Here is a 144179-nt window from a genome sequence, read left to right on the forward strand (position 1 = left end):
TGATAAAAAAATTGTTTTAAAATTGAGTCCAGGCATTGGAATTACAGATAATAATCTAGTTGTCATCATCATAATAACTATTCTTTTGCATAGCACAGGTTCAGACAGCAGGTAATAACGAAATAACGAATGCAACATAAAGTAGAGTTTCTGTTTGGTTTGTTAAAATGCATAAAATAGGCAAATCAGACTCAAAAATCTGAAAACAACTCTGCATTGATTTGATGAACAAAATTCACTACATATTTTTTTCTCCCCATAACGAAACACAAGTTTGTTTAATGCATCAAATGATGGAATTCAAAGTAAACAAAAGGTGCTGAAACACACTGATGAAAAATAGTTTTTGAAATAGACTAATCACAACCTGCATTTCATTTATAAACAAGGAGTTGTCTGCAATTTGCATATTTAAATTTCAAAAATGGACGTCTTGTGAATCTGTAAGATCTCCGAATGTAAGCTGATGCATGAAAATGTGACTGACAGCAATTTGTTGAGGGTTTATTCAGTAAGATTTACACACGTAAATCTGATCGGTTAGCATATCGCTTCAGCAATCATTTAGACTCAGAGAAAGTGGTGTCATAAGTTTAGTATAAGTTTTTTTTTTTTTTTTTTAATTTAATACAGTTGACTGGATCTGGGTCTTGAAGCATCTGCGGCAGTTATTCCAAGCTAATGACTGCAGAAGAAATGAGCTTATTACTTGCAGCGCCTGCCTCTGGGTACCTTGTTTGACGGCTGCTTCTCGAAGGCATGAAGGAGACCGGGGATGAATTGCATGTATGATACAGGAGGGAGATTGTTAAGACCTCCCTCGTAAATCTTCTCAATTGAACACAGAATTGGGCCATGGTGGAAGGAATTTACCTGTCAGGAGGAAAGGGTTAGTACCATTTCAAGCAGTGATGATAATCCATGCACACCTGTCACCAATCCGGAGACAGGAATCTGTAATGACAGGCCCCAATCAACTTGAACCTTGGTAGCTGGGGGGTAATAGCATTTCATGTCCAATTAGGTTAGTTGATGCTGGTGCTTCTCCGTGACACAGACTCTCGTCTGTGATAGGCAGACTCTGGCGGAGATTGAGGGGGTTACCTTTGACTGGGTTGACAGACTAGGTCAAATCAGCTCTCTGGTGGGTTAAGTAGTTCTGACATTGTCTGCCGTCCTGTGTAACTGAGCCGGACCATAATATACACACCATACAAAATCATAGAAAACTTGCTATTGATAGGTCTGGGCCATTCCCTTTTTCACCATTTTTTTTTCACCATCAGAGTCTTCTACGGAAATACTGATATTCATTTCATCCCAGGCTAAAAAAAGGGAAATTCTTTGATAAAATGGGAGAGTCGACTGGTGAGGCATGCGATGCAAATTAAGTTCCTCAAACTGAGAATCTGATTGGAGTCAGAGAGGTAATGACCGAGCTGAACACAGACCATGTGAGCGCAACATCCCAGCCTGCAGCTTCCTGGCTTGAAGCAAAATTCATCCCTGGTATTTGAGTAAACATTGATGTGTCAGCTTCATCTGAATACCTCTCTAAGTGGATGCAATTGTGCCCATGTTTCCCCAGCTGACAACCTGAAACCTCGTGTGTGTGAAAAAAAAAAAAAAAAAAAGCATTTGAAGAAGTACACAGTTGCCAGTGTGTGTGTGTTTGTTTAATGTACAAACATTTGCTTGAACAACAACAAAGATAGCTTTTCATTGCCTTTAGAGGACATAATGCTGTAGCAGTTCAAAGTAAAATACCAGTAAACTTTAACCTACATTGCAAAAGTATGTGTGTGTGTGTTGCCTGGCCTCCATAAAATAAACGAATAAATAAAAACGTAATTGATACATAAAAAATAAATAACCGAACACTGTAGAGAATAAGAATTAAAAAAAAAAAAAAAAAAAAAAAAAAAAAGAAACTCTGCCAGATGGAGCAGTATGTGGTAGATAATACACACTGCGAGGACCCTGGGGTACATTAGCAATGCTTATTTCAACTGCTATGCTAATTATCGGCCTTTAAAATGGAATAAAATAGCTCCATTAGCGGACCATGCACTCCGCTCCTTCCACTTCTTGTTTTAGTGTTTTTAAAACTCCCTCAACATCGCAGGGAAGTTTATTAATATGATGTGAAGCTGACTGGGTGGAATTTGAGCAAAACAATGTTAAAGTAAAAACAGCCTAGTGATGTGAGCAGTCTCTTAATGTTTTGTGGCTTTTTTTGTGAAAAAAAAAAAAAAGCCTTATAATTCATACCTGTTATACAATGCATTATATGTGCTAAACGGTTACTATTTAGCCTGAAGAGAGACAAGACTGTTTGATTTACATACAATGGGTGCATGTCTTTGGTGAAATATTACATTCTGACTCTGGTGAGGTAAAGTAAAGCTGTAGACTGATCCAAGGTGTTTGATTATCAAAAAAACTTGAATGTGAACTTAAAGTATGAATTGCACAAAGTTACAATCAGTAATATTGCTGGAATGAATCTTTGTCCCATTGACCAATGAGGGAATGGGAACTCAAATTGAGTTGGTAGGAGCGTGCATTTATTTACAATAACCTTCATAAAAAAAAGGGCCAGTTGCTATGGCGGCCTCACTCTCTAAGAACCATAAATCATAAAATAAATTTAATAAATAAGTACATAAATTTATGTATTTATTTATTTAAGTAAAAACACTACAGTGCTTCTAAGAGTTTAAACAGACAATGTTGCAAAACCTAATGCTTCCAAGTAAACACTGTTGCACAAACAAGCAGCATTGCTATTCTCTGACAGCTTAAGTTCACATACCCTGTGCTGCACATTGCTATGTTGGCACTGTAGCCATTTGACAAGAAAGGGAACAGATTGCACACCAAGGTTGCCCAGATGCCACATTGAAGCGTGATGGCGACCTTAACCAAATGCCAGATTTGGGAAAACAATAGTTTTCAATTACAAAAAGTAGACCTGTCAAATATATATATCAAGCTTTACACGCACTTGTCTATGCTGCCAAACTTGAGGCTAAAACAATGTTAATGAAACTACTTGTTTGGTCTGTCCAGTGAATCCAGCTTTTCCTCATCTCATACGTTATTTTTGTTGATGCTTCATTTAATACGACTGCTGGAAGAGATCTCCTGTTAACAGCTTTGCACCTCTGAATGAATGCAGGAAGGTTTATAGATTAAAAATAGAGCCAATGACCAAAATTCTGTATTTGCAATAATGGAGAAAATAAAATAAAAAGACCACCTGAAATTAAAAAAAAAAAAGAACATTTTATGGTATTATTTTCAGATATACAATGCTGTGTAAAATAAATTTGTGTTTCTGACAGTGGGATCTTGACAGTGACTGCCAGTCTTGTCAGATGAACATTGGTTTTTACAGTTCTGATGAGGCTAACAGATCCGTAGTAATTTCCTGGAACGGGTGGCAGTATAGGTTCCAAAAGCGCATCCTTTTATACCCTTCCCTTCCTGTGTGTACTTTAAAATGAATAAAACCAGTTTTAATCAGTGGGGGCAATATATATATGCAGCTCTTTCTTTGATGTAGTGATGTTTTTTGAATGAGTTGTATAGGTAAAAGACGATTATTTCCCCTTTTTAAATTATGTGTAACTTGCCCTCCAGCATATTATTTTAACATGTGGTTGTAAGATTAATGTATATATAAAAAAAAAAAGGAGACTTCAGTTTGGAGAAAGCAAGATGGGTAAAAAGTATAAGCTTGCAGGGAAAGTTTGTACTTCTTTGTTTCCCACAAGAACAAACTATTCCAACCCTCAGTGAGTATTTTGCCTCTACTCTCATCTCTCAAGGCTGCACGAGAAGGACAAAAGGTCAGCTGTCTGTTTCTCAATTTCCTTTTCACTTGTCTTTTGAGATAGGCAGTACATTAAACAGACATGAGATAAACAAAGACACAGAGTTAGTTAATCCATTGGACAGATTGCTAACTACCAGCAAGAGCTTTCTGGAAAGATGAATGGCCGCATAGAAATTGATGACATGTTCACAGTTCCTTCTATTTGAGGACATCCATGTCTTCAAGTGACAGTCAAAGAGGATGTGCCGGTGAAAAATGAGCTCATCCCGCTAAAATATAAAACTTCACTATTACCTCAATAGCGATCTACTTGATTGTACACATTTGTCATTTCCTCTGACAGAGCTTAAATAACAAGCGCTTTTCCGACACATTTTACTCCGAACCAAAAACGCTGCTGCTTTTGCGGAGATATTTTATACATATCGTTATGTGAACTGATTGATTGAAGCAATAAACAACCCCCTCCTCAGAGGTCGGCCGCTCTAAGAGGATGCAAAGTTTTTCAAACTTAACCGCTCTCAGTTTAATTTTAGTAGCATCCCTCAGAGCTCTGTCAGTTTGTGTCTGGAGGTTTGACTGAGAAAAATCAGCCTCCACATGGACAGGGATGATATATTCAGTTCTCCTAGGCCCCCAGTACTCTAATCGGCTTTAAGAATAGAGATGGATAGGGGACATCATTGTCTGTTGCTGAGTTTCAGCCCTTGAGGTCCCGAGTCCTGTACCAAGGCCAAGCATCTCTGGCCCCACGCAATCCAGCTTATGTTAGCTACGATGTGTTATGCACCCGGGGGAATGAGGCACTGCCGGAGCTCACTGAAGTTTATGAAGTAATCCCAGACTTGCTACTTTTATGTCTAGATGCATCAGTGTCTCTACGATATCCCAATATAGCCTGCGATGAAGAAGAATTTCTGTCTTCTATTTCAAGGCTGATTTCTTTTGTTGACATCTTCCAACACTCACTTCACAAATCTTTCAGAGCCTGACCTCTTGTACGTAGCATGCCGCGCCCTCCATAGGCCGGTTTTAGCACATCGATCGAATTTTTTTTTTTTTTTTTGTGGGTGTGCTGCTACTTTTGCATGGTGACTCAAAATGTCACTCCTTGACATCCCAGATTAGAAATATGTAATATATACATGTTCATTCATTATCTGTACTGCTTACCCTGCACTCAGCCCTGCACTGTCCCAGCTTTCATTGGGCAAGAGGCCGGTTACACCCGGGATTGGTTGCCAGTCACTCACAATGCCACATGTAGGGTCATACAACAGTTATCGTATGGGTAATTTACAGTCCTCAGTGAAGCTCCTACATGTTTTTAGATTAACACCTATGCAGACACTGGAAGAACATTGAAACTCCACACAGAGAGGTCCCCATGTCAGTCTCCCTTTTCCAAAGGTATATATCAGATATGTAGGTACACTAGCACTCTAATATATTCTTAGTCTGTTAGAACCATTTTAATTTATTATTTTTCTGCTTTATTTGATGTTAGCTATTGCAGCAAAACTCTACCTTGCCAATGGAGTGGTATAACCCTGACAAAATCATATTTCCTAAAGAGGAAATGTCTTGTTAGGCTTCAGATTTTTTGTTCATGAGAGGAAAAAAAAAAAAATGAAACTGAAGTTATATTGGCTAATCCTGTTATGGAAGTTGGATAAGGGGAAAAAAAAAATAAAAATGAAAAAGGTTGCAGTACCTGTGAGGGGATAGAATACTTTTCTTGCATTAAGGTACATGCATATGGTCAAGCAACCACTTATGAACTAAGGTTTAGGTGAAACATCACAATTTTATCATTGGTTGGCTGCTATTGAAAAGCCCCATTATTTTTAGTTCTGCTTTTTATGTAAAAATCCCAAATGGGAATGTCTCAGACCAGTCGTCTGTTTGTCCATTCTAACTGGATGCCTCTACATGGTGGATTAAAAGCATTTCCTATTTTAATTTTATTAAACCACACTTATGAATATTATATTACATTTTTCCTTTAAAAAGTCTTGAATTCATACACATTGCTCCTGTAATATAAAATCTTCTTACTATGCCTTTTTCTTTTTAAATCAAATCTTCCTCTTGCCCTCCAAACCATTTGCAAATGCATTGCAGATTCTTGCATTAAAGTCTGTAGAAATACAATTATGTCTCCAACATGAGCTCCTCTCACCATAGACTATTAATGCAAGATTGAACGCAACACAAATTACTTTCATTTACCAGGTCTTGAAATTACAAAGACATAAAACACAAAGCATAATTAAATATTTGTTCATCCACATTATATCACCCAGTGCTTGTCTGCTTGAACAAATAAAAATGGCAAATACTGTCATCCGCATATCTGAATCTCTGGAGAATATCTAGTTGATAAAAACAGTTAGAAAAGCTATCCCGGGTAGATGCCGTGGTTTAATGTCCGGTAAACTGCTGTTTTTAAATGCACAGCATAATTTGATAACATGGATCTGCAGTGTCAGTTACCCCAGATTGCACGATGGCCATAAGCCATCAATTCTTTTCCTGGAGGAAAATTCCAACCATGCCATTCACACCTCCACTCTCGAACGGCAGGGGGTTCTCAGACCCTCAATGAAATGGGCTTTACTGACCTTGGAAAATGGAGAGATTTAATGTTGCACTGGGGAAAGAGAGGAAAAAAAAAAAAAAAAAAAAAACTCCTGTGTCAATAGAGATACTGAGAAAGTTTTAACATTGCTGGAAACTTCTTGCCATTTTTTCCTTTTTGGCTATAGTTACCAATGACTTTTATTTACACAATAGTTTGTTGGAAAGCATGTTTGTGTGTGTACATATTCAATGGAACTACCTCCATCTGTCATCTAAGGTGTTTGTTGTTGGGTGCATCATGCAAAACAAGGTCTCTTAAGGCCATCGAATGCAGATATTTAGGGGGGGGTTGTGGTCTCCGCGGACACGCTAATAGTACAAGCTGGCAAAAACAGCTTTAGGACACTAGCTGGGTTTTGGTAAGAGTCAATGTGTATACTTAATAAGTATGCAATGCCAACCCCCAGGTGAGGAAAGATAGAAGCAGAGCCAATTTATCCACATCAAAAGATATTCTCTCTTAGCTTCTTTGCTGATGAATATGTGAAGTGTCTTGCTAAGGTATTAAATAATGAAAATTTTACAATTCATTGATAACAGCCCTCAAATCACATGACCAACACTCCACAAAATGAACAATAACAAGTTCCTTGTGAGACACACACACCCACACGTGTACACAGTGTATTCTATGATATGAAGCAGACCACTGAACTTTGCAGAATAATTGTGCGCAGACATATAGAACCATATGTTTGCATGCGTGTCTGACAATTATTGCTAGCTGCCTCCATATATGTGCATGTGCGGCGTGTGTTTGTGGGTGTGCTGCTACTTTGCATGGTGACTCAATTCCAAGGCTGTAGCTCAGCACATGGCTGTCCTTGGCTGTCACGTCTCATCATTTGCCAGTCGGTGAGACAGCTGAGCAGAGGGCAGCGTTTGAGCAGTGTGATGGAGGCACTCCTACAGCGGGGTAACAGACAATGGCATTGACTGCACCCCGTCAGCACCCCCGTGGTCTTCATTGGGAATTTGGATCTCTGGAAGTAAGGGATGAAGACAAACGCTGTGTACTTGCGTTTTTATAGACCGGGAGATTGAGCAATATTAACGAAAAAATAAAAAAAACCCACACACGCGACTTGGTTAGCATATATTCAGAGTCACGTGTGTCGGAAAAGATAGCAATGGATTTATTCACCATACAGCCACCCACATGAAAACATGCACACATACACCGTCAAACAATCAGACTGTTGTCTCCCTGCTATTGATATTCTTCACAGCTGTGGCCTTCGTGCACTTCCAAGTCATCATCGGCTGCCTGCAGCAACCATGCATAATGGAACTCTGTTTCTTCATTCCTCACTCCCCTCTTTCCTCTCAGAAAGAAATGTGAATGTAGGTAAGTATCTCTGAATGTGCATGGGGAGATAGGACAACACAGAAGTACACACACACACACACACACTCACACATTTGTTCCTGTGCAACATAATAAAACACCTCTAAACCCTCCACACAGGGAAGACCTTCAGCCAGAGTGGTCTGTGATTAATGCAAACCATATATAAAATTCACAGGTTGCTATAATAAAGAGTCTTCCCCTGGGATTATTAGGAAGGTTAAAAAAAAAAAAAAAAAAAAAAAAAAAAATCTTGTTTGTCAGCAGAGTTTTCCTAAACCTTGATTAGTCTACAGCGTGCGTGTGGTGGTTGTGGTGAGGGAGTCATCAATCACAATTCATACAGTGCAATTAAACAAAAGTTAAAATATAGAAAACACAAATGAAAGCAATGTGAAAGAAGAGTAACAAAAATATCACTATGAAAAGGCATGCGCATATATACACATATATACACACACATATACGGGGGCTGGCACAGTGGTAAGCGCTTTGGCCCTGGTTTGATTCTAATATATTTTGATGATACATATTCTGGGATATTTTTGTGTGGAGTTTGCATGTTCTCCCGAATGTCCTCATGGGTTCCCACAGTCCCACAGTCAAAAAACATGCAGGTTAATTGGAAAAAAATTTGGGAAAATTGCCCCCGAATGAGTGAGTGAATGATTGTTCGTCTATATATGTGGCCCTGCGATTGACTGGCAACCAGTCCAGGATGTACCCCGCCTCTCGAGCAATGACAGCTGGGAAAGACTCCGGCATCCCCCGCGACCCAGACAGCAGGATAAGTGGCAGAAGATGGATGGACGGATTTATATGGGTTTTTTTTTGGACTCACCACTTTTGCCTTGCAAATTTCATTTCTCCTGCCTTGTAGCTTCTAATGGTTCTGCTGTATTTTCACAATAGTCCTTCATGACTTCCTGGGCGACGATTATGTTCCCATTTACGTCTTATGAGTTCCCTTTCTGTTCCTCGTGCATTTTTAACTTTCCCCCGGTCAGGAAATTCCTCACTTGTGCCTTGTCATCAATCAGTCTAACCCTGCCTCTCCACCAATCAGCTTCTGTCCTGCCCTCACATTCACCTGTATGTTGTTGAGTAATTAACTGGGTCTTTGTCTCTGTGTCCTCCAGAACGCATTAGTTTACTGAAGTGCACTTTCTTTCCCCAGTTCTGGTCTTTTAGTTGTTTAGTTTGTATTATTTGCATGTTGGATTCTGGTCTAGCTGTCTGTTTACTCTGCTTTTGAATCAAGTATCCACGGGGAAGTCAAAACATATCAGTAAGTACCAATAAATATTCATTTTGAAAAAGACCAAGTGGCAAGACCATGGCTGAATTTTAAGTCTGAAGAGCAACATGTTATTTCCGGATTCGTGGAATGATTAGATTTCCTGAGAAGCAAGTTTGAGACTAAGTGAGGAGCATAGCCATGCCTGTAGCCATCATGAGTTTAAAAGGGATATGAAATCTCACAAGAAGTCGGAATAATGTGTAAATTCTTAATTCTTCTCAGACAAATTGTTCATTCTCACAACCTTGAAAAGATTGTATAACGAGACAACGAGTTATAACCATGAATGTTTGAAAGAACTGTACAACTGGATATCGTCTGCAAAAAAAGGGCTGTTTTTCAAAGCAACAGTCCGTCTGAAACAGCGACACGTACGTCTACTGGATGGAACTGAAGTATCAGTTGTCTCTTGAAGTCTAATTTGCAATCTAAGGCCATTGATGGTACCCAAAGTAGAGATAAGATGGTGTGTGGAGAGGAAATAATACTTTCCATAGTCCGCAATGAAGAAAACATTATGTACCTTCATATAAAGATTTATAAAAATGTTGTTCTTGGGGAAAAAAAAAAAAAAAAATGAACATGCTATGTGTTTTGAAAGCATATAAATGATGTCTATTTGCGTTTTCCCCCGAGAAATTTGAGGCAGCTGCGGTAAAGGCTTGAAATTGTAGGGTGTAAATGTTTTGCTTTTCTTTTGGAAAATATAGTTTGGCTGCATCAGGTTTTGCATAGCAGTTACGAGGGAAAGATAAATGTGTATTTAATCAAAAGCATTTCAAAACAATGATGGATCGTGAGAAGGTAATGGCTTTGAGCAACACTTGAAAAATTGTATGGGTGAGGAATTTCAGATTTCTCAAATACTTTTACCCTTATCCACAATATATTTAATCAAGTTGTTTTGTCCATTGAAGACAGGCGTTCACAGAGCAGGAGACAGAATGGAATTTGTTATTTCAAGGAACGCCTTCAAATTTCTTTTTGGTACAGCCTTGCAGAACAAAAAAAGTCCTGGCATTTGTTGTTCAAACAGATAGAATGCATTTTAGATGCAGCTGATGAACCACTAATTATACTCGCTGTCCATGAACCCTCTGTTCCTTCATGTTCACCTGATACTGCAGATGGACTCTTCTATCCAACGAGGCAACTTGGCAGTTGGTTCGGCTTTAAAGGGTGACAAAAAATGCTCCTTAGAAAAAAAATGAAAATACATGAAAAATTAAGAACCGGGTTCCCAACATCACAGTTTGAAATTGTATGAGGATCAACTCATGTTCATTAGTGTTAAAGTTGGCATAGAATTATAATGGGCATCACCAAAGTGGTGATATTCAATGTCCTTTATCTGAAGAACTGTATGGAAAAAAAATCAAATTGTCTTGGGTGAGCTTCCCAGTAGCACTGCTCTCTGGCCTGTCACACTTTTTGTTGGAGAGTGAGGTCTGGGATTAGGGTCAAGCCTGGACCTGGACTTGAGTTAATGTGGACTTTCTTTCAACACCAGTACCATATTCATGCCCCAGTCACTTGAATTGACACTAGTTTAGATTTAAAAAAAAAAAAAAAAAGGTTAATAGGGTTAAGGTTAGGGAAGGGGGTTACAATGCCTATCACCACAAAAAAACATTTTCTGAAGTATATGGTGGACCAATGGAAACTGGACCTTCCCCTACATTTTCTTGGATGGGCTTTCCAACGGCACCACCACAAGGTTGTTCAACCTTTGGTTGCTATCTTTAACGTTAGGGTTTGGCCTGGAGCTATGGCCAGGGTTGGGATTAGGTTTAGGGCTCTGCTAAATGTGAGTTTTCCATTGGTTCCCATACCTGGTTTGAGCTACATTAGCTGGATAGTTGACAATGGTTCCAAAGGATTTAACAAAAAAGAAAAATCTGTCATTAGGACTGAGTTATGTAAGGGGGTTGCAACCACCATCACCAAAGTGGTGATGCTCAAAATCTAAAAAAAAACTGTAGACCAATGAGAATTGGACTTTGTCTTGGGTGGCCTTTCTATCAGTATCACTTCCAAGCTTGTTCAGCCTTTGGTTGATGATAGCTATATTTAGGGTTTTGATTATGGTTTGGTTTCCAGATAATTCAGTTTACCAGTGCAACATTTGTGCTCCGTTCACTTGCTGAATGACACCATTTTCAGGATTTTGAAAAATAAATCCTGCTCATGAGTGTTAAGGTTAGGGTAGTAATTTCCCTTTTCTCTCACTAGTTTAAGCGGATCGAGGAACGCTTGTGTTTCTGTTTGCGAAGAAAAATAGAAAATTTCAGGTAATTTAAAGCATCTTACAATTTTTTTTTTCAGTGATTAGTTATGACACGTTGTTGTTGCAATATTTATCTTTTCATAAAATTGTCAAGTAGAATTGTAATTTTCTAATGAGGGAGGCAGTGCATGCTAAAATGTTTTAACCTTTTAAATGTGTAAATGTGCTCGTATTTTATAATCTCCCCCTTTCATTCCCTCTAATGTTGCCTCTACTATTTTCAAGGAAGACCGTTTTAAAATTAGCATTACATTTTTAATCCTTTATTTTCAAGGCAAAGTGCTGATAGGGATTTTGTGGAGCATTTTGTAACATTGCTATTGTGCAAGAGGCATGTGTCTTTTTGTTTTTGTTTTTTTTTTGTTTTGTTTTTTTGGCTTGAACATTTCTCCAGAAGCTATCCCCATATCTTTCTATCTCCACAAGAGCCAGAGATTAATCAAATTGTGACCCTCGCCACACACGAGCCAGGCTTTCTCAAATAATCATCTGAGCTAAGGTCACAAAAGAGAATACAGGCCGTGGAAATTACTTGAGTGTTTATGGAGGAACTTCTTTCACCTCGACATCAGCCAAAACTTACTTTTTGTCAAATTGTTATGAATTCAGAGTGGCCAAAACAGTTTTTTTTTTTTTTGCAATAGCTGCTAACAGCACTCACACACAGTTTTGGATCCATTTTAATGACTACTAAGAATGCTATTTTGTTAACATTGAGAAGCCTATTATCAAATTAAAGAATGGTTATATTATTTGTCTATATTATTTGTGTAAAATGTGGAAAGAAAAAAATACTGTGGACAAACCACTTCGTCCTTCTATGAATAGTTGTCTCTCTAAACACATCATCCTTTTGGTGTGATTTGTGCCATTCAGCAGGATTTTGCTCCAAGGTCTGCATAATTGTAGCTCCCACTGCTCTTTAAGTTAAGACCCGCCCTGTGTGCTACACAAGCACTATGATTATTATGACAGTTCTGCTGCAACAGAACCCCCTGAAGTGCTGTGCAGGTCTGCATAGTGAAGTAATTCCTTTCTTTATCAAAACCATTCTTTGCAGCTGAGCTTGTATAAAATGTACCGCATCTTTTAAAGATAAGTGTCACCCGTTTGTTGCCCAACATCAGGAAGACAGGCAAACGTTGCATTGATAGTTGCTGAAATTAATGACCGAAAAACTGACATTCATTTGATGACAAACTTACAACTAAACAACAACAGAAGCTTTCAATGGGAACAACCGCATTTGACTCAGAATAAAATCCAGCTGTTACCTCAAAGTCGAAAAAATCCATCAGTCATTTTCCCTTTTTCCGGCCATGGATTGTCTTTTACTCCCAAGAAGTAAAGCAAAATGGCACCAGAATCCTGCCCGAGGCCCAGCAAATTGTTGCAGCAGGCAACACCCTGGACAGTCATAGCACTTCGATAGCCTACAGCTAAAGAGCAGTGGGATCAGTGACAAGGCCGCTGGTCCTAAGCACTTCATCGATGGATTGGACGGAGGCGTTCAAGTATTCTCCTTGTATTTAAATGTTTTGTATGTCAAATCCAAGAGACACCTTTTAAGTTGGTTCTAATGCTTAAATATTTATTGCGGGCATCTATGAATTCATATTGAAAAGCGATATGCTATGTGTCACTGCATGTTTAGTGCACGGTGTCATACCTGACTTTCCAAACAGTTCAACAATGGTTTTATTCTTCATAATTAATATTTAAGGGAAACTTTGCAGATCTCAACCAGCTTTGAAATTATGCATGCTTATTACCACCACAAAGGTCCCTTTTCACCCTTCTTTGTCTTTTATCCTGCCAAAAGAAAAATGGTAAAATAATAACCTTAATATAAGCATCATAAAGACAGCAATAATGAAATAGCTTTTTGAAGTTTACCTTATAAAATGTTTGATTCCCCCCCACTGTACAAACAGCATTTGAGAAATGGCCCTGAAACATTGCGCTGGTATTTCACATGAAGTCCAGTGGGCAGTGGACTGAAATGTAGAAATAACAGCAGAAGTCAGAAAGATGTGAATTTCTGCTGAAAAACAAAAAAATGTCAAATTCCAAACACAAAGCAGGCCTTTTACGACATTGTGTATCCCAATGAAATTTTCCAAGAAACCTCAGCTGTTAACGATAAACGTTATATCTATAACGTTTGTATACATCTGCAATGCCAATCACCTTCTGCAGCAGCTTTCAATCAACTTCATCTCACCATCGGCATCTCCATGATGTTGGTGAGCGACTACAGCACTGACAATTAATACTCTGCTGTTATTGATTTACATTCAAACCAAAGGGTGGGATATTGGTCGAATAGCTGAAAAATAATCGATATGAGGCCCGCCCTTTAATTTGTTATATTAATGAATTACCCAGCTGAGTATTGCATTTGTTCTTTTTGTAGTTACAGATGCCAGCATGCTCATGACAGGAATTTTATACAGCCAAATGTGTTTTTTCTAAAAGACGTCTCCAAGCAGAAGAGTAGCTGCTGCAGTTAAGGGGTGACAAATGTTGACGGAACGTGCTAAACTTTTCCATGTGAAATAGATTTTGTAGTTTGGTAACAGTGGTATTGATGCATTAAGAATCTCATACCCTGAGCAGGAAAGCTAGTCTTAAAGAAATCAAAGAACCGCTTTTTTTTTTTTTTTTAAATACACATACATAGGTCTCTTATTTACATATCTGTAATAATTTCAAGATATTTTCATGTCATGATGGAAAAAGGGGTACGAGGGTGAGAATATCCCATGTACAATTGCACTTGATATTCTCATTCATTTCAGGTAGCCTTCCAACTCAATACAGCGCTGATGGCTTCTGTTTCACCGCAATCAATTATTCCGAAACTTTGATAGTGGAAATTACTGTCCATGCACGGTTTAGAAATGTTCCCTTCCACCAAAGAATTTAAAAGAATAGTTTTGATATTAATGTAGCAAGATCCAATGTGCTCTCGCAATCAAATGTTTGCATTTAATTTGAATGTCATCCAGCTATTTCATTATGTTTATCACCATTGGGGGTTTTCCTGTGGTTTTATTTCCTAAATGCAAGAAATTTTAGTCTCAGGTAGAGATCTCTGCTCAAATGCATTTCATATTGCTCTGCTGTCTTGTGCCAGTAGTCAGGTTGTTTCCAAACAGCAAATTGTGCTTCTGTGTCGATGTGTTTTCTCCTTTTTTTTTTTTTTTTTAAATGCCTACTGTAATGGCATGTCTGATCAAGCTCTTCACTGCTCCAAAATCAAAACAAGCTGTCTACCTCGTTCACCGCCAAAGCAAGAGGGGGGACAAAACAGATGTCTGAGCATATGTGCAATAGCAACATTGTTTTGTTACTGACATAGCAATACTTCAGCGGTCTGGTGGTGGCCATTCTTTTCACAATGCAGTCTGAAGTTGTTCTGCCTTTTGGGCCAAAGGCAATACAACTGCCAATTTTCTCTGGTCATGTACCACAAAACAATTTGTGTCTCTATGCCATTCAGACGGCCATTTTTATCCAAAGACTATCTTAGCTGAGGTAAAATACTCTGTTACCACTTTTCAATTTTGTGCATTCCTGCGTCAATATACAAAGCGGTCATCTTAATGAGCAGCTTACAATGACAAATCGTCAACCACTGCTTTCACCCGTGCAGCTCTCCATTGATTACTGAAGCTAGTTCTTACTGAATTTCCAGCAGCAGACCACCCGGCTAAAGTACACACACACACACACACAGTGCACCACAAATTAAGTTCTCATTTTCAAGGGGAAAGGCTGCACACACTTTGTCTTGGGAATTACATTTTCTCTTCCCGTGTGGCTCTCTGGGATCAGCATGGCTGACTGGTTCTAGGGGCAGACAGATGGAGACTGCTGGTGAGTGTGACACATGTTCAGGGGGTGTGATGACTAAGTATGGCTTCTTGTATGTCTTTATGTTCCTGCCAACAATAGCTAGCCTTAAAGTCCCATCGGGATAGAGGGAGGTAACGTCCACTCGGTAATTCATTGAAATAGAGGAAACGCAAAATCAAGCAACAAAATAATGGATGTGATTATCTGTAATGTCAGTAGGGAGGGTGTGTGGATGCATTAATGAGACACTTTAATTTGCTGCAACTTGTTGGGTGCTGCGGTGGGTTGGGGGTTATAAAGATTCGTGGTGTTCTTTGCCACAGTTTTTCACTCTGTCAGAAACGGATCCATCCAAAAGAAACCCAGACACAAGAAAAATAACCTGGTGTGTTCAGTTCAATGCAGTGAGGGATGTGTAGACTTGGGCCTGTCAATAAAACTAAACAAACATTAAACAAAAGTATGCCCCGACACAGATCCAACTCAGGACTGAACTGTTATTTATCTAAGCCTGAAGGACAAGAGACATGTCATTGAGAACCACTGTGTGCAATGATTGAGGCGATCTATTTCAAAGTGGAGAAACCAGCCTTGCACAGACAGTTCAAGGCACCACCATTCTATAGCAACCACCACCAAACCTATTGGTAGAAATTACTTTCACAAATACCAGCTGGCTAGATATACCTACGCTGTCCCTCCTTCCTGTCATGAGAAACTAAAAGCATCCCTTGAATTCCATATGAAACATTTTGAAAATGGTTAAAGAAGAGTTCAGTGGTCTATGTTACCTTTACAGCAGATATCTGCTGGCAGTCGTATTTTTATATATATTAAAAAAAAAAAAAAAAAAAAGGCAGTTTGCTTGTCTGCTTCAGGTTCATGCATATGTAGACGAGGGAACATTTCAGTGTCCCTCTCGTGTATTTTAAGTTGACCATGCTGGCAGTTATTTTAATTATTACTGCCACTGTCCAAAGTTGTCTCATATGTCATTGTCTGGTGCATTATTTAACTCTGGTAATTCAAGCTAAGAGTGTTTTGGTCTCGACCTGTTTTTTTTTTTTTTTTTTTTTTTTTTTTTTAGTGGAAGTCTCCTAAAAGTCCGAGTAGGGTTTCTTTCGGTGGCCTATGCTTGCTAGAAATCTGACCAACATGTCCTCTCCTTCGTGCTAGACAGCACCGACAGCCGTCCGTCTCAAAGACACTGTATGGTTTTAATGGGCAATGTCTGAAATGTAATATTTGCAACAAAAAGCAACCTAGTGGAGTTTCTTAGAATTATTGCAATACTCTTGCTAATACGTTGCTGACTTGGAAAATAAAATGAACAAAGAATTCGGAAGTGTGAACACATTTTACTAAATATTCTACCATATGGCTGTAAATTAATGATCGCACCTCTCTGCTTGATTCAATGGAAGTTGCATACAATGGGGCAGCGGGATTTGTTTAATGTGCGTTACAGGGCAGTTTGCAGTTATAGAGGAGCAAGACCATTTGCATACAGTAAATATCTTATTTAGGACGCCACCACTGTAACAGCCAGTGTAACTTTGTCTGACACTATAATCAAACGTATTTTCTGTTGCCTCAATCACTATACCAGACCTTCTTGAACAAATGCTAACGAGAGGATTGCAGTCTTCCTCTGGTGTTTCCGTCTCGGATTCCAGCTCGTGGTATTGTGAGAGGAACTTAAGCTGCCTAAAGCAATGAAACAAGAGTGGCAGTAGGCATTGGGGTTGAGCTGAATAATTCAGCCCCTTGATCACAACCCATTTTCATATTCATTTTTACTGGCACATTTATCTTAGCAATCCATCCCTCCTCTGCGTGAATGCGTCTTCCTCGTCAGACCCCATAAATATGTGAATCAACTAATGACTTCTCTTGAGGAATCAAAAAAAGTCATCATTAACCAGCACCTGCAGGTCGGGACTGATGTACTATGAAGAAATTATCAAAGATGGGGGAGGTCTCTTTGTTTTCATTACAAGTACATGTGAGAGTCAGGCATACATTTAAGATATCGCCTTTTGTTCTCATGAATTCTGCAAAGGCAACAGTTAAAGTGTGACATTTCTTCTGTCGGTGACAAAGATTGCACATGAGTAAAACTCAATCAAAACAATAATTGTATCTATATCATCTGCCAAATTCTTTGATAAAACAGTCGATGAAATCTATTTTTCGCTGTTATTGTTTTGTTCTGTAATGTCGAAGTTTGTTTCAATTCTCAAAGACCTTTCCAGAGTGCGTCCTCTTTAGTCAAGCAGCAGCCTGTATAAGCGACATTAATTCATTAGCAATGAATTAACACTGCCGTTTCATGGCGCAGACTCGCACACTTGTGTGTGTAAGATGTTTTCAAAATCTCCTCGGTGAAGTATCTATGTGCTACTGGCGTTAACTTGCTCTCGTACAATTATGTAGTCGAAATTACGATGCTGGGTTTTGAGTCAATGGTGTTCTCAAATGCATGGTGTTACCAAACTACTCGGCTGTTCCATCAGTTGTTTTTAGCTCTTGACACACAGCCCTTCAAATATACTTTTGTCTGTATTTTGACAACTTAGAATTCCACATAAAGACCGAGGGCATTCAGAGCAAAGTGAAGAGCCCGGGTAAGTGAAGAGAGATTGAAAAATACAGATAAAACCAGGATGACTGTCAAAGCACTGGTGCATGGTAATAGGATCAAAAGGCGCAAAAACACTATGGGATTAAACATTATTACAGATTATAAGTATATATTTTTTTTTTTTTTTCTAATCTTCCAGTGAATTTGAACCTTTGTGGCCTATCCTTCGCACAATTTGAGTGGATTTATGAAAAAATTCCCCTGGTCTTCATGAATAGGAGAATCATTTTGAGTGACATCTCCTCATCATCCAATTTCAATAGCTGTGGCAGTTGAACAGAAGCAAGCTGCCCCGCTTATGTAAATGCATAGTTCCTCGCTTCATCCTGTATTTTTTATTTTTTTACTTTTTGTATCTTTTTTTTTTTTTACAACTGCCTCCATTGACTTCCTTACAATACAGATATCAACTCGTTTTTTTTTTTTTTTTTTATATATGCGAGTACATTGTTTTGAATTCTTCTGAGGTGGTTGTATGTATAGGGCTTAGTACATAAGTCTTCAGTTGTCACACAGATTCATACCTAAAATTAACAATAACTCTTGAATAATTTGAAAAAAAGATGAATTGAATAACATGCACTGCATAAACTTGCAGTGAACTTTGTATGACCCACACCACTGATTTTCTCTGCTCACCCACCACTCCTTTGCTTCCATATCAAAGGCTGCACTTTTGCTTACACATAATGTAGAACCGGTGATTCAAAATTTGCAACACCTTCTATTATAAAATCATCCAAAAACATAATGCCGTGTTTTGATTTGCACATAGCAGGTCACACAAATCAATGATTTGATTGATTAATTTGATAACACGTATATATCTATATCAAATTGCAACTGAAGATTAAAAAGAAGGCAGATGACATGCGCATCCCCTAAAATTTTAGTTTGTTTTAAAAAAGCTGCTTGCTCTCGAATGCTTATTTCATCTATTCAGACTATTCATGAATGTACAATGGAATTAGGTTGCTGTCTAAATTATTCTTTTTGCTTGATTAAAAAGAACCAAGGCAGAAATGAATGCGATGTTTTCCATGAGGGCTATATAGACTGAAACCAAACTGGTGTGTGTGAAAGGCTGATAAAAGAGAACAATGACATGGATTCCCAGGCCGGCAAAAGTATATTAACGAGTGATGCATCGACCGGTGGCAGTTATTGGTGGCAAAATGTTGATGCATTCAGACTTCATGCCCATAGGGCAATGGGAGTGTATATGAAGGAAGCCATAGCATGTCTTGGTAGAATGGGCTTATTTCTATTTCCCCTGCATCCTCACAGCAGGTGATAACCATGCTGACCCACAATAAGCCAGGCCCCACTGTGGCAGCCTCAATCTTCAATCGTGCTCTGTTGACAAGCTGGAAAAATGCTACCAGATTCTTATGGTAATCTACCATTCTTCTTTGTGTGTGGGTGTGTGTGAGAGAGATGTGTACCCACACACGGTTTTGATTTGGTCTAATGAAATAAGAAAAAAAAAAAAGTATGAAAAAAAAAATGTGTATATATATATATATGAACCCCCCCCCCTTTTTTTTTTTTTTAATATAGTAAAATACATTGGATTCCAAGAGAGGAGACTTGAAGCATTGCCCTGATAATTTCACCAAGCCTATTTGGTCCAGTGTTTAACACACCGATCCCTTTCAATTGTCTGTTTTTGGTCTTGATTTTACTTCTTGTCTGAATTAATTTCACACGAGTTTCTCTACTTGTTATGCGAAAATGCTGTTCCCTTTTTTCCATTGAATAACTTGCAGCTATTTCAAAACGATGATCAAATGTGAGTCGCTGTAATTTCAAATTTTCAACATTAACACTCCATTATGGCAGGGATTTGGATTTATTCACATTTCCTCTGAAGTGCAGGGACTGAATCACTGCAAACTGTGACTCTAGTCATATGAGTCAGTTGGATTCATGAAATCACGTGACGCTCCATCTGGCCGGGCTTTCTGGTTTTGCACCTGCAAATCAGCTCAGTCACTCTTAGCTGTAGCAAAACAAGAAGCATCTGCGGGAGCAACACAAACAATTGGGGCACCGCCTAAAGATGTTAGTCTAGATACTGTCATTGCACTAATTGAAGAGGTAATGGTTAGTATTTTGTCGACTGCAATGATGGGATAGTCCCTTCACTCCCCATATCTTCACATTCTAAACTGTTCTTATTGGGTCCTTCCCAGATGGTTCGTATAATATATATATAGTCTGGAATATCAGGGTATTGTATGACTTTTTTTTTTTTGCAACTATTTTAGTTCTTGTCAAATGTTTTTGGATTAAAGCAAGAACCCTACATGATTTGGGAGGGAAACTGTCAACAGTTTAAGTCAGTTTGAGATTTATTATGACTATGAAATTCAAATTTTCAAATGGGTGGGTGGGGGGGTTGGCTCAGTTGGTAGAGCGGGCGTCTCTTCAGTTGGAAAAGTTAGCGGCTTGATTCCTCACCCCATCTATCCGCATGCAGTGGTGTCCTCGGGCAAGACGGCGAACTCCAAGTTGTTCCTGGTGTTTTGGTTATTGCTTTGCACGGCAGCTCTGCGGCAATCGGCATGTGTGAGTAAAAGAATGAGCTTGAGCAAGAGTTACCTTGGCAGATTATGTGGAATTCTGCTGGAGAACCATAGATCACAAATTGCAAGCCATCTGGCTGGATAACAAAGTTTTTGGCCAGATCAATCTTACCCAATAATCAACACTCTAACAAGAGGCAGCCTTTCCTGTCCCAAGGACATTCTGTGTGTTGTTCCACACCCTTACTCTTTTGACTAATCGCAAATGCCTTGAGGACTCCATGATGATCCTCCTAACTTGCTTTTCTACGCAGATGATTCAGTTCTACTTGTTTAACATAACACGTCGCTGAGCACTCGCTCAAAAGACCGCTTAAAAATGCTCGAACAAGACTGAGGTCATATTATTCATAGCGACGCAAACAAATCAAGCCTCAGTGTGGTTGAAAACATTCAGATTGAATTAAATTAGACTCATTTGGCAGGGAAGACCTCTATCAATTATTTATGAATGTACTGAAGAACCACTTATTTGGAGGGGAAACCGCACTCAAAGTTTTTTGGCAAAGTTTCTCTTTGACTTCAATTGTTGGCTGTGCGGTAAAAAATTTTTGGTACAGAAGGAAAAAATGTTGACTTGATGCTTTGCTCGGGAAATGAATACACTTCAGGGGATCCCATACAGGTGCGGCTCAGGCTTAGCGGTTGAGTGGACTGGCCTTCATTCAAAAGGTTAAATCCCAGACTCCTCCTTCCTTCATGTCATTGGGCCAGACCGTGATCCCCAAGTTGCCTCCGATGGTCTGGCTAGCGCCTTGCTTGGCATCCCCGCTCCCATCGACGTGTGGATGGTTGAATACCATCTAGCACAAAGCACTTTGTAAGAGCAAGGTGTGAAAGTGCCGTTAATGTTGGAGATTGGCAATGCTGCCCCTGGTGACGTGATTCCCACGATGTAAGCTTCAACAGATTTAAAACCCCAGTGCAAAGTGCATGCCGGAAAATCGTAATGCCTGGCAACGCAGAGGACCAGCTAGGCCAATTAAAATCGGCTCGCTATAATTTAAACAGAAGATGAATTGAACTGATGTTGTGCAGCATCAATGGGGAACTCATTTTAGAACCACTTTTTCAGTTTGCAATTTCATACTGATGTGATTTGGGTTTCGTTTTACATTTAACCTTTTCTTTAATTAATCTAAAGATACATTTTACTGCAGTCATCTCTGGTGAGGAACACTGCCTTTTTTAAATTAAAAGCAAAGTTGAAAGATGTTTTTGAAACTTTATCTTAGGGAATTGTACTGTCTGTGGATGAATTGAGTGTTTGTGGAACAAGGTATTTTTTTGACCTACTCAACATGATGAACCTTTAATGAGCTACTGGGACCTAAATGCAACACGTCACAGGGGAAATGCAAAATGTTGGTTCGCCAGTTGAGTGCCAAGCCAGAATTGAATACTTAAATTGTGCACTTACCACTAAATGTACCCCTCTGTCCAGCGGGAATGAACAAGTTGCTATGTGATTCTGTAAATCAGGTCTGAATGATTGAGGTCCCTGCACCGCTATTTCCACCATATTCAAATAAACATTGACAATAAGAAGAATGGTTTATCCTTTACGACATCAAGAAATGAAATACGTTCCAGAACTCTAGCGTGTGCATTTGTATTCACACCGAGAAGAGGGATCTTGCTTTATTCGTTTATATTCTTAGTACAAAAACGCTGTCAGATGTAAGTCAATCGCAATCACCTACGGCGAGGGGAAGCATGGGATGCAACAGTGCCGCACTTGTAAAACAATGTCTTTTGAAATAGTATCTCTCTGTATTAGCAAATGTTCTTTAAACAAAAAAAGTAACCAAGCAAGTTTTAGCCAAATATCTGAGATGGGTTTCCTTATTGCAAAGTTCTCGTCAAAATTGATTTAAAGAGTGAACATTACTGGTTGGTTACTGTTCACTTTCTAGCTGAAATGTCTTCATGCAAAAAGCGCATCCGTTACCCAGTTGGAAAGGAGCAGTCGTGTTGTTGCAGGATAAAACAATGCAGGTTGGAGAGCTGGCGAGTTCATATGACCCTTAGACATACTGAGAGGTCTTAAATCAACATCTCCACAGGAAAAAATCGAAAATATCCAAAGATATTTTTTTGGAAGCATTAGCATTCATGTGTCACAATATTTAGGTCCGTCTCGATTTTTTTTTTTTTTTCTGGGCATTTTTTTTAATGAATATCTGAAAATACGCTCAAGAGGTTCAAATATTTAACTTATCTTTTTTTTTTTTTGAATAGTTAAAAAAAAAATCTGACTCTTTCCTAATGCAACATTTACATGAACTTTTACTAAAGGTGTCATGTTTGTAAAGAATATCAACATTAGTAATGCAAGTGTGAGAGCAAACTTGGTTTTGTGTCAAAAATAATCAGAATCTGTGAGATTTAAAGTGTAACATGAAAAATGACTCTTATCAGAGTTTGAAGTCTCCCATCAAAGAAATTGATACATTTGCTCTCTAACTTGTGACATCTTTTTCTGGATTTTTTTTTGTTTTTTGTTTTTTTTTTGAATCTAGTATTGGATCAAAATTATTACAAAAAGAAAAACAAAAGAACAATCACCTACCATAAGCTATGGCTGCATTCATGTGATTGATGAGGTGCTTCCTCCGTCATTTAATACTTTCTAAATCCACAGGTCTTCATTGATCCACGATAAGCACGCTGATGCTGACAGAAGACCGCTGAGTAATTTCAGCTCAAAAAACTATGACTCAAGTCACGATGAGAGCGGGGCTCGCTCGGTCCAGGCCCTGCTGCAATGGCCATAATTCCACCAGTGGTGGGAAAGTAAATGAGAAATCAATCAAACACTTAAGCCTCATTTCATTGTTTAAGAGCACTGATCCATCACCGGGTGTTATGGTCTGAGACAGCCTCTGCTCCTCCACATTCTGCATGACTGCTACAGGGTGGGGTGGGGTGGGGGGGGACAAACAAACAAAAAAAAAAAGAAAAAAAATGGATAGAAATTGAAATATTAAAAGATCTGTAGACAGGCAAGATGAAGGTAACAACGAACCCTTCGTCCTTTAGTTTGCCGGCGTGCAATCAACAACAGAATGGTGCTTAGAGCGCAGCCTATATTCAAGTTTATACTGCTAATGCCGTATTAAATTCCCACCCTGGATTAGGAAAAAAAAAAAGAAATCTCAATCAATCTAATCACACAAAACACTGTCACAAAACATGGGGAAACAGCGCTTATTACGGACATCATTTTGTAACGGTCATGATTGTTTGGGAAGACAGACATCCACAAACCTCTTCAATGTATTGTAAAATAATTATCCGCACAAAAAAGCACAAACGGGAAACTTTACGCCTGTTCACAAATTTTTGGCACACTCATGTGGGAAAACAAACAGGAGACAGTTGCTCCGCAGTGCCACACCATGGCCAGGAGAAGAAAAGCATAAATTATATAAAAGGGATCTCTTGTCCTTTCTGAATAAAAAAGAAATATATAAATAAATAAAAAAATAGATAATATTGTCCGTCATTGTCAAATGAACATTATGGGATAAATCTACTTTTTGGGGGCCAATTTAACCACTTTAACGCACGATGGCAGGTAATTACAATAATCCTTCAATTTCATTTTGACAATTGGTATTTGACCAAACTATACCGTCAGTCACGTGTTCAGGGGGATACTAACTCTTTCTCTATACAATGTTAGTCTCTTAAAGCACACGGGAAAGAACATGTCAATCTGACTTTACATCCAACCTTTTTTCTTGTCCAAGAACTCAAGGACGGTTTTTCATTTTGGTTGTAGTTTTACTTTTGTATTTATGCGTCAATTTTCTCGTCTCAAGTCCATGTATTAATTACAAAGTCCTACATGCAGGGATCCTTTATTTTTCCCTGAATCAATCTATAAATAGGTGAATAGAGAAGTAGATACATAGATCAAAAAACAAAATAAATAATAAGATAATACTAATAATGATAATCAAACTTTCCTCTATCTGTAAAGGATATCCCTGTCGCTGGAAAGGTGTTGAAAGTTTTGAGGGAGAATAATAAAAATGATTTTGCAAAGTCATTTATTTTCATTACTAAAATAGTTGATAGAGTGATGCTGAGATGGTTTGACATTAGCTGGTCCAAGGGGAGGGATGGACATTTTGAATTGTTAATGGGATAAATAACATGTGAGTGAAAGGAAGTTTGGATATTTTCTGTGTTGACCAATGAAGGAAATCAAGGGAATTGGGCACCGAATCAGAGCTCATTAGCAAAGAGGAAGGGTTGGTGAACTGCTGGCGGAGGCTTAATGTGTACTCTATAAATGGCTAAAAACAAACAAAGAAAAAGCGATCTGCCCACAGCAAAACTTGCCAACAGTCCTGTTTATCTTGGATCTTTTTTTATTTGTGCCAAGAAACTCCCAATTCTTTGGCTGGCCTTCAAAGTTTATTAAAATCATACACTCATCCAAAATATCCATAATTCAGCTGGCGTTATATCGTCCAACTGCCTGTGAAACACAATTTAATAACAATAAACACACTATTTGGATAGCTCTGTCACTACGACCTGGCAAAGCAATCTGATTAAAGAGGCATATGAACAGCCATTCACAGGCCATGTAAATGCTGAACGGTAGCGCTTTAAAATAAACATTCATCCTTGCAGTGTTAATATATCTGTTAACACCTCACACTATAGGACATTAGTTTAGGTCGGTAGCCTTTTGGGACAACCATCACAGGGAACACCCCTGTGGTCATGGTGCAGCGAGCCTCTATTTATTGAAGGGCGGGCCTCAGCAAGCCAATGTGGCGGCAGTCAAAATGTCAAGGCAGGGTAGAATTCCATTTACAAAACCTGTAAACACCTGCAGATTTGAGAGGGCTTGAAGACCGAGACAGGAGCGCATGAATAGTCAGCCGTGCAAATGCACTTACAAGCAAGCAATAAACTCAAACGCACCTAATATTTTCTTCTAAACTGGATAAAAGAAGTGTACGAAGCACAACGCAGCAAAATGTTATCTATGAAGCTTTTGATTTGCTGCAATAAAAACAAATATGCCTATTTAGAGATTCTTCACCTTTTTTTCAAATGTGTTTACACTTTGATCGTGAGAGCTGAGGGTATCTAATAACTCTTTCAGACACATATGTGCCTGTTTGGGAGACCTGTGGCCAGCTAGATGCGGAAAAAATAAACAAACAAACAAAAAAAAAAAAAAACTACAAAACATCTCCATAAACAGCTCAGCACAATAAATCCAAGCCAGAAATATTAAGTGCAACCACTATTTTGTGCTGGACCCACTCCAGATTCACAGTAAAATTCACAAGTCAGGATGACCTGCATATATATATGTGTGTGTGTGTGTGTGTGTGTGTATATACATATAAATATATGTATGTGTATATGTATATATAAATACGTATATATGTTTGTACGTATATATATGTGTGTGTGTGTGTACATAGATACACACACATATATATATACACATATATCACGGTCATTCATCGTTGTTCCCATCTCATAGACACATATATACAAATATATATATATACGCGTGTATATATATATATATATGGTATATCAGCGAGGGAAATAATCTTATCCCAAACCGACTACTGACATGAAGCTGTGCTGGGGCCCTGCACCTTTTCACTAGGTCATTTAATAGTATGCACTCCCTCTTTTGAGGACAACTCTATTAAACACACCAAAAATATCCAAGCAAAGTATTTCTCAATGTCAAGTGAAAAAAGATGCCTCGTAGCATGTGCCGCAAACTGTTGCTGTGTTCCTAGAAGGAAACCTCCCATATGTGCTGCGAAGCCATGCTCAAGGACACCTGATTCTTGCAGCAGCAGTTTGTGTGCAGTAGCTTGCCTGTGCAGTGTCATGTGTATTTTGAGTCAAGAAATGAATGTATTGAAAAAAATAAATTTCAAAAAAAAAAAAATATATATATATATATATGAATACACTTTTTAAAAAGGTTTAATTTAATGCTGCCTTGAGAAGAAGTTTGTCGTTTCTTTATACACAAAAACGTAAATGCATTAATTGTGTCAATATACTGTACAGTTACTTGCACAAAATCCTAGAATGGCATGTATACTTAAATTCACAATATTACCAAGATGAAATCACATTTAAAAAAACTCATGCCATGTATGGGCATTTGTTTCTGACATTGGAATTCAGGTCAGTTTAAATAAAGAGGAATATATATTTATTGAGGAAAAAAAAAAAAAAAAAACTTTAAGATGAGGCACAGGAAAACTCATACATTAGTCATATTTTTTTTTTTTTCTGTCTGGCAGTCAGATGAGGTCATCAAACACCAACCTGCTTCATATATTAATGTTGCAGGGGGTCAATGCTTTCCGGCGCCCCTTTCTCGACCGAAAGCATAGGAAGGCCTCACGCCGATTTAAGAGATCAACAACACCCCGTGCAGAACTTTGACAAAGGAGACACAGGAACCGGCGAGGGAGTATAGATGCCAGCAGCAAAGGACCAAAGATGGGAGAAAGAAGAGGAGGGGGCCGTAAAGCATGCTATGCCTTTAACGCACTAAGCTCCTCCTCCACAGTGGAGTGGAACAGAACAGCGGAGTGGCGCTGGCAGGAGCCTGAGCCACATGATAAACTCTGGCATCAGCTTCCCTTCATCCGGCAGTCAGGGAGGACACAGCGAGGGTGCAGCGGGAGTGAGACAGGGACAGAGACCGAGCAAGAGTGACGGAGAGAGAGAGGGGGGGCGGGGGGGGGGGAGGAGGAAGGAATGAAAGCGGGCAGATAGACTGTCGTCACTCCGCTCCGCATCTGGCTACAAGCTGCCACGTTCTGTCTTCTATCTCCGGATGCAGGCGGGGATGATGGGTTATTTGAATGATGGTTGGAGCCACAGGATCTGAAGCGGGAGCTTTCCTCGCAGATCTGACATCTTCAGACTCCCCCCTGTCCATGATCAGACCGCTATCACGGCCGTTCATCGTTCCCATCTCACACCCCCTGCCTCCACTTCCTCCGCCGCTCCAGCCTACTCTTCGATTGCTCGTCTGCTGAGCCACAGCCTCAGAGTGAAATAACCCTGCTGATAGAAGCATCTCATTCTGTCAAGACAGTAAGTAGGGGAGGGAGGGAAAAGAAAAACTGTGTGCGTGTTTATGAGAGGGAGAGAGAGAGAGAGAGAGAGAGAGAGTGTGTGTGTGTGTGTGTGTGTGTGTGTGTGTGACTGTATGAGATGGAGAGAGAGAGAAACAGAGAAGAGGAGAAAACAGAAAGGCAGCAAGAAGATGTTAGTGTGTTTGCGACGCTGAGACTGTGACTACTAAAGAACTGGCAGATTGTGTGTGTGTGTGTGTGTGTGTGTGTGTGTGTGTGTGTGTGTGGCCCGAATGATCACGGTGTGTGTTGACAGTGAGGGAGCTCTGGGCATAGCAACAGCAAAGTGATGCACAAAAAAAGGTGAGCAGGTATTTGTTTTTGCATATATCTCTTTGTAGCGGGGGAATCCAGGGGTATTTATACATCATTTTATTCAATGTTGGCTACACCGTCAGCGCAGTTTCAATCCCTTTCTGCATCCGTCTCTTTCACTCTATTGCTGTGCCATCCGACGCTGTTATGAGAGACAGACATTGAAAAGAGATAAAAAGAAAGGGATGAGGTATTAGAGAATAAGTTATTGCTTTCCTTCCCATCTGTCCAGGTGCCATGTGTGACCGGCCGGCACGCTCCACGGCCGTGGCATTGCCTTGGATTTGGTGAAAAGCTTCTTCCCTCCTCTTGTTCTCAGGGGCTCCTCTGGGAATCTTTCATGGGATTTATTTCGTCCTGCTGGATGGCACTGAGCTCGCTACCTTTTTTTTCTTTTTTTTTTTCTGAAAAGAGTCACCAGAGAAAACACAGACACGGATAAGAAGTAAAATAATTATCCAATCACGGCACAAGAAGGCAGAGCAGGTTCCCTTAGCAACAACTGAGAGAGAGAAGAGAATCCTTTTCTCTTTCTGCTCCCTTGGTTTTTGGGCACACCCCTGTGGACTGCTTTGGGTCAGTGTGTGTGAGGACTTGGAAAGCACCGTTTCGTAAGCCGGGCTGCCCCCCGAATTGCGGGGGAACGTACTCTTTTTTTTTTTACTCCTCGCCCATAGTAACTGTGTCGTATGACAGCATGATTTTTGTTATCCCTGGACAAATGATCATCACGAGTGACGTCTTCACCGGCTTAGATTTCAATTCCGTCTGATCCGATACCACCTGGAATAAGCTCCGCTTCAGGGGGGAGATTGGCCCGGTCTGGGAGAAGACTCACAGCCATCCTCCTTACCTTCATCTTTTTATTTTCCACTTGCAAGAAATTTTTGGTGCGAGTCTCTGCTTAAAAAAAGCCCTTCTTATTTTTCTGACCGTCCTGGGGGAATCAATACACTGCGCAGAGGAATAGCCCCCTTCCAAAGCAGGGATTGCTCCGACCCTGTTAAGACACTAATTGTTTTCTGAGTAACCACATCCATGAACACCTTGTCCCTGCAGAGGAAAAAAGAAATGAATGCCGACGACAACGATTTTTGAATTTGGCCACCGCTGGGAGATGAATTTTTATCTATGCCGATACTTTATTCTATAGATAGGTTAGTACGAACACATTTCTTCTTTCACTTTTCTATGTTATTCTGACACTATGGTACTGTGTTTCACAAGTAAAACAGTTGTGCAGCACAAGTAGAAGAGAGAAAAGTCAAGTATAGAAGGGTGTTTCGAATAGCAACCCCTCTGAAACAATTTCAGACGTGCACACTCACACATAAGATGAGTTGGCTGAAAACAATTATGTAAGACTTTTATACCAGCCTTTGCCGTTTTCCATGGATTTACTGTGTTTGACTTTTCCCATGGTCACATGCGCTTCATTTTTGGACGGGCCGGTCAAAAAATATGGACGTCATCGCGTGACCCTGTGCCAAGTGTACGGGCGAGGAAAGGTGTTTTGGCTGCCCAGGTGCTTTTAAGATGTTGAGGTCTCCCTGCGTGGCTGGGGCCCCTGTTCGGATCAGTAGCACTGAGGCTCTTTGTAGCCAAAGACATGGACCCCGACTCGGCTCCCCCACGCCCTCAGCCTGCTGGCCACTGGCCCCACGTCGCCTTCTAAAGGATGTCCCTAAGCAGAGCTCCGGCCCGGGACACCTCTGAGACCCCCAGCCCGCGAGAACGCATCCGCAGCCACATGAAGATGGTGATCGATCAGCTGGAAGGCATTCTCAAAGAGCTCAAGGATGTGGCCAAGGAACTCCGGGAGGTGAGGTGACAAAACCAGCTTACTCATATGGGGCTCTTGGGGATTTACAGATTGTCGGGGATGGGGAGGCAGAGGCTGCGGAGGGAAAGTGTGTGTGTGTGTGTGTGTGTGTGTGTGTTGGGTAGGTGTGCGTTTTCCGTAAACTTCATTTTAATTAAGCGTGGCATTATTCTCGCTGTAAGGAGATTTTAGGTTGGGATTTGAATGAAACGAGAGCCGACTCAGTTTGCGTAGCAGGAGCGTATTGGTGATCGCAAACACGTTGAGCTTTACTTTTCTTTTAATCGAAAAAAAAAAAAAAAAGTCAACAATTACAAAATACTGTGTGTTCAGCAGTGTGTTGTGGGAGGTACAATAGGTATAAAGAGCTTCTAAAAAGCTGCTACGCCGGGATGAAAGGAAACACAGAAGCCGCCTTAGATAAGATTCAAGACTTAGCACTGCAATAGTTATATAACCATTTTCTTAAGAATCCGCTTGATTCCTACTGTATATTTTCAACTGCCATGGTAACGCTGAGGAGATTTGCGCGCGTTCTCTACAATGTCCTTGAACAAAATTCAGGCATACAGATAGTGCACCTTAGACATGTCCTTGCATGTGTGTTTGCAAGTGTGAGAGTTTGAAATAACGATGTGATAAATGTGTTGAATGACACATGTGTGAGGTAGAAAATGGCCCTCATCATTTCTCGTGGATCTTCCCCCCGCGGTCTCCTCAAAGCTGTAGACCGTTCTCACTCTCAGAAGGAAAAGGTGAATGGAGATAGAGAGACACGGACAAGTGAAACCTCAGCAAACAGCCGTGTCTGTGACCGAACCCGTTTCTCTCACGCACAGCCGGTCATTTGCTCCCGCCCGCTTCCGATCGGACACGACGACGAGTGGACTCTTGTTTTAAAATGCGCGGAAGAACCGACATGCAGAATGGTGATATTCATAATGGCCTGAAGGCGGAGAGGCATTTTGAACGGATTCAACAAAGCTGCTGTAACTCACTTCGGTAGAGGCCCCTTTACCTCCCTCTCCTTGATTCCCAGCTTTGGCTGTCGACGCTCTGCTTTATGTTCTTGCACAGTTATAGAGGCAAAGTTCAGAAAAAAGGAGAAGCTGTGATTGATGATCACCACTGGATGGGGGGTATTTTTACCAAAGAAAAACAAAAATGCAAAAAAAGAGGAACCAAATTTTTTTTTTTTTTAATTTTTTTTTTTTTGCGGTTTAACACATATCAACGATGCTCTGCACACTTGCTGAAACATCCGTTTTTACTTGATTTATTTTTTTTTTATTTGGAGGTTGCAATCCCAACACTGAAACGGCTAAGAATGGTATTAGCCGAAGTGGCAGTCATAATGTGAGTATCAATATCCTTCAATTAAGTGACCGTGAGATTGCAGACTGTATCAAAGGGAGATGAAAAACAGATTCAGTGTAGCACCATCAGATGCATGGAAACCTAATGTTCCATAAAATCTCTCATTCTTGGCCACATGAAAGGAACAACATAATAGATAATAACTGTCACATAAATAGATGATGAATTGCCATGTGAACGTGGGGAAATAAATAACTCATTGAGGGAGCAGTAATGACTGATTATCATCCACGAGGTCTTTCAGAAACCGTTGCATTCTCAGGAGTTAACGGACATCCCGTATCTCAAAGCTCCAAAATAAGATGCCACTGATACTTTTGGTGGTTTTGGCTCATCTTGGTTCGATGTTGTGGTCGTTTGTGTTGTAAATGAGTTGAGTATGTTACATGGGGAGCCTGAAAACTAAGAATTTTTTGACAGGACTGAGAAGTTGAGCAAATTCTCGATTTGAACATTTCCTCACGAATGCTCTGCATGCGTGACGTTATCTCATCGAAGAACTCAAACATTTAAACCGACGGTATAGATGGTTTAAGATGGCCTCAATTTATCTTCCCCCATTGATGTGGATTTGTCATCATCCGGTGACACGGGACCACAGATCCCGCCTCGCTTGTTTGCCGTCATCCTGCTAAGTGGCTCTTCCGACGTCCCTAAATTTTGCCCAAACTATCATTAAATCACACAGTATGAAGCTCTACGAGAAGCACTCAGCACACTCTAAGCGGAACCTGTGGTGAACCTATGATGTCTGACATTAAATTTTAATTAATGGCGTGCCTCAGCAGCCTGCTGGTTAAGATGCATGCCCCATAACCGCTGCTTCTTTGGCTTGATTCTGGCAGCAGCCCCCAGTAGAGCTTCGATGCTTTAATATTCCTATCAGATTAAGACTTGATATCTCTCGAAGATGCGTTTGCCAAATGTATGGCGCAATTAGCGATAAGGCAACAATGCCTTGCACTGACTTTTCATCTTCATTTCTTAATGGAGCCAACATCCCAACATAATTCCAGAGAGGGAAGAAGACGGGATAACGTTACAGGAAATGTAGCATCAGATCACTGGTTGAAGCTTGGTAAAATGAGCAATGGATGAATTTGAAATTCATGACATCATGTTGCATGCAGAGTAGTGTGTGTGTGTGTGTGTGTGTGTGTGTGTGTGTACACACATACACACATATATGTGTATGTATGTATATATGTGTGTGTGTGTATATATGTATATATATATATATATATATATATATATATATATATATATATATATATATAGACATATAAACATGCATACACATCTTTATGTGTGTGTGTATATATGTGTATATATACATACATACACATAAAGATGTGTGTGCATATATATGTGTATATATACACATATATACATTTATACACATCTATATGTGTGTGTATATATATATATATATATATATATATATATATATATATATATATATACATACATGTGTGTAAATGTATATACTACTAAAGGGAACGCTTAAACAACACAGTGAACTTCCAAGTTGATCACACTTCTATAATATTAAACTGTCCACTTAGGAAGCAACACTGATTTATTTTGACTCGTTTTAAGGATATCACATCAAAGTTGGTTCAGCCTGTAGTGTGTTTTACTACTTTAATTTGGAGTGTGACTCCAAGTCCAGACCTCCTGGGTTAATAAATTTGATTTCCATTGACCATTTTTGTGTGATTTTGTCGTCAGCACATTCAACTATGTAAAGAACAAAGTATTTAATAAGAATATGTTATTCATTCTGATCTATTTTGTATTATTTTAGTGTTCCCTTTAGTTTTTTGAGCAGTGTATATATGTATATAAATACAATATATATGTTTGTATGTATGTATATGTGTTTGTGTGTATGCGTGTGTGTGTGTGTGTGTGTGTGTGTGTGTGTGTGTGTGTGTGTGTGTGTGTGTGTGTGTGAATCTAAAACTATTTTGTCAGATTTTCAGGTTGTTTGATCTTCCCATAGCTCATTCTGAGTAAATCTAAAGTCAAAGACAAATGCGACATGGAGTGTGAGTTTTTCTTAAGACTGTTCCCTCTGAAGCAAATTACAGTGAACAGCAACTTGTCTCACTTGCAAATCCCATTACTGGCCTACTGACAGGTAAAATGAAAACGAGATGGATATAAAATAAATAAAAAAAAAAAAGAAAACATCAGATGTTAAATAACTGATAAACAAGTCCATTTGTAATAATATCAGCACAGGCGGCAGTGGTGAGTCTAGAGGAAATCATTTATTTAGCTACTGCGAAAAAAGAAAATAAAAAGTTTAAAAAGTCATCCGCAAAGCAGGACTACAGCTAAACACTAGGCATTTATATATTTAGGTTAGTCGACAGAAAAAGGCATGCATGACTGAGTGTGGCTATAGAATATACAATTATAAGAAGATGCTGCTGCACATCTTTGCTGAGCTCAGGACAAATGAACAGAAGAAAGCATTCAAGTCTCTTGAAAGTACAGCTCTGAAATGGAGGGTGGGGGTTGCAAAATAAGACTGACAAAGACCAATTATCAGTGGCGGAGTGCAGCACATTCAAGATGTTTGCCTCACTCAGCTTTAACATCCTTTGCAGCAGGAAAACACTCAGGTGCAAACTCTGCCCTCCAAAAGTCAGCTTTTTAGGAGTAAAGTACTGAGTAATAGCTTTGTTAATGAGACTGGCTACTATGCAGTTTTGCAATTATATAATGTTTTTTTGTGTCATAAATGCTTTTGATCTACAATATCAGAGTCATCATATTCTCACCTGCAAGTTGCAGCAGCAGGAATATCAGACATCCCTTTCATGTTTTTGTCTGGAACATACACTCGACTTTGTACTCGACAAGCTTAATCTGCCATTTAATGTGCGGGAGCAATTTAAAGTTGTATTCATCGCCTCGCACTGTGGTATAAGGGGGTGGGCTAATGTCATTTCTGTCCATCACAATATGCCGGATGTATCGCTCCCATGGCCTCATTGTTCTTTTTGGAAATCAGGACATTTATGCTAAAATTGGGTTCGTCAAAGAAGAGCACTTTGTAAATGATTTGATCAAAGGGAGTACCAGTCTTGTCCGAGGCGTGCTTAATTTCTGCATTGTTAAAGTGGAGTTTGAGGTACTGGGGAAGCTGGCTGAGGATCAGTCAGCTTGCTAGCCAGTGGTGTCTCCTGATCAAGAGTGAAACCGCTTATGAACACATCCATGTCGAGGGGGGGAACCACAGCGGCTCTGTGCTGAAGGTATCGCGCGCAGCACTGAACCAAATTTGTTCCAAACCCAGAGGCAGCCCAAGGGAGACCGAAATCAAAGGACCACTTATTTCTGCTGGGACTGCATCCTTTCTCCACTCTCTGCTCCCCCTGCTGAGGATGCTGCTGAGCAGGGCAGGGAGCAGAACTAGCAGGCAGAAGCACTTCCAACATTTAACCATGAGGAGCACTCTTTACTTTCACTGACGGCCAAGAGACGAAAGTCCAATGTAAGCAAAACACGGGGGGACTTTTGCTGCTATTCAAGCAAGAATTGAGCACATACCTATCGCTTGACTTGAATAATGTCTATATGAGTTACATATTTAACCCCTTTTGGTTTGGATCCAACCTTGCCGGATGCTTCTATGCAGCTTTCTGGAAATCTCTAGAAAAGAGTCATATCAAGTAATGGCCAAGCATTCTTCAAATCATGTCTATAATGTAGAATATCGAGTGAATTGGTCAAAGTCTTTGATAGTCACATTTCACAGAAACAACTTCTTTTCCCTTCAGGGGTCGCCACAGCGAACCAACCTTCTCCATCTAACCCTATTCTCTGTATCCTCCTCTCTCACACCAACTACCTTCATAACCTCTCTCGCTACGTCCATAAATCTTCTCCTTGGTCTTCCTCTAGACCTCCTGCCAGGCAGCTCCAATTCCAGCATCCGTCTAACAATTATTCCAATATCTCTCCTCTGTACATGACCCAACTATCTCAGTCTGGCTTCTCTGACCTTCTCTCCAAAACATCAAACATATGCATCCTCTCTGATGGACTCATTCCTGATCCTATCCATCCTGGTCACTCCCAAAGACAACCTCAGCAACTTCATCTCTGCGACCTTCAGCTCTGACTTTCGTCTTTTCGATGGTCTGACCACTGTCTTGTACACCTTTCCTTTCATTCTGGCTGATCGTCTTCTATCATGTCACCCCTGACACTTTCCCCACCCATTCCAATCTGCTTGAACCTGCTTCTTTTCCTCGTTTCCACACTCTCCGTCGTTCTGGACTGTTTGACCCTAAGTGCTTGAAAACGTCCAACTTCTTGATCTCCACCCCCTGTAGCCTCACCATTCCACCCTGGTTCCTCTCATTCACACACATATACTCTATCTTGCTGCGACTAACCTTCATTCCTCTGCTTTTCCACCTCGTGAGATTTTCCTCAACCTGTTCCCTGCTGTCACTATAGATCACAATGTCGTCTGCAAACATCACGGTCCGTGGAGATTCCTGTCTAACCTCATCAGTCAGAAACATATGTTTGATCATTTCTGTTGCGTCATTTGGCACGAAGTAGCAGTTTGACATGGCGCGACATCATTACATAAGAGTGCAGCTTGAATTAATTTAGGCTTATTCCTCGACCCAAAGAAACACACAGAAACATCAAATTCCGAAACACTTTAATTAAAAAAGAAAAAAAAGAGAAGAAGAATTCTTTGCCCAGTGCTGTATAATGGTCACTTGAATCTGGTGAAGGACATTCAAATAGAACAAAACATGTTGCGTTCAAGCAATAAATATGCCAATAAGTTTCTCGACTACCAGTGAGAGAGGAAAAAAGGGAGATGTAATTTCACTTATCAAAATTACTGACAATAATAATAGTCATTTGGAATTGCACGGCTATAACCAACAGACTTGAAGAAAAACAAATATACTGAAGTGGATTCCTTACTGAGCCCAATAGGAGTTATAGGTTAGCAACTGACTAGAATAGAAATTATGTGCAATGCATGCTGGACCCAAAATATTCCGTGGGTAATGGACGATGGATGATATGAAAACAAGATGAGTCATTTAAAGGCAAATAAAAATAAAGACTGCACAAGTAAAAATGAGCAAACTTGTTTTTAGAATATGGATAAATGGTTGCTCTGTGCAATGTTCACATACTTTTACTTTTACCCCTGACGTGTGCACAAATTAGATGTACTTTTCCAAGCGTCTATTCTTAAGTTTCTTTATTTGTTTTTCCTCCAACAACACTCCCATGATTTAATGCACATCTGAAATGAGAGCTTTTCGACGTTCTGTGCACCTCTGTCCTGCGCGAGGCAGTTTGAGCCATTGTTTTCCCTGAAATTGCACCCATAATGATCACTAGTCTGTTAGTACATCTGCCCGTGAGTGGTCAACACTTAATGCTAAACATAGCCGTTCACAGATGAAGTTATTATTCGGTCGAACAACAAACTGGGCCAAAGGGTTTATTCTCATTAAAAACCATTTGGAAGAAATGACAAGGACCGACCTGCTGTGTCTGTCAATTTGTTCCTCTTTGCCTGACCTCTTTTGTGCGTGGAAATTAAATTCCTAAATTAAACTTGGTGTCGTGCCTCTAGCAAAGTTCTCTTTGCTCAGGAAAACAATAAGAACAAGGTACCTTATCTATTATTCGCCAAATTCAAAGCATCCTGCCATATCCATACCTCCTTGGTTGCCCTGAGCTGAACCCCACATAAATTTGTCATTTCTTTGAATGCATTATACGCTTAGTTATGCAGAGGAATGATGAAGCACTGCTTTTTGATTTGAGTCAAACTGTCTGACCATCTCCTGGTTGGATTCATTTGAAATCCATCACTGTGACCTGATTCGGCAGATAAGCTCTTTCAAATAAAACCCATTGCCGGTTTTATGAAAATTGATAATAATACATCATCTTCATTTCGGGGATTTTAACAGAATCATGTTTGTTGATCCCGTATTGAGGAAAAAAAAACAGTTTACGGACAGAAACGGACGGAACGAGACTCGGAAAACAAGCCGCGAACAAAAGGTTGAGACCTGAGGGTCAGCTAACCGTAAGAGCCGTAAGACTCGAACGCTACCGCGCGATAACATTCCTCTGAGCCGATTTTACCTCGCCGTGCTGTGGGGCGGCCCCACACAGGATATTGACTAGCTCATCATGCCTGTAAAACCCTCTGGATTAGGTGGCCCTTTGAGCTCTGACTCTCCGAAGCGAACGCTACACTCAGCACAGACTAATGAGTGCTTTGGTTTCGACCTCTGCTGAGGCCAACACTCTAAAAACGGTGTTCTTCGTGGTTTATTATTTTGGGGGTGGGGAGTTTAATACCCAACACGTCTCCTTGAGCCAGCAACTCTTAAGACTGTGGAAATTTCACCTGTACAAACTCTTCATTCAACCATAAAACCTTTTGATTCTCCCAAGGCAAGGGTAGACCCAAATTGGATGAAAAAGGAGTTCAAGGCAAAGTAAAGGAAGACGGCAAATATGTGCAAAGAAGAAAGAGACACAGAAAGATGAAGGCTGGATGGAGATAATGGTTTGTCCTGCTGCATACTGTAGAATTGCAGCTGACTGGGTGGAACAGCTTAGATCAATTGTTTCAATTGTGCTCATTCGTGGGCGTGTTTAGGATTGTTTTGGCCTATCTTTGCGCTGTGAATAAAACTGGTAGGCTGTAGTTAATGGTGTGAAAAATGGCACCCATCGAAGTGCAGAAGCAGCCGCCGAGAATAGCTACATCATTTCATTGTGTCAAAGCATACTGTACGCGCAGGGACGCTTGCTCTCCATTAGGCTGTCAGATTCTCTTTTACCAAGAGTACAGGAGTTTTGCCTCAGAGTACAGAAGCATGCAAGACACAATTAGAAATACAAATTAGTTATGTGATCCAGTTTTGGAAAAGCTGCTATATTTTCTTCTGTTTCTATAGCCTGTGAGAGTGTAAAGGGCATCCGGGGCCAATCCACTCACCAGCGCGGCAGCTTAATCCAGTCACAATCTTCAGAACAGTGTTATACTGAGAGATCATCAAGAGGCTTTTTTTTTTTTTTTTTTTTTTTGGCCTTTTTTTTATTTTTTTATTTATTTTTTTTATTTTTAGCCATAGTCTGTGATGCATCCCAAATCAGCCCAGTTCCGAGAGGGATTTTTAAACTGGCTGAACAGAGAGTGCACACAACCGTTGTTTAAGCCTTTTATAGAGATGTTAAGGCAATGCAGCCGACATATCCACCGTAAAAGATAACAAGGGACAGGTGTTTACAGATAACGTACAAGGGGCTTCTTAATGTAGTCAACATGGCTTGAACCATGTTCAATACTAATAGTTAGCAAACTATTATGAAATTAAAAAAAAAAAAAAAAAAAAAGTTTAACATGATGACTCACATATCAGGCTTTGATTGCTACATAATGGTGAATAATGTGGGAGATGAATATAAAATAGGGAGACAAAAAAGATGGTATGTTTATGCCATTAATGAATATAGTGGCTGATTACATAGTACAAAGACGAACAGCAATCCACAATCCCTCTTACTGACATATGAACAGATAATAATTTTGATTAAATTAATTTGTTCCTTTGATGATTTTTTTTTTACACATTAAACTGATATGATCTTTTTGGAAACAATTTAATACAAAAACATATGAAATGTGTAGAACTGTGATAAGGTCGTTCGTTGGAGGGGTCGGTAATTACAGACTAGTGAGATTCAACTGCAGTTAAGTCAGTAACCAGTAACCCTCCATGCTACTATGGATTCTGCAATTATGTGTCTAGTTTGTGTTGAATATTTATATTATTTGTTACTACATTAGAGTCCAAAGCCAAAGGCAGTAATCAAAGATGTACATAAGGAAAACCTCTGGTAATTCTTACCTGACCCAGTTCTCAGTTAATTTATTTCTATGCTGTAAAAGAACTCATAGGGGACAAAGTAAGGGCAAATTATTTTGGAAAAAATTATTTTGGAAAAAGTTTTTTTTTAAGGCGCTAATAAATAGTGGCAGATCTGCAAGGTTACCCAGTCTCAGTCGAAGTCACCGTCTGTGTTGAGGTTAAGGCACCATAACCTGACCTTAAAATATTTTTTTAAACCCAGCCAAAATGATTCACTCCCATTCAGAAAGTTTGCTTTTGGAACTCCAAACATGAATCATCTGAGAGCATTCGGTTTAGAAACGTTGGGAGAAAATGTGCCAGTTCTTAAAAATGAACCAGTATGATGGATTCAGTGGATTATGGTTAAATGTCTTGGTAATTCATGCCATTATCAAGTAAAAAATGTCAACGTGAAAACTTGTTCCCACTTAAATCAAGTGCACTGTTTTCGTCAGGACTTGTGAATTGTCAACACATGTGAATCTCTTTTTTTTTTTCCCCGATCCCACAAATGATTTCTAAATGGAAGGATTTCTGTCCAATATTTAAATGTCTTAACTTGACTTCGTCCGGAGCCTTTCTCTCTGGATATGTGACCAGGTTGTCAATGTTAGTTTGGAGTGTAAAGTTTCATCTACATGATGAACTGCGATCTATTTCTTTTTTTTTTTTTTTAATTTTAAATATAAAGAGACCCAATGGGCTTTTCAACAAGTCAATTTATGGAACCTTAAAAAGTAATCTAAATGATTTGGCCAACGGTGTTTGAGTCTTTCATAAACAAGGTTTAGAAATGCATACATAAAAAAGAAATATAAGGGAATGAAACTCAAAAGCAAAACTTTTTACTGTGACTAAGTTCTTTTTTTTTTTTCTATTTGATTTTTTTATTTATTTTTTTTTCCTCTCCCAACCCCTCTCGTTGACTTTTACCGGTGGTTCGCACCAATGGTGTGAAAGTCGGTCGCTCTACTGTGGTTAGCAACAACGCACCGTGTAATTCAGGGCAGTGAAAGATGAAAGCAGAGAAGCCGAGGGCAGCGGATAATTATTCATACACACAGCTAAAAGCATATGAGGACAAAACGTGTCAACAAACTGTTGGGGTGATTAATATTTTTTTGTCAGCTGCACAATCAGATGTGCAGATGGCAGTTTATCGCCTAAAGGATTAAGCCCAAGATCTCTGAGTTTTATGCAAAATAGACGACACGGCAAGGTCTATGAGGGTGAAAAATGTAATTAAACTTCTTTTTTTTCTTTTTTTTTGGGGGGGGGGGTCTGCCGTTACTCTCAAGGATATTAAGTCGGGATGGAACTTAAGGTTGATGTGGGTTGTGGCAAATTATGTGCTGCAGGTTGAAGAGAAAATTCCAGATTCTAATTATGCAAAAAACGGTTGAAAAAGAAGAATTTACTGATGAGCGTTCATTAACAATCCGCAGGTTAATAACCTTCTGGACTGTCTCCCCCCTGCGTGTTGTGCAATTATTCTCTTATTTGCTCAGGAAATAAAATCAGCATGCTGGATGCTTTGTTATGTACATCATAAACCGATCATCTGGCACACCAAAGAAAACTCATTTAACAAAATATTTAGACTTATCCCCTTTCAAGTTGAAAGACCTGCCACATAATGCATTCTATCTTGTGTGGAATTCCTTATTTCTGTCCATAGAGCAACACGCCACATGGACATCTCTGTCTCAATCAGCCGGATCACATGGAGGGGTTCAAAGTATCAAATTTATAAGATAAAAAAGTAAATACAAAAAACTATTAAAAAAAAAAAAATGGTCCCTCAAAACATTTGATGAACGTGTCTTGAAGGACAATAGATTTGATACAGATTGTTATGAATGAAAAATAGATTGTATGGCATTCAAGGTTCCATACAATCCCAGGGTATCTTTACCATAATAAACAAAACTGTAGTTCATTATTAAGGCAAACTAATACATTTCGACAAAGATGTTGAAATGTTGTTGACTACTGAGTCTCATGGTTGTTGTTTTCAGCATGTTCAATGAACCTCGCCTCTGTAGCTCCTTTTTTTAAGTTTGTTTGAAACAATAACTTGTTGCCTGTGTCACAAGAGGGCATTCAATATCGCCTTCATCGCTCATTGTGGTCTGGACTCGCCGTTGAAAAAATTGAAAGTCATGGTTGAAATTGGTCTCCTTGAATATCAATATACTGCTGTCATTTTGCTGCACTTGCATTTACAGCTTACCCTTTCGTTTTTATCGGGAGAATTTTGACTCACTGTTTTTCTTGCTCCAACTCAGTGAGCAAAACTTATTCGGCTTCCAGAGTTGATGGCTGCGGTCAATATCAACCTTGGCTTTCGATTTTGGTGTAAGATAGAAAGAGAGGGACACGCGACAATTTCCAGCTCTAAATTTGATGGATAATGACGTTGTCATCAAATTATAAATCCCTTTTTTCCTTATGTTTTGGAGTATCAATCAATGCACAGTGAAGAGGTGAGTTGCAATTTGTGCTTGACCAAGGTCTTAAACGTAATCATGGCTGCACTGATCCACAAAGAGCTACATCATCTGTCTCGTTCACATAAATCGTGCCTCACGATCTGCGGTTTGAGGATTTTACAAATTCCGTGTGACTTGCCGAAAGGCAAACAATGTGACCAATTACAAGATGTTGCCGCCGTGTCCTTATTTGGCTTCCGAGCCACTAACATGGGTTTAGAAAAAGGAATAGAGAAATATAGTGTGATGAAGCTGCTAAGGTGACCTCCGTAGTGTCTGTCAAAGTCATAGTGTTACTGGAGTTACAACACCTTGAATCAGCTGTTTGCTTTGGTAGAGAAGGCAGTTTGATGGAACGGTTTGGCCAGTGTGATGACTCCCGGAGTAAGGTGAGGGTGAAAACTCACAGGTGGATTTGACCTCATCTCATGGCTGGGTTTGTGGGGTAGAGGCTTCTGTCAGCACAAAAAAAAAAAAAAAAAAAAATTGACAAGGATAGAAGACAGCAGGGAATCTAACATACATCGGAGTCTGTACTCGATGTAATTGAAAAAAAAAAAGAAAGAAATCCCAAGGAGGTGAGCCCTTTGGCTGGCGTAGTAAAATTAAACACAAAAAGGCAATAAAAGAAATCCGAACATACAATTATCAAAAGGGCAGAGCCATAACTGGAAATAACTAACGTAACCAATCCCAGTATTTGTGGAAAAAGAAAGAAAATTATTATATTATAACATAACTATTCCCCAAAATGATAAATAAATACATAAATTAATACATAAATTAATAAATAATGAGATAAAGTTGATGTCACCACAAATGTAAGTATTGAGGTTTAAGTTCTAGATGCCCTCTGGTGGTAAAGGTAATTTTAACTAGGGCAAATACCAGTGTAAAATAAGGCGATGGATGATGTCAATATTCCATTTCCGAACTCAAGACTCAAGAATTCGGCAGTTCTTTATCCAGAAATTGAACCATGACTATCACCTGAAATTTACATCAATTATCCATTTTTTTTTACCATTTTTAACATCTTTAAAGGGCACATAGTGACCATACATTTGGGTGACATCAGAGTTGGATTAAATCTATGGTGATTTTTGTCATTTTAAGAAAAGGGGCAGATAAATGGAAGGCACTTCTCTTATCGAATGGCCCATGGACAAGTTTCTTGTTTGTGCTTCTTTATTTATCTATTTATTTCAGAGCGAGAGCACATGCACAAACCCAGGGAGAAGTGAGTTCCTCCATAGGGATTGTGAGCCACAGGGTCGGCAGTTCGTCTTATAATTCCACGGCTTCGAGTCAGTCGCAGATGCGAGACAATAAAAAAAGAAGGCTGGCTATTTACCACCTGTCATTCCTGCATCTGTCCTCGGAGCTCACTACAGTGGCTTTTAGCCAAAACCTATTTGCATGAGGTCGCGTCACCGCGCAAAGATTCCTTCCGATCCATCTGTGTGCTTGAATTTCTTCAGTCCTTTGCCCAGACGAAGCATCAGATTTATCCGCGGTGCGTCACTATGGCTTTGCAGAATCATTTGTAACAGCCAAAAATAGCCTTGCACTACATTTAGTCAATGGCATCTGCTATGACCTAAATTTGAGGCGATATCAAATGGGCTGTGAGTTGCAAATTTTGTTGTAGTATGCGCACTTTTAAGGAAATTTTGTATCTGGGCCATGAAGAAAGTAGAATGCCTTCAGCCAATAAAGGCCTTTGAGTAAATACACACATAAAAAGGAGCACCGCTTGTTGCTTCAAGTTGTTTGATGGAGGTTCACTTCAGATTTCCAATAATGTAAAATAAAGAAATGGCAAATGCTGCATAATTGTGAAATAAAACTGGTATCCATTACAACGGCTCTGGGTCGGCCCATTTTTTATAAACCGTGCATCCGTTTAATTGGTGTGATCTATTCTTCGAACTATCAACAAAAATAATCTGGAAGAAAGAGCGCAGTACATGTAGGCTATAAAAATGTTTGCGTGTACATATTTTTAACACACGGCAGTCTATCTGGGTAAAATGTAGTCAATTTATGCAGAATATTTTATGTAAATGAAAGCCTCACTTCGCCTCTTATACCAATTTGTTCAGATCAATATCCGCTTTCTCTCTGTTCGGGACTGAATCCCACAGTGCTTTGTGTCAACGGCTAACTTGGCGTTATGATGGCCTACTTTGGTTCTCACTGGAAAAAAAAAAGAAAGGATCTCATCTTCACGGATCTCAATTTCTTCACCAGTTCAACTCCTAATGATTGTTTTAGAAATCCCTACAAAAGTGCTGAATAGAAGTTAAAAAACAGACGGAGTCATTCGTTATTTTTTTTATTTTTCCCCTATCTGTAGTGCCTTGAGTCATTTTGTTGCCACCAATGTCCACAGATACCTGTTTCCATCAGAGGTGTCATGTACTTTTAGATTACTCAAATGACAGAACAACAAAAGAAGCATCGGTCCTTGTTTTCAAACATTTTTTTGGTGCCCGAGTTGGACAGGAAGGGGTGTATTATTATATATTATTTACACCTAAAAAAAATGAGAAATGTCAATAGACCACAGTGGCCTATATTTCTTTAATCAGTGCCTTTTTTGCATCATCCCCTTTCCTTGGCCAAAAATGGGCCTTTTGTTGACGCAAAACCCGGAAGGCGGGATCATCACCTCTTCCGTTGTCTGATTTCCTGGGTGTAACGTCGACTCTCAGGAAACAGTTGTGAAGCCAGAATTTTCAGAGAGAGGTAGCTTTTACTGTGGCCTCCATTCACCACATGCTCTGGCCGTTTGCTCTGGCTCCGCCGTACCCGGGGGGACGGGGGGGGTTTGGTTTTGGGGGTTGAAAAGTGAAGAACAGCTCCACAAACATTTTAATGTGGAATTTGCATCCGGCAATAGCTGCCGGTGGTCAGGCAATATGCACATTTCAAAACACAACCTCATGCTGTTCTCCATCCCACTGCTGCTTGTCTGCCTCGGCACTATAAATATACGAGCAGAAGCTCAGGAAAGAGAGGCAAACCGCCCATAAGTCATGGCTATTTTTATTTGAGTTGTCATAATGAGATAAAAGCTACAGCTGTGTGTGCCCTGACTTATGTTTACCATGACACATTAATATCTTTGGAGTTTTACTGGCGTAATAGCCGAATCCCTCGCCTCTTGTGACACATTCAGCAAACATCTAGTGTAGTGGCAGGTTACTAATTCCTGCGGCCCATATTGTGTGTCTGTGGTAGTGGTCCAAGATTGAATCCAGTATTATTAATCTGTAAGGCAAGTGAGGGGCTGTTTATTCACAATCTATGGACTCCAGGACACCGTTGAACACCCGTGGGGAAAATACAACTTTGGCGCAGAACCAGAAGTTACAAAACATTGGTTAACAGTTAGTGTTACACTAAGCGATGGCATCCAGATGCAATTGTTTGGATACTAATATACAGCAAGATGTATGCTTAGGATGGAAAAGTACATTCCACAGCATAAATTTTGGGTGGTTCTGCTTAATGGTATCGCAACACCTGTTGCAATTATTATTACATCATTATTAATGATTGTAATATTACAATTAAAATATCAAATAAAAATAGGGAAATTACTCAAGGTTTCATTCCGCAGAAGGAGCTTTCTGGCCGAGTAGCATATTAACATCATAAATATTATGTCACTGTGGTTTCAGTTAATATCTTATTTAGATTGTATATGATGACTTATAATTTTAATTTGAGTCCATCTTGCATTTCAAAGCAAGATCTTATCTGGGACAATGATCTAAAGATTTGTTTTAGAAATGACTATTTTATCTCTAAACGTATCATAGGTGATTAAATATTGTGCTTTTCTAAAGTAGCGAGTATCTCCATATCAGCGTGTCATCGTTTGAGTGTCTAACTTCAAATGTATATTACTTAACTCTCTGATGCTAAAAGATTATTCATTTGCTTTTATCAAATGTAGATCTCGTAGTAAGTACATCACTTATCCTGGATTGACAAATGAAAGACCAGCAGCTCCGTCTCTATAAAAAGAAAACGTCACGAAACAAGTTTGCCGCTGATGTCATTTCTTCGAGGGGCAGTGAGCCATTAAAGGTGAACGAAAGCTTCAAGGAAGGATGGAAAATAAGAGCAAACCTAGCAGCATCGTCACAACCAATTCTTACCCCGCTTTTCACACCACGCTGTCAACATCAATGTCAAAAGTGCGTCTTGCCTCAGAAGCGTTTCAGAAATTATTGAACTTGCTAGGAAGGGGTTGTGTGTGTGTGCACAATGTGAAGGACAATACGGGAAGAAAGTTTTTTCAGTGGAGAAATACAATTTATTTAAAAGTTACTCTAGCAGTGTACCATAACAAGAAAGCCACCGCTCACAGCAGGACTTCGTTTAGGATCAGGGAAGCAGGGAACATTTCTTTTTTTTTTTTTTTTTTTTTCCTGAAGATGACTGTGTTGTAACCTTTGGTGACACCAAATAGAATTGTTTCAGGTTTATTTATACATCATTTGTTTCCCTTAGTTTAGTTCTCACTGTGCAAATGATTCAACTCCCATTTGATTGAGCTTTGCAGATCATTTGTGGACATTTCAAGGCTATTGAGTCGCTTGGACTGGTTACTGTTGAAGCACCTGTGTTTTGGAAATAACAACCACAGAACTAAAAGCCACAGTTGGCATTTCATGCCTCATATCGTGCACCGATATTAGTTTGCCTTCTAATCGTTCCCATTCGTTCTCTCACAAGTGACCGACTTCTATTTGTGAAGCTGCAGATGGAGGCATTATCAACAACTCTGAATGTAAGGGCTCTTTAGAAACAAATGTATTAATCTTTTTCCATGTTTATTCATACCAGTGATTAAAGTGCCCTGTGTAATGCACCACCTCTTGAAAGAGTATTATTGATGTGCCATGCAAGAGTTGGATCTCACAAAATGGTTGTAAAATTCTCTTCGAGTGTGGGCCGAAAGCACCTTGCCAGCAGCACTACAGCTTGTCATTAGAAACCCCCATCAAGCCCAGACACAGGACTTTTGCTCAGCTGCCAAAATAGTGGCCACAGGCGAACACACTGGCGTTGGTTCTCCAGTTGGTAGAGGAGTTTGGATCTGGTCAGCTTTATATGCTTAGAGTCGGAGTTAGTCCAGTTGCTTATTTTTCATTGGTTAAAGTCAAATCAGTGTTCTGTGCTGTTAATAGAATTCTAATCAGGCCAGAGCAAAGCCAAAGACATAGCTGCAAAACACTGTTATCCCCTCGCTCTCTCCTCAGTTTCTACTTTACTGAAGCTGTTGAGCTTCCTGGACACAGTGCACAGAATTTAACACAAGTTCATCTTTAGCTTGCAAATTGTATGAATATTCAACGTCTCAATCAAACAAAATCTCAACTAATGATGCCTCCCGTTTTATGTCAGATTTACCTCCTTCCTTGTGGTATGTGTGCGTTTATATATGTACATGCATGTATACATCTGCATATATATATATGTATATGTGTGTGTGTGTGTGTGTCTGTGTGTATGTATGTATGTATATATATATATGTATATGTGTGTGTGTGTGTGTGTGTGTGTCTGTGTGTGTGTTTGTGTATATGTATAGAAGCGTGTTTGTGTATATATATATGTGTGTCTATATCTGCATGTGTATATATACGTGTGTATATATAATGTATGTGTATATTTATGCGTGTATATATACACGTGTGTATATATATGTGTATATGTATACATACGTATATGTATAGGCATATATAAAAAGGCAACTGTTGTAAATGAGATAAATACTTGTCTTAAATACAGAACGATCTAAAAGCAAATGATAAAGCAGAAGAAAATAATTAAAGAAAATAAAGATAAATACAATTTCAAAATATATATATATGGACGTTTTCAGGAAATTTTTATATTTTAAATATCAATTCAAATACATTTTTGTATCTTTTTAAAATACTTTGTGGATTATAGGACATGAATGACAATGAAGACACAAAAACACTTTTTGCTGTCCATTGCAGGGCATTTACAAACAGAAAGATCTACTTCCTCCAAGCAAATGGATTCTAATGTTGTTGTTTTGTTTTTTGTTTTTTTTGTTTGTTTTGTTTTCTCTTATTTTAATTGTATTTATTTTGATTTTGTTACCTTTTTGCTCCAATGGCGCCATAATATAATTTCAATAAATCGCACTCCATCTACCCATGATGTGGATTTGTTATGGTCATTTTTGCGATGCTTTTAGCTTCAATGAATTGCAAAAAAACTTAAATGAGGTGGGTTGATAAGGTTGCAATGGCCCGAGCCTCTCTCCATTTGCAACAACTCAAATGAACGTGCGCTGAGTGCGACTATAATTGTTTTATAAGACATATAGAAGCTTGGTTAATGTACTTCATATCAGGATTGTCTATGTGCTATTTTACATGTCCATCTTTAGTTTGCTACTTCTGCACTTTAACAAATTGCACATTTATAAAAGACCAACATTGTCACCTGAATCTTATTTCGTATTCTTCATGTGTATTCTTCAGCCCTGAATAAACGCTTTCAAAGGGCATTGCAATTTAGATTCAAAGTCACTTGTACTTCTAAGTGACTAGAAAAAAAAAAAAAAAAAAATAGAAAAAATCCACAGAAGCAACTATCTCATCTCTGGCTGTTCCCATCTTCAGTCTCACTCCTCCTTGTTCCAAATTCAATTGAAGCCATCATCATTAAGCTTTACTCAGATGCAACTCCAAAAATCAGAAACCAGTGGTAAATATATTAAGTTTGTTAGCTGTTTTTTTAACCCCCTGGTTACAACGCTTACCTCGCACTTGAAATTACGGTGAGAACATACAGTATTTCCCACCTCTAATAGTAAAAAGATACCACATCAGATCCATTGTTGGTTCTGATTGGCTAATTATTAGTCCAACTATTAATAATAGGTCCCCCCCTTCATGGTTCTCACTGGTTACTCGCTCTTTCAGTGAAGAAACAAACAAATCGAGATCTGACTCTGCATCATATTGGGCATATTGGGTGAATTTCAAGTCTTTACCCAGAAAAAAAATTAATAATTCTCTATAAAAATATAATCATCCTTCAAATCCAGTTACAGTAGTTCTAGGCACAGAGGCATCCCGGGGGGGGTTATAAAACTTTGTCGCAGACAAGCTGTTCTGAGCATGTCTTGGTGACGTTGAAGGCTTCACAGAGGAGTGTGTTGTAGCCCCGTGCATTTCATACAGAGTTTTGAACGACTGCGTCAGAGACTGCAGGCCATGACAAGGCAACAGCGGTTGAGGACCTTGAATGGATGAGAACCATCTCGTGTACTTCTTACACAAGAAGAGGAAAAAAAAAAAAAATATATATATATATATATATATATATATATATATACATAAATATATATTACTTGTAGACAAACCTCTTACTTTCAGAACAGAATGAACTTAAGTTGTTACACAGCGGTGGCCTTTATGAAAATCATGTTGCTTCCCTTGTACATTTTTTTTTTTCTTCATTGAACACTTTCTTTGCCACTAATGAGGAAATACATCCAATGGACTGTTTCTTGTCACAGATCAGAGCAAAGACTAGAGGAAAAGCTACATTAACATTTGTGGCTGACTGAGCACACCGACCCTCATCTTGCTTTCCCTTTTTCTGGAAATGAGAGCAGATGCCAAATGAAACCAGCTCTGAAATAAGAAATAGCTGTAACCGGGACACACGGGGTGAATATTTAGAGCGATGTACATATTTGAGCATGCCGTTTCATGTCATTCCAGGTCAAATTGGATCACATCTGTGCCTGAACTGATTCAAGTAAAAGTAGAGTCATGCACTTTGGGCGGCCGCGCAGGATGAGTTACTATATAAATCATTTTTCCTTGACTTGCCTTTGCCATTTGAAAGTACAGTAACAGTGTACAGTGCAACGACAACCAAGCACTGTTGACAATAAGGGTTTTTGCTAGGAAACGGGGCAAAGGTTATCAAAGGGCATGGTCTGTTGCTCCCGTTGTCTTTTGCCCCCCCCCTTTTTCATTTTATCATGCTCTCATAGTCCTTGAACTCTCCCGAGTCAATGAAGATGCCCCGCTCCTGGATCTAAAGTCAGGGGCCCTTGGAAGATGGTGTGCACGTGTCAGCCCTATACTTGTTTTGGCCTTGGAGACAAACGGGAGCAGATAGGACGGTCAGAATAGGGCCGAGACGGGCGCGCTAACGACAGAGAAGGAGGGAGATCCGAGGTGCTTTATCATCTCCTGCGACAACTGCACACGGGGAGGAAGCGGAGTACATGTCCACTCACAATCTGTAACCTTATCCAGCCGGCTGACCGCTAGTCACAGCGCAGACGTCTGGCCAAGCCCATCTATTAACTCAGAACAGCTGGCTACTATCCAGCCCAAATGACTGCACTTTTAATGTGCTTGTGTTCTTGTGGCAAAAGAAAAAGGGGATTCGCTACAATTACATTTACATATTGATCATTACCAAAAGTCTAACCTCAAAGAATCACTAGACAAGAGACGCGGAATGACCACAAAGTCAAATCGAGAACATGTTCAGCATTTTTCTTTTTTTTTCTCCAATAATAACCTTGACCTATGCAACACGCGTCAACTGCAGAAAAACCTGTCTATGCTGCAGAAAGCACCATCATCTACATAATACAACAAAACCAATTTCCCCGTCTCCTGCTGTTCTCAAGTGCTGAGAAGATGAAAATATTCATTGCTCTTGTCCTGAACACAACATAATCTTCCAGGATTTACGTTTCTAGCTTGTATCAAATTAATTGTGCATGCAGTAAGAAGGGCATACTGAATATCTCATCAAAATACATTTTTCCATATCATCACAAAGTTGCATCGAGTTAAGCTATATCTTTTGGTTTCTCCACTAACCCCTCCGCAAGCGTATGTAGCACAGATGTTATGTGGAATTACATATTAGCTAATTTCCAGGCTTGTCAAAGTGTGGAGGTATGCAGAGCATTTACATTGAACTGACTGCAAAATCCAACATGTGATGAGACCGCTGCTGTAGGATTATCCCATAGCTTTGAGGTTTGCTTTTGGCACGCTATTTACCAGTGCCTTAAAGTTTAAGAGTCGATACATGCAGACATGAGTTTAAACTTGTTAGGAATTACTAATGGAGAGTCAGATACTTTTACATGTAGGATATAAATATTCAGGCGAATGCTCACTGTCCTAAACTAACGCATTGTGTGTGCTACAGCCCAAAACATTGGATTGGGATATTTAAGGTAAATGTTAATTTTCTTGAATATACCCTCATTGTAGTATGAAATCATAACAAAAAAAAAAAATGTTATGGAGGAAAAAAATGTTTGAACATTACGTAATATTTATATCTATATCTATATCTATATATAGATGTAGATATATATATGGATATATAAATATATATGGATATCAGTCATTAAATGGGCATGTTTTCTGCTCATAGGTATCATAAAATTCACAGCACTTAGATATTGAGGCAACGGACAGTGGATTTTTCATGGCTTTTTGCGAAATATTATTTATCTATTATTTATTCCTTTTTTTTTTTTTTTTTTTTTTTTTTTTTCAAAATTTAGCATGATTTAGCATGTAGTGTTTTTTCTTACCACTTTTTGGCTTGTTTTGGCACAGGCAGCCACAGCTGCCACAGACGCTGGACCTTGCAGTGAACCATAATGATGCTTGCCCGACAATTGTCGTCTTATAGAAAAATTATGATTCTGTACACTCATATATATACATAAGCAACATTATTTGTTCATTTTTTTTTTCTCGTTATATCACAAGATGTGTATCTTTAAGGAGACAAGATGGTGTTTTTAGCTTGCATAGTCTTTCTTTTGGGATCGGATGACATTATCCTGATGGTCATCGATGGTTCAGTTGCAGCGGTGCATATATGTCTGCCTATAAATCAAATACATAACAAATGATTAGTCCTCTTCAATGTCCATCATTTTGGCAATCTTACTATGAAATTATTATAGGGACTGATTTGCAGTGGGTTGATCCTTTTGACTCCTGCTCTGGCTCACTCCTAACATTTAGCTTTTCACTTCATTTAAAATGTGTTTAAATGGCAATCACTTCTTCTTCCATTGACTCTTGTCCAGAGCATTTATCAGCTTTTCTTCTTACTGGCAGCAACAGGACACCGGGCTGTATGTGCCAGTTTCAGTTCCCTGCTTGGAGGCTCAATGCCTCTGACAGTGACTTCTGGAACTTTTGGTCCACCTCTCCGGAGATGTTAGCCCTCTCTGTTCAAGCTCTGTTAAATAATGAAGGTTTAGTTGGCAGTGAGTTTTAAGAGACTGAAGTAGCAGATATCAAATTGTAATAACCGCACATTCCGCCCATACCGGGCACTGACACGCTATGCGATAGTATTTTTCTCTCCACCAAAATTCAAATCGATGGTAATGATTTTAGAAACTGTCCCTGCCATGGATATCTAAAAACTAGAGTAACAAAAGAGCTAGTTTGGAGAGAAAAAAAGGAAAAGCCGGTGCCTCGAGAGTGACCAAGTCATCATAATAGAGATGTAAATAAATTCAGAAATATAAGAGGTGAAATAGGCGAGTATGCCACATACATAAGCCCAGAAAAAGGAGAGGTTGACAGTAAACCCTGTAAATCCATTTGGGTTTTCAGACATGGAAGGAGAACAGAACTGACAATAGCTTAAGGGGCCAGTACTCCATAGAGTAAATACCAGAGCGGAGGAGAAGAAAAAATAAATAAAGTATGTGTCACCTAGTGGGAGGAGGCACTGAGGCAGGATCTGTCAGAACTCTGCTGCTGTCTGCAGATTAAATCTGAGGCTATTTAAAGAGGGAGAGCACTCCGAGCCCCCAGTGTCAGTGTCCACACAGAACTCAGTGCAATACCATTCTGCTAGCTATATCACCTTATGCCCCCGTCCCGAAAAAAGAGAAATAAGAAACATGAATGATGTGTAGCAGCGAGGAACCTTTTCTCTGACTGACTGACCTATGAAAAAGATGAAGTGAGAGAAGTTGCATAGTGATGTCAGAGATGGTTGTAATATTTGAAATGGTTATTATGGGCCAATTAGTACAAAATGATAAACCTGAAGGTGGCCGTGTCGTTTGCCATCGATAAAACTGTATTTCCCGTTGGCACCACAAGTCAGGTCAATTTGGTCATGCTCTTTAGGTAGTCCATGCAAAGTGCACGTGCGCCTGCGTGTGTGTGTGTGTGTGTTTGCATGTGTGACTTTCTGTCTTTTTTTTCTGAGAGGGGAAAGAAAATAGTTATTGATGCATGTGTTTGCGTGGGTACTTGAGTATCTGCCAGGGGATGTGAGATCTGCTGCTCGCAGGAGTGTGTTTGTAGGAGTTTATTGTAGGTGTGTGTTCTTGTCTGACTACAAGTTTTTTTTTGTTTTTTTTTTCCCCATGCATGTGTGTTTTCTGTCCTCCCACAGCAGATTGATCGGATAGAGTGCTGTTGGCGAGGCCCTGCTGTTGGTTTGCTCACACCCCTCTGACTGTCAGCAATGTTTCACTTCTCAAATAAAGCAGCATTAGCCAAGTCATATTTGCCTCCCAAACATGAACCAAGGATGACGAAGCAATGTGCACTATCAAACTGCATGGCCATATTTACCCGTTTTTTTTTTTTTTTGTTGTTTTTTTTTTTTTTTTTCCACCCTCTCACTCTCACAATCCTGCTTTATACTCCTGCTCTGGGCTGTAGCAGACTGCCTCTCACTTACAGACTGAGTCATTCTCAGCCAGTCAGTTATCTCTCCATCCAGCCCTCAGATTTAGCCTCTCCTTTTGTCATCAATCAAAGCTTGGCTGCCACAGAGGCAGGGGTGCAAGCGAGAGAGACCCTGAAAGGTCTCAAAACAGTAGCCAAGGACTTACGAGTGAACGTTGGCACCGAATTAACTCATTGACACAGAATTCCTGTATTATTAATGCTATCCTGTTCAGTTGTTCTAATGCAGAATTGTCTGTGACAGGCAAGGAGCTGACATGGGAAGATGCCTGAGCACCTAATTGGACTGTATGGAATTGAAAACAGACAAAGCAGGAGGATTTAGATTTGTTGATTTGACGGCGGGAGGGAGGGCGGTGAGCATAAAGGTGGGGGAGTCACAGTTACATCCAGGTGAAAGGGAAAAAAAAAAGAAAAAAAGCGAGAGAAGCTCATTTGCAGAAATCCTCAATAACATCCCCAACAGATGGTTCGACAGAGCAGCCGTACTATATCTCTGCCTACTAATTACAAGTTGTGCCCGACTTCACACATTTTATTTTCTCTTCCAATGCCAGCATTATTGAAAAGATAAATAGGCTTTAAATGAAGCAATACGTCTTCATTCTTCTCTGCGACGTTTATTTATTTATAAATTTAACATTTTCAAATTTGTTATTTACTATTTCATCGCCAGCACGATGCAATATGTTGGCTTTTTATGGGCTGGCAATATAAGTTTGAAAACAAGAGATGAGGTAAGAAGAGATAAGGAAGGAAAATTGCTTCTGCTGTTCATAAATTTCACCGTTTTTATTGTGCTTTTGCATGTGGTAAATGTTGAAGGAGAATGCAGGTAGAGAGCCTAACATTGATTTTCCTAACAAGACAGCAAAGCAGACTGTGGCAGATGGAGCCACTGTTGAGTCCCCATTTCCATCGGCTGTACGCGGGCCTAACAACCCAGATTCATCCTCACTAGACTGCTGCCGTTCTCTTCGGTTCACAGGAATCCGACAACGCTGTACTGTTTGGGTCAATCATATCGGGATAATTTGTCTTTATGAAGTCTCGGAATATAGTCATTTATTTCTCGTCTCGAGTCTCTACGAGATCAAACTTTGCTCGCAAGGTCAGGATAACAACAATATGCCAAATTTGGCCTCGGTTGAATTTTATTTTTTTTCTTGTTTCAGACACTATGATTAAAGTATCACTTCTTTATGTTCGACACCGTTTCACGCCCACTCTGCTACTTTTAATTATAATGAGACACAAACAGTGAAACAGAAGTTAAGAGGATTTTTGCGAGGAAGTTTCTTTTTCTCTTTTGGTGATACTGCTCTCAGGAGAACAAACCTCTACTATTCGCATATTTCAGGTAAAAATGATCTCCTGAGCAAAATGGCTATTAAGAGCTGATCGATGCACATTGGTTTTGATTGCTTTGAAAATCAATGAATCGTGAATTAATCCGTCGAGAGAGCAGCTTTTTACTGGCGAAGCCGCGTGAGCTTGTCTTGCATCTGATAGCTTATTTAGAAAGTTCATGTTTCACTCTGGATTTCATTTCCATCTTGGTTTCAGTCTTAAAAAAACAAACAAACAAAAAAAAAAAATCAAACATATATTACTTGAATTGATTTGTATTTAGATGGAGGAAGCTGGTTTTCTCTCTGAATTAAATGGCCATAAATTGGCTGAAAGTCTTTTCTATTCGCTATTATATGCGATACTGTAATGACCGAAACATCGGTGAATGGTTGTTGGGTTACACATTGTTAATCGATGCACATTTCCAGCCACTAGCTATCACGTTCACATTAACGTAAATATTTTGAGACATACCTGTCTCCCTTTCATGACATATCCTCTGCAACAATTTTAAATTTCTCGCATCAGTGTCAATTTCAGCTTTTCACGAGTGAGTTCAATTCTGATACGGCCTCTGTCGTGTGAGGCGACCACTCGGAAGAGATAGGCAAGGCAAGAGGTATACACAGAACATCAAAACATTATGAGAGCCACTTCCGATCCCTCTTCTCATCATAGTACGTATGTAGTTCTTTTGGAAAGAAAAAAAGAAAATGGAAATACCACATGCCAAGTACCAGATGGAGTGGGTCTGTATGATTTTCCTGACTGAAACTGGGCTCAACAGGTTGTTTTTTTTTTTTTTTTTTCCGAGGCACTCCTGTCACACTTGAACATTTTTATTCCATAAGGGTTAACAGTAGGGTCTCCGGCAATATCAACAGGCGCCGATGTAATAATGTCCAATGCATTAGCATAGACTCTGTGTACCTGATGCAGGCCTGCAGACTTTGCCATTATCCCATACACTCACTGTATTATGGATATTGTTAGGTTGATTTGAGAAGCTGCAGGTGGGATGGTGTTCTCATATCAATGAGCTGTTGAAGTACAGTATGTGGTCATCCACACCAGGAATGAAAAATAAATATTTCCTGTTTTTTGTACACATAACTCAAACACCCCTGTAACCTACTTTTGCGTCTTCACCCAACGACGGAGAACCACCGCTTCGGGTGATCTCTTTTTGCCCCAGATTATTCTCCACAATCAGTGCAGCCTTACTGACAAACAAAGAGCCTTTTTTTTATTTTTTTTACCATGGGCTGTGCTTCCTTTTAAACAATTAAGAGTTAGAGCAACAACAACATCATTAAGGTCAAACACACATAAAACAGCAGATAGAAGCTGGAGTTAAACAGGAACTTAAGAAACAAGTGAGATCAATGACTAGAGTCCATTTCATCATCTCCATGGCCTTTACCAGTGCCCTTACATCTTCTTCACAGCTTGACATCAGTGACCTCTCTGCTGCCTTTTGAAGAGCTTAGTACTCTCTTCTTCCCAAAGCCCACAAACCCAACATTACAATGGACGATAAAAGCGGCAAAAGGGATGCAAAACCTGGCAGAGCACCAGAACCTGATAGAATCCTGGCCAGGGTAGCAAAGATACCACAGAATCCACAGCTGGAATCATAGACTGGCCCCAGTTCTGAGTCTTCTTCTATTATAGCATTTTCTAAGAAACCATGCCCTTCTAAACCAAATCATTTCCAGTCAGTCACCGATCATGTGCCATGACGGTGCGATTCCACCGGCTACCGCACTTCAAATGCACCTACAGTATACCAGTTTGCATACAGGGTCAACTGGGAAATGAGAAGGTAATGGAATCCCTCCACCACTCAGTCATCATAACGTTGTTTTTTTTTTTCGACTCAGAATCGACTCTGTCTCAAAAGAATCGTAACCTGACCGCTTCCTTGAGGCCGACCCCCAAGCGTCGTTATTGAAGAGTCCACAAAGAGCAGGTCCGGAAATCTAGGAAATCCTCGTTCCCAACCACAGCTTCTGAGCAAAGTGGATTTTCCATCACTGGCGAGCTCATTTTTTATGTGATAATAGTTATTTCGCCACAGCCTATTAACTAAAGAAAAAGTAATTTGTTATTATCACTCCACGGAGATTGGGCTAAGGCCCATCGCTGCTTTCATGCCAGAATATTAAAACGTGCCGAATACTTCAAATACCTTAAACTCACTCTCGATAATTAGCCCAGCTTTGATCAAAACATCACTGATATCCATCAAGGATCCCAGCAAAGACTCAATGTCACCTACAAAGTCAGAACACTTTCCATCGCCTGCTCCAGCTCCTGTTGTTCTTCACCCCATTCTGTTGCAGCGAACTCACTTTTAACAAAAACACACTCACCTTGCCTTCAAAACCACCCACCGCCCCAGCTTTAACCTTTTGGACATGAATGATATACTGAGTACACCCCTTCCACTCCCACTGTTAATGACACCGACAATGCCCTCATTTTACATTTCACACATGTGCTGTCGGGTCGCAGATGTTTCCCTGCAATGAAGACAAACTTGGTGTGGTAGAAGCTTTGTGCTTTCTGCTACGGCCTTTTTTTTTTTTTTTTTTTTTTTTGAATCAGTTTGAATATATGTGAATTTCACATACATCCATTATTTACCTGATTTGTATTCACGCTACACAAACTGAGAAATAAATAACTTTTTACTCAGTTACTAACAACTACATATGTCATTACATATTTTTATCCGAAAAGGACTATCGCTTGCAACAGAATTCTTGGTACAACAACTGCTATCGGGAATAAGAGAACGGAGTAGTGCGTGATCCTTGCAGTGCCTATTGCTAGTCTCTAAGTAAGTGAAACACAAAACTTTAACAACTGTTATTTTTAGATGTAGCACTGCTAAGGGTCTGGATCAGTGGCAGACAATAATTGACTCATAATCATAAACAATATCACCAAGACCAAATTAATGCTCCATTAAGGTAACACCAAAAATCATTCCTCCTAATGGTGTTTGATATGGAAGACAACAAATTTGTATAAGTGCCTGTATAGCTAAATGTGGTCTACTGAGGTTGGATGATGGGGAAGGGAGTTTGGGTGTTTCTTTTCTTTTCCTTCTTTTTAACAAGTTTCTTGATACACATGTTTATTAAATCCAACATTTTAACATTGCCGTCAACCGAGCACACCGCTTGCAGCGGATCTTCAAACTCAAGTATCTGGGAACCTTATTTATATGCATCAAACACATCAATAACTTGGAAGTGTTTGTCCGTGTCAGGCGTAGCTACCATGTCCTTGCTGGGAAATGTTTGTTGAAATATAATACCAGTGCTCAGAGTTTAGCCACTCTCTGAAGATGGAGCATTGACATTTATTCATTTCAATGCTATCTTTTTTTCCATCTATCTATAATTGCAAACCACTGACAAGTCATATTTTGAGTCCCTAATAATCCTAACTTCTGTTGCTGGAACCGTGAGAGCGCATAAAGATTAGATCTCACCTGGTATCCTTGACACCTACCCCAACGGCCAATTCCGAAGGTCTTAACCTAAAAACTGCTGTACTCAATTTTGTTTTATGGCTCATCTCACTTAGTATAAAACAAGCAAGCCAAAAAAAAAAAAAAAAAAAAAGGATCAGATAATGACAAAGAAGGTCATCGACGACCTCCTTATCGCTGTCCCAAGCAAATTCTGTCAAGGAGCCCTTTGATTGTTCATTTCTATCGTCAGTGACAGCAGACTTTTAGGAAGGTATCTACACATTACGTAGAAATGTGTTGACATCTGTCATCCTAATGATTGATTGCCTGAAGCAGATATGTTTTTAGCTGGAATTTTGGTTTTTGTTTTACAAGATGCAGTGTGTGGGTGGATGGACAGGAGAGTGTCTATAAATAGTGAAGCTGGTGATCGTGAGGGAGCGATGGAGGGAGGTATGTATGGCAGCCAGATGGTGCCTTGTGGGGAATGTCTCCCAGTGATTTTGTTTGCAAATAGGTCTCTGTAAAGGCGCTGGCTTTTCTCCTCCGAATTGCCGGCTGTTATAGTCAGAGCTTGAGGAAGTGCCATATCTGATAAAGGTGTTGCAAACTCAAAAATGTCCTACCGCCTGCCTGAGAGAGAGTGAAAGTGACGCACTGTGACAGGTCTTGTCACTCAGCGAGGCGACTGTCCTACAGAGTGTCACAGATAGAAATGGCAGAACCCTGGAAGCAAAGACAAATTGTTTGGAGAAAGAGAGAAGTAGGAGAACAACTCATGTCAATATCAGTGGCCTACTTCACATTATGCAACCTTATTGCTGACTAAATGCATATACTCGCACTGACTGCAAAAGGCCATCACGTAACAACGAGTGTATCATTTCAAGGTTGTTTCAGGTGAGCAGGGAGGAATTACACTGAAAAACGTGTCCACTAAAATATGTGCCTCATCTTATCAGTTAGTAATGCGGCACATCACGGCCCACTGGCACGGCCCACTGGCAATAATGCAAAAACATGTGATAGCCACTGCAGAGAATACTCTGAAATGTTGAGGTTAAAAAGGTAGGGGTGGGGGTGGGGGGGGCGTCCGGCACGGAGCAGGTTAAAATATATTTCGTTGTAGTTTTTGTATGGTTTTGTTTTCCTGAGCCACAATCTCTTCAATTCAGCACGGTAGATCAGGACATGTTTGGTAGGTAATGATAAATGGGTTCACACAATAAAATAAAATGGGAGCACACTCCCATTAAGATAAGCACTGCAGCCCAAGGAAACCCAGAAATGCCAGTGGCATATTGATTGCATTCCCTATATTAATAGTAAGGTTAGCTTCTGCTCTCTCTGCCTGGGCTTTTCTTCAAAAGCTATGCTCCAACAAGAATAAGCAACAAAAAAATAAAAATAAAAATAACTTAAAAAAAATAATAATAATAAAAAGGATTGAAGCTTGGAAAAGAGAATTTTGGAATACATTTTTGTGTCATGTTTATGTATTTATTTTTTTATTGGCATTATTAGTAGTGTTTGTGTTGTTATTTACATATGCATATACCCAAAGCCATATGGCTAATAGTTTTAGTGAAAAATTAGCTGGACAAATTATAAAGAGGCTGATGGATATTTCCGAGGACAAGCACTTTTCCTTTTCATCTGGAGAGTAGAATTTTGCAGGCTGGTGTAGAGGTATAATTACAGACCGTGTTTGGCAGATGCCTGATCAGAAAATATTGGGCCTAAAACATAGACACATTTTTTGGCTGTATATCATAGTGGTACTCTCCCTAAAGCAGTTCAATCAAGTTTTGGACATGAAAGTTGCAATTCAAGGACTTGGTTTCATTTAATCATTGGAGTGATATGCATTCAAGATCATTCCTGCAAGATTAAGAAAAACACATTAAACAAATATCTCAAGCCTATATCTTGCATGTATATGAATTATAAAGACAACAAAAGCAAATGAATTAACAGGATAGCTTTTTATTGTGCTTTGATAGATCTAAACCAGTAAAGTAAATAATAAATTAATAAGTTAATAAATAATTTAATAAGTCAGACTCAATTACATAACCAAAGAACAGGGACATTTTTTTTTTCTTTTTCAAGAGCAGAGTAAAACCATCATTAGTAATGAGCTATTTGCGACACTTACTTTTGTGTGGTTTTCATTGGTTCTTTTATTTTACTTTTACGCCCATTATTACTGTCTTTATTTTACTATTTATTTTACTTTTCTCTCTTCTTTTTTGAATCAATGATTTTAATGATTTTATCATGTATCATAGTAGCATATTTAAGTAGAGACAGTGGAAAAAAAAAACAATGATCATTATCAAAATAGAGGAAAAAAAAAACAAAAAAATCCCAATGGTAATATTCCAATGCAAAGGGAAATAATTGTATTTTCACTTTTGTGAAGTGTCACTGACTGTGAGTGTTATATGATAATTTAACAGTACATCAATAAGTTGCAAATCAACTGTGAACTTGTAAACAGACTTTATCTGAGCGACCAGATGGAACAAAGCTGACAAGAAGATCCTCAGATGTTCCTTTTGTCTGTCTGTCTGTTGTTTGTTGCCTGGTAGGCGGCCGTCTTTCACCAATCCGTCCGTGATCCTTCTTGTTTCAATAAATCAAATCCATACACAATCATTTCAAAAGACCGCTTTTGAAGGTTTTTTTTATTTATTTATTTATTTTTTTTATATGTATGCTTATTGATATTATGTAAATGGTTTTAGCATTTGGATTACGATGACATACCTGTAAATTGTACCCTGTCTTTAAGACGGTAGACCCTCTGATTATCCGATCAATAAGATAAGATCAGATAAGAACAACTTTATTTATCTCGAAGGAAATTGTTGGGCCAGAGTTTCAAGCAAAAACATAACAATAATAGATAATAGTAGGAAGGAGGGAGAATAAGAAATACAATAAAAAATATACGTTTTCAAGGTTAATGGTCAATGGTCACCTTAAACTAGCAGTGTAAGGTGTCAGGATGAAGAATTTACGACTGTAGTTGGTTGAGTCGTGTGTCATATGTAGCTCAGCGGTAGACCGCATGCGTTGGATGTATGAGGTCCTGGGTTCGATCCCCAGCATCTCCACTGTAAGCTGTTTTGGATAAATGACTGTATGACAAATGACTGTAATGTAATAAGCCGCCTCCTGTCATGGAATATTCTCCCCCTCTTCCGCCATTACGGGTCAACTATACTTTCCCTTAAACCTGACTTCACCTTTAACATACACAAATTTCCTGCACTCTTACAAGTTGCAATCATTTCACACCTTCACAAGGAAAACTATAGTAAACTCACAAACTGGATTGGAACGGTCCACTTGCGTGTACGTTTTTTTCCCCCTTCATGCGTGACCCATCAATATTCAAGTATAAGCTCCTCCGCCATAGACAAGTAGACCAACCTTGGCACTGTCGTCCCCGGTTATTACCGGCCTCAACACAGATAGAACCGTTGAAGGAGAACTGCAATAAGCGATCCGTATGCATCACTTGTGCGAACGCTTGCTGAATATGCTACTCCAATGACGCTGGTAGTTTCCCTCGTGTTTTCTCCCTGATGCATAATCTGTACTTTTCTGCACAAAACAGCGTGAACCTTCTAAATTTGACACGTAGAGATATCAATGCAAAAGCCCACCTCTTCTAAAGCCCCAAAGGGATAAATGGGGCCCATTATACGATGAAGTTCGTAATGATGCTTTTGATTAGTGAGTCGTCGGGAGGTATTGGCCTTATACTCATCACGGCGTTGTTTAGAAATTTTTAGCCCGCCATAAAGATGAGTGTTTTTTTTTTTTTTTTCCTGAAATGATGAAAAAGCAGGAGACATGTGCCTAATGAAGTCTCGGGCTTATAGCCCCACTCATGACAGGATAATTACAGCAAATGCTTTCAGCCAACACTTCAAAAGACACTTCATCCCTGTGCCAACACCATGCAAGACATCACACCAATCAAGATGGCCTGACCTAAATTAGGTCCCCTTGACTTGTTTGTAACGTTTCCCACCCACAGAATCCGTCGATTCAACTGTTTGTACACAAACGCACTCGAACTGATTGACAACAAAAGACGCAAAAGGATAGAAATGGTGTAAAACGCTTTTTTGGGAAGATATGGGGAGGACTCGGGATGCGTCGAAATGCAAATCCGTGGCCCCATATGCAATTTCATTTTCGGACAACCCGGCCAACAGCGCAACGAAGATGATACAGTGTCTAATGTGTTGTTATTTTTCATAGTTTTCCATCTGCAGATGCTGAAGTTGTTGAAATATTCTTTTTGAATTTGTTCTCTTGAAGGAAGTTTGGGAGGAGACTTCCAGATAAGCGAGATCAACATTTTTTTTCGGGGGTTTGCAACTCATTCTCTGTGCATCTTCCGAGGGTGACATGAGAAGTGGGGCGCAGAATGAAAATGAACTGGAAAACCGCAGGAACCAACTAAATTAAAACTTTTTTTTTTTTTTTTTTTCATATTTTTTATTTTGCCAGCCAGCATGTGGGGCCATTTTGATAATTGCCGAGACTTTCTAACCGGCGTTAACCGCTTCCAGCGCTGGCAAACCTACGAGGAGGCGAGCTGGAAATCTATTGTGACATGTCAAGGAAGAAATAACACCAGGATGTGTTTGAACGGCTCCAGTGAACACATTTCAGATTTCTCTGTGAACAAAGCAAACGCATGCTAGATACTACATAATTAACAAACAACTACGGCAGACTTCTCCGAGTCTTCTTGGGAAATGTCTCCTGGAAGAACACGGGGCACAGGAACAGATGGAGAGAGGACTCTTGAACACAGCGTAATGAAGCGATCCACAGAAACCGAAGTCGGAGAGTGTGCCTTTCAAACAAATCCGGTGAGGATGTTGCGTCTCATTTCTCCAGTTAGCTCACACCTGATGTATTTCTTTTCTTACATGTGTTCTGACCGAGATCGCGGTCGATTCTACATTTTAGAGTCGTTTTTATCGGCTGAATATATTTGGCTAAACTTTGAAACTTTGTTTTTTTCCCCCCATTCCACTCAGATCACCTATATTACATTAAAAACCAAAAGATCCCTCTTGCATCATTGAAATGTACCACATTTGAATGGGGAAACAAGCATCCATAAATGCTTATCAATACAGCTTTCTTGTAAAACATAGGTAAAAAATCAAAGGTGGTTAACATATGCGATGCATCACTTACTTAGAATCCATCTGTTCACACACACATCACTTTTGCTGATCTTGAATTTGCACATTTTCCCATCCGTGCAATTCTGTGGGAAAACAACAGCGGACGCCGAGGCAAAAAAATAATTCTAAAGCTACGTTGCGGCACATTTTCAAATAGCCTCACAGAGGACAGTTGTTCACATGGGAGAAAAGAAACGCGTGTTCTCTCTTATTATAAATAAATCATGACACCAGGTGGAGCCGAGTTTCGCCGAGAAGGACTCTTGTAATGATAGTGGACTGCAGCGAATCTATTTCTCAAATCACCACTCTAGCCTAAGAGAGGCTCGTCCGAGTGTTTTTACATATCCAACCATCACCGTATATATCCGCGTCTGTGTTTTCCGTCACCGGACCTTTTTTTTTTTTTTTCGTCTCGGACGAGGCTTTAAGTGCCCTCTTTCACTCTGACCCTCAATTACCCGGCCCAATCATCTCAGACAGGTGTTGAGGTACAGTAATAAACCCTTGGCTGATGCCGCCAAAGCAGCCTCTCTTTTAAAGCACTTCTGAGGGCTGTGAAATGACCAAACTGCGTGATGATCAGGTGCTGCAACTGGTCTAGCGGGAGTTTGTTTTTGTGAGGCGGAAATAGAGAAAATAAATTGCGCTTATTGCTCTTTAATGCAATGCAAATCAGCACTGAAAGCACCTCATGTATTTTTACAACTAGTCATGTTGTTTTTATGTTCAAAAACAAAGATAACAAAGGTGTAGCCATGCAAGGTCCGCGGCGCTTGAAATACCCGCCATTTTACAATACTAAGAAAATTCTAGCTTATTGAACTACCTTCTAAAAATGTGTACATTACTTCTATAACTGTGTTGCAAACAGAGTCTTCTCATTCCCCGGGATGTGCCATCGCAGCATCATAAACTTTGTGGAGTGATAACAACATAAAATTCTGGGGGATATAAACATCATAACTCCGGAGGTTTATCACAGCCTCAAGCTGCATATCCACATATTAAAATTGGAGAGGAAACTACCACAAGTCTATTTGGGCATATATTATTTAACCAGTAGGCCTTCACGATACGTACACTTAATTCAGCCGGGGAAGGCGGCATCACTTTTTGGCTGCGAATACTCGTGTTTTTTGGAGGCATCCCAGAAGCGCCTCTTCTCTCTGCGCAGACAAAAATACTCGACTAATCTATTTTTGAAAGACGCCGTATCAAGATGCGCGGAGCAGATTTAGTCAACATGGAAGTCAGAAGTAGCGGCGGGCTCAGAGCGTCCGGCCAATTTTGGAAATGAGACACTTTGTGTTGCTATTTTTTTTTTTCCCTCTCTGCAGCCGCTATTGTTAATGATGTTGTATTTTAACAACCGAACCGCCGCCACTAATCTTTCAGCCATGTTGTTCAAAAAAAAAAAAAGAAATAAAAGTGCTTTAGCAGGTAATTGCCGAAAGAGGGAAAAAAAAAAAACATCACGCTAATTCTTCTATTCAGGAAACATTTGTTAACTTTTCTACTTTTAAATAAGCTATTATTCCGCAGCTGCACAATGTGACCCATTATAGGATGATCTGAGAAAGGGATTTGTTATCTCCTCCGCTGATCTGCTTCTGATCCGATTCTCTGTGTCTTGTGTGATTGACACTCGCTGGAAGTCTGCCAGAAGGCTGATTATGCCGTACAGAACTGACAGGAAGTAAATAAACTGCAGTGGCTACAGGTCGTGGGCAGACCTTGGGTTGCCGGCTGGGATTTTGAAGAGAGATGACCACTCCGGCAACTCGGAGGATCCAAAGCGAAGCTTTCAGCAGCCGAAGCGTACCCTTGACAATAGCGTCCTGCTTTGACTGTCTCTCTTAGCTTCCAACGAGTTAAGACGAGACAAGATGTGCATTTGAAAGTTACGTAAGGAGGCGCGTGAAGCGAGAGAGAAGAGGTGGGTTCAGGCTCTGTGGCTGTTGTGTCCCAGCTGCTGTCTGGCTCTGTATGACATCCACGCTGCCTGCGATACGACACCACCTCACTGCTTCGGGCTGCGTTTGATTTGCTCTATGCAATCCATGCGTGCAGACGGATAAGGGATTCTTTCCAAAGCAAAACTTTGGGACGTAATCACCATTTGAAATATACACGGCTCAAAAAAATAAAGGAAACACTTAAAAAACACATCCTTGATCTAAATGAATGAAATATTCTTATGAAATACTTTGCTCTTTACACAGTTTAATGTGCTGACAACAAAATCACACAAAAATGATCAATGGAAATTAAATGTATTAACCCATGGAGGTCTGGATTAGGAATCACACTCAAAATTAAAGTGTAAAAACACACTCCAGGCTGATCCAACTTTGATGTAATGTCCTTAAAACAAGTCAAAATGAATCTGTGTTGCTTCCTGAGTGGACACAATGATTTCACAGAAGTGTGATTGACCTGGAGTTACATTGTGTTGTTCAAGTGTTCCCTTTATTTTTTTGAGCAGTATATATTTCAACCTTGCGCTTTTTTTCATCAGGGCAAATTCACAACAATTTACAGAGCACATATGTGCGCTGCAGCAGACATGGGAGAAAAAAAAAAAAAAAAGCAATTTAATTTCAACCAGACCTTAATGACTTGTTCCTAATGTGTTCATTTGTTCTAAAGCAATCTCCTTGTATTCTCTGCCTGGAAGAAAAAGCAGAGTGGCTCACATTGGTGCTACATGAAGCATGTGCTGCATTTGTGACCTGTCAAGATTCAGACGGCCCGACAAGCTGAGACACTTATCCGCTAAACTTGCCTGTTTGGGCTTTGCATTAACGTGAGAGATCGCAGCCCGTTGTAATGTCGGGTAAAGGCCCCCCACCTTTAGGACCGGGTGTGTAGTTTATCTTCAGGAAAGGGCGGCTTGGGCTCTATTTATTTGTGCCTGAGTGGATTGCCTGCATATGAGACCGTGAGTTTTTTAATGATTGATGTAAACTGATAGATGCTCTGTAGCCCCGAGCAGTAGTGGGAGGCTGCAGCTCTTTCTTTTTTTTTCCACTTCACAATTTTAGTATTAGTTTCTTGTACTCATACAAACCCAATCTAACATAAATGGCAGTGTGGTGAGGCTGATTATGTGATTTAATACAACATAATTAGTCCTCATTCACCAATAGTTTCCCGTATTGTTGTTGAAAATGTACCAGAAAGTACATCTAATTCATTTATCTGATATTCTTTTGTTCAACACATGCTTAACGGCCCATGTATCCTTTCTCGATGGCTTTCACTCCTGTTGCGATGTGAAATTTCTAATCAGCATTGCAAAATGGCTTATCAAATGAGTCTAAAAAAAAACTTCATTTGGCAGCAACACATGAAATAAACAATTGACTTGAACAGAATTAGAAAAAAGCATATGTCCAAATGATCTTGAAAAGGTGGCAGAGAGATGAAACACAGACTCCTGTGACGAGATCTGCAGCAGTTATTAATATTTTGCTGCAAGACAGTGATATTCATGGCAACCAAAGTGAATGTTAAAATAACAAAAGTTGCTGTAGATGATAAAGTTTGAATTCAAATTTGAAGGAATTAAAGTTATCGCTGAACACGAGTGAGATTTTTTGGTTAAAACCTCCCCAACATTGTGTTGCGCCAAGCAAAAAAAAAACAAGGGTCACAGATCGACCCTTGCATCAGTAGCAAATGCAGAAGGGAGACGCTGACCACTGGAGGGGAAAGGCTTGCCCAGAGTTATCTGACCTGGATCAGTGCATCAGGACCGTTATTGGAAAGACAGCACTCTCTGTGTGTCATCAGTCTGTGCACGGACCCGGGCCCCATGTCAGCACAATTAATGTCAGCAGGAGAAGCAGAATCTGGTTAATTTAAAAAAAAAAAAAAAAAAAAAAAAAAAAAAAAAGCCCTTGCAGGTGACTGACTTTCAAAATGATGAGAAATTCTAAAAAAAAAAAAGAATAAATGTGGATTCAAGGCAGTAATGTTAGGCGTTCAAAATATTTTTTTTGTCAAGCGGGCAAAATCAAAATATGGGCATCGTTTTTAATGCAACGTCTAAATCGCTATATGAATGTTTCCCGTGGGAGTTGCTGAATTTTGTAGTTTTTCTCCTGCGGATTAAGGGCGCACTTTCATGTCACCGCTTTGTGTTTGCGAAGCACTGGGAGTGATCAGTCTGCATGTCCGACACTTTCAGTTGCAGTCAGCAAGTAGAGACCATCTAAGTTACCGTTAAAAAGCCCTCGCCACAACGGAAAATTCAGCGGATCTATATCCGCCTACATTCCAGTTGACGAGATTGAACGTCTTGAGGTTTGAAACGGTCGAAGGATGTCGCAGCGAATTCCCCACAGGCTCGAGTTTACGGTCACCTCGATGAAACCGCAGTAATTTATTCCAAAAAGCAATTCATTTATATCTTATCTTTAATGGGACTGTCCACTGTGGCATTTAAGCTTGAAGTCTCTAAGCTTGAAACCGGATGTTTCTGCAAACATCATGATGTGAATAATATCTCTCCAAGTCACTTTCAGGAATTTTGGACAATTTAATCTCGCTGGATGAGATTTTGGTTTTCTTTTCAAGTTGAATCTAGGTCACTGTTCATTTCAGTTGTTTTTTTTACAGAAGCTGCAGTAGTGAAGCTCCTTTTTTCTTTTTCTTCATTTTCAACTGTTCTTTTAAATACTGCCAGGTAGTGTGAAGCTCTTCCCTGAGTTATATAGAAGTTATTTTGTTGTTTATATATTAGATGACCGCTTTTCTCCCCTGCTACCATAACACCATTTTAGTCTTAAGCCTTTGTTCAACTTAAAATTTGCAGCGTCAGTGTGCCGGTACCTCAGGTCTTCTATGGCGAGATGTTTGCAGCTCCCAGCGAGAAAAGAAAAAAAAAAAAAAAAAATCCAACTACTTTTGCTGCACACCAGTGGTCCCTTTTTTACCTGGACTGGCTATTTCCATTAATGATCCAATTAATGTAATTGACAAATTATTGTGCCAGTGGCAGAAAACAACACAAACACACAACATTCTCTCCTGGTATCATTGCAACCTGGTGAATTTCATTTGACAAATTATATTCAGAATTAGTCTTTTGTTCATTCCTTTGTCAATTTTTGTCTCAAAGTAAACAAAGCCGTTGCCTTTCCTCTGGGCTTGAGAGACACCTTACATTAACAACTCTGCGTGTAAAGTCTGCAAATCACACGGCAAACAAGCCGAGTAATTCAAGGATTAGAGGATTCATACAGTCTGATTCCCGGAGGGTCGTCTGCCAATAGAGCTCAGTCCAGGTACAATGCAACAACTGGCACATCGGCCCCTGAAGCTCTCTGACAGCTGAACCGCTGCCACTGTCACAGTTTGTATAAATTCCTATTCTGCAGGTGGTTTAGACACTCAAATAAGTGAATAAATGTCCAGCCCGCATCCAAAAGTGCAGACAATGGGAGGATCCCGTCACTCTTTAGCGGCATTAGTCTCTGGTTTTATGACCTGTGACGCAAAGTTTAAATTTCAAGAAGGAGCCATGTTATGCTGACAATCTTGAGATCTTTAGAAAAGATTTTACAAGTTCAATGTCAATGTTTCACTTGAGCAGAACCTAAGAGATAAGTGTGCATAACTAAATCAACAGGAAGTCTACGATCCTAACTTATCCTATTAATTCAAAATTGGAATTAGTAATTCACAACTACGTGCAGGACTTTGTGCGGCTGATGCAAGTACACTCATTTGTAGTCAAGAACCCAGAAAGCAACCACTGCAAATAATTGCAGTGGCTCAAGCTCTACTCTTCCCGGGGTAAATATTCAATTGCTGATATTTAGCTGCGATTACACAGCAAGTCGGTGCGTACGGGTTATATTGTTTTGTTTTGTTTTTTTTTTAAAAAAGGACTTAATTGCTTATTTGTTTTTGGGGGACTGTATAATCTAGAGAGCACATGAACAGAGACGATTTTCGTTTTACAGCGGACGGCTGTCGAGAGCGGAACATCCTGATTGGAGGTGTTAAAATGTCAAGTACGGAGGGCTTGAATCGCAATTGTGAGCAAACCACTGTGATTTTGACTGAAGTGCCCATCAAACATTTTCTGTTGTGGCTGATGATGAGAAAGCCGTTTGGATAAAACAGCTAGAGATGCTTTTTACTGATCACGCATTAGGTTTTTACACACCAGGATTGCAAAAATAGTGCGGCCCGGTTGACGTAGCGGTCTAAAAGGATCAATGGCACTGCGCTTATTTGCATCCACCGTCCTCCTGTGTGGGCTCTTCCTGGAAAATTCACCACAGGCCGCATGTAGACAAAGAGAAAGTTTCAGCATAACCGAGACACTCTGTTATTATCTGTTTTCAAACTTTCTGCTCGCTTTCCCTTTTGCTTTTTTTTTTTCCCCCCTCCCCGAATTAATCCTCTTTGGTGAGCTGTGACACATCTACAATCTAAAAACCTAAATTGCAGAGGATATGGAGTTTTGCCTCGATGTAGCATAAAGCTAATTCACGCCACCGATCCACATCACGCTGAGGTGGGCATAAAAGCAATTTCTTTATTTTATTTTATTTATTTTTTTAAAGCCACGAGCAAACAATTAAGGATTTATCAATTAATAGTTGCATAACAGCAAGCCGGAAAGGCACACAAAGATATATCAGCAGCTGTGCGTGCTAAATCTCATCTCTTGTTAATCCTGCCTGGGGTGTCAGAATCTGTGGGATGTAAAGTGTCTCCAAATCGTATGCGATGTAATGTCTGAAATTTGTATGAAAAATGGATCTCATAATTAACTTTTTTTTTTTTTTCCATCTTAACTTCATCCGTGCTCCTTACTAGCAACAGTCTGTTCATTGTACTGTTAAATCGCTCATCGCTTTAGAGCCGCGTCCTCGATAAAGACGACAACGATATCTACGTCGAGACACCTATGTCATGGCCGTTACAAACCACGGCTCGTAATGATGTTATTTCTGAAATCACAGGAAAGTGGCATTATCGGGATCAAATAGCACGCTCGAACAAGAGGAATTTCAATTGAAAGTTAGCTGAAGAAATAAATCAAACACCATAGACTTCAGAGGATCTGTCTAATCAGCTTCTCCAAATCAGCGGGGGAGCGTCCAACTTCATTTAAAGGTTGTCAGCTATGGCTTATTGCCAAAGGACAATAACTTTTTTTTGCCAGCTCAATTTTTTATTGTGCGAAAACAGAGTTCTCTTTAGGGAGCAGTGAAATACATGATATATTTTTGGCTTCATAAAAATGTGGTAAATACAGTGAAAATAAACAACCCTGGCTCGCTTGCCATTGAAGTCCGTTGGGTCAGTCTCTCTGGTTGGTAACTCGCTATTGGTGAAAGGAGACACATTTGTTTTCGTACCGGGAATGTTATAGTTTAGTTGAAGTACTTTCCATCTTTTCAACTTGCAGAATCAAAAACACACATGAATATACGGCAATATAGAAACAAGAAAAGGGTAATCCCAGAAACAACTTTACCTTTCCAATAAGGTTTTGGCTGAAGCGTTAGCTTATGTTGCCATTATTTCTGGCATCCATTTGTGAAATATAGAAAAAAAAAAAAAAGCATATTACCCATATAATAACAGGTTTGCGATCACACCCAGCGGTGTTCACTTTTTAGTTTTATAATTAACAATGTTAATTTCCCATTACTGGATTTTTCCATAGCCTCCTTTAATTGACGTGCGTCTCTGTTTTCGATTTTATTGCACCCCTTTTTGCACGTGAATTACAAGAGGAGATAAACGCACCTAATTTCCCTAATCGTTATTGACAGACAACATAGTGACACTGAGCACATATCTTACTTAATAAAATCTCGAAATAATATCCATCTGGAAACGCAGCGTTTTGGTATCCCGCACCATCTAACAGGCTCTTCTTCCCGATCTTCTCCGTGTCCCCCCGTTGCAGGTGGTGGGTCAGATCGATAAACTCACGTCGGATTTTGACTTCGACCTGGAGCCGGATGATTGGACGGTGGCCACAGCTAGCAGCACGTCGAGCAGCGAGCGGGGGCTGGGGGAAGCCTTCAGACTCGACTTCCTCAATGCCGACGTGCTCTCCGACAGCTGGGAGTTCTGCAGCTACCTGGAGGCCGCCGGCGCATCGGCTCGCGTATCCGGCGAGCAGCAAGGAGACCCGCGACCGGACTTGGGCTGCGGGGTGATACCCACCCAGACACAAACCCCCACGCCGCCCCCCACCACCGCCTCCGTCTACTCCCAGATGAACGGCGGGCTGCCCATTCCCAACGGCCCGCGTATTATCACCCCAGATTCATCCAGCGAGGAAGCGAGCAGCTCCACGCACAGCCACAAGACTTCCCGTACATCAGGCACAAGAGAGAGGGTCCGCTTCAGTGACAAAATTCTCTATCACGCTCTGTGCTGTGACGATGACGAGGAAGAAGAGGAACCGGAGGAGTTACGTGAGGACAAGAGCGGTAGTGATAGCGAGCCGGGTCTCCCGGCCGGCTCGGTCACCCCGAAGCGTTCTTCCTCCGAGCACTCACTCCTCCATAACTGTCTTGACCCTTCCTATGTCTCTTCGCCACTAAAGGGGACAACAGGAGCTCACACACTACCCAGGAAAGGTCTCTTGAACCCCAGCTGCCGCAAAAAACTGTTACGAAATAGCAGCACACAAACTGTCTCTGACAAGAGCACCCAAACTGTACTGCCCTATATTCCAACCAAACAGAAAACAAAGGACCACTGAGGACGCCCGAAGTTTATCATAAATCTCATGAAAAGGACTGTGCATTATTTAATATTAAATACAAAGCTCATAGATTAATACACAAATAAATTAATTACTAAATAAAGAAATGATATATGGGAAACCACTCGACTACCTAAACTCATTCCAAGGCTCAGGGAAAGCAAAATGATTAAAAAAAAAAAAAGGGAAAAAAAAAAAAAAAGAAAAAAGCGAAGCTGATAGCTGAAAAGTTTCCGGCGGACCAAAAGGTTAGTGCCTCTTCTGAAGTAAAAGATGCAATGAACGGATTCCCTATGTGTCGTCATTTGAGACATTTGAGAGTTTAAAAAGCGATCATTTTTGACAAGAGCATTTTAGGCGTGCACGGGGAGGCCCTTTCGCCGCCTCATACATACCTAGGCATAAGTTACGAAGAGAACAAAATTGAAAAAAAAAAAAAAAAAGCTTGTTCCTATAATGTGGATACAAAAAGCTGCACATTCTGTACTCTGAATCTGTATAAACATTGTCTTTTTTCATGTTCCAGTTATTTCAAATGTCGAGGGGATTATTGCTCTCAGCTGGGAAATGTATCGAGATGCAGATGTCAAGCCTCTTTCTCTCTTTGATGTCAACAAACAAGTTTGAGCAAAGAGCCAGAAAACAAACCTATTTACCTTGATTTTTATAAATTACACCGCCTATCGCTCGCCTCATTGTGTGACGCCCAAGGTAGGCAGAAAGACAGAGGATATAAAGTCATTTGACAGCATGTGACATTTTCCTGTTATTCTCTTCCGCCGTGGCGAGGGAGTGTCATCGTCGGGCCGGGGCTAAGTAGCCGCGCGAAAAGTGCCAAGGTTTTTTTTTATTATTTTTTATTTTCTAGCTCTCCATTCAGTCGCACAGTGGGGAATTGAACCCGGTACAACAGTGTTTTATTCAAAGGACTAGTGCCAATAGCCATTCCTGATCAATACGTTAGAGGGAGGGTGCGGTGAAAGGTCTCTCCGCTGAGCATGCATGGCACTCTCCTGGGATCCGTGAACAAAAGCCCACAGCTAGAGCCATTTACTTACACAGAGTGAGGAAAAATAGATCTGTGATCCTAAAGAATGACATTTAACAAAAAAAAAAAAAAAAGTGTGTCCAAGAGTGAGAGTTGATGGCATAAAGAGAGAATGTTCTTGTTCAAAGATTTACTGAGCAATAATCTACCCCGGGGAATGGCTTTGTAAGTCTGCACCCCTGGTTCCCCTCACCCTTTTATTCCCCGATGTTGTGTTTTCCCCTTTTGAAAAGGAAAAAGTAAAATGTCGTAGTCTTAAAACGGAAAAACCTCGCCGACTCTTGTGAAGCTGACCTTTGTGCCTCTTGATCGCCGTGTGTGTGTGTGGGGGGGGAAAAAAAACTACCGTCAGCAGAGCTCTAGCCTCGTGATGATGGTCATGATTTTACTTATTTATGGAAAAAGATCTCGTGTTCGGGAATATCGCCATGCTTTGCGAGACACTTATCGATTTTAGTATTATTGATATTATTTTTTTATCTCGCCCTGAGATGCAGGGAACTATGCATCGTCTCCCAACAACAGCATCCATATGTATGAGAAAAAATATAATACTTTTTTCATGACCGTACCAGATATAACAGGAGTATTTGCAGACGGCCGGTGACCAGCGTGCCACCGTGGCCCTTGGAACATGCATTTGCCCTGACGATCCTGATGGTAAGACGTAAAGATAAATACATTCTGCGTGCGTGTTTTATGGAGCGAGCATCACCTCCCTCCTGCTGGTTAGCTTTACGGTGAATGGCAGTGTTTGGAATTCGCTAACCTTCCTCTGTCAGAAATCATCAGATACACATACCAGCGACTCCAAAACGCACTTATGTTCATGTTGCGACTAATGCCTTTTATTTTTCTGAATGCATAAGCCAAAATCCGTTCGTAAAACAAGCACTTCATAAGTTGGCCACCTTCTATTATACCAATTGAGATGACAAAGCAAGAATTAATTTCGTTCAAAAATCAGCGTGATTAAATGATTACTTCTGCTGCATGTTGCTCTGTTTATTGGAGTTAAATACCGTATTGATTTTTTTTTTTTTTTCCCTTCCTTTCCACAGGTAAAGAACCCTCTATTGACTGAGACGCTGTGTGTAATTACAAGAAATCGGAAACCACAATGCCACTTAATTTTCCATTTCTGCATTTAGATTGGCATGCTTTGGAGTTGTTGGGATGTGTATTTGATTACTTTGGATTTATTTAAGCTCACAAATGTCATTTGAGAGAGGTGTATCGCTTTTCTTGTCTTTATACAACGCTAATGGAAAGGATGATAATGAGGTAACGTTAATTGTGCATGCTCTTTCAGAAAACATGCAGAAAAAACAAAAAGCGGAATGAAAACATTTCCATTATCAGTTATAGGCTTTTGGTGCACAGGGTAAATTTGCTGAAAAACCACATATCTGTAACACAAATCATTTCAGACAACAAAAACAACATGGTATGCGCGTCACCTGTACATCTCCCAGAAAAGGGGGCCAAGCCTTCCACCCCTGTGCAACACGGTGGACGGTGAGTTGATCTGTTTCAGCTCACCTATTTGCTTTTGTTTGTGTCTTCGTTTATATTAGTCATTGCGTGACGCACGGCATGCGGAGAATTCCAGCTTTGCTTTGTGCAGCTCTAAAAATTGAGGAGCCTGAAAGAATCTCAGCAGCAAATTTTACAGCAGGAAGCGCATTAGATGAAGATGCAGTTAGTTTGAAAATTAGGTGCCATACCTCCATGTAACAGATTTTATTCTATATTATCATAATGAATCCATTTTTTTGTGTTTGCATTTTCCAGCATCCTCGTTGTGTTTCTCTAGCGCGCTTAAATCGCAAATACCTGAGGAGAGAAGGACTGAAGTGAAATCAATGACTCACTCCCCACAGCATCGGCTGCCATTTTCTTGCTAGATTGGGGACCAAACAGGTCATCATAGTCATTAGCATAAGCAAACAAAGCTACGCTGCCACACAGGCAAAGCATCAATGACAGAAAAACAAACTAAGCCCTCATTGTGATGCCTCTACACCTGCCAGACAAAGCGATTTTTTTTTTTTTCATTACAAGTTACTAATGTCTGTTTTGCCAAGGAACAGACATTTCTTTTAAAACAGAGCTCGGTTCTATGTTGGGCAAGGATTGAAATTATGCAAAAGGTTATGTTAACTTAAGACCGAATCATCTTCCTACCAAATATTATTATAATTGCACCAGAAAATAAAGCACATCATCTCAATGCTACATAGCAGGATTTAACAAAAAAAATAAAAAAATACAAGAAGGGAAGTCATGCCATCCATTCCTCCATAATTTGGCATGTGATAGCTAACATATCCCAATTTCATTCTGTTTTGAGTGACAGAAAAAGCGCACAAACACAGCCACGCACACAAAAATCTAATTTAAAAAAGGTGAGCGTGACACAAACGCAGAAAAACAAACGCCAGCAGCCTTACCCACCCTTCATATATAATTACCACACTTCACTTTCACTGCCCCTTGCCTCCATCGGTGAGCGGGGGGGGAAAACAGATGACAGATCTGTGTTTTCTCTACTGATTGGTAAGGGTCCATGAAGCGGAGAGCTCAATGCAGTCTCACTGATTACTATGGATTTGTTAACGGCCGGGGCTACCTAAGGTTGATTTGTTTCATCTTTGGGCCATTTATATCCAGCTGTTAGAAGAACAAACTATTTATATTCCATTTCCCTCTCATCTCCCGACCCGTCTTTTTACTTATACCTCTTTCCCTTCATGACTCGGCCAGAATTGGCAGTCAGACATCATCCATCTTCTTAAATGTACCGAGAGGTGGGGTGGTGTTTATTGTGTTGTTTTGGTCGAATAGGTTCAACGTTTTGTGCCACTGAGCAACAATCTTACTATTTCCCTTCCACGCCTTGTTAGCCAGGACAAGGGTGATGTGTTGAACTTGAGGTATGCGGCGTGTTTGGCACAGGGTTATGTGGCACACTGTGCACCCCGTGTAGAGGACACCGGTCTCAATCAGCTACTCAGATCTATACCGCGCTCTCTCCGCGGCCCGACACGGAGCGGCTCCGAGCACCTGAGGGATGGCCGGACAAGGCTGTGTCAACCATCAGTCACCATTTGATCGGGCCTAGGGAGTGATTAATGAAGAGGCATGCAACAGCCGCAGATAAGATTAGACCTTCACCGTTGATGAAGGACAGGTTCTGTGTCTGGAAATGGTGGGCGGGAGGTCGGGGGGGGGGGGGGGGGGGGGGGGCGACGGAGGGCCGGGCTCTGGTTCTTAGGACAAAACATTGCTTTCAGATGACTTGGCACGCAGTAATTACAGTTAATGACAACACTGTCACTTTGACATACAGCGTGACATTGTAATTGAATAGTGTGTCAAGCCAAACAAAAACAGAGAGGTAATAATAGGTGATAAAGCAAAACAAAAAAAAAATGTGGGTAATAACAGGTGATAAAAGATTATATGAAAAGTTGAAGAGAAAGTGCCGTTGCGTCCTCGATGAAATGCAGCTGCCAATCTAATACTTTTTTAAAACCTGAGATCCGGCAAAAGGTACTCTGAGGTGTAGCTCAGTTGAAAAAAATATATATTATATATATTTTTATATATGTATTTATATATTTTATTTATATATGTATATATATATATTTTTCTATTTATTTTTATTTTTTTTGTCATTACCCACTCTATGGATTTAAATAAATCCCTAACATCAATATTAACATTTTTGGCACTTGGTGCGACGTCACCTGACTTACAGTACAATTGGTTTTTATTTAAAGGGATTATCACTTTGCTGCCTTTAACTAGGTTTATTGTCTAAAGCTCATTCTCGCAATTTCAGCATATATAATAGAATTGCCCATTTTGTTGAATCCGTTGTCGTAGATATATCACAAGCTGCATATGGTGAAAACGTTTGCACGAGAACTCAAGATGATTTACAAAGACAACTTAACAACAGTTGACACGAGAGCGTGAAATAACAAGTCGTCAATAACATGTTGAGGATATAAAGGCCATTTTGATAACAGGGCGACTACGAAATGATTCTGTCGTAGAGCGTTTAAAGACAAGGAACAAAAATAAAAAAAAGTAAAAAAGCGTTTGAGACTGGATATAAAAGCTGGCAGTGTGTAGGCCGGCGGTGCATTCACAGGAAGGTTATTTCGTAGTTTGGAGGCTAAAGTTTACAAAGCAACCCCCACCCCCACCCTTTTTTTTTTTTTCTTTCTTTCCAATATAAATCATGGTACATTTGGAAGCAACAGTTCAGCATCTGACCTCTGTGCCATTCAAGAACATGTGATTGTGAAAACACCAGAGTGATACCTCAAAGTGAATCCGTTTGAGATTTGAAACTGCAAGCAAGGCAGATGACTGAATTCCTGCCAAAGTCAACTCTGCGACCAGCCTAGAAATAAACATGTACAGCTTGAAATGTTATGAGCCCTCAAATTGAACCACCGCAGAAATGTAACCTTGCAGCATACCGCATTAACTTGCACACAAATGATCTGTGCAATGACATGCTCAGCTGAGCAGGGAATACATCAAGCGACAATTGAATTGTTCCTGAAAAATACACAATTACAGGCAACATCGCCGACACAGACGGCAGGAATGGATGCCGCATGCTAACATGATGGGAAAATATGTTGTACTAAGTTACCGATGAGATGTAAAGAGAAATTAGGACCAATTACAAAACAAACCCCGTGCGACGCGTTTGTATTTTTAATGGGTTGTTGGATGTAAACGCGGCGGCGCTCGGCTCACAGCTAATTCTAACGTTACATGGGTGAAGCCAAGAAACAGCCAGCTTTAGTCATTTCAAGACAGCTCTGATTTGGCAGGCTGTCAGCATTTCCATGGTATTTTACAGGTACGGGCCAAGAAGGCGAGGAATTGCTGACAGTTTAGTAAGACCAACAAATAAGAGTTAAATGGTAATAAGACAGGTGCAATGTACATGGCAGGTCCCCAACTACCCCTTATTTCACTGTGCAAAGGTCTTCCTCCATCATTCATATTTACCGCTTTCTCAAGTCCACGTCAAAAACTCGGTCTCTCTCTCACTCTCTTTCTCTCTGTGACTCTATTTCTCACTCTCTCTCTCTCTCTCACCCGTGCACTCTCCACCCAATTCATCCTTTCCCATACACCGGCTGTAATGGGCTCGCCATTGATGCCCAGGAGGCTGGAGCAGACGTCTTCATCAAATGCACGGAAATTCCCGAGCGCCAAGGACAGGTAAGAGTCATTCTTCCGAGGCTTCATCATCAAGCTGAGGAAAAGGGAATAGGTTAGGGTTTTGGTTATCCTGCAGCACTGGATGCTTGATTGAGCCATGGATTAGTGGTTGTCTGTAATGATCTCTTCACAGATAAGGCTGGCAATGGGGGAAAAAGCAGTATGCGGTAATTACCCTTATATCTTACCTTGCTACAGTTACTACATTTTTTTTTCTTTTTTTTTTTTTCAAATGGCTCAACAGATTTTTGCCTCGCTTTGACCGTAAAATTGTTATAAGACGGAGAAAGGTGCCTCGGTGTTGTGTCATACTGATGTGCATCTCAAATACATTATTGCAGTGATCATTCTCAAATGACTGCAATTAGTCAAATGTCAGGCTCGGTTTGTGCTCTCACAGTGCCTGGCTGACAAAGTAACTCGGAGGTATGTCAAAAGATTAATAGCTATGGGATTTCATTAAGTCAGGTGTTTGGAAGAAACATGGGGAATAAACCTACATTAATTAAAAATTGGTTAAAACGATTGTTGCGTGTTCACTTTTTCATCAAATTGACTTGCGTTTAAAGAAGTATATATACATAGATCTCAAAAGGTTTTGAAATGGCAAAAAACAAAAATAAATCAAATAGTGATACGTTTATTTTTCTATATTCATAGTTGTAAATGGTCTGTAACACATTATATCTTTGGATCTTTTTCCAACGCCATGCACTGTCTGTGATATCAGATTGGGATCTTATGTATTGTTTTGGCAACAGTTAATGGAAATGTGTTGTATTATACACCATCAATCCCCTGCCTCTAAATCTTTGTTTAAGGTCTATCTAGCAAAAATCCCAAGCTAAAATTTCTCTTTGTTGATGCTACTAACTCCTAGTCTTTCTAACATTTCTACAAAATTACTGCAGAATGGACCGGTGGAAATATCACTTGATTCCAACTGGCTAAAAAAAAAAAAAAAATCTAATTTAAATTTAATGAGAGCCAAAGCGAAGGGGAGACCTTCTTGTGTCAGAACCAGACACAGTAAGACCAATTTTGAATGTACTTGAGGATAATTAGATAACAATGAATATGCAGCTGACCTGAATAGAACATAAATATACTTCACCGACATAGACGATGATACAAGCAGCCGCAGTCAAAAAAAAAGGTAGACATTTTCATGTACAGATGGATGGATAGACGGGTGAATGGATGGCAAGAAACCCCCCTGGAGTTTTGCAAATTCAAGCAATCCGATTTGTCCTTTTGAAACTCGCTCCCCCTGTAGTTTCAACCGTTCGCTGTGCACCACAAGCGGTTTTACACGTCAAGACGACTTCAATTATTTATCTTTTGAATGGAAATAATTGGAACACATCACGCATTGCATTATTCTCTTAACGGCGCTATTAGGCTAAGGGTTAGTATGCAATATATTGTGGTTGGTAGGATGCCAAGTTACATCGCAAACAAACAACACTTCTTTTCAATTAAAATTGATCCTAAGGCAGCAAAAGGCCTGTAATGTAGCTTGGATAAAATGCAATCAAGCTATAGTTTTAAGTTATGGCATCTTGGCCTTGTCCAAGTGGTCAATCAATGTTCTCTTTTGCTTGTGTCCTCAGTGCATCAGCATGGGCTATAAAGCCGAGAAAGCTGTTAAATGGCTGTGTGGGCCTTTTGCTGGCCTGCTGTCTGGCAATCTGGCAGGGTTTTTTTTGGCAGCTTTTGTGTCGGATTAGGACTTTAAGAGCATGTAAAGCATAAATCTCCCAACTGACGGACTGATCTGCGCTGTCTCCGTCCGCGCCATATTTACGACCTCGTGCGAGGCAATAAGGGAGGACTCTAACGACGTCTTATTTACATGAGAAGCTCGAACATTTCAAATAACTTTTCTGATAAGGGAAAAAAAAAACAAAAAAAAAAAAAACCAGGGTTAATGTTATGCTTCGATTTAAAGGGCTTCAAATACGAATTTGTTAAATTCACGTCTTTATTACATGTGGTTACAGAGTAGATATCAGTTGTCGAAGAATATCCTGTATTTTTCGTATTCAAAACTGTCCTAGAAACAGAACCACACATATCTACCCTTCAGTGTGTCTCACTGTTCAGTAACTCCTATTTTCCTTTGCCATTACTGCTGGTTTCGAATTTTATCCAGGTTTTCTATTGTAGTTTGAAGTCCATCTATGATGGAATTATTAATTGCATTTTTATCTTAATTTGAAGTGATAATGCTTCAAAATAAGTGAATCAAATGAAGTGTACTGTGTTGTTCCAAAGTCGCAATGCAGACCTTCGTGTTTTTTTGCAACTATCGTACAAAACAGAAAAACCCTTAAAAAAGAAATGTAAGGTTTCAAGCTACGAGACAAGATCAAGGGATTATATAAAATATGATAGTGGAAAGTTGTAACTGTAATTACTGTGTTCATGCGACACGATAGATGACAACTGATTCTGATTTCTGGTGATGAATTTGCACCTTCACACTTTGTCATAACCTTGGGCCTGATTTTATTCCAATTAAAAAATTCAATGTTGCGAGCATTGCCGGAGAAACTGACAAATAACAAGTGTGGCCAGAGCTCTGATTTCAGTAACTTTAATGAGGTGCAGATGGAAACACATATCATGCATTATATTTTTATTTTATACATTTTGATCCATTTTCTAAAGTATACTGATAGACTTCAGCGTTTCGTGGTTGTCTAATAGGCATCTTTGATCATGAGATGCCAACTCCCTTTCGAGAAATCAGGGCTGCAGAAAAAAAAAAAAGAAACAAATCAAATTTGGATGGTTGAAAATACTGAATTCACTTCAATCATTTTGACAGTGGGAAAAAAAAAAAAAAAGGTGGAAATTAAACTGAACAGTTACTCGACTCAATAATAGTTATTTACTCATGAATGGAAAAGCTTATCAGGTGCACAGTGTGAATTTTAATGTGCATGACATTGTGAGATAAGGTTCACCGAATCAGCTTCTGTGAAACTCTTGAATGAGGCGATAATTGTATTTAGATATGAATGATAGTGTGGGATTTGTTGTTATATGATAACAAACAGGTGCAAATCAGTCACCCCAAGTCCAGCAACTCCAGCAGAACTAAATTTCACAGAAACCACTCACCGACATCACCCTCCTTACCATCCCTAATAACTGCCCGACCATTTGGATAACCTACAAGGGAGAAAGACACCCTCAGACGTAAGTATGGCCGAGGCGGGAGGTCATCCGGGGGGAAAACCGAAAGAGACGGGGAAGATCAGGCACAAAAATAGTGAGTACCGTCATGCCGGACTGCCATTGAATTAGGTTTAGCTCAGATCAAGTTGTAAATGTCCCACAACATCCCAATGGGTTCGGTGGGTTCTAGTGATTACTCATGGTTTTCCCCGTTGGAACTCATACTTAGAAATAATATTTTGCCCGTGACTGATACATTTGTATATTCTTACGCAAAGATTTGAGAGCCACTGGAATTTGTACATGGACTCACAAACCCTACACAGTAACCTACCCTATGGATGAATTACTCAAAAAGCACCGTAATTTCCGGACTATTGAGCGCACCTCGATGTAAGCCGCACCGGCTAGCCGTTCGCTATCTCGGTCTTCCTCCTGCGCACTAAAACCGCCAAAGTCGTCTCCTTCGGTGTCGGAGTTGAACGGACTCAGAATTTCCCGGTCGTTTTATTGGTCCGATGTGATGAGGAGAAATGTTTTAGCGGCGTGAAGCGCGTTAGCCCACCCCACCCAAAAAGTCCATATATTAGCCGCATCGTTGTTTACGTGAAAAATGTTGCGGCTTATCGTCCGGAAATTACGGTAGATTTGAAACGGCACATCTATACATCGAGTTTACAAGGAGTAACATGGTGAGATGGCGTTCAGTTTGCGGGTGAACCTATTGCTTGAGTGTGTGGAATTATGTGGAAAAAAATCATATAAGTCATTCTTGTAGTTCTTTCTTTATAATTAGACACTGGTTGCGGTAATGTTCCCACATCCCTTAGTTAGTGTAATTAACAGCGACAGAAACAAAGTGTAACGTTTCTGCCGCGAAGAGCGGGTTTCGAAGTGGCAAGTTAGAACGGACAATACGAGGTTAAAGTCACCCTCTTGAATTGATCTGTCTGGTTGCGGGAAGTAAAAGAGGTGCAGCTGATTCACCTTGTCGGTCTCGAACAAAGATGTCAGATGCCGGGTCGTGAGATCTCCCGGACGTAAACTGTAAAAATAAGTTTAATTTTGATCGTGGTTTGTTTGTAGCTTTTTTTTTTTTTTTTTCTCCTTTCCATTTCACAGCAAAGCAAAGATGATGGAGCATGTAATATATGAATTTGTTTTACCTCCACAGTGGTTGTGTGCAGTGGAAATGTCACAGAGTGATGAAAGCGTCTCTTTTTATGAATATAAATGCGCAACCAAAATCAACATTTCTCTGCAGCGGATGAAGACTCTCCCCTGGCACTACTATATGTGCTATTTGTAGTCCTCAAAAATTTACCCTAAAGATTTTAATAATATATTAAATGAACGAGTATTGCACCTTTTAAAACTATAAAAAGTTCTAAAAGTTAAAACCGGGAACCATAAATCTCTAGACGTCCAACCCCCCCTCTCCCGCTTCATGCCTTTTTATGGATACAACTGCTCGTATACGTACTCCTTCAGTCATCCACCCAAACAGAAGTAGTGAGTTGAGAAAAGGAGATTCCTTTCTCAGGTCATTACCACCTATTTCCCTGGGGTCCAGACCCCATCACGCAGTGTTTTTAGAGACTGTAAGAAAGAGACTTGGCAGAGTAGACGAATACATTTCTGGTTAATTAATCCCATTCCTTACTTTAGGTATTAAAAGGCAATGGTCTGTTTAACAACTTTCAGCGACACTAAACGGGTAATTAGTCACAGCCTAATCATTTTTCATACATTTTATGGGTATGTCCGAGGTGGGGTACACTCCCTGGTGGGTCATCCCACTTGCCACTTTCCCCCTTCCGTTTTCCCCGCAGGATTAAGCCATTTAGTTTCCTTTCAACCAGTTTGTCATGTCTTGCTCGGTGATCAGATACCCACACTTCAGTGGTTCTTTCCTCCAGGTCCAACCAACCTGCCTCTTGTGGAATTGGACACAAACTTGGGGGAGCTAGAGGCAGTGTGGCGTGATGTAGAAACCATTTTACTCCAACACTGGGAAAAAAAAAAAAAAAAAAAATGGAATGAGAAAGGCAGTCCTGGCACAATCAACTGTGGCGCTGACAAGCAGCTTTCGCCAGCCGTTTGAGGCAGCCAATCCTGCGGCTGAAAATAGTGTTTGTGACATTTATTCAAATGGTAGAGAGATTGCAATAATTTAAAAACGGTGAGAGCCACCCACCCAGGTGTATTTATGAATCCAGTAATGCTCTCCGTTCTCTGAATGGGCACAGCTGTTCACAGACACAGAAAGGAAATTGCATGCGAAACACGGTGCAAGTCATGTTGCCGGGTTTTTGTCTGAGGGGATGTGGGCTGAAGAAGAAGCCGAACACCCGACTGACAGTTTCTAATCTTGACCTGCTAAATAGCCGATACGGGCAAAACCTCCCATTGCGCAAACCCAACAAACCCCAAAACAAACCCCAAAAACATACCGCAGCTTAAGAATTTGAACGCTGCATGGAGGAATTGGGAAAATCAGTGGTCAGCACTCCACCTCACAGCAAAAAGATCCTCCCACATTCCCAAAACACGTAGTAGGTTCATTGCAGATCCTAAAAATCCCAGATTTACGAATGAAAGAGCAAATGGTTGGTCCTCTCTATATGTGACCCTATGATTGACTGTTTCCTGATGGGGTTCCCGGTGAACCCCATCAGGATAAGCAGTCCAAATAATGAATGAACCAATGCGAGCGGTATTATCGAGTGATCGAAATGAGAATGAATACATAAAATAAAGTTTAATGAAATACACAAATGAGGTATATTGATTTACAAGGCGGGATTCCAAAATTGAAAGGGTAAAAAACAAAACAAACAAAAAAAAAAAAAAAAAACAGAAATAATATCTCACAGATCATCTTTAGTACTGCTGCAGTTAAAGGTGTGATACATTAGGTGGAAAGTTGTGGTGGGAACCATAAAAAAAGGAAAAATTGTTTCCCTGTGCACCAATAGATTACATTTTGTGATATACTACAAGGACTGCCGTGAGACTCAGTTGATTTAAACCACTGCGGGCAGCATCAGTGACAGCCACTGTCACCCTATCAGGGTAGTGTGATTGACAGTATCAAAAAGAGAGGCTCAAATCTAGCTGAATTAAAATGGAGCTATCCCCAGCATCAGCGGTACGTAAAAGGCTGTTCATTACTCTGATAAGAGCGGTTTCACTGCCAGAGCAGAACTGGAGAGCAGCTTAATGAGTCTGCATAATCGATACCGACAAGAATATTGTCATGGGCAACAGGTTGTAAAACCCCATAGGAGAGTTGAGGTGCTCTGTATTCCTGACTGATCAGCAAACATTTCTATACTGGTTACATTTTCATTAGCCTTTCACTCTGGGTAGAAGACAGAGGCAGGTGAAGTAAACGGTTTGGACGTAGTTAAAAACCACTTGGGGTCCAGGGGACACGCTCCCCTTTGGGGGATATGGACTTTTCAAGGCATTGGCGATAATAAACACTGTAAAAACAAAACAACCCCCCCCCAAAAAAAACATATTCTTCATGCAGCCTATATAACATTGACAAATCTTCTTCACTTCCAGTTGCACCTCAGTAATCTGCGCCTCTTTACTTGCATCTCCGGTGCTGTCAAACAAGTGCGGTCTTCCAATTCTCTGAATTGAATATTGAGCCATCAGATTAACTTCCACTAAAATCTAGGGCATACAATCATTTGATAAGCACAAGTCCATTCATATCATGGCGCTTCCTTTTTTTTTTATAACACTTATTCATTCATTATCGATTTGCTTATCCTGCGGCCGGGATCGCCGAGGCGGCTTGAGCCTATCCCGGTTGTCATCGGGTGAAAGGTGGGGTTCACCCTGGACCATTAGCCAGTGGATGACATGGTCACCTCAATAACATGTATCCTCGTCCAAAGAACACCAGAAAATATAAAATGTATGACACTGATGATTGAATGCACTATATCTTACTTTCTCAGTCACGTTCCACAATTTTTTTTTTTTCCTCCTCCCGTCAATACAGGCTCCACTATGCGAACTCCTGCAAAATCAATCCCATTATATCAATGGTTTTGAAAAAAAATGAAGCATCTGTATTCCGGGATATAATCAGCCATGAGAGATAATCTGCGTGCCCATCACGCGACGGTCTTGTTGATTGAGCAAAAAAAAAAAAAAAAAAAGAAAAATCCAAGTGTACGTCATCGGCGCTAATGCAACATTTCTGTCTGCCATCTTGAATAACTGCAGCCCTCAGAATAATGTTATTCATTCTGCAAATCTCAGTTTCTTTCACGCAATCCATTTTTTTTTTTTTTTCTGCTGCTCACATTTCAATTTTTTCGCATCTCTCTCTGGAATTTGTCTGCAAATCAGTAACCATGAGCTGCAACTGTGTGACGGTAAATGCCACAGGTGGCGAGACCACGGAGGCGGCCAGCGCTCTACTCTTGTAAATATTTAGTGCAGAGATGGACGTTCACTCATTTGCATACATTTGACCTGCAGGAGCAGCAAAGATGGATCTAATAGCATTAATAATGGCTGTATTATATCAAGGGTTGCAATTTCCAGGGAACAACAAAACAGATAGTGACCATGGCGTTTTTCTTTTGCTGGTTACAATCAAATTTGAAGTATTTTTGATATTTCAAACTCAATGAAGGGCAGCATGAGTCTTGGTTGGGTTTGTCTTTGCCTTTGAGACTTCTTCTGGATACCTAGAAGAAGTGATTATCTTTATTTTCTTTTTTGTTCTTTTCTTAACCGAAGGCTCCAGCACACATATGTCTGCACTAAATCCCATTTAAGACTTCAGACTCACCATCACTTTAATGAATACACCAGCAGCTTATACGTATGGGGGAAATGCTTTAAGACTGGGATTTAAAGATAAAGCTGTGCAGAATAAGAATATGGTCAAGCTATAAAGCCTACAGTCATACATAATTTTTTTGAGTAGAATTTATTATTTCTGGAGAAAAGATAAGATAATATGAGATAAGATAAGGTGGGATAAGACCATTGGGAAAATTCAAGAAATATTAATGATTTGGAAATCTTATCATAATTTGCATGGCTCAATACATTTTAAGGCTAAACTTGGGTATAATCTACTGAGATGTTTTTTTTTTTGTTTTTTTTTTTTATCTAAAGTGGGACAGTCCACTTTGCACTTTACTTTGCACTAAGAGTTGTAGATTCAGTACACACAGGGAGAAGTTGTAATCCTCAGTGCGAGCAGATGCAAGAGAGACTCGTAAAAACAAACCTGAATTCGCGAGTGGATCTTCGGCAGTGTACCTAAGTTTCCGCAGGTGTTTCTGCCTTACCACTATACACCCTCGCCAAAGGCAGCCAGCTGCAGGTGATCAGTCCTGAGCTTGCATCCAAAGCTCAATTTGTCAGGGGACTTGCCTTATTTTAAGCGGTAACTTTCCCCTGTGGCAATGCAAGGCAGGGTTGTCCTTTTCCCTGAGTCAAGCAATGTTGACCTCATACCTGTCAATATATACCAACTCTTTGATGCTACTTTGCTGAGAATCCATACATACATAATAAATACAAAGTTTAATGTGCTTTCCCATAATTAAGGATGATCTATCATAAAAAAAAATAAATAAAAAATAAAAAAAAAACATTCTGAATGTCTGGATATAGAGTGGTTATGCAAATCAGTACTTGCGTTCCTCGATCATGTCATACTGTGAAACATTATTATATATAAAGTTATATGAACACCGATCAACCTGTTCCATATTGAAACCTATAATAGCCCAAAGATGAAAACGAAGCAGTCCCACTCAATGCTTCGCTGCAGTGACCCTGTTGAACCCAGCGGACATATCTGCACTCTACGCTTCCCAGAGCAATTAACGTAAGAGGCTTTGTGTCTGATCAGAGACATAGTTATTAATGGTGTGCCATTGTTGTTTGTAGAGTCCTGTCAAAGTGAAGAGCGGGCCGCTACATCCCACAATATGTAAAATAGCTTGAAGTGGTACATGTTGCTTGTTTGCTTACATAAGAATGAATCTGTGATTTGCCGATTTTACTTGTTAAAAACGCGCCATCAAGATAGTTCCCTTTCCTCTCTCCATCCACTCTCTCTGGTTTGTTTTTGTTTTAATCTATTTAATCTACATATCATCTGATATCTTGATAATTATTTTTGCACCGAACATTATTACTGCCCTCCGCATCAATGTCTGGAAACTGGGATGGTGCTGTATTAGTTTGTCAGCAATGGGGAGATAATAACGTTCAATGTCCCTGATTCATCACAAGCGTATCGAGTGACCCCGATCCAGAAAAATAAAACAAAGGGCATCATCCTTCACTCCAAGCAGTTAATTCACCATGTGTAATGAATTTCATGCATTGCTGAACCTGGAGGTAAGGTGTTTTTTTTTTTGTTTGTTTTTTTTCAACAAACAACCTATGAGGTGTGCTGTTTTTTGGGTGACGCTGGGGGGGGGGGGGGGGTCATTTTATCAGCACAGTTGTTCCAGTAGAGTGGCAAAACCACTCGAACATCCAGATTTGCTACATTAGCAAAGGAGGAACATTTTGCCGGCTGTTTCACTCCACGGAGAACAAGTCCGTAAGCTTGTTTTGACATCAAAACAGAGAGGACAGCATGAAGGATGGAGTTGCCAACTTGCACTAAACACAACACATGCCACAATGCTTGGGGGCAGTCAAGGGCACACACTTCCAAATAAAAGTTTTACTCTATATTTGCTGTTGCTGTTCTTCTTCAGCGGGGCTTTCAACAGTTTCAATGCGGATGAACAGAATACTAGTGCTTAAAATTGTTGTGTTCTATAGACGCACAGTGTTTAAGCTAATGGGCGGAGTATTGTGGGGTATAGAAATTGACTGACAAATCATTTCTAGCATCTTTAGTTTCTTATATATTTTTTTTTTTTTCATATTTGCTATATTTCCTCAACCGTCATGCCTATCTTGTGTCTATGTTGATACCTGGATGTCCATTTTTCTCCGTCTCATTTCTCTCATCTCATCAACTCTACAGCATCTTCAAACAGTTCACTTTCTTGTCAGCAAGTCTATCACGGCTCGGTTTCAAAGTCCAGATTCTACCTTCAGAATTTGCCAGATCATTGTGTCAGTCTTTATTTCCTCTCAAACCTATGACTAAATCCTTTCTTCTGCTTCAATATTACATTGCTTTTCACCAATCTGACGCCACTTCCAATTCCTTCCTGGTCATTCCTCAGTCTCAGCTGCAGTCTCCCCCCTTGTTGCCAAGCAACTTAAAAAGCACTCTTTGTCTCCAATAAATCCTTTTCATTCAGTCACTGTGTTTTCTGGTTTAGCCTTTGGGTTCACCCAAGTTCAAACCATAACACAGTCTTCTTTTTCAATCTCTTTTGTCAGCCATTATAAGGTTGCATGTAACGGGAAACAATAAATAATGAATTACATATTCAAAAAACACACAGCCTATGAACCAGACTCATTTCCTCAGCAAAGGCAGTTTAATTTATCTAAAAAAGGAAAAGAAAAAAAAAAAAATTAAGGCTCATTTTTTTTCTTCAGTCACTACATTAATGAGCACATTGACAGTATGTAAATGGGTAGAAGTATGTCTATAAATAGAGGGGTTATATTGTGTCTGCAGACCTATATTGCCATTTCTTCTTGTGATCATTATGTGGCTTTGTTTAATCCAACTTACAAAGTAACAGGATTTGGGAAGACAAATAGAACAAAACAATGTTATAAAGGGTAGAAGGAGGCAAGGAGCTATACTGTTCTCCAGGCAAGAATGGCTAAAAGTAAAGCAGCTGTCATGATGGACATGAACAGGTAATTCATGTTTGTTTGATGAATTTGAGCACTTTTGCGCTAATATCCATCAATCTGTGTGCAAATAATGCATGTGTACATAAAAAAAAAAAGTGCAAAATGAAATGTAACCAGTTGAATGTAGTTGATTTTTCTGAGGTAGTCCATGTTTGTAAAATCCTATTAGCCGTTTAAGAGTCTGCTGGCATTTGGATAGAGAGAGTTCTTCCGTCTTGAGGCGGTTCTTCTGTGGATGGTCTGCACAGAAGGCAGTGGAGCCCTGGTGATCTTCTCCGCGGTCTTCATAACTCCCTCCAGGAGTTTACGGTCCATAGCAATAGCACTGCTGTGCCACACAGTGATGCAGTTAGTCGAGGTGTTCTCAACAGTGCAGTTAATGAGGATCTTCGGCAATATGCCAAACATCTCTTGCCTCCTCAAAAAGCGCAGCCACTGTTGAGCTGTCATAACCAGCTGTGTGGTGTTTAGTAACCAGCTATGGAGGCCCAGGTATTTAAAGCTAATCGCTCTCTCTCTCGACTTCAAGCTGAGAGGTGGAGGTATGTTCTGGAAAGGAGAGGAATGAAGGTTAGTCGCAGGACGACAGAATATATGTGTGTGTATGGGAGGAACCCGGGTGGAACGGTGAGGCTACGGGGAATGGAGATCAAGAAGTCGGAGGATTTCAAGTACTTTAGGTCGACAGTCCAGAGCGACGGAGAGTGTGGAAAAGAAGTAGATAATATCAGGGGTACAAGACTATCAGCCAGAATGGATGGAAAGGTGTACAAGACGGTGGTGAGTCCAGTGATGCTGCACGGTTTAGAAACAGTGACATTGACGAAAAGACAGGAGGCAGAGCCGAAGATGGCTGAGATGAAGATGTTGAGGTTTTCTTCGGGAGGAATGAGGATGGATAGGATCAGGAATGAGAGGGACACCACATTTTAGATGTTTTCGTCAGAGAAGCCAGACTGAGAGGGTTCAGTCTTGTACAGAGGAGGGATAGTAAATATTGGAGCTGCCAAACATGAGGTCTTGAAGAAGACCAAAGAGAAGATTTATGGACATAGTGAGAGAGGATATGAAGTTAGTTGGTGTGAGCTGGGAGGATACAGAGAGTACGGTTAGATGGAGAAGGTTGAACCCTGAAGGGAAAAGCCGAAAGGAAAAGAAGAAGATTCTCTGTATTTCAAGCTCCCAGATGAACAGTAGCCAATGAGCTATTTCCCCTTCACCCTAGGTCCACTATCATCTTTGCCTTGTCCCCGCGACACCAGACTGGCCACCTCCATCTCCACCACTATCACCACAGCGTCCTCCACGAACTGTAGGATGATGCCATCGTTGTGAGATGGAAGCACAGCCTTGGCTTAACAGGGTGTAGAAGACACTGGCTGAAGTTTTATAACCAACCCATCAGAAAGCCAGTCAGGTAGCGTGGGGTGAAGGCCAAATATGGGCATTTTATGTGTGAGGATGTGGAGGAGGCCCATGTTTAGCTGTATTCCATCTCCCCTTCCAGGGAGAGGGAATAATGGAGGATGGCGGCTGCGGCATCTGCAGTGTACCTGTAGCGTCAGTTGGCAAACAGTAAATGGGCCCTGGGTGTCCGGTTTGCCGCTCTGAATGTGGGCCAGCACCACCCTCTCAAAACACTTCAAGATGATTGGAATGAGTGCTACTGGCATGTAATCATTCAGGCAGGTGGGTGGGCGATAGTTGCGGTCATGAAGTGGCCTCCTTCTGGTTGATGGAAACGTTAAAGATGGAGGTGAGAGGATCGCCTGGCTATCTGGCGCTCTGTCCGACGACCCCCCAAGACATGCACTTGGTCCTGTGTCTTGCAGGGGCTTGATTTTCTTTAATAAAGATGATGAATCCGTCCATCCATCCATCCGTCGTCCGCCACTTATCCTGCACTCAGGGTCGCGGGGGATGCTGGAGCTTATTCCAGCTGTCGTTGTGCAAGAAGCGGGGTACACCTTGGACTGGTCGCCAGTCAATCGCAGGGTCACATATACAAACAGACAGACAACCATTTACTCGCTCATTTGGGGCAATTTTTCCCAGTTTTTTTTTTCCGATTAACCCGCTGTTTTCAGACTGCGGGAGGAAAATGAAGGAAACCCACGCAGACACGAAGAGAACATGCAAACTGCTATGATTCCCAAAACTGAAAAGATTGGATCACCTGAGAAGTGTGGATCTACCTAGGTGTGAGCGCGTTTCATAAAATCAAGGTTTCCCTGCAGTGCAGATTTTTTTTTTTTTTTTTTTCCCCAGAGCCCAAGTTGAATGAATAGAATTAATACGTCAAGTCTCTACAGCAGTGTCATTTGCAGATGGTTCAGGGCTCAGTGCTTTTACACTCCCACTAGCTTGCAGAAAAAGCTGCAATGACACGGCATGTAGTGGAGTAGGTGAGGTGACTGTTTTACACAAATATAAAGCACACGCACAGGCTGAGATGTTTATACTTACATAAATGTTAACATTGGTTGACATACTGGCCTTAATTTTTGACTCAGACTTTTGTCTTTTTTTTTTTTCACTCATGTTCACTCAACAGCATCCTAAAGGTAGAGAACAGCTTGTGACCAGAAAGTCAATCAGTCTGATCCCCAGAAACATCCAGGATGGCGGAAGCTAAAGACATCCCTCCCAAGTTACCACAGCAGAAATGATATTCTGTGCCAAGTAGAGATCCCAGTGCAAGGTGTAGATCCAGAACAGTCCCTATTGGCTTTTAAAGACTGCACTGTGCATTCAAATCCAAGTGCCTCTCAAGTAAAGTGAGAATGATTTACCATATGATTTGTTTGATTGCAGCAGGGACCAAATTCATTTATTTTTAATGGTTTTGGAAAAATGTCAGAGCCCCTGTCTGTTTATTGCTCTACAAGGCGCTCTTGTGTTGTTGTTAATCCTCTTGCCTTTAATTAACATAACAAAATTATTAATGTCTCATTTTTATCTTTATTATCGTGTCTTAAATCCCTTTAGCAGCTGAGAAGCATGTCTAATCGCGAGGAAATGGGTTGTGATACGTGCTATTTAAGCTTGTTTTCCAACTTCCGGCTGCAGTTCAGTAAACTAAACCAGGTTTGCTATTTAAAAAGCAGTCAGAAGGATTAATTTGCTATTCAAAACAGACACAGATATTTTTTTTATACACACAAATACGCATGCATATAAATATATACATACAAGTACATATGATTGTACAAACACCCACCATGCAACCAAGCATTCACTCATGTTTTATATTTGCTTATAGAGAAATTTGTGTGTAAGTTGCCAGTTTATTGATATTTTCCCTGCGGTTCATTTTTCTTTCACTGGGGAAATTTAAGCAAACCAAAACACATAACAAAAACCACAAGGGAGCTGTTGCTATATTCATTGTTATGAAATCTAGTGCGTTTGGACAGCAGTGAATATAAAGTTGTTTTTTTTTTTTTTTTTTTTTTTTTTCGGTTTCTTCCTCCAGTTATCATAAGCAGCAAACCCTTCTATCTTTTTTTTTTTTTTTTCTAGAGCCAGATTATAGCTTATTGCTATAATATCAGGTTAATGGCCTGACTGAGTGTTTCAATAATGATAATAATAATAATAATAATTAATTACAACACTAGGTGTTGTGTCAAAGCTATGAAATTTCCGGTTAAGAATAGAACTCTACTGAACTTGAATGCACTGAAAGTGATCTGCCGCAACAGTCAGCACCACAGGAAATGAGGATTCTACAGCACACGGCTGGCAGAAGTTTAGGCAAAAAGTGAAATCTGGATCGCATTCATACCAAATATAAATTGAACCAGAGTTAATCTGGAAAAGAACCAAAAGATCAAAGAGATGAAATAAGGCGAAGATTGTTTCATCCATTGCAAACATCGCATGTGTGAATGTACACTATAGCATTTCGATAAGACTCCCGTTTTTAACCGACCCGTAGTTGGTTGATATATCTTATTTTTTGATTCATGAATCCATAGACACGGCTTTATGTATCGATAAATCCTTAAATGATGTTTTCCTCTGTCACGATGCTGATTTCCAGCTGAACATGGGACTCATTTCAGTTAATTTCTCCTTCAGCTTGTGCCCAGAGTACTTGATAATCTCTGTGCTCAAGAAGAGGAGTAGAATAATTCAACAGCCTCCTCAGCCAGTCCACCTTAATTTGATTCTGACCACCATCCAAAAGAACTGAACACTGACACTGTGCAACAGAAAGAAGAGCCCCGCAGCAGCAATTCCCGCACACCCACAGCACGTGTGCCCAAAACCCAGGCAGGTGTCACAGACCCGGAGGTGGGTGGACAATTCTCATTTAGCAGAAGCACAAATTAAACATAACTTATAGCAGAAAACTAATTTAAAGATTGTGCAGCGGAGGAATAATCTAACATGATGACAGGCCTTCCCAAGGATTAAAAATTAGCTGAGTGCAAAGACACTGAAGTTCCATCAAAATGGAAAATGAACAATGTGCATGTGTGATCGTGCCTGCGTGTGTGAGTAAAAACTTCTTGGGTAAAATTGGAGTTTTGACATCAATTGGGGGAGCGGGAAAACACAGCTGGTCGACGGGAATAATGATCCGGTCTTAAAAAAATGACAACGAACAAATGCAGGCAATATAATTCCCAAAACACAGACCGATAGATCATAAAAAAGAGAGATTCTACATTCTAACATATGAGTCCAGTGGTTTTTGATTCCTGTTTTAATCTCTTAACTAGATCTTGAGCTCCTCCGTAGCAGGTTATGACTACAGCATCAGTTACCGTGGTAACATACCCCACCCAAAACAGAATCACCTTTTTGATCCTGAAAATCCCAGAGAACCTGAAGTTTCCTCACTCACTCACTAATCCTGCATTAGGATATATGGCCCCGGTGCCAGTTTCTTTTACTTTTTGGCCTCATGCACTTGTCATTTTTCTCCCCTTTTTTTTCCGCTATCTCCTTCCTGCACGTTTTCTCCTTTTTTTTTCTCCTTGTTTCACCTTATCTTCTTTCTGCACTACCATTTCACTGTCGTTGATGATGATGTGGGCTGGCAGCCAAATGCTATGTCTAACCTTCTTCCACTCCAAGGCGAGAATCATCCTGGTGTTGGCAAGGCTCAGCGGAAGAAGTTGCAACCTCCCTTGTACTTTACAGGTACAGTGAAAGGATGTGCTTGTTGTTTTTTTCTCAGATGAAATGTAGATTGTGTACAATTGAATTGCACAAGCACTTTATCAACAACATCTCCTTCGTTGTTGCTAAAAATCTCGAGAAAAATCTCTCAAGTTTACAAGATATTCCTACCTTTATGATACGAGTCTAAAGATTTCTGGCAGGATGCAAAGATCCTTCTAATTTTTCATACGTCTGAGCATACAGAAAACCTCCCCGAGCACATTAAGGACCATGCTGTGTCCACACACTTGTATCACATCTGAGATCATAGCAAGTTTAAATGAAAGAATCAAATTATAACACCAATTTATTAGTTTACTTTTAATATAACTCATTTGGGCAATTGACAGCATCGATGCATTCATTTTGATGACAAGTAAAATATTGTCAATGAGAAGTTTGTCTTGCACAGGGTCAGATTTTTTTTTTTTTTTTTGTGCGCCAGCTTGGTCTTTTTCACGCAGTCGTTTGCGCTCTCCCGCAATAACGTACCAATCCCCTTTCTCATCTTGAATCTTCGTATAATTCCAACAGCATTCATATGACTTTTCTGCTGAATGTATCGCTTGAGGTAGTCCAGCTTCCATTTAGTCCATATTTTTCCATCAGAAAAATCGCTTACTACTTTATCTCCGCTGCATGTTTTCAGAGCAGACCTTTCTCACTCGAAAAAGAAAAAAATCTCACTCAGTTTCACCGCTTGTTCTTCGCACACACTCCGTCAGCCGTTCCGACTTAAAAGAACCGCATTTCTTTTTCACTTTGGTTTATTTAGTGGATGTATCACATTCACTGCCCTATCGTTTAGCCATAATGAGGGGTTAGCATGTTAGCATTAGCGTCACTTAACTCCACCAGTTATTTTGTTATATAGCATGTATGGGCAGAGCACGTACGCAAGTACTGTCAATGCCGTGATTGGCTGCGTAGCGTAATTGCATCATATAATTTGAGTTACATAGGAAAATTTTACAGAAAAAAATGTTATATATCTAATTCATTCGCAGTGCGCTCTCTGCGCTGGATAGGTTTTCTTGTGCGCTGAGAGTGTGCGAGCGGTGCGCAATTGCTCAGTTGCGCAGCTTTGAGGGAATATCCTTTAAAATCCGACGTTATGGCGTGGAGGGCAATCCTCAGACGGTTGAAGACAGATCTTTGGTATTTGAGGGATGAGTTTGGCATTGGCAGGTAATCACGTTTCCCCGGAGTACGATTATGTTTTTTTGACGAGTCTGGTGCTGATCCACGATTAGAATAAGTGAACTCTTCTCAGAAGCATACATCACAAAACAGGCAGCGGTGTCAGAGCTGGTATATGTCCACGTATGGCATCTCTTAGCACAAATAGAGGGTTTGGGGCTTTGAGTTTGGCATATAGCCGTTCATTGTTACTTTTTGTACCGTGGAGGCGATGGGGAAAAAATCAGTTTTCATGCCTCCCCTGGTGAAATGCTTTTACAAGTGGTCGGTGACACAAAAATGTCATGCTTTCTTTGGGTCTGTGGTGCTCTGCACTCTGCCCACGAACTCCCGTTGGTACCCGCAAATCCCTGTTGGGATGCAGTTTAGTTTTTTTTTTTTTTTGGTGTTGTTTTTTCTTAATAAAATACCAAAGCAACTGGTGGAAAAATCAATAAGGAATAAATTAATCTATTATTATTAATAATATATCAAGTTATATTAAACACTAACTACATGTTAAACATTGCAGATACACAGTTTCAATGATAACACTACTAATACTACTACTACTACTATAATATAATTATTATTAGTAGTAGTAGTATTATCATTTTATAATAATTATTAGTACATGTAATTAAATGTATCATTATTAATATGAATGTCAAATAATATTGAATTATAACTATTCAATATTATTATCATTATTAATATTAATAATGAAACAGTGTTCAATTAGATATAATTATTACTATCATTAATATTAATACTAATATCAATAGTAATATTAAGTACTATTATTAGTATTGTTGTTGTTATTATTAATATTACTACTAGTACAATTATTATTCCCATTATAGCTATTATTGTAAGTAGTAGTAGTGGTTGGAAGTATTATATATACTTTAAAAACATGTAACCCATGAAAACCATCTTTGTAGGTTATTCATCCACTCCTTTGCAGTAAAGCTTGTGTTACAAATTTCCATAATGTTAAGGTTTAGCGTTGATACTTCATGTAAGGTCAAAGCAAGGTTAGGTAAGGGTCCAGATTCGGTCAGACAAGCTGTTCCTTTGATGGTCAGAGTTGAAATATGTTTTAAGGACATCAGTTCAAGCCAGTTTAATATCCACTGACATGATGGAAATGTTTGGGAGTGTGAAAACCATGTTCACACCATGAGCTGACAGGGTCGTTCTGCTTGCATTAAATTGAAAGCAGCAAGACCAGCACAACTGATACGGTTACGTTGATTCGCCCATTTGCACTTTGTCAGTGGTATTTCAAAGCTAAAATATTTGAAATATCATCACATTTTACACATCAGCATAACAGCTCAGGATCAAACTGCCCCATGAGTGAACATATTATGTGTATAAAACACAATATGGCCCAGATAACACACTTTTGGATGCATACATACATCTCTTTGTGTTAAAGTAGGACTAAATGAATTTTTGCCATATGTATATTGTATAACCAGGATTATTCAGCGGCACAGTTTTATCACTTGCAAATACATTTGTAACAGTCCTGCCATACAAAATGGGTGATATTAATCAGCAAGAGTAGTGTACTTCCTCACTGTTTATTTGTTGGACTGTATAAACATATTTAATTTTGGTAACTCATTTCACACTTTCACACGAATGCCATTATTTTACCTGGGTCTATAATGTGTTTGTTTTATATAATTTCATTCCTGTGTCCCTGTATTAACATGCTTATAAGACTGATGATGAGGGGCTTGCAAGCAAAAAGCCTTAATTGAGTTTTTGCTTCTGGGCATCCTAGCAAAAGCACAGGCATGTCATTCATCAGGAAAGCCGTCTAAGGCGGGCATTCTGCTGGGAGGCAAGTGGTTCAAACTGTTCATAGACATATTTATCATCAGATTTACTCACAATTGATCTATTTTAGAGCCAGTAAATTATTTTATTTTATTTTATTTTATTTTATTTTATTTTATTTTATTTTATTTTATTTTATTTTATTTTATTTTTTCTGTTTGTTTATTTATTCATTCGTTTTTTTTTTAACCTCTGAACCGATCTCATAATTTGCCCTAATCAAATCTTTGTTATTGCTCTATGTGTGTGCTATGTCTTGCATGTCCATGAGGCACATATTTGTTGTTGTGTTGCAGGTTCACTGATATTGTATTCTATACCAGTAGCTGAGGTGGTTTGTTCAACTTCATTAACAGCTGCTAGTACGAGTACGTTTTGCCAAACAAGCTGAGCATCTGGCCGGCAAATTGTCTGGATGAAGCTGTTGGCGACAGAATCATACTTGGACCCACAGTGTTGTTACATCAGAATTCTATTAGTTCACATGGGGCACATTTTCAGCGGAAGTTACAGTGTGTGTGTGTGTGTGTGTGTGTGTGTGTACTGCTCCTGACTGCTGTGTGTGTCAGCGGATCAGCATTCCTCACTCTCACAACTATAAGAGAGCGCGGCCACAGCGTGAGCATTTTATACACTGTGTTTGCCTAATGGGGACTTTATTGTTGCATACTACAGGCAACATATAAACTGGCTTATTATTATTAAAAATCTAAATCATCCAGGGGCCTGGATGTTTTTATTTGCTGCAGAGCTGTCGCTTTGGGGTTAAAAAGAGCAAAGCTAATGTAGTCAAGGCACAATATGACGCCAAAGCCCACAAGCAGTTAACATACACCAGAGCGCAATCTTCATTGCAAAGTGTATTATTGTAGGGGGGCATCAGCTGGAGCGGGGTTAATACCATGCCATTCCTGTTTGCAAAATGGGGCCAAATCACATTAGACTCCCTCTACCACCCCATCGAAGGGTGGGTTGGTGATTAAGTACCGCAATGTTCCCCTCACGTTTGATTAGCACAGATAGGCGAGTGCATATAAAACAACATATTTGATCCGGTGCGTTTCCAACGTAATCATTTCGGGATGACGGGAACTTAAGAATAATATGTATCCAGTGTTTTTAGCGGCGTTTTGTCATGCATGAACAGCTACTGTATATTTGTAGGGCACAAAACAAAACCGAGCTTGCAGGTTATGAGAATCATGAGAGAAAACCAGGGAGACAGAAATCTTGAGGGAGGTAGTTGTCACACGAGAAGATTTCATTTGAACTTAAGGTGTTAATGGGCAATTTGGCAGTGAAATCGTTCACACTAAAATGCGCTGATAAAAGGGACAGGAGGGACGGATCAGTAGCACATAACATGCTACAGTAGATGCGGTTCTCAGATGTTGGATATTGTGCACCATTGGAGGTGACACTCCTAATCTTTCCAAGGGCTGGCCTAGGTGAGGGATTGCACCCTCCAGCTGTGACAGTGTGTCTCTGCACCATGGGAGCTGTCACGCTTTCCCCAAAGGTGGCTTCAGCGTGGTCTGAAACATGAGGAACACAGATTTCAACTCCCCAAAGTGCACTAAAACGCTGAGGATTCATGGATACTGATGTAAACACATAAAAAAAAAAAAAAAGCTAGGGGCAATAGTTATATGAAAAAAGTGCTGTGCATTCCTTCACAAATCAGACAAAACTACTTCCTCCATCTCGAGTCCGGGGACTGACGAGTAGCTGGTGACTGGTGAAAAAAATCAAAACCAAAGAAACCAGAAACACTTGATGCCCTTGATAAAATAATACTACAATTGCGATAAATAATCAAAGTCGTGCCCGATGGATAGATGCTGGTTTTGAGAATTGAGAAACGGAAGTCCAGTAGCGGTGCAGCGGTGCAGTGTCCCGTCTCCCCACCCGTGGTTCTAAATTGTGATGCATTAGCTTCCTCATTTGTGAACTCACATATTGGCTCTCTTGACCGTGTCTGGGGTTTACAGTCCAGAACTTAAATGACCTAATGGTTTCTATAAATTTTGAAAATGGTACATATTTCATTGTGCCGCTGCCGCTGCCGCTGCCGCTGCCGAAAATGGCAAAGAACAACCGTTTTATTTTCACATTCCGGGTTCTTTTATTTTTCTGCCTTCTCATTTTGTGTCTATACAATGAATAGGCAACGGGGATTCATATGGAAATAAGCCCATTCTGGGTGTGTCAACCTCCATTTATCGCCATCCTCGGGATTGGACGAAGCCAATATGTATATGAACAGGTTCAGAAAGAGACAGTAACAAGACAGAACCACACATATGCACCGCCTTAAACATTTTCCAAGAACGCGTAGACTTTTTTTACATAATTGTATGTACACAAATATGACATGACATTCAGTCAAGCCGGCATCATTGCCCCTGCCGCCATTCTCTGATGCCGTTGCTGTAGCTTTGCTACAAGCGGGAAAGCACAGAACTGGCAAGTGGCCTGCAGTGCAAACACTAGTGTGGCGCGAACAACCCCAAGGCAAGACTTGCATCAGGGGAGTAGATTAAATCAGTCCAAGTGAAAGCCCAAATGCAAAACAGATTCTTTCCAGCTGGGATTCGGATAGCCGTAGATTTAAGTGGTGGCCAAAGAGCCAAGATGGGAATAAAATTTGAAGTTATTATTAATCAGAGTCTCGAATGACCAGACAACACCTTGGTTAGTTTTTACACAATACCTGACATACGTATTCAACTAATACCATGTTGGGGCAAAACTTTAATATTAAATATTCGTCAGTATCTCATAATAATCTGAATTGCACAAAACACCTTTGAAGCAGAAGTGATGCACTTAACAACAGTTGTTTTGCTGACTGCATTACGTAACAAAACAACAAACCTAGCGTAGCTCGTAGGGAGAAATTGGTTTCATCAGTCGGCCGCATACAGTAAGAGTCACAATATTTTAATATGATAGAGTTTCATGGCTTCATTTAACAGTTAGTCATGCACTATTGAGTTGAATTAGGATTGTTTTGGCCAAGTGGCAACATGGGCAGCTCACAGCGAAAGCGGCTTTCCAATAACTCGATAGCAAGTATTGTATTACATCCTTTGCAATCGCGAGGGAAGAAGTCAAGTGGGATAATGCACGGTGAATTTCTGCATAAATTAGATGATCGCTCCGGAATCTGCGGTATAATATGGTAAGCAGAAAAATAGTAGGGGTGGAATTGGGGGATTCAGAGATCAAACAGATAAGCTACTTCAGACCTTCCCTTTTCGGCGCTTGATAAAGCTCACATCTTTGAGTTCTTGCTTGACAACATCATCTCGTTCCCATTTGATCTCCGCCGCGGAGGCTTAGAGTACACAGTTTGACTGTGTCAGAGGCTTGTGATCCAAACTGAAGCTTAATTAAATTCTTAATTATTCAATTGACCCAGCAGCTGGTGATCAGTGGAAATGAAGCATGAAGAGAGTGTTTTATTAAAACCTGTTATCTTGAATTATATAAGCAATGTCAACTCAAATGTGCATTAGTTGGCTTCTGCATGACGCTAATTGGAACAGCAACTAAATACACATCTTATTAAAAATCACAGTTAGTGGCGACATCCCATGCTTACACAGTGAGCAAACCCCAGCGCCCGTGTCGTTAAACAGAGGTACAAAAGAATAGTAATGAAATTACAGAGAGAGGTATATCTGGCTCAGATCTGGGAAAGGAAGAATTATTCCATCAACCTTTCATGGAAACACATCAGACATTGTTCAGGGCATCATTACCCACTGAGTGCACCTGGCTGTATTATCATGTATATGGATGATGGGAGAAATACTAAACTACCAACCCCTTTCTCTCCAGGGTCTCCATTGTGCATCGCACCTCCTTCAACAGTCATGGAGTGGCGGCCTACTTCTGTTTGTCGACACGCATTTCGTAGAGTACAAGGGGCTGAGGGAAAAAAAAAAAAAAAAAAGCTTACACAATCCTGAGTCATTCTTTCACGGTGAAGACACAGTTTTGATTTCCCGTATCATTTCACACCCGAGCAAACACGGAGAATGGCGTGAGAAGGCAAAGAGCATTCTCCTCCCGTCAAATGAAAACTTTTATCTCTTAATTCTTCCAGGACTTAAACCTTTAGAGTCTAAACGCGGTAGTACGAGGCGACCCGCTCCCAGCTTGGTGTGCTTCATGATATCTCCACAGTTTGTCGGATTTAGCGTCGTTCTCGCTTTTGTACCGAGCTTTTCAACACAAAAGGACGATTCGCAAGATTTCCTTTTGTCTCATTAAAGTGTGCGTAAAGGGACATTATCATACGCGGCTATCGACATGTCATTTCTCCGAAGCATACGCGGGCGCTATTTGAAAACATCCCTCTAGACCGGTGCCTATTATGACCTTATTGCAACACATAGATATATTTTTTAATCAATTTCTCTCCCCATGGGACAATGAAGTTGACACACTGAAGACAGAACAATCCTTGTTTTGCAACCTTTCAACCAGAAGTGAATCTAACCTTAGACCTCAGACGGTGTAATGGCAGTGAACAAAGGATATCATCGATTTTACATTGTTTTAAAACATGCGTTATCATCCCGAGACCTGAGCCTTTGTTTTTCAAGCAATTTAAATTTCCCCCGGCGACTTGGGACTGAAATGTTGTAAGAACAGGATTTGCATATTATTCTTAAAATGATGCCCTCATTATCCTCCAATAAATGTCCCCGTGTGAGGTTTCAGTGTTTCAAGATCGCAAATCAATACATTAAGGTAACAGTGTCAATTTAATTTACTTTGCTACTTTGTCATAAACGTTCTCACATTTGAAAGCCCACTTTCAATTTAGCGTAAAGGTATTTAATTTAGTGATATTTTTATGTTGATTTAAGGTCTTTTATACAGATGAAAGTATCTGTATTGTATGTTTAGCTTATCTTGTAACCACCAAGCCTGGTTCTTATTAGGCACGTGTAAAAACATATGAAGTAATCCAAATGACTACATTTTTTTTTCCTTTTTAACAGCTGGTATCTAGTATTAGACATCGTACCGACCATTAATGAATTTCTGAGTAATTGCTTGATGTGCTGAGCTCCAAATTGTTCAACAGGTCAAATCCAAGCAGACGAGTGCAAAATATATATATGGCATATCAAAAATCACCTTCAACGTTTGGCAAAAAAAAAAAAATATATATAAAAAAAAAAAAAAAACGCACTCGCCCAAAGCAAAACCCGAGTTGGCTGAAATGCCTCGCTGTTGCATAGCAACCAACCACGCACCAGTGAGCGAACATCCCCTGGTATAGCTGCATGGGGAGAAGTCTTCCAGCCACAGCTTTGGTTCTGGTTAAAGGATTTCAAGACACACTGAGTAAATAAGGGTTGTCCCTGCTTTCAAGGGAAAGAATTAATGTGTTGCACAAAGTCTGAATATCCAATCACCAAGTTCAATAAGTTAACTCTCACCCAAACTCTTGTTTCTTTTTTTTCCCCAAAAAGATTTTTAGTGGGTTTCCATTATCTTAATTCTTTTATCGGCTCATTCCCTTTTCCCCTTGAGCTTAATCTATTTCTCATTTTGTAAAACCCTGCATGCTACTTATTTTTGCAATAATTGCTTCAATATCTACTTTTGTTTTTCTTTTTTGCATTTGAAAAGTATACTGGTTATTGATAATAACCAATGCTAGTCTAATTTGTAACACATATTAGTTTGTTTATTTACCTTGCAATAAATGTTCCTGATTAATGGTTTCAGGAACAAAGAAAAAGCATGAAGCAACTCGACATAAAACGTAAAGTTGAACTAACTGTTAGATCGCTGTTGTTGTTGTCTTTGATTGAGCCTGCATTAGGTTTAACACTCATCAATAATACAAATTGACAAAGCGCTTGATAGACTCTTCCTAAGGTACACATTCTTCCATCAATTGTTAAATTTGTATTTTTTAGCCAGTTGTATATTTCGCTGTCTAAAATGCGTTATTTTGACATCATTAGGTCATTATCTACTCAAATTTAAAAGACGTATCCGGCATTTAATAACAGTCGCCGGGGTGCATGTGTGTGTGTGTGTGTGTGTGTGTGTGTGTGTGCGGGCACAAGCCGCCAACCCATTATCAGCAGCCCCTTGCTGAGTGAGAACAGATGGAACCACATCAAAATGGTGGGAAAGGAAGGAAATATATTTGAGTCATGTGGGCTGATAAGATTGGGCTCGGGCCAAGCCACACTGACGTAGGAGCCATGTTCAACATATGTGCAGCAATTTCGGAGTGTTCCAGAAGGTTGCATTTGTTATGACCCAAATGGCCCAACATCACAACCAGGAATATCGGTACAGGGTCTGGGAGACCTGCTGATATTTGACAGGGGACCGACAAGTGACTCCATCGCCGACAAATCGTAATATGTGTTTTTTGGATTCTCCTGTACTTATATTTGTTTTCGGCGCTGTGCAAATAGTGTTTGACAAGAAGAGGAGGGATAGCATTGGATAAATACCACGGAATAACTAGACTCGGTTGATGATATGTTGCACCCGTAGAAGTAGAATATAGCATTTAATAGAAATAACATAAAATAGAAGTTTTATTCCGCTGCACTGCAATAACATGATTTGCCTCTTATGCTAGATTGCTTTGTCGTTACTACAGTATTGAAGAAAGCTGTAAAATCATATCAAACACTTTCGTCTTTGTAAACTTGATACCGGTCTCACTTGATATTCGAGTCTATGAGGCAATCCAGGGTTTTTCCTGTTACTTGAAAAGCCATAAAGACAATCAATGTGTTCCTTTACTGTTCACATAAATTATGTGAAAGCAGAGCAGTTTGCCGTTGTAAAACTGCCAGACCCCAAAAATTAAATTTTTGTGAAACAGACATACGGAGAGCACTAAAAACATCCCTCATCTCACTCTCAGATGAGATTGCTCAAGTGTTAACTCAATTCCTGTTGCATTGTTTTTATCAAAGAAACCATATCAATTGTAATGGTTGGTAAAAGGTTGGTCGATCTTAGATGTTCTTTTGAACATGAGGAGATCGCCGTAAATAAAATTCAGGACCTTTCGGCACAACACTGCTTACGCTTGAACTTAAAGGACTCAAGAATTACAGAACAAACACGTAAGCTCGACTCTCGGAGCTGGAGGTCAACTCCTCCTGGAGACTTTTCGTTTGGTGATTTGGGCGAAGCCGTGGAACAGATGGTCCTAAGTAGTGTGAGGACTGAAGACAAAGCGAAAACCGGTGACCTTCTCTGTAATGGATGACTGGAAAAGAGACACATCCCTCAGAGCTGCACCTCCGACAGGGTGAGAGAAGGTGTGATATAAGTGAGGCAGATTATTTATGATTTTTGAAAGTTATTTTATCAGCTTTGTTGTTGGACAAACAAAAGAAAGTAAAATAAAATAAGTAAGTTGTGTATATAATAGCATAAAAATGTCATAGTTGATATAATAGTCAAGTATGCATCACATTAATAAATCATTTTCTTTTCTTTTCTTTTCTTTTCTTTTCTTTTCTTTTCTTTTCTTTTCTTTTCTTTTCTTTTCTTTTCTTTTTCATTTATCTTTTTCTACTTTAGACATGCAATGAAGGAAAACTGTTTACTTGTTTGTTGTGAATCTTAGCTTTCGCTTCAGGCAAATGTTGCATTATAAATACTTGGGAAAATATCTTCGGATATTAAGTACATCAGTTTTCAGACCTGTCTGTTTGATGTCTTGATTTTGAATGTTGTGAATCTGTCAAAAAAAATACAGATATTTAAGTGAATTTCTAGCTTATTTTCAGGTATATTTTTCAAATATTCGAACAATATTCCATGGTATGTGGATAAACTGTTCTACTTCAATAACTACTTTGTATGATTGGAATTGCTTGTTAAATTTCGGGCAATTTTCTGCCTTGTAATTTCCATGCAGTTTCTTGCCACTTTACATAGGGCATTTCATCATGATTGTTGTGAATAATCAAACGGTTTCACTGAGAGGAAGCAAGTTAGGAAAAGAAAAAAAAAAGATTTTTACCTGTCAAAATCTAAGATCTGTCTCTTACAACCTGCCCCAGGAAACCTCTTAGTATGATGCAACATAGCTGTTTTGAGGCGTGAATGATATTGTGGAATATCATTGTCATTTAATGCAAATTCATGCAGTTTTCTAAAAAAGGTTGCAAATAATCAGTTCAGGAGCATGTAATATTAATCTCAAAGTGCAATGCAGTTGGAATAAATACTGACGCCTTCAAGGTAGGGGAATTAATATAGGGGAGCTCGGAGGCAGTGTTATAGGAGAAGAAGGGGGCTGCAAGCACCAGCTATGGATTTGACAGGGCAGCTCAGATTTCAAACCCTACTTTTTTTATCTTTAAACATTGCTTTTACCACTTATAACACTGCTCTGTTGCATGTAGGCAACAAAGCATGCATGGAACTTGTTCCCTCATCAACACATATAAAACATAACCAGTTATTCTCACTCGATGAATGAGACGGTCCCGCAAGGACTGTGTTCTGAAGTTAAATGTATGATGAGGCTGTTTTACTCATCCGGTTGCATCTTTGATTTTGTATTGGGAGGATAAAGGTGGCCACATGTGTGCACGTGCCTGTGCTTTTGGGGGAGTTATGATTGTACTCTGAAAAGAGGGGGCGTAGCAATGGAATGAGCGGAATATTTATCACATGAAATAACTATTCCCCCCCGCCACCGGAGCCGACTCTGTCCCTCCAAGCCATCTGCACGAGAGAGGGAACCGTGAACCGAGTGACCATAAAATACAACATTCACCCGAGCATGCAATATAATACTCCCAACCATTGTAGGATTGCATATTTTGGACAGTGACGGCAGGAAGCTAGTAGACTGCTACATGGAGGTTTACCGCGGATGTTCAACAGGAAGCTGGAAAATGATTACATACATTTCATCAAGTACTTCAACCATGCACATGGATGCAGATCCAAAGCAAAAAGCAATTAGTTCCTCGGCAGATTATGTAGCGTATGCTGTCACTTGCATTGAGGATTGTAATGATGTCAACATTGGAGAGACCGATCAAACCTCCGCGCAAATGGATGGTCCGACACAGGAGAGCCACAAGTGTTCTATCCTGGCAAAAGAAAACAGATGGTTCGAGAGAGGAGTCAAAGAAGCCATCTTTGTCAAAATGGAAAAACCATCTCTGAAAAGAAGAGAGGCCCTCAGACTCAACCTTTCACAGACGAATAACACCAAGATGGATTTGCACGCACGAACGAGGCCCATCTGCAACCTCCAAACAACCAGGAAAGATTCACCACCGGATCCGGCCCCCGGTAATTTCCGTTTGAGCCTCGGTTCATGTGACCCAACAGGTTTCACTCCTTTGTTTAGCTTTACTTTTTCACATTTCAATCCAGGTAATCACACAAAAGTTACCCTTTTGTCCTAACGGACAACACCACCATTGGCATAACAACCCTCTTGGACCTAGTTTCTGTCAATCAACTCTTACATTTACATAACAAGCCATCATACCCTAAAACCACCCAAAACCCTTGCAGTTATATGAGGGGTGAAATGCCTTCAAGTGAGGGAATTCAAGTCCAGTTGCCACGAGGAGAAGATTTGGACAAGAATTCATCATGACCTGCATGACTGAGAACCTCCATGGAGATCAGCAGATTATGTTTACGGGTTAAATCGACTCTTATAAGTACATATAAGTACAAACATAGCATCTCAGTGGCTCTAACAGTATGCACTTAACATCAGTTTGAACGGAGCATTTAGTCCCCCCCCCCAGTTCCCCGAGAGAGCCTTTTGTGACTCGGTGTTCTTGTACAATATTTGCTCTGGGACTTCGTTTTTTTTATTTTTATTTTTTTTTCTCCTCTCTACAAATTGCTCACAGCAAAGTTGAATTCTTAAAAACCCTAAGCTCACATTGTCCTCAGTTTAGTCGCTTGACTGCTCACCCGGGATGTTTCGAGATCCTTTCTGTTTAGTGTCTAAACGCCATCAGACATTTGTCAAGGACGATGTCCTGTTCCCTTTAACTGGACACTGATCTTCAAACCTGACATGCTTTGAATTATGTGAAGAGAAAAAGTTCAATTATAGATTTGATAAATTGGTTCGAATGGATCTCTGCGAATTAGTACAATGGCTGTTTCTTCCAGCAGGTTCCCCTGCAGTTGAGTTGATCCCATCAATTGAACCACTGAATAGTGTAAATGATAAATGAGATTTCTTAATCAGTCATTTTTAATAGTATTCATCTAATTGTCATAGAATATTTTGGCTGGTGGGCCACATTTCTTATATAATTTTTATACGTGGGCCAACAAGATATCATGTTAGTTGAACAAAATGAAAATTGCAATTTAAATATTTACATTTTTTTGCATTTTATTTCAACTTTAAAATCATTATAAATGCACCAACATTATTTTGTATGTAATCATCCATACAAAATTAAACAAAAGGAAAAAAATTAGAAGTTTCTCAATTCAATATTGATTGAAAATACTTCAAAGAAAATAGTTTGGCGGACTGGATAAAAAAGCAAAATGGGACAGATTTGGCCCGCAGGCCATAAAATGCCCAGGTTAGTCTTAGACACATCCAAAATGACTTGCTGTTCAGCTTATTTTATACAAATTGTCATAGTGCTCTTCTTCAAATAATTGTATTTTGAGGGTATTACGAACGGCTGCAGCTCAACTTATAGAGCAAGACCTCCTGCGGTCAAAAGGTTGCCGGTTCAATTTTGACCAGAAATCCCGTCTGCTTGCAGATTTGCCTTTGGACAAAACTCTGAGCCCCAAGTTGCCCCCTGTGGCCTGGTTAGCCCCTCGCATGGCAGCGCCGCCGCCATTCATGTGCAAATGGAAGAATACAATCTAGCGTAAATCGCTTTGAAACCCCCAAGGTGTGAAAACCCTGTATGAGTTGAGACGATTTATTTTTTTATAGTGTGGGATTCAGATGCATAAAAATAAACTTAATTTTTGGCCTACGGTCAATAGACAACTGGATCTTTGGGAGGTGGAATCAAATTGCCTGTAACTGATGAAGATAATCTCTTTTGGCTTCTCAATTTCATAACATCACTACCTACTGTAAGTCAGCCAGTGCCGCACACGGTTACACGAGACACCTGTGTTCATTTTAGATTGGATGTAGATTGGATGAAAAGGTACAAGACACCATCCTGGTGCTTGTTTGCATCCTTACAGGTACAGCCATCCATGTGCTTCCCTTCATTGGACTCACATAACTCTTTATCCTTAAACACAGATTTTATATAGAGGAGGTGTGTTTACACAGAGGGAGTTGGTTTATAAACCACATATGCACTGTTGTGCAAAGCACACACGACTTGTGTTATGCAAATGAAATCGGTTTCTCCTCCCATCTAGTTTTTGAGCCGAGCCATATTTTTTTTTACCCGTCTCACTCCAGATGTACAGTTTGTCTGTATGTACCATGCTAAGGTTATATGGGAACATTGCATCAGAATTTCACATAAAACTGCAGCTAATATGATGATACATCTGGCCCTCAGACTGCCTGGGGGGGAATAACACGATGAGAAAGTGAATATCTCATTAAAAATTATACTAACGATCACGCAGAAACTTCAAACTCCGAGTGACTTCAATGATTTAACATCGAAACTGTTTCCTTGTATATCACAACCATGATTCAATCTTCCCCTCAGTAAATTAATGCACTTTGCGTTTGATTTAAAGAGGGAGAAAAGTTTAATGTTCTGCCAGGCGTGAAGTGTTGTCGAGTGTAAGGGGGGGTCATGGAAAGGGTACGGGAAGACACTTACTGTCCATCAGTCTCATCTGTTGTGTTTCAGCTGTAAAAGTAAGTTCTAATCACTATTCATTCTTTATATCTAAATGGTATCAGTAGTCGGAAGTCAATCAGTTAATCTTACTCAGTAAAATGACACATTTTATCATATAGCTCGTGATTTCCCACAGATATTCCTCAATTGAGGCCTTCCATTTCCTGGTCACATACTATCTGATTATGTCTATGTTTAATGAATTAATAATGTTGATACATTATTGTAAAACTTTTACATCTCTGCCTAAGCCAAACCGATCTGCGTTTTGACCATCTTGACCAGTCCTTTTTTAATCAAACTTTATCCAAACTTTAACTCTAAGAGGCGGAGAACAGACAAAAATAATGGTATTGCAATGACATTTTTCATTGTAAGTTTCTTGTCATTTTGCATGATATATTCTTGACATTTAGAATGGGTTTTTCTTCTAATTTAAAATGTTTGTGTTTGTTTTGGTTTTTTTTTCTTTCAAAAAATGACAAAATTTAAAAGATACATATATATTTTCTTTTGTTATTATTATTTTTTTTTAATACTCTTCCTTCAGTGACAGGTTGTTCCATTCAATGTTGACAATAACTGTGGAGCATTCGGGGTGAATTTGCATTTGGGGATGGAGAGCTATTGGGGCATCTGTGTCAGAATGCCCTTCTAATTTGTCTCACTGTCATTTTTTCTCTCAATCACCAAGATGCCACAGACATTACAGGGAGGCCGTGAACCCTGCTGAGAGTGCAAACAATGATGGGTATCAGTATTGACATTGGTCTAAAAGGATCCGTTAGCCTTCTCGTTACCCCGCTGTCCTTGCAATTCCCTATACATACAAAACAGCCGTCAAATATGCTCGGTCGCCCAGCTCTCCGCTGATCTCTAAGAAAATACAGCGCTACTATACTGCTTAATTTCCCATAAAATTCTGACATCACCTTTCCACAGGAGAGGAGGACACACTCGATTTGATGGGGTAATTGTGTGCAGCATAATTAATCAATATCTCCTGTACGACAAATTCCCCCATGAGCACTCCCAATGCCGTGCGAATGCCAGTGAACGGATAGGGGGTAATTGGGGGGCCAAGTAGAAGAGCTACGAGGGCACCGTTGGTGTTTCTCCCCTATTCAAATTATTATTCGTCTTGATTTTATTTTTTTCTCGCTTTCTTTTCTTCTTCGAAAAACAGCCCTTAGAAGTTTGGCGCAATGATTGGGGTCAGCCTTGTAAGTCTGCACGCTAAGGTTCTTGTCTGCATCTTGAGCAATTTCGTGCCATCAGAAGGTCAAAGTTGGACAACCAGCTACCCTGATAACAAATGAGCAATATCTATTTGTTTTTTGTTTTTTTTTTACTATCATTTTGTGAGGAAATGTTGTATTCCTTGGAAACGCCCCATATTAAATTGCCTATGACGTTGGATTTGCTGATCTGATGTCCAGGTCCTGGAGTGAAGATGTTTGGAAATGTCCTGTAATAATATGTCATATTTTCGAATATATTAAACTCCAATTGTTGAGAATATGGGTTGACATTAAGAAAAAATTTCAACACTTTGTATTGTTTTTCATGGTTAACACACATATTAGTCAAATAGATCCAGATAATCATATCAAGATCAGATCATTTGATTTCATTTATTTATTTTATGGCTCAAAATTTACAGCATGTTTATTATGAATTCAATTGAAAAATATGGTATTTAGAATTGAATTTTTGTTTTATTAAATTAAAAATCAATTGTATATCTATATATAAATACATTTTTTTTTCATTTTCAATGTTTTACTAAAATGAATTTAGCATAAACGAGAATAATGTATAGACATGGAAACATAAGGGCATACGAGGACTTGAGGCCACTAGAGGTTGAACACTTACATATGCTGGCAACTGGGTAAATGCTGACACATGATTTATCTACTTAATCAATTTTGCTGTTATACTGCACTTCCTCAAAATCATATCTCATTTGAAACCGATCCTTGTTGGACATAAGTCTTGCTGTAAGTGCTTTTAATATGATTGAGGGGTGGTATGATTTAAATATTTTCAACCAATATTGTGATTCTCAATTACCTCCTGTTCCAGAGTGGTGTCTTCATCCCAGTCCCTTCCACCGTTACGATCATATAAAGCAGCGAACATAAAGACAAGTTAAGTAATAGCCTTCGTTACGTGAGGTAATATTACATTAATATTAACCATTGCTTCTTTCTCTTCATTTAACCAAACTTAAATGTCAAATAGTCTTAAAATCGTTTTAAATGTGTGCAATACATTTTTTTTTTTTTTTATTAAGCACCAGCACATTGAAGTTATAAATAATCAAATTTTCTGCATCGATGCATTAATTATAATTTAAGAATTATAATGATTCTCAGAAGCAATTATTTTTTTACCGTCCTTTGCATGATTAGATCAAGTTGCCACGGCGACTCTTCCCTCTTGGATTCCTTCGGCCCCTGAATCTCAGTTGTCTACTAGATTTATATTGCATTTATTTATGGTCTTTCATTTAGTGAATTAATAATTGCTGGAAGACATGGAAGTAGTTCTCTCATTAAAGGCCTTCCACCTAGATGACAGGGTGAGGTGGGGTGATTTTACCTTCAGGAGGAGAGGGCTCAGCGGATATTGAATTCAAGGCCTTGGGTGCTTGACCATGTCTTGACCTTGCCTTGGCATATCTCGGATCCGTAAGTTCACGAAGCAGCACATCATAATTTCATTTCATCCCGTAACCACTGCCTTCAAATACTCAAAAAATGTGTTTACTGCTCTCATACATAGACACGGATATAACATATAGCTCGTGCACAATCAAATATACTGCTCAAAAAAATAAAGGGAACACTTGAACAACACAATGTAACTCCAAGTCAATCCCACTTGTGTGAAATCATAGTGTCCACTCAGGAAGCAACACAGATTCATTTTGACTTGTTTTAAGGACATTACATCAAAGTTGGATCAGCCTGGAGTGTGTTTTTAGACTTTAATTTTGAGTGTGATTCCTAATCTAGACCTCCATGGGTTGATACAATTGATTTCCATTGATCATTTTTGTGTGATTTTGTTGTCAGCACATTCAACTGTGTAAAGAGCAAAGTATTTCATAAGAATATTTCATTCATTTAGATCTAAGATGTGTTTTTTAAGTGTTCCCTTTATTTTTTTTGAGCAGTGTATTAATCATATCCTCATGTACTACTGCTTTTGTTGGGTTCTTTTTCAGCATTTACAATCCAGTAATTTGAGCAGTTACAAATAGATATGTATGACGTTGCTCATTAGGAAGTACCTGTCTGAAAATATCCAGGTAGACTATTAAAAACATTGACCTCCGTGAAACCGTCGGTGGGGCAAGCGGTTGCTTACGAACACACTTCAATTGTTGTAATTATTGCACATCAGGAACACAAGGACACAGGCTTTTTGCAAATCTTCTTCAAATTCAGACATTGCGTGGTCATTGATCCCCAACAGCTTGCAAAATAATCATTGAAAACAAACTGAAGCTGGGGCGGCATTGTGGTAGTTTTATCCGGGACACTGTAAGTAAATAAATGAAATTGAAATTAAATAAGATAAAATAAAAAGTATCAGATGCATTGTTTCTACAATGTTTATAATGTTGCATTGGATTTATGATATTTTTTTCAAAAAAGGAGCTGCAATAATAACATTGACTAGAGTTATGATGCAGATAATTAAACAACAATGTTATTGCTTAGTGAAAAGGTCTGTTTAAAATTGTTGGACACACTCAGCAGAACATTTTGTTTGTCCATGGTAAACTAGCAAGAAAATCCATTTTATCCCCCCAAAAAATAACTGTACTCTAAAAAAAAATAAGAAAATACACGAATTAAACAAAGAACGATTTTCAATATGCTTTCGGCTACGCGGCGCTGATTCTCTTCTTATTAAAAACTAAAAAGTGTTCCCAAATAAATGAATGATCTCAGAGGTCAATCCAATACTCTTACAAAGGGAAGGAATAGAAGTGCACATTTATTTATATGCTAAAAGTGATACGCATTAGTGGATGACATTTCATCAGCTAGTCTTTCTTGTTGCATCATATCCATCTTCAAAATGCAAAATATGTGGAATTATGGGCTTTTAATGTAAGCACAGCGCCCGTGGATACAAACCTCTCACAATCAACCTATTAAAATGTTTGAAACGCCGCAGATTATTCAGACTCCGGAAGATTGAACGCAAACCCGGTATTAAATGGTATAAGTGTTCTTCAAGGAATTTTGATCGATCGAAAAAAATAGCTACGTGAATATAAATGTGGGTATAAATAATGAAATAATGATATGAGCGAACGTGAACCTGAAATGACGGAGAGCCCGGTGGTAAATCTTCGGGTTTAGCTTTCATTACATTCGAGAAGTTTAGCAGATGAATACTGCTGTGGATCGGATTTCCATTGCTCAGCAAACAGATCAATTTTAATTGTCTCTTCACTTTGTCATCTTCTCCATTATGGCAAAAACAAGTAATCACTGTCTACAGGATGTACGATGCACCGACTATTGCCAATATGTTGAAGAAAGCTGCACAACATCTGGATAAATCTCACAAATAGATCTGCGTTTGCCTTGAAGTCACCGAAACCGTACAGCCGCCGTTCACGGCGGTCAGGAAGAGATTACTTTACAGTGGTTGCGCTGATGAGTCTTCTTTTGGTCATTAAAATTTCAATAATTGGCAGAAATGGCTGCAAGTCACCTAGATGAAGACTGACATGAGAAATGAAACGTGACAGCGGAAGATTAATTCCATGCTGCTCCTTCAAGGTCCCTAGAAACCCTCCAACTATCAAGGATTTTAAAAGTCACAATTGGGGAATAAGATGCAAAATTCAAAGGAAAAATATGATAATAATCTGAGAATCCAGCACAGTGTCCAATGGTATAATATCATTTATTATTCTTTTATTTATTTCTTTATTTCGCACAGCTGACACTGTGCCTCGAGTTAATCAGTGTGCGAAACAGTTGAATAAGCTTAATTTCCTGGAGCGAATGCAGGGAAGAGGGAGTTATTTCAGCAGAGAAGAGTGCGAGCCACAGATTAACAGCACACCGACGACAAAACTGTAAATATCGCTGTGACACAACAATGGTCACAGGATTTTTTTTTTTCTTTTTTTTAAGTTATATCGGCTGTTAGCATCACATGACCAAAATATCTACTACTATGGCTCCATGGACCATTGGGGCTGAGTGAACCGACTTGGTCATTGGGAAGAGACAAGGTGATTGATGCTCCTGAATGCACTATTTAGTATTGGATTAGGCAGAACCATTCAGCAATACAGGGTTTATTTTAATCTATAGAAAGGCACTAATTGTGTCAACGTAATAGATGTGAGAAAATAATTAAATAGTAAAAATGTGTTGATGTATTACCATATAATATTGGAGGCGCACATCTTGATAATGAGTCTGGACTGTTAATGGGAAGGGTCTCCAGCGTTAATGTGAAGTGAAAAGTGTACAGAAAGCAATTCCGGGTGTACCACACTCACACTTTACTTTTGCTGATGTATTGAAAGACTTCTTTTCTCAGATATTTGTAATTGAACAGCGAGGCAAAGAGTTATTGTCCAGATTAATGAAATAGTCTCCCGTAAGTGCATGTACTGGACAGCAAAATGTCTCTTGGGGTGATTTAATGCATTCAAAAATACACAATATGAACATTTGAAGAAGAAGAAGAAGAAGAAGAAGAAGAAGAAGAAGAAGAAGAAGAAGAAGAAGAAGAAGAAGAAAAAGAAGAAGACCGTGTATATGTATATGTATATGTATATGTATATGTATATGTATATATATATGTATATGTATATGTATATGTATATGTATATGTATGTGTATGTGTATGTGTATATGTATATTTTTATGTCATGACCGGAGGGGATGTAAACAAATTCTGAGTCAAAATACTCTTGCATTGGGTTTCAGCCTACCAGTGTTTGAAAGTTGTAAATAGCATAATATGTATTTATTCATGATCAGGTTATTAATCCTGCTTGAAAGTACTCCTTCCTGAATTTAACCGCAGATTTGGCCTAACCCTGACCAGACGTTAGGACAGGCTAGAGAGTGTAAAGATCCCAATAAAGGAGGATGGATGTGATTAACTGTCAGAACTACAGTCCTTTAAAAAGCAGCACATTCATTTTATAACGAAACCCTCCCGAGTGCCTGAGGCAGTGACCGATGTGGACGGACTCGAGCCGTTTACGCCTCCCACGTCGAGCCCCTTCCCATTCCAGAGCTGATGGCGTCGGACAAAACCGCACGCCGTTTGTCAAGTCTGCCATCGCCTGACCGGCTGACGCGGTTAAGGGAGTGGAAAACGATGAGAAATGAAATGTATTTGTTCAGAATGACATCGGTTTGAGTTTATTGAGCAAAAAATTAAGTTCACGTGCGCAAACAGCACGCAAGATTACGGACAATAGCATCACCGCTATGCTTTTCCGCCATCTTTACCGTTAGCTAGCTTGCTAATCTTCTCGGTCTTTGGTTTTGTGTTAACCTCACAGCTAAAACTACGGCACTTCCTTCATTAGCACAATATTTGACAGAAATAGATTGGCGGTAATTAATAAGATGGAACACTGTTTGGATGTGAAGTAAGGGAACATATTAAAAGTAATTAAACAAAGCCTTGTGTAGACCAGGGCTATGCTACATGACTTGTATGGAATTTGCTGGGTAACTATAATTATATTCAAACCCCTCCATCTTATTGATAGGCTATTCATCAATTGCTGGTTATTCATACTTAAAATAAAAGGAATGTGCAATCTTTTTTTCATAATCTTTTCATAGCCACGTATCCTCTTAAATTGTATAGCTAATGTTTGCATCCATCATCTTCGAACCCTTCAAAAATACATTGTCAACTCATTAAATATACAACTTATCTGGTTTAACTCCCCCCAAAAAAGAATAGTTTGTCAGATATCGCATGATACTGAAATGAAACAAAGTGGCCAGTCATCTTTTTTTTTAATGTTGTCAAATAAAAAAGTAAAATAAAAGTTGCCACAGTTTGCATTTGCGAGATGTTATGATCGTCACAGATGGCATTGGGCAGCGAAATGGTACTTCATATACATCAAACACCCCATGCTTAATTACTTTATCCACTGCTTTGCCAAAAAACTTTATTTTACACACATACAATACACCATAATAGGGAACGGCTCCTTGAGGGGATTTTTTTTTTTTTTTTCCTGTTCATCCAAACTATCATGCAACTTATCTTTGCTTATCCATCCCAAAAATTACCAAGGGAAGAAAGCAGCATCTTAAAAGATTTGGCGTTTCACGACATTTTGCTGCCTTCAGCATCTCTCCGTAAGAACAGCATCTGTTCCCTGAAAGAATAAAGAAGTATGAAGAATAATAGCGGCCCAAGTGATTGATCAAGAAGAGCAGAATCCAACTTTAATCAAATCAAGAGAAAGCAAGCTAATCTAGTATCACTCGATGGGTACTTTTGGTGTTATCCATCATCAGTTCCCTCACAATTACTTTGTCTTGCAATGCACAGAGGACCTATAGGACCCACTGCACCCAGATTCCACACCTTTTTTGTTCTCAGCATTGTCTCCAACACGACAAAAACAAGCGACGGGTTTAAGTGAGAGGAAATAAACTATATTGAAAAGCCACCGTCTCGCCATCAAAACAAACACCCCGCAGTTGTTTCAGTCCACGCCTGACAAGCCCCGTGGTGTGAGCGTGTTCCAATTTTAATAAAGGAACGACAATCAACTGCAAGGTTTCAATAAAGTAATTTAAAGACATTTCCGACCTGTCTGTCACCCACACTAAAAGTCCTCAAATATCCACAGGACACAATCTGGCAAGGTTTGTACAAACACAATACCTGAAAAGTAAAGAATAGTTTCAGCAAAAACCTTCTTTATTCCACGACATGCACAGTGGCGATGGAGAGAGACTGAGTTAATATGCTGATGTTTACAGACAGATACAATTTATTTCTATATTGAAATGTTCATCTATCTATCTATCTATCTATCTATCTATCTATCTATCTATCTATCTATCTATCTATCTATCTATCTATCTATCTATCTATCTATCTATCTATCTATCTATCTATCTATCTATCTATCTATATTATTTATGTATATATATGTAGTTGAAATTAGCATATGCAGGCACAATTAGCCTTCCTAAAATCAAACAATCTTGATCAAGACTTACATTTTAGTCGACCCTCCACAATATTTGTGTTGACAAACTATAGTTTGACAAACACACTGCTTGACAAAAAAGGCCAGGATAAATGTTGCATCCTGATGCAGGATGATTATTTTTTTAAATGTTGCAAAAGTATTTGCTAATATTTGCAATCAGACAGACATACATCCCCAAAACACATTTGTCTTAGATACCATATTAGTCACATTGAAGGAAAAAAAAAAGAAAATCAGTGAACAAGTGAGTGAATGGCTCATTGTAATTCTACTCATTTTAATTCAGAGTCTGGTACTACCCTATTTTGAATAATTGGTCTGATGTCAAGGGACAACAGACATCTTTTCATCACAGTGCGAGCACCTCTGAAAGAATTGGCAATAGCTGAGGAGACACGTAGTAGCCAGATGTCATTGCACTATCATGCACTGCTATAAAACATTTATGAGCTATTAAACTGCCAGAGGATGTTGCTGATACTTAAGAGAGACACAGGTAGGGGAGAGGAATGCACGCCAGGTGAATTCACACACACACGCATACACACATAATCTGCCTTTTTTTTTTTCCCTCTGTGTTTAACAATTCCATTTTTCACAGGAAATATTTACAAATAACCCCACTGTACCAAAAAAAAAAAAAAAAAAAAAAAATTGGCGTCGTATTAAAATTACTCAGCTTTCGGAGAGATGAACATTTTTCGGTGTCCTCTCATCTTGCAGATTGTAGCTTTCCAAGAGTGAATATCACACAGACCTCTTCACTTTATCATGTCAGCTGAGAGGCCACCAAAGATATGGAAGCTAAAGCCCTTTTTCTAAGGGATTTCTCTGTAAGAAGGTGATTTTCTTCTCCCGGTGTCCTTTGTATTACTTGCAGCATTTCTGCCGCTAAGACGAGATCTCATTTCACCATCGTGCCTGAGAGAAGAGGCTTAAGGAGGATGACAGGCCTCTGTCAGAGCACCAATACCAGGAAAATTAGGGTTACACAATTACAAACAGTTCCACAAGCGTCACCAGAAAACCCTCTTGGTAATTGGATCCATTTTAGGGGGTTTTAAAGCTCACTTCTTTGAGATATACAGTCAGAGAGACCCAGAAACAGAATTCATCCTGCTCTCTCTTTTTCCATTTAAAGCGAGGGGAGGGGAAGCTGAGGAAATCCAAAATGCCACTGAAACCAGTCACTTCACATTCATTCGCGCTGAGCAGATCTAACGTTTCACTCCGATGCTGAATAATTAGACCAGCTATTTTTATTTTGTTAATCTTAACAAGGAAGACTACCCTCATTTGCGAACTCAGCAGCGTTGGCAAGTTTTCCAATCAATTCTAGCCTAAGTACTGTATGTTACTCCGAGGTTACGTAATCCGGCGACGATAATTATCTTTTCACAAGACATATTACGCTGATGACACAATTTACATATCTTCGCTTAATCATATGTAAAGCAACCAAATGGCCGCAGTTAGCTGCCACAGGGCTTTCTGGTATTATCATTATTTAAATCTCTATAGCAGCAGGCAATCTCACCGCCAGCTAAGCTTTGAGTTAAAAAAACAAAAGCAAATGGAGAATCACAGAGAATGAGATGGATCATCTTATCCAACCTATTCTAACTAAGTTACCGCTTCCAACTTTATTACGAAAAAGTCCCATAACTTGCAAGGCTTTTAATGTCCGAGAAGTTTATCACAGCTGCTTAGCATGCCTTCTCAGATAATACCAATCAGACTTTTTAACGGTTTCAAAATCCAGGTTCACGTCACACTTTGTGTTAAAGTACTTCTGCAAGATGAAGTTACCGAATCGTCTTTAGCTTAGATGCTCTAACACTCCGAATTAATCAAATACTAAAATACCAATCACAGTTGAAAGATTCGGCCCAGATTCTGACAAGAGACGGCGAGAAATCAGCCTAAGCTTGTGATTGTAATTTTTATAGTTCTTTCCAAAAGTAGATATAATTTCATGATCATCTCTACAAGCTAATCATAATATTATCATGCCTTATTTATATCTGAGTCATTTACTCAGTCACTAACAATTCCTTGCATGCCGTGGAGGTTAGTTGTGCTTTTCAAAGTCAGTCTACTCATCATCAACAGTGAGTTGAAACATGTAATTTGTATTTCCCTTGCATTGTGTAAAGAAATTAGTTTTTAATTTTGTAAGGCTAAAGCAGTGGAGGAGAAAATTATCCGCGGCATTATAATTTCTTGGACTTGAAGATTTTTTCTGCTAGATTTGATTAAACTGGCTACTTAATGTTTTTTTTTTTTTTTTTTTTTTTTTTTTTTTTAATTGCTAAGGTGTGCCATGAAGGCTTGAGGAAAAATTTGAATTCATTTAATAAATCGATTTGAAAAATATGTACTCAGAAATGCTTGTGTATTTATTTTAAGCGTTTATATGGGAATGTCACGCGAATATTATCAGAACAGGTTTAAAGTAGTGTATTCTTAGAGCAGAGCCAGTTCTTAACACCTCCTTGTGGCTTAGGTTTGATAAAGAGGGTTAATAATGGGCTGGGTTGTTGCAGGTGTAAATATTCTACTTTATAAAAAATCATCCTGATCTGATCCTGACTTAATCAGTTTCACCCAAGTTTGCAGTCAAATTTTTATTTCTCTATTTATTTTGTAAATTGTCTTCTTCTGAAATATTCTTTGGTCCCCGCATTTGTACTGTCACAAGCCAGGATCTATTACTGGAAATGGGTTTCCTCCAAAAACAAAATAGTTCACAGACTTGTGAAAGAGTGGAAATAGAACAAAAGCCTTTAAAAGGATAAAAAGTAAATAGTTTTTTTTAAAAAAGGGGGACTTGCTAAAATATGGCGAAAAAGAATTGGAGGATTAATTGGAAACAGTACCCTCCAACAGACAAAAAAAAAAAAATCTTTGTAAAGTTCTCTAAATGTGCGTGTTACATATTTAGAATATATTTATTTATTCATCTGTATATATGTGGCATATAACTGTAACATACACATTAGACTGTCCTTGTAGCACAATTTTTATATAGCACTTTATTTCGATATATATTTTTCAAATTACCATCATGAATATATGCAATGTACGCACAGCCGCGGCTACAATTCACATTCATTCTCCCTTTCTTGGAGCCGTTAACTGCAAAACCCCCTCCTGAGCAAAGCCGACCAGAGTCTCCCGCTGCAGCCCGTGCCTTTCTAAGACCAGATGAGATATATAATCCATCTAGTGTATCCTGGGACAGCCCTGGGGTCTACTACCAGTTGGATGTGCCAGAAACACCTCCAACAGGAGGCCCCCAGAAGGCATCCTAATCTGAAGCCTGAACCACCCCAGCTGGCTCCTTTCAACACATGGGAGCTCCATCTGTATGCATGAGCTTCTCGCAGTTTCTAAGGCCGAGCCCAGATGCCCGGTGGAGGAAAGTAAATCTGGTCACTTGTGTCTGGGTAATTTTTTCATTGGAAAACTGGCGAGTTGGGAGATTTGCCCTCTGGCTTAGCTCCGCGTTCACCAGCATTGTTAGGCGCGAGGCCTGTATTACCACTGACACTGCATCAGTAGCCTGTCACGCTGTCGTCTTACTCCGACTCGGGAACAAGATCCCTTGATATTTGAACTCCGGAGATCACGGCCGTCTCCTAACATGGAGGTGGGAGTCCAACCCGGTCCGCCCCTCCTCCGCCCCCTCATCCTCCCACTCGTCTTGGGATGGACTTTTTGCATCCTGCTTTGTTTTTTTTTACTGCAGCCCCCAAGGTTAAAACAAGGCGGGGGACCAAATAGATGGCTGCAGTTTTTTTATGAGTGTGATTTCCAATCAAGAAAACTCTGTTGAGTGACTTTCCTCCGGAGTGCAATTCGACCGTTCACATGCTGAGTGATAATTGCTACTCATCTGAAAAGGTTCCCTCTCAAGGTGTTTCTTCGACTCAACCCGGGTTGCCATTTTGGATCTGTTTCTTAACCGTGCGTGACTCCAGAAAGTGTTTGGAGAGAGCGAGATAAACTTCTTGTGGCACAATGTCCTTCCCCCTCAGTAAAGGTTAATTGAAGTCTATCCAAATCCCAAATGTAAATGTAGTTTTGTGCTTTGCATGGTTAAACGATGAAATAATATAACATTTCGGAAATGTTTCTGCATCGTCAGTGTCGAACTCAAATGCTAGAAAAAGTGAAATAGGCGGGGACTGCTGGAGCATAACCACCCAGGCGTAGTTGTCTTTTAGCTTCATTAAAGTACCTGCCTTAACTCCCCACCCACCCCACACACACACACCAATCCAGCACACAGTCCTTCCTCTCTTCATTTTCAGCAAAACATTGCAGATGAGCTCCAGAGCATAATTAATCATTGTACAGCACTCCTGCACTGCCCCCCTATTAATCACCGCGCCCACCGCACTGCAAGGCCTGGTACCCTTTTTTCTGGGAGTGGCAATGTTGTTACAGGAAGTGTATAAATAGATACGGACCTGCGAGCTCAAGCAAACATGTCATCGGTGTGCACGGTTTCATCGTACATCAGCTTTATATTTGTGTGTTTGGTCATCTGATGGTGTATTCAGTTGGGCATTTATGCAAGTCCGTACATATGGAAGTCTTTATGTAAGTGTTTATTTATTTGTTTATCTATGTTTTTTTTTTTTTTTTATTTATTGTAGAAATTTATCCTAATTTAGCCATTAATAATTCTTTTTTTATATAAACATACTATGCAATAAAACAAACAAAAAAAAAAACTCACCCCGCTATGCAAAGGAGAAAAATGGGAGCTTGAAAGGCGTCAAAATGATTAAATCCCACCACATCTCATGTAAAATGTTCGTAATTGAACTCCCAAACATCATGGATATAATTTCAGTTTAATCCATAAAATACACATGTTCAATATGAACATTTTAAACCAACAATTTGTAAAACGGAAGTACTGAAGTTCTACCCAAGTGTGAAATGTGCGCATAGTTTAACTTAAGTATTTTCTAGGTTGTCTCACATCCTCTCCTTGTCTTCTGCGGTTTCACTGAAAGTTGACACTGCAACAGTTTCAAATGCAGGGGCATTTTTTTTCTTTAATTTTAATAAATTTGCGCGCTTATCTGTCCTTACTCAACCTTGATCATTTTCACTCCGTTTACTGTTCGCTCCTCCAGGGCACAGAAAATTTCGGTCTTTGTGTCAAATATCTCCTTAAAACACAAGACAAAGCCTTATCTACAGGCAGATACAGGCGTGCTAAGAGAGCAAATTATTCAATTCTTCACTACAGTATCTCGCAAAACAGATTCTGAATATGAATGCAGGCCTGGGGCAAGATTTAGGATGCAAAGAGGCTGAAGCCTTTAGAAAAAAAAATGAAATCCCCACAAATAAATATGTATCATTCAACAATGGTTTGACTCTTAATTGCAATTGTAACTAAATCTAAACATTTCCTAAAAAGAAGAGAGTGTTCTTAGTCTGGATACTGTATCTGCTCGCTTGAAGTTTTAACCCTGTCAGAAAGTTATTCCAGTACAATTTAATGTGATGATCTTGACATTCAGGAGGTAATTACTTCTACCTTACACATACACTGACTAACATTGTAAAATATTCTCATTGTTTGGACATTTGTGTCAAAGAATCGATCAAGCAAAATTAATATTTCTCAAGTATATTTGATGTCAAAAAATAAACCGAGATAAGAGCTTAGATATGCATCTGTACATGACATGCAGGTAATACACAAGTGAATAAGCTAAATGATAAGATATCAGAACGGTACAGCGTTTGACCTCGCTGCCGTTTCACCCCGAACTTTCCTCTTCGCGCGTCTCGGTCTTTGTGATGAATTCCTTTTCTCGCCCGGAGTCATAACCGATCCATCTCCGCCATCCACCCGTAATTATTATGCCAATACTTTCCATGTCGTACCTCTGCAGGAGGTCTCTGTTTGAGTTGGCGTGAGTCCAGAGGATCCGCAGCGTCCTCGCAAGGCTTTCGGAGTGAAACGAAGACACCTTTGTCGGATCCCAAGGGGTTTCTTCACCCGCACTCGCTTCTCTGGAAGTTTCATCGGTGGAAAGTGGAGCTGGAGGCCATATGCATCACTGTGAGTCTCCACCGATGTAACCATATTTAATTTGTCGGTGTCAACGACGTAGATAAATGGGTTAAAAAAAGAAGGACCTCTAAATGCGACTTCGCTTCTAGTTCCGACAAAACTGTATTTGTAACGAGATGTTTTCGATATCAACTCACAAACTCTCTAATTGTCTTGGAGATAAAAACAAAAAGCAGCAAAATAATAGGAGGCGAAGGTTTTTTTTTTTTCTCGAATGCGCAACACAGCACCTCTGCGTGAAATGCTTAGTTATCTTTGTCAGCGTATAGTCATTAACGGAAACGTATTCTTTCAATGACAATGCTAAATAGTTTATTATAAGACTGCAAGACTGCTTGTTTGATGCTAATCCAGATTTCAGTTTTTTCAGTAGCAGGGTTTACATGCAAGTTATACCTTGTGCTGAAAATCATAGGGTGAACCTGAGGTTACCTCTTAATACATTATTCCCGAATGTAGTCTGTGTGTGTTTGAAATGGTCTGATGTTCTCTCTGGCCACGCTGCCAGATTACCGCACACGTTCCGGCTTTATGGTATATAAATTTAGTTCATGTAGGAAAGCCCTAGATCAGCAAATCTCTCTTTTTGCATAAAGGGGTCATTTTACTGTGAGTGCATTTTGAGCTCAATCACACACTTGTATGCGTTGTGCACTGTGCATTTTCATGCTGCGATATGGCAGGCAGATGGTGATGCTGTAGGATGTTTTTTTTTTTTTTTTTTTTTTTTTTTACAGATTTGTGCTAGCCACAGAACAAAACATATAACAGCTGTCTGATTCCTGAAAAAAAAAAAAAAAAAAACATCCTTGTTAACTATTATAAAATGAAAAAGTGGATGTTTCTTCAACAACCTCTCTATTTTTGTGTACATAAAGAACCTTTATTCTTCCCTCCATGATGAATCTGTTTGGAAAAAGAGAGAAGGCTCATTTTTTTTGTCATTGTTACTAAAATAAATTATCCATCTCCTGTAGTTTAATGGTGTACTCACACTGGAGGCACAACGCCATGTTTGAGTAGATTTTGATGGCTCTCACATTAGCAAACAAGGTCTTGAACCAACCGCTCTTGACCCGAAAGTCAAGTTTGTCTGATAATTGTAAACATCATACATCCTACCAAGACACACATCATCAAAACAGCTTATTTTAGTGGAGACGAGGTCATTAGTATTTAACCCCCTCATTCACAAAAGGTCCTGAAAGTATTTCCGTGGCAGGGAAGATGAAAACATACAGAGTTGACAGCAAGCTGCATTACAAATGCAGAGATTTACAGAATAATTCAATAGTTTATGCATGCGCTTGGGTGCAACGGAACAAAACAACAAACATTAATCAGCCACTTGTGTCGTGTAAATATGTATGTTTATACGGGGTAGCAACATTTATTCGCCTGGTGTAAAGTCATCTTTCTCAATAAGTAATAGCGTGATATCATTTCCCATCGGGTGCGTTTCAGTATGACAGTCCAGCGCCAGATGCCATAGCTAGATTTACCCTGACCGGGTCAACAGATGATCACATGTAGCCGACGTTCCTTTCCTGGTCTGGTTTTTCAACTTCTCAGATCCCCCCCGCTCCCCTTCCACGTTCCGGGGTGAAAATCATCTCCCAAATGGATTTGACCTCCACGGTATGTCGGGTTTATTAAGAGGTGCGATAGACAATCATCTGCTATCCAGGAGAACTCATGAATCGGCTACCATAACAATGTTAGGTCTGACTACTCCGAGTAAGCTGAGCGGGGATCCATCAGCGACACACTCGCTGCGTAATTCTTGTGAAGCAGACGAGCTACACACTTCTGGGAAGCTGCCAAAGCACGCCATGGTGTTTCTTGTGGACTCACAGAAATTGACTGGAAAGGCTGAGGATGGTTTCACCGCTCACATCAGACACCGAGTGAATCAATGACAGTGTATCTTTGTATTGTCTTTTTTTTTTACTTGATATATTATAATTTATCATTTATCATCAAGCCAGTTTTTTTTTTCCCCCCAGCATCAGACACTGAATAAGAAGTGTTTTATACGCACCTACTGCTGGGTGAGGTTTGCAGGCTCTCCAGCATTAATGGTGGTGATCTTCAAGCTTGCTCTCCACCCCTGTGTCTGCCTCAGCTCAGTTCCTGTCAGCAACCCATCTCGACCACGTAACCTTTAATCCCCCAATAAATCCTACTTATTCTCATCACCACCAAGGTGTTTGGGTCCAGAAATGAACAATCTTGACACATTCTTGTTGAATATAATGTTTCATCACTTTCTGCTTATCCACATCTTAAGATCCGTTTCTTTTCTGTGTGTCTTAGTCAGTATTTTGCTCTCTTGCTTCCAATGCAGCATCAGAGAGGCTCAAAACTAGACGCCTTAAGCTGTATTTGGGGCACACTGCACATGGGATCAGTCAGCCCTTTTTTTTTTTTTTTGGAAAGCACTGTGTTGACAGCTGGTTGATAACAACTGGTGATGCATTATGCAAGTCATATAATCTCAGTGTCTTTGATTACAAACCATCCGCGGCTGATCAAAGTTCTCTCAGAATGTAAAAGGAGTCTAACCAGAACTTTTTTTTTTTTTTTTTTCCCAACATATCTGCCAAACGGGGTGCTAAATGCACACAAGAAAAATAGATGAATAAATACTAAACAATACCAACTAATTCCCTGCAATACTTGGTTTATTATTATTGCCTTACTGGGTTGCTTTTAGACTCAACAGCTGGTGTAAAATGTTCTCCTGCACAACCGTATTCTGCAGTGCAAAATCGCAGGTCACGGTAACGCTTGACAGACCATAGATTGTAATGATAGCTCATTATCAAAGTTTTAAAGTTTATTGCGCAGAGAAAGATCAATAAATGTGTGGGGGTAAAAAAAAAAAAAAAAAAGGAGAAGCTGAATCTGATGTGAACACTCCAAGCTCAGAGCATCACACTGATGGTTTTTGTCACAGATATGTTGCATTTCTTTTATCCAAGACTGCATTCGCTGTGACAGCTGACTTTTTGCTAAAGCGGCTGCGGTGTTATACTTTGCAGAACTGTTTCTGTTTGAAAGCCCTTCCCTCTGTCACTGCTCGGCGTAAACATGTAGGGCAGTCTTCACGATCACAGCCTGTTATTTTATTCTGTAGTTTCGATGCTGCACGCACTGCACTATGGGCTCCACAAGTTCATTTCATGGAGCTGAAGTACACTCAGTGTATGCTATATATTACTCCTGTTTATGTTTTTATTCCTCAATTCTGTACGGAAGGCAATTAACCAAGATAATACATTCATTTTTTAAAATGAAATCATTATACTAGCAATAATCGCATCTGTAAAGTCCTGTTTATCATTTTGTCGATCACAACGCCTAAAGCATTCATCCATTACAATTTCGATTCAATAATACGACTGTGTGACAATGTAGGAAAGCAGTCGAAACGGCTGCAGCATCACCCAAAACACTAAAGGGGAGCACTTAGTAAGAGGACAGGTATGGAGTGAAACAGATAAAACATATTTCACTGCATTTTTCTTCTCACAGATGAATTCAGGTCACAAAAAAAAAACAAATTGTTTTTTTTTTTCAACAAAGTGGAGGTGAAACATGAGGGCTGTAGAACCAGTAAAGTCTCTTCACTCACGACACATTGAAAGCTCCACATTCAAATAAAAGATGAGTAATACTGTAGTATTATAGGCAATTTTAAAAACATTCTGGATGGATGACTAACTTTAAATGTATCTGTTATGTTGACAGTTGTGTGAAATGTGATATGCCAAATGTAGCCATCATACTTCATTAAAAATAGACCAGTCAGGATTGTAGAGGTAAGAAGTTTCCTACACATCTCATCTCCTTCACATCTCACCCATAACTGTGATATCATATGAAGATGTTTATTGGTCAGAAGCTTGAAATGAAAACAATTTTCTGGAAAAAAAAAAAAAAAAAAAAAGATTATAAATTCATTCATCAATCTATTTGTCTCTATCCATCTATTATCTGTATGTATGTATGTATGTATGTACATATGTACGTATGTATGTATCTCTCTCTCTCTCTCTTTCTCTATCTATCTATCTATCTATCTATCTATCTATCTATCTATCTATCTATCTATCTATCTATCTATCTATATCTATATCTATATATATATATATAGATATAGATATAGATATAGATACACACTCATACATGTCTGTGTGTATGTGTGTGTATACGTAAATTAGTAGTGATCAGGTCCCTTGGAGCAGTAAGTCTGAAAGCTAGAAGAATGGCTATATATATATGTATGTATATATGGGGGCTATAGAATCATAATCACCGGCCAATATAACCACTGACTTTATTTACACTTTATCTATCCGGCAAGCATAACACATAGTGATACATGCATAATTCATGCATTTTCTCTCCTCAGAAGGACACATTAAATATTTGTTAACTTATAAAAGCATCATGCAACTCGCTGCACCTAAGGACTATTAATTTTTCACACATGCATCATTGTAAAGCTCCATCTGCTTCGCCACTGGTCCTATTAAGGCAAAGGAGGGCTTGAATGCTGGAGCGGAACAGTAAAACCTCAAAGATGAGAACCCAAGGGAGAGACTCTATATCCACAAACAAATAAGGCAACGTTGTGCAGTCACTCTCGCACAACTATTGCAACATCTTAGTGCCCATGGATGCTGTACATGCGCAAGAGGAGCACAACAGCACTTCAACATAAACGGAAAGTGTATTCACAACTGCTTGATTTTAAGATGGGATTCCGTGCTTTGAGCCGCAATGGTAAAGTCCAGTTCTCATGAATACAGCAAAATGCATTCGCTACTACAACTCTCCGTGCTCATCGACCTGGTCCCACCACCTGACTGGGGGCTTTGAGTTCCCGTTTATCAGCTGGAGCTTTCTTATCGGTCCATCGCGCATTGACTGCTAATGTTACAATGGAATATCTCTGCGCTGTCAACCATTGTTGCATTAAGTGTCACAGTGACCCGCTCAGTATTTTCAGTTCCCGATTCCCAGGCCTGGAGCTCGGTCAAGACCACTTCTCTAACTGTCCATCACTACCATCAAGGTCCAATCTTTTTTTTTTTTTTTTTGTGCTACATAAGTGCATAATTCTTATTATGTGCCTGCAGAGTCTGGTTGGCAAATACATTCATGCTTTTCATTACTGTGGTTCAGATAATTGGCAATCTCCTCTAAAGAAACAAGTGTGTCCTGTTTGAATTGTCTTACCGATTACATCCACTATTATTGGGATGAAAAGAAGTGTCTCTGCCGTATTAGTTATTGTTTTAATTTAATTCTTGAAATAGTCCCCATAAATCATCTTTAATGACTAAACACCCAATGTTAGTATTACTGATTTCATTCCCCGCGTGGAGAGCTAATTACAGCACATTATAAATAGAATGTGGTTCTTTTACGAAATGACTAATTGGGTTCTATATTGAAACAATTTTATATTACACAAGCAAACATGTTTAGACTCCAAACAAATTAACATGAAAGAAGCCGCAAAACAGATAACTGTCGAAAGATATTGGTTTCGTTATTTGTTTTTCCGAGGAAAATCTCACCGAAACTGGGCCAGTGAGCTCAGAATACAGGAATCTAAAGCCTGATTCATGTTCGCCGTGGTAACCAAAATAACCGGGAGTGCTAGGGTTGAAATGTATTTACATGTCTGCCGAGTGAATCACGGGAGATCCTAGTTTTCTTGGCCTCAGTCAATGGGTTTCAAGACAAATACAAGCCCCAAAAAAACAGGGACGGACACGGGCTAGATCAGATGCTTCAGCCGTTATCAAAACATCCAACAGTGTCCTCTTTGTATAATGTTTAACTCATTTAATTTCATTTAATTTTTCATTTTATTTCAATTCACCTGTCTAACATCTGTGATAAAATGGTCGTCTCTATTTCGGGAAATTTCCTTTAAGTGCGAGCTCTTTCTGTGAGATATTTATGATTTTTTTGGTTGTTTAGTTTTCTATTAACAATAATATGTGTTGCCATGGAAACACATACAATATGATCATGAAGGATCTCTTATCTAATCAACATGGGAGGAAAAGGGAGAAATTACAAGCAATTACAGATTCTCTATTCTAAATTCTATCATGCAATAATACTTTTAGGAGATCATGCTCAGTTCTGGTCAGGGTCATCGAAAAAAAAACTTTCAGAGACCTTTAAATTCCAAGATTTGAACTAGTCCTATTAAACTCCTCAAGTCAAGAGCGACATGTTGCAGCCACACAAATCTTTAATCCAGGTTGTCAGTGGCCGACGGCACCGACTGACCCGACAGAGCAGTGGGAGTTGCCGTCTCACCTGTCTTGCTCTTTATTTTATTTTTTTTCCCCACCTTTCTTTAACCAGCTTGTGTCTTTTTTTGTGTGTCTCTTTCCAGTGAACTGAAACCAATGAACACATAGACATACATCAGCATTAGTTAGGAGTAATTAGTAGTAATTACTGAAATGCAGAGAAAAAAAAACAGAAAGATCAGGTATGTACAGGACGTCTCAGTAATTTCTCAAAATTACTGCGACATCAGTAAAATATCAGTCAAATCTCAGTCAATTACAGGGCCACATATATATACAAACAACCATTCACCCATTCATTCATTCAGGACAATTTTCCCATTTTTCCATTTAACCTGTATAATAATATAAATATATAAATTTATTATGAAGGTAGTGGGTGTGAGAGAGGAGGATACAGATAATAGGGTGAGATGGAGAAGGTTGATTCGCTGTGGCGACACCAGAGGGGAAAAGACGAAAGAAGAAAAAAAATATATATATACATATATATACCTATATAGATATATATCTATATACATATATATATAGGTCACATAGGTATATACTTATACATCAAACCAGCTAGAAGATGACAGCTGGGATAGGCTCCAGCATCCCCCCGCGACCCTGAGAGCAGGATAAGCGGCAGAAGATGGATGGATGGATGGATATAATAACTGATTATATATATATGTGTGTATTTTTATTCTTTAGTTGGTGTGAGAGAGGAGGATGCAGAGAATAGGGTTAGATGGAGAAGGTTGATTTGCTGAGTTTTACGGAAGAAAGGTCTTGGATTGTTTTCCACGTCTCTTTTCAGCCCTGTGACTTTTTTTTTTTTTTTTTTTCGCAATTTAACACTATTTTCCTTTCGGCGTTATTAACACATTCAGTGCGTCTCTAATTGGGTAATCTGGATATGCCTATTAGTAACATGTAAAAATTTAATATTCTAAACTAAAGATGAAATATTATTGTTTTTTTAATACATTTGATGCCTTATCAGTTTCTATCTTCCTTGTAATTGAAAATGTGTGTTCCAGATAAAACCCAGTATTGTCCCTGCCCACAAGACATGATTATCAGTGTGATTGAAGATATTGGAAATAAAGATCAGAATGAGGATAGGGACCTCAAACATTTTATCCTGTGTATTGACAAGACAGAATTGGCCCTCGCAGGCTTTTCGCTATGCTATTACCGCGATGTCTCGCGCATCCTCGTACCATGAAAAAGTCCACAACGGACGGAGAATAAAGACCATTAAGCAAACAGGCGGAGTTTAGTGGGCCGGCTGTGGCTGCTCTGAAGCTCATTAGACCAGCCTGCCCCTCTTCTAAAAAGCTTTTCCACCAGCAACGGTGCCCATAGAAATTCCAAACTGACAGAATATTTCATCAGAGGTCTTGAATATTTCATTTGAATATATATCTTTGGATGCATTTCCCGTCTCTCTTTTTCATACATTAGGAATTAGGCGCCGCAACAATTAAAAGAGCTCATCTCCATATGAAGAGCAGGGGGCGATATCTGCACTCGAGGCCTTTTTTTTTTTTTTTTTTTTTTTATCGCTAAGGGGATTCAGGAGGGCTGAGGTTGTGTGACTCCTCAGTTCGGGGTGCAACCATCAGGAAACATCATCCGGTTTATCAACACAATACTCATTTCCACCCTGACAACTCGGCGCCCCGTCTGACGTCCGATGGCCCACAGACACGCAGCTCTCCCAGCCCTGCCTGGCACTGTGTCACCATGGAAACCACTCCCTGCATGCAACTTCTCAGAGATATAATTTTCTCTGTAGCTATATTTCCAAGGCTAGTTTGAGATAGGACATTTAATTTTTCAACTGGTGTTAAAGGAAAAAAAAAAAATTCAAGGTAAACTTGTGACAATCACATCCAGTGAAAAGCGGAAAAGAAAAGGAAAAATAACTTCGAAAATCTGAGTCATGATCATTTTGAACAAAACAGAATGCAATGATGCCATTATTCTTCAATGTGCTGATTATTATTGTATCTTTGTCACTTTATTTCCTGTAGCAACTTCCTTTTGAACATCCCAGATTGTCATTACAATAAAAACCATGGGCCGCAGTGACAATAAACAGATTAAACTGTTGTTTTTTTATCATGGATATATTATAGAAATGTAGATTTGAAAGGCTTTTTATTCCTGCTACTGCTAGATAGCAATGGAAGTGACATTAAATGTCGGCAATATTTGCATTCATTACTTAGTGTTTTTGTGAATTATTATTATTATTATCATTGCGACTGTTGTTGTTATCTGTCAAAGTATTGTAGTATTTTAGAGAAGAATTCTTAGATGCCCTCCGTCAACAAAAGTGACCCACATTGCTATTCATTTAGTAAAGTATCCATTGTTAGTTTTGTGTTTCTTACTATTCATTTATTTCTATATCTAATGATTAGGTATTCCTATTGTTATTTCTTGAATTTTTTTTTTTTTTTCAATCAAAAGATGAGTATTTGAGATTTCTTCAGAGCAAATAAAAGAGTGTAACCCCCGTTTTCTGTTGTATGAACTCTTAAGATCTTCTGTGCTGTATGTCCTTTATGTAGGTGCCAGCAGCGACATTTTATTATTCTACATCACATCCTGTAATGTTTTAAAGGCACCTTCCTGTGCAGGGCCCTTCGGTATTATCCTGCCATTCCGCCAACCCTGCCATGAGCGCTTTACCTTTATGTACTGTAAAACTGTACAGCTTTTTGGGGCTTCTTTCTTTTAAAAGCACGGCGGCAGTTTGCAACAGTTGTGTCTTTGTGAGAGCCTTTGCGAATTTTGTAATAAATATTGCATGGTTCAGATGTGTTGGATCGGACTACATATGACAGCTGTCCTCAGCGTGTGAAACGGCAGTGCGTCTGGATGGAGCTTTTGGGTCAAAGACAGATCAAGGCATCTCTGGGTAAAGAGGAATTCGGTATCAAAGAGATGCCTCGGAGAGGCGACACAGAGGAAGTGGGTCTTATCATGTTTGAGGCTTGAAAAATTTATTTGATACAATAGACACTTACTCGCTGTAGCTTGTGTGACATAATCGAAAACCACAGCGATCCATTAATGTTTTACACGTGGTCATGAGTAAAAGATGAACCACAACAAAGACTTGGAGGTAATTAATCATTTTTTTTCCTCACTTTTCTCCCCAATTTTCCCTGTGACGGTGTTCACTGAACATATTGTTTCAACTGAAGGCGCCACATTAAATGAATTCCTATTAGCCATCTAAAAATAGTCTCTTGGTTTCAGGGTCTTGGCTGCTTCTAATCTGACAAGCACAGAGGGAGCATCATGACCAGCCAGCTGCCAGAACCTCAATGAAAAGGGAATAAGGGCATTATATTAAATCTCCTGTAGAATATCAGCCGTTATGAAAGATTTCTTGCTGATCATTAGCGTTGGAAAATCAATATGAGGAAACAGATATTATTCCTCTCATGTTATACGGTACGCCATAGCCATTGTGGTGGCGATTGTTCGAATCTTTTTCGAGGAGAACGCTCCGGCCTCGTGAATTTGATATTTAATACGGTGCATCATTCACGTAGTAACAATGCGGCTTCGTGAATATGAATTTTGTGGCCATAAAGGCGTAATTTTTTATGAGATCCCATTGATATGCACATAACAAACACTTGGGCCGAGAATGCTTTTTCATCCGTTACGGTGTTACCGCAAATAATGTACAGCGTATAACATTTTTAATGCTGCTTTTATGCTGCCCATATCTATTCACATAGCCTTATATATTGTACATAATCATTAGCAGCAGGGTAGCACGATAATGTGGTTTGTAAAGCAACTGCATGGCCTTTAACTCCCCCACTCCTTGTCCATCTAAGTAAATGTAAATATGCTCATTACTGCTCATAACTTACAGGTTCCTACAAAGTGTGTATTAAGGTCAGCGGCTTGTCGGCGTAATCTGAAAAAAAGGAGTGTCCAGGGGCGCCGTGTGGTTGGGGGAAACAACTAATTGACTGGATAAATTGATCGAAAGAAATGAACTTTGCATTAAAAAAACAATGTCCGAACTATATTTTTGATTGTCCTTGCACCACAGCAGCACAATCGAAGAAAGTTAGGGCATAGAAAATCACAACTGCATTGAAAGTTGGAGAAACGCCCCGTTGTAAGACATTCAGTATGGAAAAACAATTGGTGCATATATGGGTCATCATTTTATATTTAAGTATACCCACGAGAGACTATGTGATAATTTATCTACAACAGGGGCGGGCAAACTACGGCCCGCGGGCCACATTCGGCCCGTTGGTCTTTTTAATCCAGCCCGCCAAAGACGGTACAGAATTCATACTTGATGTGAATGATTGAATGATTGGATCGATGAATCTGGGAGCTCAAACAGGAGATTATTTCATTTTTGGAGCGACTTGAGAATTTTCTTGAGCTGCATGACACAGATTGGCTTTGTGATTTGGACATCCTGTCACAAATGAAGGAGCTGCATGTGAAGCCACAAGGGAAATGCAAGCGACGTGCATTAAAAATGCAAGCGAGCGTTATTTTCAAAGCAAATTTCAGACGAGTCTGATATGTACTGTTAACAAATGTGTTGTTGTTTTTTTTTTTTTTTAAGTATCGTATCTAGTGCCGACCCGGCCCGTCTGTCAAATTTTAAAAGTCAATTCGGCCCGTGAGCCAAAAAGTTTGCCCACCCCTGATCTACAACATGATTTGTAGATGGTTTGAAGTGACGATCTCAGTAACGCTGCTCCACCAACAGTTGCAATGAAGATTTCATCTATTCACAGTTTGTTTGTTTTATTTTAAAGCGGCGTACGAGCTGCTTCGGAGAGAAAATGCCAATGGGTTAATTAACCCTTGAGTTGATTAACTAGGCTTGAACGCGATCCCAGTGATTGTGAGAGGTTCTATGAGAAAATACATTCGAAGGAAACGTGCTGATCAGACTGTCTCTTGTTACGGGGAGAACGAGCAAAAGTACCTTCACCTTCGCCACCCCGAAAAGCTAGAACCTCACCAAGGCCTTCTCAAATTCGAATTACTTATTCTGGATCTTCATAAATTAGGCCAGTAATGTGCGGTCCACTAGACGGCTCCCAAACTTTACTAATTGAATTAAGTGACAGCTGAAGTGACTGGGTGCAGAGGAACCTGCTGTGCAGGAAAGAAAATTGGAAGTACTCATCCTGAGGGAAAATGTCTTTTTTTTTTTTTTTTGGCTGATTTCTTTCAAAATAAAATTGAGCAGAGTTTAATCATGGCTCAATACCAGTGGGCGGTCGGCAAGAAATTTACCTCAAAGCATATTAGCATTGTGTTGCCAACTATGACGTGTTGTCATGAATTGACATCAGTAAACTGAGTGTCTGGAGTTTCGCAAACCACCACCAAGGGTGAAACAGCAGCAGGTCCCACATTTGAAGACAATATGAGACAAAGTCAGCTTGTAAAGCATCTTTTCCCGGATGTTTTTTTGTTTTTGTTTTTTTTTTATAAGTAAATACTTTAGCTTTGACACGTTCCAGTGTCTCAATGATATCTAATCCTTTTTTCTCAGCAAGGCAGCATGGCATGTTTTTCTCTATATATTTAGCAGTTTGCAGTGGTAAAGTAGCACAAAAAACAAACAAAAAAAAAAAAAAAGAATTGTCTTCCAACAGCGAGTAAGTGTGTCAAAAAAAATCATCCTCTTTTTTTCAAATTTATTCTAGGGTTGTCAAACTACTAAAACATGTAATCAGATTATTAAGGTTGTCAGCGGATATTAACTAGAATTAATTAAAATTAATACCCATTCATTATTATTATCATTTTTTTTTATTTGGGTGGGAAAACGGTAAAGACAGATGTTATATATAAATGCATATAACACACACACACACACACACACATACACACACACATACACACACACACACACACACACACATATGTGTATTTTACACATATATATATATATATATATATATATATGATATGATTGTATATGGATTGTATATGTATATGATTTGTTTTTTTTGTGTGCAGACAACTTCCTGTTGGTCGGCTGTCCGATCATTCGTTGCTTTGGACTAAAAACAGTCAAGTTGTTTAGTGTCATTGAGCTGTGTGACTTTGAGCTGTCTATGTGTTGATTGTGAAATCTCGTTTAATTTTAATATGAATATATTATGCCACAAACAGGAGGAGGCACTTACCATAATGTTTTTTTTTGGTTTTGTTTGGTTTTGTTTTGTTTTTTAACTGAGAATTTTGCTGCCAGTAGTAGCTGCAGAGCGAAACAAACCACAAGTTGAATTAAATTAAATGTAAAATGCAGCGATTATAAAATGCAGCATCTTCCTAGGAGGACAACTGAAAGAGCTTATAGTTTGGGGAAAATGTCATTTGAGTGTTATACTGGTCTAATTTTAGTAAATCATAAGCATCAGTGTGTCGTTGAAAGGTTGTAAAAATGAGGAGACATGGTCGTAAAAAAGGGGACAGGATTTTATGCCCTTCAAATTGGACTTTTATTCAACCCACATTGACAGAACAGAGAAACAGGCTCCTGCATATAAACTTCTGTAACACACGTCCTTAAACTGGAATTGACCTCCTCTCGGGTTCTTGCTGTTCCTCCACTATCAAAACGTATACATTACTAAGTCCAAGTGGGAGATCCAGAGAAAAGTCCGGCTCCACATGACTAACCTCTGAGCCAGAAGATGGGTTAAAATCCAGAGGATAGATTTCAGTGTAGCTCGTACAAAACCGTAAAGATATACCACTTTTTTTTCTGGGGCGAAGGATCTAACATCCATGTGATCGACGTTACCGGACACAGACCCAACAACAGAAAGCTCCACAGGAACAATTGCGCGGGGGATATCAGCGCCTTTGAGCGTAATCCGTCGCACCGTATTCCCTTCGGTTGTCAAGTTTCTTGGTCGGTTTGTGCAGCAGCTTGGATTCCACTGCAGGGAAGAAGATATGGATCGGGGATATCAAACTGCACGAGGGACGATGACAGGATTGACTTTAACACTTGCACCAATTACAGTGAGCACGGTGTGTATCCTCTCCTAAACACTGCCGAGTGCACCACACACCCCTTGAGAAAACATCTGCCTCTGAGCACGCATCAACATCTGCGCATGTGCTATTCCGGTACAAATAAGCACACGTACATGTTGTGCGCGTCTACACACATAACGATATACAAAATTAGAAAGTGAAGAGCAGCTTTGAAGCCTATATTTATTCCCTGGTTTCGCAACAAAATCAATGTTTTGAGCTTAAAAAAAAATAAAAAAATCAAATATTAAAGTTTTAATTAAGTTAACTTTTATATCCACAAGACACGACACAAGACATAATCATAAAGTTCATTCTCATCCGGTGTAATTCAAACCAATAATGTTTTATTTAACTTCTGAATCCACTATTTCAGACATTAAAAACTCTAAATTTACTTCATTGAAGGCAAGAGACCAGTCCATGTGCGGTGGAAAGCGTGTGTCTCTGTAAGATGATATGTCATAAAGCTTTATGATCACATAGCTGATGAGGTATATGATTAATATGATTAACTACAGGAGCGGCATGAAATCGAAAAGGTTTAGCAGAGAGAACGGATACAATGAAACAGAAAGGAAATCAATAAATCCTTTGAAAGTGGATCTGCAAATGCAAGTGACATGTCACATTTTATTGCAATAATTTAAAATTCAGTAAGCCTACATTTTAAGAACGACTGAGGTAAAAAATACTGTGCACGATTAAAAACTAAGTTTCATTTTCTTTGAATTAAAAAAAATGGTAAAATGGGTGACATTATTTTTTGGTGGAAGCAGAAAAGCCCCAAATCTCAGGAAAGCTCAGCAAAGCTTAGGAGACCAATTTCCATTGAAAAAAGAATTAAAGAAATAGATTAGATAGATAGATAGATAGATAGATAGATAGATAGATAGATAGATAGATAGATAGATAGATAGATAGATAGATAGATAGATAGATAGATAGATAGATAGATAGATAGATAGATAGATAGATAGATAGATAGATAGATAGATTGTTTTATATTTCTTTAATGGGCGGTAAATGAGAATCACAGAGGCCTAAAAGTTTACTTAACTTAACTATGCACCTGAAAACACACCAAAATGGGACAGACCACTGACAAATAACAGCAAAGCAATTAATATTTCACATATGGATTAAGAGTGTATCAATATTTGCCTTGAATGAAGCTCTCCGTTAAAAACAAACAAGACGTATTGACTTATTAGTCGAATGGGAAATTGTCTTTGCCTGACACAACAAACTCGCAACAAACCGTACGTCGAGGGCGAACCCCACCCCCGCTAGCGAGATCTCGATTTCCCCACTCCCACACAAAGTGCAGCATCAACGGCCAACAGTGTGTGTTGTAATGATTTATTCCCGGCCGTGACGATACAAGGTTGTCCAACCCACCTCTGCATCTACGGCACTACGGTGACTATGTAGGTCAACACTGTCTGACTGACTGACTGTATGTGCTCTGTGGGATGTATATTGCATTACATGCAATAAATGCACAGAAAGAATTTATGAGCGTCTCCGCTCAATGCAGCCCCGCCTCCACGTTATGGCAGAGCACGAGATTGCGGGGATGTGACACAGCTTGCCACACGACATAAAAGATTAAGAGGATATTTAGCATCCGGGAAGCGGCGAACGTCGAAACATCCCATTTTCTAACTTAAGAGCTAAGAAACACGTTTACCTTCGACGGCCAAACTGGTGATTAAAACATGTTAACTACGCTCCGGGGGAAGTGTGAGTGAGTGATTTTATTGTTTGCTATAGCAGACAATCACAAAGACAGATTTCAGCACTCAATGCAGCTCCTATACATTGGCAGGTCCATAAATATAGGAATTATTTAGCATAAGAAAGAGCTATACTGCAGTGACCATAAGGTGGCGGTCCCTAATTACAGCCTTGTGGGGCCTTTGCTTGTCATCAGCAGCAGTTTTTGTGTGGCAAATATTCCCAAACAGCCTTTGATGTAATTACTTTCCAAACAGCTCCCCCCTAGCCAATATTCTGCTCTAAATTCATGACTTGGCTGGTTGTAACATCACTGGATCACGCACGTTCGTTATTTGTTGGCCTGTGGAGAAAAGAGCAACTTTACTGACACTAGGGAGATACTGACAAGCTCTGAAAGCAAAGATTGCACTCTGCCTTCACAATGAAGGCAGGGAGCAATCAGGTGAGGAGCAGACAACTGAGGCCATACTAATGTATATGTGATTCATGGATGATGATAATAATAAAAACAAATACGAAATTTCAAATTCGAGGGTATGCTGTAGGGGTCCTGGATATGCTGTTTTGTGATGAGAAAAAAATGAAGCGGTGTATCTCTTTGTGCAGTTTCTTTAACCTATCGACCTGACGTAGCGCAGAAAAGTGACCCTGCCGTGGACCTGTGAGTTCAAGACACAAAAATGAAAAAGAAATTATCTTGAGTGAGGATCGGATCAGTCTGTACAAATGTCGTATATTCATTCGTTTATTATCTATACAGATAATTATCATTCACACGTCGTGTAGAGGTTTACAGCCGTGCACCCTCTCATTTCACTTACTGTATGTAGGTTGGTGAAATGATAAAGACATGGTGAGAACTTGGAGAATCCACACAGAAAGCCCCCCCCCCCCAAGAGGCACAATTTCATATAATCTATATTAAATGGAAGAACATGGTCAATTTTGGCTTCATAAACATTTAAGAGGATGCTGAAAGCTATTCTAAAATTGCAGGTAGGCAGTGGAGGGTTTAACGCAGCATGCTAATGTGATGCATTGTTTTGCTTAAGACTCCAGCATTCTGCACAAGCTTTAATTTTATGATGGATTTTTTGGTATTCTAGTGAAAAGGTTACAATTCTCTGAGCGGCTTGTAATAACAGCCGAAATGAGAATCCTTGCATCTCTTTGATTAAAAAAGATCTTACCGTGGCAATATTCCAGAGATGAAAAGGGGATGTTTTAATGACCATTTTCTAAAGCCACCAAGCTTTTAGTTTTTCCTTTTTTTCTCTCCGTCTGCTTTTGGTCCAATTAAAGGAATCAAAGTTTTCAATCTTCATTTAGCCTTAAAAGTTGTGCATCGGGCACAAACGTCAGTGAGACAGGTGGCGGGGACGTGCAGTGCAGAGGAAAATGCACAGCTGTGTATTATTGGCATATTACATGAAGCTTTATTGAGAAAAACCCTGAAAAGTATTGAAGAAATGAAAAACAGAGAATGGAATTCCTGCTGCGTTCAATGAATGCATCAACATTAAGTAACTAACCATCATCACCGCTAAAAGATTGTTTTCATTGCGTTAGTAGCTTTTGGACTGTCAATTTGAATTTACGTGAGTTTAACAAAGACGCAAAGTCTGCGTTCGTCCTAAATCCACACATATTTAGCCCGTATTTGTCTTCTCTACCGTTTGTTTGTTACCTCAAAACCTTGGTTTATATTCCGCTTAACAAAAACACCATTTACAACCGAATATCACAAATCTGTCGTGCATGTTTTCATTAAAACAAACAACGAAAAAAAAAAGCTCCGGCCGCAGAGGAAAATGCAAAATAAAATTAGCCAATGGAAACTTCAGAAGCACTTTAATAATGTTTTGATCGTCCCTTTGTGAAGTCACTGTTGTGCCACAAGTACTTACCGCTAACTGGAAAAGGCTTGATAAAATGTTTCAACTATGATTTTTTACCCCACTCAAATCCTGATATTTTTATGAGTAAATTTACAGGTCCACTTGCAAAGGGTTTATATATAACAACACCGGGAGATGCAGAGCAAGATATAAACGATAAAAGCAAAGTTGAACTTCTTCTTCCTTTCCTTTCGGCTTTTCCCTTGAGGGGTCGCCACAGCGAATCAACCTTCTCCATCTAACCCTGTTCTCTGTATCCTCCTCTCTCACACCAACTACCTTCATATCCTCTCTCGCTACATCCATAAATCTTCTCTTTGGTCTTCCTCTAGACCTCCTGCCTGGCAGCTCTAATTCCGTCATCCGTCTACCAATGTATTCACTATCCCCCCCTCTGTACATGACCGAACCATCTCAGTCTGGCCTCTCAGACCTTCTCTCCAAAACATCTATACGTTCTGTCCCTCCGATGGACTCATTCCTGATCCTGTCCTTCCTCATCACTCCCAAAGACAGCCTCAACATCTTCATTTCTGCAACCTCCAGCTCTGCCTCCTGTCTTTTTGTCATTGTCACTGTTCCTCGCCCGTACAGCATCGCTGGTCTCACCACCGTCTTGTATATCTTTCCTTTCATTCTGGCTGATCGTCTTCTATCACAGATTATCCCTGACATTTTTCTACCACCCATTCCATCCTGCTTGAACCCGTTTTTTTTTACCTCTTTTTCATACTCTCCGATGCACCGGACTGTTGACCCTAAGCACTTAAAATCCTCCAACTTCTTGATCTCCACTCCCTGTAGCCTCATCGTTCCACCCTGGTTCCTCTCATTCACACACATATAGTCTGTCTTGCTGTGACTAACCTTCACTCCTCTCCTTTCCAGAGCGTACCTCAGTCTCTATAGATTTTCCTCAACTTTTTCCCTGCTCTCACTAGAGATTGCAATGTCATCTGCAAACATCACGGTCTTTGGAGATTCTTAACTAGCCTTATCTGTCAGCCTGTCCAAGAAGCTGATCCCTGATGAAGTTCCACTTCCACCTTGAACTTCTCTGCTACACCTACAGCACACATCACCACTGTCTCACAGCAAGCAAACATGTCCTGCACCTGTCTAACATACACCTTTGCCTCTCCAGATATACTTTACCAGAGTTCCTCTCTCGGCACCCTTTTGTATGCTTTTTATTTTCGCAGATTCGTAGCAACATTGTGAAAGTTCCAAACAAATGCGGTTTAGCATGCAAGCCTGGACCATGACTGTTTTTTCTGCCCAGGAGTTTGTGGCTTCAGACCGGCACACAGCTGAGTTTTGCACACATATTTGCAATATAATTACTGTTCTATCGAATTCTGTGATACTGCATGGGTCATAAGAAACAAAACAAAACAAGTATATTGTGTTTTTATGCGTGTTTAAAAAGAGTATTCGTATTCAGATGCCCCAAAACGAAAAAATCACACTGCAATATAGATATTTCACTGCTTCGTGCGATATTGTTTTTCAAGTCCCTCCCACGCATTACCTCAGAGACAAATGATCGGACTCGATCCATCATTGTACACGTGAACGGTGCTTTTTTTGCTCATTACAAATTACAGCATCATTGTTCAGAGACAATGAGCATTTCTCTGTCAGCGCATGTGAGCGTGCAGTCAATGCATTTGCTCTGTTGATTTAACAGCTGAGAACAATTCCGGTCCGCAAAAAAAGGAGATATCGAGAAGAAATATTTTGCTTAACATTGGCAATATCGATTACACCAGAACTCCGCCCTGTGGTATCCTGGTGATTGTCAGACGGTGGCAGAGGGTCTGGACCAGCCCATAATACGGACTGCTCTCAATCTCAAACCCTGCCTGCCCAGCTTTTCTCGGGCTCACATCTACCGATTAGCCTCTATTGGCTTGTCAGAGTCTGAGATTTCCCCCCCCCCCCACAGCTTACACCATCCGAGGGAAAGTTCCTTTCCCTACTGACGGTACAATGGTCTCACGCCTGCTTTGTGCTGACCCCCGAAACACACCGGATGCTCGGTTTTCATGACGGTTCTGAAACTGTCACATGCAGAGGAAGCCAATGAAGGAGCGGAGGAGTTTTCCAGAGGTGGTGTAAAGCGGGATGCACCTCGTTTTCCCGCTGTTTATTTCACCACATGATAGCGATGATCCATTTGAATGTGTTTTAGAAAACACCTCCCACTCAACGGCGTTACCGCCTCGCGGTGCCTCTGATACACCAAGCTAGTCGTTCTACTAATATCAAAACGTGGTAGTTTCATCCAATCTTCTGTTTTGTTTTTTTTTTGTCATCGCTTACTCTCCGCATTTTATTTCTTTGGTTTCTTCCGTGGCTTTAACCTAAATATAGGCTCTGCTAAAAATAATCATATGTCATTGGCGATCACCAGCAGTGCTACTGCCCAGCGATCCTTTGACGTGAGAACATGGTACCAGAGCGTGTAGAATTACCTTGACTTCTTGAGAAACCAGAAGTATCATCATTCTATATTTTGTGAGCTAGCCTTATAACTGAATGTTAGGTGGCGCTCCCTGTGTCCGCTCCGCAAGAGACAGTCAGAAAGTAGGTAAATGCCTATAATTTGAAAGCAGCAAAATGAATGATGCATGACATAGAGTCCCGTCCCTGTCGGCATCTGTCATTTCGTTGAAGTATTTCCACTTGTACTATCAGATCTACAATTTTCATGTTTGGCAGTGTTATGTTTGAAAAGTCATTTGGAAAAATTACCATTAATGGTTAATTTCTTCTTAATATTTCCTCAGAGTACACTGTTTTGTGCAGCACTTGAAAGCGAAAGGCACTCAATGGTTTCCGAGTGTGTTTAATTCACTCCCCTACTTTTAGGGAAACAAATATTGAAGGTGGAGGATCACTGCATGGAAAGGTTTTTTGCACATTTACAATCAACATGAAAAAAAATCATCAATGCAAACAGAAATTGCTCAAATTAATGTGACCTTTAACATGGTATTTTGTGGGTGTGCTTATAGATGAAATTCATCATGTCACTTACATAATTGAAATGACTTTTAAACAAAACATCTCTCCTCATATAACCTGAGAATATGAGCCTAATTGATGTTCAACTTGCCATGCAGTTGCCGAGGGTTACTGGCCAGATCCAGACGTCCTTGGGCAACAAACCGAGCGGGT

The 144179-nt window shown here is 39.6% G+C and overlaps 1 protein-coding gene across 2 annotated transcripts; it reads left to right on the forward strand.

Moving 5' to 3' along the window:
- The first annotated feature begins 27128 nt into the window (after positions 1–27128).
- Positions 27129–72336, forward strand: insyn1 (inhibitory synaptic factor 1). Of its 2 annotated transcripts, none has more exons than XM_086174738.1 (3): positions 27129–27628; positions 28217–29806; positions 71406–72336. In XM_086174738.1, the coding sequence occupies exons 2-3, from the start codon at positions 29663–29665 to the stop codon at positions 72210–72212; spliced, it is 951 nt and encodes a 316-aa protein (XP_086030864.1). In that variant the 5' UTR covers positions 27129–27628; positions 28217–29662; the 3' UTR covers positions 72213–72336. The 2 variants fall into 2 exon arrangements, with proteins under 2 accessions (XP_086030864.1, XP_086030865.1); XM_086174739.1 differs by lacking the exon at positions 27129–27628 and adding an exon at positions 27801–27972.
- The last annotated feature ends 71843 nt before the right edge of the window (positions 72337–144179 follow it).

Source organism: Fistularia commersonii, chromosome 27 (assembly GCF_037954325.1).
Source record: "Fistularia commersonii isolate RoL2024-O1a breed Wild chromosome 27, RoL_Fcom_v1.0, whole genome shotgun sequence".
NCBI classification, from domain to species: domain Eukaryota; kingdom Metazoa; phylum Chordata; class Actinopteri; order Syngnathiformes; family Fistulariidae; genus Fistularia; species Fistularia commersonii.

Bases quoted from the DNA above. Each gene is read 5' to 3' on its own strand.
- insyn1 (XM_086174738.1), top strand. From the start codon at position 29,663: ATGTCCCTAAGCAGAGCTCCGGCCCGGGACACCTCTGAGACCCCCAGC. The intron at 29,807-71,405 runs GTGAGGTGACAA...CCCCCGTTGCAG, and splicing joins TGGCCAAGGAACTCCGGGAG to GTGGTGGGTCAGATCGATAA.